The sequence below is a fragment of the Pongo pygmaeus genome, chromosome 5 (genome assembly GCF_028885625.2).
Source record: "Pongo pygmaeus isolate AG05252 chromosome 5, NHGRI_mPonPyg2-v2.0_pri, whole genome shotgun sequence".
Classification (NCBI taxonomy): domain Eukaryota; kingdom Metazoa; phylum Chordata; class Mammalia; order Primates; family Hominidae; genus Pongo; species Pongo pygmaeus.
In genome coordinates, this window is record NC_072378.2 from 134,256,595 (window position 1) to 134,400,773 (window position 144,179).

The 144,179-nt window shown below is 40.4% G+C and overlaps 2 protein-coding genes across 3 annotated transcripts; one reads left to right on the forward strand and one right to left on the reverse strand.

Moving 5' to 3' along the window:
• The first annotated feature begins 16,476 nt into the window (after positions 1-16,476).
• On the forward strand, positions 16,477-53,573 carry TBPL1 (TATA-box binding protein like 1). 2 transcript variants are annotated; one of them, XM_054490406.2, is made up of 7 exons: positions 16,477-17,055; positions 44,487-44,665; positions 46,956-47,038; positions 47,205-47,268; positions 48,750-48,853; positions 48,951-49,045; positions 51,332-53,573. In XM_054490406.2, the coding sequence occupies exons 2-7, from the start codon at positions 44,531-44,533 to the stop codon at positions 51,421-51,423; spliced, it is 573 nt and encodes a 190-aa protein (XP_054346381.1). In that variant the 5' UTR covers positions 16,477-17,055; positions 44,487-44,530; the 3' UTR covers positions 51,424-53,573. The 2 variants fall into 2 exon arrangements, with proteins under 2 accessions (XP_054346381.1, XP_054346382.1); XM_054490407.2 differs by lacking the exon at positions 16,477-17,055 and adding an exon at positions 17,440-17,753.
• SLC2A12 (solute carrier family 2 member 12) lies at positions 51,464-117,081 on the reverse strand. The gene is made up of 5 exons (XM_054490405.2): positions 116,765-117,081; positions 92,851-94,191; positions 71,348-71,470; positions 66,559-66,691; positions 51,464-55,649 (listed from the first exon to the last, which is right to left on the reverse strand). Exons 1-5 carry the CDS (start codon positions 116,865-116,867, stop codon positions 55,508-55,510), a joined length of 1,842 nt encoding a protein of 613 aa, XP_054346380.2. The 5' UTR covers positions 116,868-117,081; the 3' UTR covers positions 51,464-55,507.
• Positions 117,082-144,179: the final 27,098 nt, after the last annotated feature.

Consider the following 144,179-nt stretch of genomic DNA (forward strand, 5'->3'; position numbering starts at 1 on the left):
AACTGAAAGTGGACCCCTTCCTTACACCTTATATAAAAATTAACTCAAGATGGATTAAAGACTTAAACGTAAAACTTAAGCCATAAAAACCCTAGAGGAAAACCTAAGCAATACCATTCAGGATGTAGGCATGGGCAAAGACTTCATGACTAAAATGCCAAAAGCAATGGCAACAAAAGCCAAAATTGACCTAATTGAACTAAATGGACCTAAAATGGAACTAAAATGGGACCTCATTGAACAAAACAGCCTCTGCACAGCAAAAGAAACCATCATCTGCATGAACAGGCAACCTACAGAATGGGAGAAAATCTATCCATCTGACAAGGGGCTAATATCTAGAATCTACAAAGAACTTAAACAAATCTACAAGAAAAAAAACAACCCCATCAAAAAGTGGGCAAAGGATATAAACAGACACGTCTCAAAAGAAGACATTTATGTGGCTAACACACACATGAAAAAAAACTCATCATCACTGGTCATTAGAGAAATGCAAATCAAAACCACAATGAGATACCATCTCACGCCAGTTAGAATGGCCATCATTAAAAAGTCAGGAAACAACCGATGTTGGAGAGGATGTGGAGAAATACGAACGCTTTTGCACTGTTGGTGAGAGTGTAAATTAGTTCAACCATTGTAGAAGACAGTGTGGCAACTCCTTAAGGATCTAGAACCAGAAATACCATTTGACCCAGCAATCCCATTACTGGGTATATACCCAAAGGGTTATAAATCATTCTACTATAAAGACACATGCACACATATGTTTATTGCAGCACTGTTCACAATAGCAAAGACTTGGAACCCACCCAAATGCCCATCAATGTTAGACTGGATAAAGAAAATGTGGCACATATACACCATGGAATACTATGCAGCCACAAAAAAGGGTGAGTTCATGTCCTTTGCATTGACATGGATGAAGCTGGAAACCATCATTCTCAGCAAACTAGCACAGGAATAGAAAACCAAGCACTGCATGTTCTCACTCATAAGTGGGAGTTGAACAATGAGAACACATGGACACAGGGAGGGGATCATCACACACCAGGGCCTGTCAGGGAGTGTGGGGCTAGGGGAAGGATAGCATTAGGAGAAATAGATGATGGGTTGATGGGTGCAGCAAACCACCATGGCACGTGTATATATGTAACAAACCTGCATGTTCTGCACATGTATCTCAAAATTAAAAGTATAATAATAATTTTTTTTAAAAAAAAAGGAAACAAAGGGCTTTAGTTCTTTCCCCACCTGTGAAGTCTACAAGCCGGATTTTTGCTCTCTCGAGTTCTGGCCAGGTGGCTTCTCACCTAGTTCAAATGGTTACAAAGTTCAGCTAGAGAATTCCTTTTCCCTCTGGAGTTTTACCGCCTGCTCCTCTGGCCACCCTCCTGATGGATCCCTGTGGTGCCAGGCAGGAATGGGCTGCCTGGGGACCCAGCGAGCTCCCAGGGCCTTTCTGCTGCTACCTCTACCCCTGTATTTCGCTCCACTCAGCTCTGTAACTTGCATCAGCTCCAGGTAAAGTTGGAAACTTCTCCCGCAAACAGACTGTCAGCTTCTCCAGTAGGGGTGTGTGTCTAGGAGAGGAGGGTCTCCCTTTCCCACTTCTGCAGTTGAGGCACTCACAGTATTTGGGGTATCTCCTGGGTCCTGCAGGAGCAGTCTGCTTCTTTCAGACGGTCTGTGGGTCCTCTCAGGATTGCTGGTTTGTTCTTGCAGTCAGTCTGGAGCTAAAATTCATAATGCAAGCCTCCGCATGCTGCCCTGACCAGAGCTGCAATCTAGTCCTGCCTTGTGTCCGCCATGATCCCAAAATGCCCTAGATGGGTCTCTCTTGTAAGCTGCATATAGTTAGATTTTGTTTTTTGTTTGTTTGTTTGTTTTTCTTTTTCTGAAATGGAATCTCACTCTGTCACCCAAGCTGGAGTGCTGTGGCTCCGCTGCAACCTGGGTTCACTGCAACCTCCACCTCCCAGGTTCAAGTGATTCTGCTGCCTCAGCCTCCCAAGTAGCTGGGATTACAGATATGCGCCATCACGCCTGGCTAATTTTTGTATTTCTAGTAGAGATGGGGTTTCACCATGTTGGCCAAGCTGGTCTTGAACTCCTGACCTCAAGTGATCCACCCACCTCAGCCTCCCAAAGTGCTGGGATTACAGGCCTGAGCCACTGTGCCTGTCCCGTTTTGTTTTTCTTAATCAGTTTTGATAAGCTTGACTTTTAACTGGAGTATTTAGTTCATATACATTTAATGTAATTGTCTACATATTTGGGTTTTAATTTACCATCTTATGGTTTGCTATTTGTTCTACCTATTCAGTATATATACTTTTCTCTTTTTTCTTGCTTCTTTCAACAAATTGTTTCTTATCATCAATTTTTTTCCCTTTACTGCTGGGAGATTGTGTAATTTGTTTCTATTCTTTTAGTAATTATTCTAGAATTACAACATGCATACTTAACCTTTACCCTTCATACAAGCTGCTTAGGATATTTGAGTCCATTTGACCCTCTTCAACATATGTGATACTTGTAATTGCATTTTTTTTCTATTTTTTAGATGCTATATTGTTGTTCTTTTACTCTTTCAGTGTATATTAACTTATTTATTCACCACTTTCTTTGCTCTTTATTCCTTTTTATAGCTTACATTTTTATATCTGTCTAACGCACTTTTTTTATAACTTTCTTTAGTATGATTCTGCTTAGGAAAAACTACTCAGTCTTCATTAGCCTGAAAATGTCTTTATTTCAGCCTCATTATTAAAATATTTTTCACTAGACATTAAGACTAGATAATAATTTTCTCTCAGTAAGTGGAAGATCCCCTTCCATTGTCTTCTGATGTCTCTTGCCGCTGCTGAGCATTCATGTCAATTTCACATTTACTCCTTTGAAAGCAATTCATCACTTTTCTCTGATTGTTTTCACTATTTTCTTTTCTTTTTCTATTTTTTTTAGCTTTGCTCTTCAGCTATTTCATTATGACAATTTTAGATATAGGTTTCTTCTTATTTATTTTGCTTGAGACTCACTGGGTTGTCTTAATCTGTACATTAGTGTCTTTCATCACTTCCGTAAAATTCTCAGCCATTATCTCTTCAGATATTACCTTTGCCCCATTTCTCTCTCCTCTCCTTCCTAGATTCTGATGAGATGTATATTAATCCATTCTCCTCTGTTGTTTATTTCTCTTAATTCTTATTCTGTGTTTTCTTTTTGTCTCTCTGTTTCACTTTTAAATTATTGTTTTTCTGACCTAGCTCCTAGTTCACCAATTCTCTTTTCAACTGTATTTAGTCTGCTATTAAAGTCATCAACCAGCTTTCAAGGTGACCTAAAACGCATATTTACCTCCTTGCCCTTTCAAAATGCAATTAAATTGAAGAAATGTAAAAATAAAAATTATGTAAAAACGTAAACATAAAAATTAATTCAGGCCAGGCGTGGTGGCTTACACCTAGAGTCCCAGCACTTTGGGAGGCTGAGGTGGGTGGATTACCTGAGGTCAGGAGTTTGAGACCAGCCTAGCCAACATGGTGAAACCCCATCTCTACTAAAAATACAAAAAATAATAATAATAATAATTAGCCGGGTGTGGTGGCGCATGCCTGTAATCCCAGCTACTTGGGAGGCTGAGGCAGGAGAATCGCTTGAACCCAGGAGGTGGAGGTTGCAGAGAGCCAAGATTTTGCCATTGCATTCCAGCCTGGTGACACAGTGAGACTCCGTCTCAAAGAAAAATTAATTCATAGCAGCACTAAAAACCAGTATGGAGTGCCACCAGAAGACTAAAACAGTGGAGAGTTTCTGAACCATATAAATTTATTTTATTCTTTGGTCCTTTTTTAAATATCTGCAATGTAATTTTTCCCAAAGTTATTTCAAATTTATCTTTTATTTCATTAAATAATAACTATAGTTTTATTACCTATTTTATAACCTGCTAAATCCAAATATTAAGTATTTGTGATTCTATGGCCTTTGTTATTTCTGTTTGTTCTTGCTTATGTTGTCTTCTTTCCTCATGTGTCTGTTTAAACTTGACTACACATGTTCTGGTAATAGTACTTTAAAATGTATTTGTGGGAACTATCCTAGCCTAACAGGAATCTACCTTCCTGTAGAGAGATCTCTTTGTTTCTGCTAGGCACCTAAGGACACCATCAGTCTGAGACTACCTTAATCTAAGTTCAAAGCTTGAAATTCCCCGGACCGTCACCATGATGGAAACAACCACAAAAGGATTTGTTTATTTCAGGTATATTCTTGCCCTCAGGACACAGCCCTTTCATTTCCTACCTCACTGTCAGGAGGATCTCCTTCCTGTTCAGCTTCCTGCTTTGTGCAATCCCTGGGCAATTGCCATACCTTTCACTCAGTGGGGACATCAAAACGAAAGTTCAAGTTGTCATTACCCCTACAAAGCATAAACACCTTCTACTGCTTATGTATCTCTCTTGGTTCTTTTTTGTTCCTAATTTTCATCTTATAGTATCTTATTCTCTGTTCAGTATTTACTTTTAAAAAGGCTTTTAGATTTTTTTCCCCAGCATTTTTAATAGTTTTCTTCAGGATGGTTGGTCAATTACCAAAATCCAGAGGTTCATTTCTTTCTTCCTGAGTTATATTTGCTAACCTTTTTTTTTATTTTTAAGAAGTTATCCATTTCTTCAAAATGTTCAATTTATTGGTACAAAGTTGTTCATAGTGTTCTCCCTTTTATTGTTTTAGGCTTCACTATATCTCAAGTTAGGACTCCCTTTTTCATTCTTAATTGTTTTTATTTGGGCTTTATCTCATTCTTCTTGGCCAGACTCACCCAATGTTTATTTTACATTTTTTTTTAATCAATAGAATCATCTCCGTTTTCTCTTTTTCTATTTCATGAGTTTCTGTCTTTATCTTCATCGTTAATTTTTTCTTTCTTGCAGTTTCTTCTGCCTTTCTTTCTAGACTCTTAAGTTGATAACTTTCAGGCTTTCTTCCTTAAAGCAAATAACAAGCTTATTCATTGTGTTAGTTAAATCTTCTATATCTCTACTTTTATCTGCCTTATTCAGAAAGGCTTATTATTGGCATATTCATTGCAATATAAATTTGTCAATTTCTTATTGTGAAATCAACCCAATAGTCACATAGATAGATTTTTTGTTTTTGTGTTTATATGTTTATATAAACATAGAAATTGATCCTCCTGATCTTCTTAAAGCTTGAAACTTAAATTTGTTTTATCTGAGTTCCTTCCTCTAGAAAGGACCCTCAGGCCTCTCAAAAAGTATCAAAGAACTGAAACTCAGCAATTGTTTGCATCCAGACAATGACACACCAGGCCCCTCAATCATCATGTTTGATTCCTTAGGCTTCCTGAGTTCCTGTTTTTCCATGCATTGTTACATTTCTTCCCTGCTATATTAATCCCTAATTTTAGTCTGTCAGGGAGATGGATTTGAGATGGGGCTCCCATCTTCTTGGCTGCATCACCCAATTAAAGCCTTCTTCCTTGGCAATACTTGCCCTCTCAGTGATTGGCTTTCCATGCAGTAAGCAGCAGGACCGAAATGAACCCCTTGGCGTTTTGGTAACAATTGTGTATTATTAATTTTTGCTTATCTCCTGGGTAGATGTGATTTTTGTGTAAGCAAAATATCAGCAAAACATTTGTCTGATATTAACATGGCTACTAGATTTTCTGGTTAGTATTTTTCTGGAATCCTTTTTAGTTTTTAGCTTTCCATTCTTTAAAGAATCTTGTGGAGACAATAGAGGGGTTTTTTTGTTTACTTTTTTAGTCCACCAGAACAATCTCTGTCTTTATTTTAGCTCAATATATTTGTACAAAAAAATTCTTGAATTATTTTCATCCATTACTATATTGTTCCATTGTTATTATATTTCTGTATTGTTAAGGGTGAATTTAATCTATTTACACATATTATGGTTACTACGCTTAGAACTTGCTTGCTTCTACTCTCTTTCTTTGTGCTTTCTATTTGTTCTACTTTTTCTGTTTCTTTTTTCTCCTCTCTTGATTTTCTTTACACATTATTTGTTTAATCACTTGTTTTCTTATTTCATTTTTGCCTTTTACTAGATGAAAACTTATATACTCTATTTTTATGCTCTATTTTGATTCTCTTGTGATAGTAATAGTCTTAGTACTCTTACTTAACACCAAGATCTGAAATTTAATCATATCTTAACTCCCCTTTCAAACAATACAAGTTTTAAGGACATTCCTCTTACATTGACCTCCACTTTCTTCCCCCAACTTAATAGAGTTAAGTATGCATGATGAAGTTTCTAGAGTGGAAATAAGGTGAGTAACTTTCTCACCACTACATAGTGGAATGCATTTTATTTTGTTTTATTTTATTTTTTGAGACAGCGTCTCACTCTGTCCCCCAGGTTGGACAGTGCAGTGGCACAATCGCAGCTCACTGCAGCCTGAACCTCCTGGGTGCTCAAGTGATTCTCCCACCTCACCCTCCTGGATAGATGTGATTTACAGGCAAGTGCCACCACACCCAGCTAATATTTTTTTGTAATTTTTTTGTAGAGACGGGGTTTCACTATGTTGCCCAGGCTGGTCTTGAACTTCTGGGCTTAAGCGATCTTCCCACCTCAGTCTGCCAAAGTGCTGTGGTTACAGGTATGAGCCACTGGACCCAGCTGAAATGCACTTCCTTTTCTTTCCTTTTTTTTTTTTGAGATGGAGTTTCGCCTTTGTTGCCCACGCTGGAGTGCAGTGGCACAATCTCAGCTCACTGCAACTTCTGCCTCCAGGGTTCAAGTGATTCTCCTGCCTCAGCCTCCAGAATAGCTAGGATTACAGGCATATGCCACCACACCTGTCTAACTTTTTGTATTTTTAGTAGAGATAGGGTTTTGCCATGTTGTCCCGGCTGGTCTCGAACTCCTGACCTCAGGTGATCCACCCGCCTCAGCCTCCTAAAGTGCTGGGATTACAGGCGTGAGCCACCGTGCCTGGCCTGAAATGCATTTTCAAAATAACTTTTGATTTTATGTATTTCAAAATAGTGTTAATATTTATTAGTTTTATATTAGTTGTAAAATGAATTAGTTTTGAAATAACCAACTGAACTTTTGTTTCAAGAAGGTTACTTAAATGATAAAGGATGATAGATTTGCTAAGTGCCCTGATTTAATTACTATACAATGTAATTTGATACATATGATGTATCAAAACATGACTATGTACTCCGTGATATGTACAATTATTGTCAATTTAAAAAGTACATATTTATCTCCATACTCTTTCAAAACTCCATATTTTACTTTCAAAACTAGAAATACATATTTATCTCCATACTCTTTCAAAATTTAATTAAATTAACAAGAAATAGAAACATAAAAATTAATTCATAGCAGCACTAAAAACCAGAAGACTGGCACAATGGATAACTTCTGAATTATTTAAAGTAGATATCATATCAAGTGTTAATTCTGAGGAGGAAAGTAGAATGGCAGGAGTAAGAAGACTAAAGGAATCTGTGTGTGTGTGTGTGTGTGTGTGTGTGTACTGAATTTCTACAAAGAAAATGTATTTATGTATAATCACTTATAAATAAACTGTATGGATACTGGATCCGGATTTGACAATAAAACCTAACAGAGCTGAGGATCTTTAAAACCTATACATTTGGCACATCTCATTAAAAACACCTCCAAAAGTGGCCTAAGATCAGAGATAGTGGGAACCCATGTGGAATTTATTTTTGTTATGAAATAAAGGTCTTATCATATATATTTTTTAAAATAACCAATTGACATAGTAACATTTATTAGTAGTTTATCCTTTTCCAACAGAGTTGAAATGCCACCTTTATTATTTACTAGATTCCTTAAATACATGGATCTGTATTTTCTATTATTTTCCACTCATATTTTTGTCCATCCCTGTCCCAATACTACACTATATTAATTATTATTGCCTTTCAGTGTGTTTTTGTATCTAGCAGGCTTTTTTTTTTTTTAAGACAGGGTCTCATGCAGGCTGGAGTGCAGTGGCACCATCACGGCTCACTGCAGCCTCAACCTCTTGGGTTCAATCGATCTTCCCACCTCAGCCTCCCCAGTAGCTAGGATTACAGGTGCATACCACCATGCCTGGCTAATTTTTGTATTTTTTGTAGAGACGGGATTTTGCCAAGTTTCCTAGGCTTGTCTCAAACTTCTAGGCTCAAGTGATCCACCCACCTTGGCCTCCCAAAGTGCTGCGATTACATGCATGAGCCACCACATCCGGCTGGCAGGTTTAAAAAAAAAAAATTTTTTTTTCTTTTTCTTTTTTTTTTTTTTTGCGACAAGGTCTTACTCTGTCACCCAGGCTGCAGTGCAGTGGCATGAACAGAGTTCACTGCAGCCTTGAATTCCTGGGGTCAAGGAATCTTCCTGCCTCAGTCTCCCAGTAGCTAGGACTACTCATATTTTATAGAGACGAGGTCTTGCTATGTTGCCCAGGCTGATCTCAAACTTCTGGCCTCAAGTGATTCTACCATGTTGACCTCCCAAAGTGCTGGGATTACAGGCATGAGCCACTGTGCCTGGTCCCTGGCAGTCTTAATGTATTTTTTTTTTTTTCCAAAACTTTCTGTTGTGCTCTTGCATTTTCTTTTCCAGGTGAAATTTAGAATCTGATTAATTTTATAAAAATTATCATTGGCTGTGGATTGGGATAACACTAAATTTGTAGCACATTTGAGGAGAATTGATATCTTCATACTACTGAGCTTTTCATTAAGTCAGGAGGTGTCCAATCTTTTGGCTTTCCTGGGCCACATTGGAAGAATTGTTTTGGGCCACACGTAAAATACACTACCACTAATGATAGCTGATGAGCAAAAAAAAATTCACAAAAAAGTCTCATAGTGTTTTAAGAAAGTTTACAAATTATTGTTGGGCCACATTCAAAGCTGTCCTGGGCCACATGTGAACTGCAGGCCTCAAGTTGGACAAGCTTGGTGCAAGTAGTATTACACTTGCTTTTCTTTTCTCTCCACCTTTTGTCTCTGCTGCTCTCTGCATGTCAGCTTTGTTATCTGCTAGAGCATATCATCTTCATATTCACAGAAGATATGTCAGCCTATTGCTTTCAGTTCACATCCTCCCAGTTTTACTACCAGAAAAGGAAATTGCTCTTTTTCCTAGCTGCACTTCAGTTAATCCTGGGTAGCATACTCTTTGGTCTGGATTGCTCATATACCTTCTTCCCACCAATCACAGTGGCCAGGAAGGTGGGGTAATAAGTCCAGTCAGGGCAGATAAACCATACAGTAATTTGAATAGAGACAATAATATAAAGAATTTTAAACTATAGCAGGGGATTGGAGTATTGAGCAAATATCTAGGAAGAAGGCAAGAAAACTCTAAATACATAAATAGTATGTATAAGGTGCAGGTACTACTCCTAGGGCTGAGATGGGGCACCCAAAGAGCTTCCCTTCATGTCCTCCCACCCTCTCAACCTTCCCCCCACCCTCTCAACCTTCCCCCCACCGCTGCTCCCCCTCATCATGGCTGAGTTCCAGCCCTTATTGGAGAGGGCATGGCCAGGGCTCACTGAATGCCTTGGAATCTATGATGCTTCACAGACTGGAAATCCACCCTCTAGGTGCTGGGGAAGCAGTTCACTGGAGGCACCTGACAGGGCAGAGGTGGGGGTGTTGTTGCAGGAATTGGGCACTGGAGGAGCTGCATGTGTTGCAAGAATCAGATGCCAGAGAAGCTGCTCACATTGCAGCAGCCACGCGCACTTCAGGAACCCGCCTGACTACTCAGCTTCCATATGCACCTTTCTGCAACAAACAATGCTATCTTTCTATGTAATAAGATACAGCTATCTTATAAGTGAAGTTTATGCTTTCCCCAAAATGAGGAAAGGCAGTCCTGGGAGTAATTGTATCCATCACTGGCTATATTATTAATCCTCATAATCAATTCCACCAAATATTGTTACCTAAAGACAAATTGTGAAGTTAACTTCTGTGGAAAGTTGCACTGTGGCCTCAAAAAGATCTAAGTCCTAAACCCCAATACCTGGGACTGGAACTTTATTTGGAAACAGTCTTGGAAGATGTTATTAAATCTTGAGATCAGCCAGGCACAGTGGCTCATGTCTGTAATCCCGGAACTTTGGAAGGCTGAGGCAATGCGTGGCTCACTTGAGCTCACTAGTTCGAGACCAGCCTGGGCAATATAGTGAGACTCCCATCTCTACAAAAAATACAAAAATCAGACAGGCATGGTGGTGTGCACCTGTGGTCTCAGCTACTCTGGAGGCTGAGGTGGGAAGATAGCTTGAGCTCTGGAGGCGGATGTTGCCGTGAGCCAAGATTGTGCCACTGCACTCCAGCCTGGGCGATAGAGCCAGACTTTGTCTTTAAAAAAAAAAAATCTTTAGATTATCCTGGATTTAGGGTGGGTTCTGAATTCAAATATTGGTGTCCTTATTAAAGAAAGAAGAGAGGAATATGAGACACAGAGACACTCAGAGGAGAAAATGATGTGAAAATAAGGCAGAGATGAGAGTGATGCATGTAAATCCCAAGGATGCCAAAGATTGCCAGGCAGCCACCAGGAACTACGAAAAAGGCCTGGAACGTATTCTCCCTTGGAGCTTCTGAAAGAAACCAACCCTGCTAACACCTTGATTTCAGATGTCTAGCCTCTAGAACTGTAAGAAAATAGATTTCTGTTTTAAGCTACCGAGTTTTTGGTAACTCTATTGTAGCAGCCCCAGGAAAATAACACAAGTGCCAAGAGTTTGAATAAAAAATTAAAATGGGGAAGGAGTGAAAAAAAAATGGTTAGTAAATACAAATCAACACATACATATAATAAGCCAATAGAAAATATGTAAAGTTACTGCATTTCTATAATTCCTCGTTTCTATAATTGTTCACAAGGCTATAAGTCCTCATTTCTATAATTGTTCACAAGGCTATAATTGATATCTACAGCTCTCCCCCCTCTACCCATTCTGTATTTCCTCTGCCCTCAGCCAGAAACTCAGCTGGTCAGGATTCTTGATGGATTAATCCAAACCTTCATTTCCAAAAGGTCTAAGTCCTCAAACACCCTACCTTTTATTTTCAGTTGCTGTGTTTTTCATTTATCTTAATATTGGACATGGAAGTACTGAGAGGATCCCCTGGGTTCTAGACCGTACTTCTTGCTCCCATTGTCTAGAAGCTAGCCAATTTCCTCTTAGTTATCAGGATCCATCGCTCCAGCCAGTGGATTACCTCCTGTTTTTGCCTTTTGCTTCAGTGGTGTAAGGAAATGGCCAGTGGTAGTCTCATAGTCTATTATGGCAAAACCACTGTTGCATCTCCTGATGGAAGCACTCTTCCCTTGGAGGCTGAGATCTCTAAACCAGCAGAAGACAGAGTTTCCAGGTAAGGAAGAAAAAATTCTGAGAGTAGGTGGTACTATAAGAAGAGCTACTCTTACTGCCATAACTAGATTCAAATGTATCTTGGCTATGAGAAAGACAGCAACATATAATGGTCTCTGACTCAAAACATATCATTTAAGACAGAAACTCATTTTCCAGGGTATCGTCTTCCAGCTAAGATCATAATTGAGTCTTCAGTAAGCCATTTCACCATTCAGTTATGCCAGCTACTTCCAAATGATGGTATATATGGTAAGCCTCGTTAATTCTATTGGCATGATCCATTGCTGCACTTCCTTTGCTGTGAAATGAGTTCCCTAATCAAATGCAATGTTGAGTAGAAAGCACTGATGGTAGATAGGGCATTTTGTGAGTTCACAGATAGTAGTGCTGGCAGAAGCATTATAAGCAGTAAAGGCAAATCCCATTTCCAAAATATGTGATTATTCCAATTAAGATGAATCTTTGCTCCCTCTCTGATGGAAGAAGTCCAATGTAATCAACCTGCCACCAGATGGCTGGTTCATTACCCCTGGGAATGGTGCCATATCAGGTACTGAATGTTGTTCTCTGCTCTTGAAAGATTAACCAGTTGGCAGTAGTGCTGGCAAGGTAAACTTTGGAAAGGGGAATTCCAGGTTGTTGAGCACATGCATAGTTTCCATCCCTACCACTATGGCCACTTTGTTCATAAGCCCACTGAGCAAGCACTGGCTGGTTGGGCAAAGATGCTGACTGATATCCACAGAGTGTCCACCTGATTACCAGGAGTCTCCTCAGCAATGGATACATTTAATGTAGCAGATACACTTCATAGTTTGTAAACATTCAGGTAAGTCCTTCCAGATATCTCTTTCCCACACTTCCTTGTTGCCTATTTTTCAATGTCATTTTTTCCAAGTCACAGACTATCTATACAAATCATTAGCCACTGCCCATTCTGGTCATCTCTCGCTCCAGACATGCTGGGTAAACAAATGTACTGTTTGAATTATGCCCACCTGGAGGAGCTGCCTTCACTACTGCCCTTCCGGCGCCTGACTAGGGCTGGGATAGCCACCTGTGCTGCAGAAGATGGATTCTAGAGAGGCCTTCCATGCTGCAGGAGCCTGTCAGGGAAGCACGCTGGAACCAGAAAGTAAACCCTTTCCTATTTCAATGCCTCTCTAGCATTCTCTATGGACAGAACTTACCATTGTGGTAGGTAGACCTACCTACCACATAGAGAATGCTGAGAGAAGTAGTAGAAGCCTATTTTAAGGGGTCAGATTCATCTATACAGAGCAAGCATGAAAAGTGAATTTGGAACTGAGAGGCAATAAATAAATTACAGCACAAGTACTATAGAGCTGGCTAGCTTAGGTCAAAAAACTACCTCTCTGTCAATCACCGTGGCTATTGCAGCTCCCATTTGGTCTCTCATTAGACTGGGGATAGGCAGAGAAGAAAAGTAGTTCTCCCAAATTAAGAGGGAGAAGCACTTTTCCCAAAAGAAGAGAGGAGTTCTGGGCTAACAAAACAAAAATGTTCCCTACACTTCAACTTTTGACTGCTCAGTGCATGCATGAACACACACACACACACACACACACCCTGGTTTCTCCACATCCAGTCCCTCCCTAGTGAGAGGAGAAAACTCAGTTACATCCCGATATTGAATCCAGCCTCAAATTCAGGATCTTTGAGTATGTCAATCTTGATGAGGTCCAGATGTGGCTAAATAATGAATAATGAATTTATCCCTAGAGTACAAATGTATGTTAAAGGTGTAGGGGGTGGGGGGCACTAGATAACAAAAGCTAATGAGAAAACAGAAAAACGAAAAGCAACATACAATGGTTGTGAGCACATACCATATCCTGCTGGACAAGAGTAAGAAGAGTAAGAAAGACTTCGCTTCTACAGCAAAGAATCAAGATCTCTGTCAGCCAAGCAAAGTGTCAAGACTTTCCTTGTCTCAAAGATCCTGCCTTAGAGATGTAGTGAAAGGAATCCTGGCAGCCATTAGGTAGCCATCTTTCTATCAGGAATGGAGACTGGGACGTTGCCTTTAAGACAGCACAACAGTAGGTACCTTTTGCCAGGCTGAGGAGGAATTTCTGGCGATACCTTAAAACTTGACTTGGCTGCCAGTCAGTGTCATTTGGTGAAATCCATTAGCTTGTTATCAGAAATCTCACTAAGACTTCAGGTTCAAATATGGACCCTACTCTTCCTGTTTTGATCTCTTGAAAACTAGCCTGGCAGCTCCATGAAATCTCCCTGGATATCTTAGTTCAATGGCTTTTGTCATAGGCTCTCCAAGGGTGAGGAAGAGAACAGGCTGGGATTATGAAGCTAGGTTATCGTATTGGATGCCAGCCCTTAAGTTGTATATCATTCAACTGGTATAATGGGAGGAATTACCTTTTTCAGTTGATAAGGAAGCATAGCAGAAGATATCTGGGAAGAGTCCTGAGGAATGAAGCATCCATGACTCCACTGCTAATTCCTACTTAATGTATTGACTTATGGACGGCAAAAATTTTCGTTATTTCACTTGGCAGAGTAGATATTATCTGATCCTTAGGAATATAGGATAACTAAACCACTAGCAAAAGAGTTCCTCAACAATGCTTTGTAATTTACATCTCACTATTGCTGGTTTCTTTCAGAAAGGCCATGCTGAGCTAGTTTGTCTCTCTTATGGCACTGAAGCAAGAAGTAGCCAACATATTCCAGTAGCCTGTTTGTTTGTTTGTTTTGTTTTGTTTTTGCCAATTTCCCTAAAGTTAGAGCCTTACTGGGCATAACAAATAATCTACCAGTGTCTTTCAAAGTCTCTATGGTGAAGAATCAATTTTTGGATTATTTTTAATTACCAGCCCATTGCAGACAAATATTTTCATAAATACAAAACTGCATGCTTAGATAGCCCTGTGGTATCAAATTATTAAACGTTTCCAAATCCTCCTCTCACTTTCTATATCTCTTTCATTGTTGACTAGTAGAGCTTGCAGACTGGCTTTGGTCTGTACATCACATTTTTAGTAGCACTGATAAAACCAATAAAACTTGCTACTTTCCAAGCCTGGGATGGATGACTCCTCACTGTCCCCACCTCCTTTACTAGGCCAGTTCTACATTTTAGGATTGTGATGGTTAATACTGAGTGTCAACTTGATTGGATTGAAGGATGCAAAGTATTGATTCCGGGTGTGTCTGTGAGGGTGTTGCCAAAGGAGATTAACATTTGAGTCAGTGGGATGGGAAAGGTAGACCCACCTTTAATTTGAGTGGGCACCATCTAATCAGCTGCCAGTATGGCCAGGATATAAAAAGCGGGCAGAAAAACCTGAAAAGGCTATACTATCTTACAGTCTACATCTCCCAGCCTACATCTTTCTCCCATGCTGGATGCTTCCTTGAACTTCGAACTCCCAAGTTCTTCATCTTTGGGTCTCAGACTGGCTTCCTTGCTCCTCAGCTTGCAGACAGCCTATTGTGGGACCTTGTGATCATGTGAGTTAACTACTACTTAATAAACTCCCATATATATATTTTATTAAGTAGTAGTTATATACATACATAACAGGATATATATCTATCCTAATAGGATAGATATATATATCCTATTAGTTCTGTCCTTCTAGAAAACCCTAATACAAGGGTCAGCAATCACAATTCCTATTTCTAAGGTTATCAATTTCTGTACTGATCAATAGTCTTGGATAAGAACATATACTGCATATTCTAACTTTACAATGCATTGTCTCCTAGCTGGCACCTGAATAATGGGTCACATTATAAGAGCAGTGAAGCCCATGGCCTTTGGTTAGAGGAATGGTGTATGGGATAATCTGATAGGTCTATTATTATTATTATTATTATTTTGTATAAATTTGGAAGTACAAGTGCAGTTTTGATGCATGGATATGTTGCATAGTGGTTGAAATCTGGGCTTTTAGTGTTAACCATCACCCGAATAGTATAATAGGTCTATAATTAATAGGGAATAGTGCTTGCAGCAAAACCAAATCCGATTCCAGAATGTGGAACTAATGTAGGAAAGCAAACTATTGGCTGATCCATGACAAAAGGGAGTCTAAAGTAATTGACATTCCTGCTTCTAGGTATTTGGCTGGTCCCCTTGAAGGAGAATGCCTCGTAAGGACCTTAGAACTTGGCGCCATTGCTGTAACGTTGACTTTTCAGCAGTGGCAGTAGCCACTGGAATAGAGAGTCTCCCCTGCCGTTTCCTTGGCAAATCATGTTACTTTCCAGCCTAAAACTCCACTTTCCCTAGCACTTGGAAGAAAGTCCAAACTCCTTCCGTGGTCTATAAGGCACTGAAAGTTCAAGACCTTAATTTCCCTCCAATTTCAATGGCTGTCATTCTTCCTTTGCACTGTTTCCTGATGCCCTAGCCACACTAATACCCCAGCACAGCAAGTACTCAGCATATCTTGTTCCCTCTGACTGGAACACTCTACATACATCCTTCCCACTCCCATCCCTTTTAGAAATTGGCTGAGATGTTACCTCCTAAAAGTCCTCTCCCCACCACCACACAGACATTACTTTCTAACCCAGCTTCTTGTTCATTTTCTTTATTAAACCTGACCCAACTATAATTACTATCCCTTGAAAAATAAATTAGTACAGAAATGAAAACAAACTCTGTCATTCTACAGAGCTTTCAAATGCTCGAATATGTTTCTGAACACTCAGAGGGGAAAGCAAAAAATCAAGAGGCATCCTTGGAGATCTCGTAAATAATAAAATACCTAAATGGTTGCCTACTGCCAAAACCCCAAGAATTCAGTCCACGTCCTCTCTTTTAAAAAGGCAGTGGCATTTTCATTTTTTCATCTGATTCCCACCAATCAGAGGCCAGGTACCCATGAACCCGGCTCGACGTGGTCTTTTAATAATTAAATCAGGGCTGCCATTGACCTCAACTAACAACAGAGGCTTCTGACTGCAGCCGAGCTCTGGTGGAGAGAGGCCGATGCCGGCCTGAGAGTGGGAAACGTGGGGCCGGGAGCCGGAGGCTTTCGCGCGGAGTGGTGTGGCGCTCTCAGGGCCGTTACGCGATTTTCGCTCCCGCGGGCAGCGCCTCTCAGGCCACCCCCGAGGGACCCCGAGGACGCACTCGGGCCCCAGCGCGACGGTTCAAACGGGCCAGTGTGCGCCGCCGGGGTCCCCCGGCCCCTGCAGGGCTACCTGGGGCAGAGCCGCGGAGGGTCTCCGTTCCTAGACGTCCTCCTACCCCGGGCGGCCTGAGTCCTCGCCAGCATCCGCCCTCTCCCACTCCCATCCTTCCTGGATCCACCTCTCGGTTCCCGAGGGACAGTCCCGACCGCAAACCCACGTAGAGTAAGGAATGTGGAAGGGACAGGCGACAGAAGTGGCATACGCTCCTGCGTTATCCCTCCGTCTGGCCACACCTTGTGTCTCCATCTCTCGCCCCTTCCTTCCCTCCGTCTGTCATCTGTCATCCCCTGTCGCTCTAAGACCAGGATTCCAATTCGCCTAGTGAGGAATCTCACTAGGGAAATTTATCGCGACATCATAAATTAACGGGTTCATTTTGACTGAAAAAGCGAAGGACTTTTTTCAGGCAGAAAACAAGTCTCGTCTGGTCGGTAAGGACTAGCTTTAGCAATTATATAATGGGGGGTGGGGAGGACCTTTTGTATAAATTTAATGAGCTGATGAGAAAGTTCTACGGTTTTGACAAAAAAAGTCCACCTAAATATTCGGCTGTATGCCAGAAATTACTACACATGTTTAGTTATCAACTAAAAATATACAAAGGATACACGGTGTTTTCAGAACCCTTTCAAGCGGTTCTTAAACAAAAAAGTCTAGTCCGATGCCCATTAGCGCCGCCCCCATCCCACCTCTTACCCCACACCGCGCCCAGCGGGTGGGCAGGAGGAGCCTGATTTGGGGACCAGGAAGGAGGAAGGAAGGGTGGGGGCGGGGGACGGGGAAAGTGACGGGAGCAGTGAGAGCCGGAAATGAGTGGCTAGCGAGGCACCCAGGAGAGCCCTGTCCGGCGGCGCTCTAGCCCACGCGCACTGTCTCTATGCTCCCCGGCGTCTAGTCTATTTATTGTCGCGGGGAAGCGGGGGCCGCCTCGCACCCGGAACAACAAAGCGAGGAAGACGGAGTCCGAGCCTCGGGGGCTCCTAGCAACGGGCCGGGGCGGGAGTTCCATGGAGACTGGGGAGCGCGCCCGTCTCATCCTCATCCTTGTCCTCCAGCTTCTCCTTCGCATCCGACGCAACCGGCAGCAGCGCTGCCGCCGCGTCCTCAGCCACCGCTCCCTCTTCCCACGGTAACCCCCAAGGCGACCCTGGGCGCGGGGAGCGCGGGCGGCTGAGCGGCCTGAGCACCGGGTGCGGGGCGTCTGGGCGCGGGGTGGGCATGTGCGGAGCCCGGGCCAGACTTAGGGTGGGATGTGTGGGGGCGGGCGACTGGAGGGCAGCCGCTGAGGTGGGGGAAACCGGTCCGGTGGCCGAGGGAGGGCTCAGTTCTGAAGAGGACCGGGCGATATTTGGGGATCTCGTTAGGGATAACGGGTTGGGGGTGGGGCGTCCGTACCTGGGAGCGTTATCGAGCCTGGTGTAGGATAAAAAAAGAAGGGTTATCTTTCGTTTAAGCCACCACTGGGAAAGACAGGGAAAAGAGATTCCTCATCTGTCTCGGAGCCATCACCCAGGGGAAGAGGGACCGTGCAAAGATGCTAGGGGTCCGTTGCTTCTGAGAAAACTTCCAGCGGCCTCTCTAATAGCTCCCAAAAAGCGGCTTCGTCGGTTTCTGGTTCTGGCAATGCCGGCAGCCTCGCTTTATTTTATTATTATTTTTGACCAAAATTAGGATTGATGGAGAAGGATCTAGAACTGAAGAAGAGAAAATGAATTGTGGGTAGGGCTAAGCAGGGATGAGAGTCGGGATAAGTGATAAAAATAGCCAATAAAAGCCCTAAAAGTAAATCTAATAGGGCATGAGGGCTTAAAAAGAAAATCTCTCCTGCCGAGATGTGCATCTGTAGGCTATGTCAATGTGCTCATTGCAAGAAGACTCAAACTGCAGTCAGTCCACATCTGTGAGCTCTCTGACTGCATCTGTCACCTGCAGTTCCAAAGCGACACTGGCAGTAAGTGCATGAGCTTCTGTATTTAGGGTTTAGAACAGTGCCTTAAAACTGACTCAAGAAAAGGGAGCAGGTTTGCGTGTGTGTGTGTGTAAGCAATGTGGATTCTCTGGGAAAATATAAAAAGAGACATATAAGAAGGTTCAGCCATCCTGGCATAATTTCGCAGTCTCTTTGAGAAAATGGCAGTTCCTTCCTATTGAGAAGTGACTGTTAGCACTATCTGGTTGAAAGGATTATTCACAGTTTGGTATGCCCAGTGAAATATCAGTTTATGTTACCTCTTTAGTCTTACATCACAAGCTGCTTAATGGTTTTATACTTTACAAAATCATTTTAGGTGAGTGAATGAGATTTTCCTGTAGCACAATGAAAAGGCCACATATACACATAAAGTTCTTTATGTAAAGTTGAAGATTAAAGATGAAAATAAAATTGATAAATCATAGGAGCAATTAGGTCAACCACAGCTTGTTTGTTCCCCACCCCTTTTGTTAAACCTGACTTCTCCTAAGCAAAAAGGTGTCATCCTTTCCCCAGCCTCCTCTTTACATACCCTCTGCCTTCAAAATCAGTATCAGAAACTGTAGTGACCTACTGCTATGTGCCCTTGATTGGGTTGGCTTATTCCTGAATGAGGGCTAGCCAGAATATAGCTTTAACTCAGGCGTTTTCATCTTAAGCTTTTAATATGGAATTGAGGTCCAGTGTCTGTTAAAGGAATTTCTTTCATGTGCAAAGAAGTGGACAGGATGGAAAGTGTGAACATTGGGAAACTTAAGTTGCATTTTAAGACACTAAGAAGAAAAAGATAGATTAATGAATCAAAGACTGTTGCTTAATCTTTGTAGCAGTTCTGTGAAGGATATACTGGGATAGCCATACTTGAGGCTGTGGATGTTGAGTCCTGGGATTATCTTTGTGCATATGAGACTTGACAAAGTGTCCCTCAACCTCAGGGCTGCCATCAGACTCACTTGACCTAGACCTAGTTTGCCGTTGTCTGTCTCTTCATTGTTTGAGTGAGGGTCAAGCCCTAGCTTCCACCTTTATTAACAATCCAGTGTCTGCTTTCCCTGCTCTCCTCCACCCCAATACTCCCGACTTTGGTGGTGGTTTAGTTACTGTCTTTTCTTAATCATGTCCCAATCAAAAATGATTTTTTATGCTGTATCATTTCTGTTTCTTACACCATTTTCAACATGTGTCCCTCGCCTGCATATGCATTTCATTAAGGTGATTTTATCTGTTGCATTTTCCTTCTGTACCCCTCCTCTTTATTTGGAAAATTGGAGTGGTCATGTTAGATGTTCTGTATTCATTCTGAGTAACGGTTGGTTGTGAATACAACAGGTTAAGAGCCTGTGCTGAAACTCAAGAGCTTATATTAAAATAAGGTATATTAAAATTTTTGAACTTAGCAGAATGAAAGACGTTAGAAGTCCAAATGGTAATACTGTAATTGTAGACGGTCACTTTTTAAAAAAGTATTGTAGAGCCTGTTCTGTGTTTTAAATTGAACCTTAGATTTTCATGATTCTTATTCTAAAAAAATTGTTCTTAAAATCAATCTTGACTGAAATTATATTCTGCCAAATTTGAGGGAACTACTTATAGTAATTTCCCCAAGTTATTCTTAACATAGAAAATTGTCACATCAACATTTATGTGGATGAACACATTAGAATGCAGAATTTGCTATGAAGTAGAACAAATACTTATGAAACGTATAGCTGAATGTTTTTGGGGAGAGTTATTTCTTCTCATGGACATGGCACATTATTTAAAAATCAGAAAATATTGAATAATCTAGTTGAGTGAACATGAGGACTGTTTTTAGATGAGGGAGACCAGTAATAACCTAGGTGATTGATTTCCTTCTGTTTCATCATAGACCATGTGATGAAATTATTGCTATAAAATACGAACGTTGCAGTTGATTTTTAGAAGAATTTATAATAGAATGTTTCCACATTGTCTCTGAGTTAAAATCTCTGGGGTTTTCAAATTTTAGCTGTATTGTGACATTCGAACTAATAAAGATTCCCTGAAACTTACATCCATTTTGTTGCACCTTCTGTATGCCTGGTGCCGTGTCAGGTGTGCAAAGCTGGATGAAAGAGGTATTTCCCTTCAGGTGCTTTTTGTGCACTTGTAGGTAGCAGAGAAATGACATATGTGTGTAACAAAACATGACAGACACAAATATGAATTTTAAATTCTTTATTACATACTGCCTGGTACTGTCGCTATTGGTGAATGGACTTCATCATGCCTCCTAAACTAGAAGTTTCTTGAGGATCCGGAGTATGAGTTGCCATCATATTGTATGTCCCTGCCCTGTGTGTGTATTTTGAAGATTATGTTGTTAATAGAAGGAGATACATGTTTGTTTATTTCACTTCAAGAGCTTAGCTAGTGGATGAAGGAAACCTTTTTGAAATCTGATTCTTGATGGCTAAAATTTCAACTTTGTATTCTGGCTGTGGGCATGCAAATTACAAGCAGTGACACTTTCTCAAGCATGATTAGAGCTTCTAACCAATTCAAACAATAAAGATAATGGTGGACTACCTTCACTTGAGTAGACACGATATTTGCTTTTGTCACGTGACTACCACTTTGGGAAATTTCAAAAGGATGAGAGACTGTATACATATCTGAGGTTTTTCCAGGCTACATAGACAAATTTGATTTTTGTATTATTAACCAGTCAATCTTTTCTTTAGAAGACAGATGGAGTTTGTGTATTTGTATAGTTGTGAAAAAGCAAGATTCCGGAAGTATGTCTTTAGTGGAAAGGAATCAGGTCACATCAGAAATTCTACTCATCTGTGACTAAAGGGTGATAAAGTTGAGAATTTGGTTTAAATGACTGGTTTTGTGGGTTGAAGCATGCTGCTATGGATCCCATTAAATGTTAAAAAAAAAAAAAAAAAAAAACTCAATAGGGTGATTTCTGGGGCAGTAGAGATATGCCTTTATGTGGGAGTCAATAATGAAACTGTTTAAAATTTCACCAAAAAGTACAGCACAGAAGTTTGGCTGTTGGTTACTTTCACCATCCATTAATAAAAAATACTGAAAAACCAGATGGTGTGTTAAAGACAGAGTTTTCTTAGGACATATGTGGATGATTTCAGCATTGAATTGTGCTTAGCACAAGATAGGCATCTGTGTGTAGACATTGGCCCATGGTATGTTTTTGTTTTTTAACTCACTAGGTGAGAACTTAAGTCTTACTTAAAAGCAGTAAAAAAATTTGTTTCCATTAATAAAATGGTTCCAAAGAATCAGGTGTTAACGTTCCCGCTCCTGATAAATTACAAGTATTTTCACTGTGAGACAGAAGAGTTTTGATTAGAATCAGTTACGTTTTCTTGAGATTGGGGTTGGTACAACACTTAAAGAGTGCGGACTCTGGATGCAGGCAGCCTGTGTTCAGCATCATGGCTGTGCTTTTAATTAATGGCATGGCCTTAAATATTAAATAGCTTTCTCACTGCCCTGAGCCCCAATTTCCTCATCTGTACTAGGGAGTTAATACTACTACTACATTACAGGGTTGCTGTGAGAATTAAGCATAAAGCACTTAGAACTTTAGTTAAAAGCTTTAAAAAGTATTAGCAGGTGCTAGTAGCAGTGGCACTGGATATTATATTAAAGGTGAACTGTTGGACCACTTGGATGCTTTGTTTCTTTGGTTGGGAGGCTTTCTACTACAGCATTGAAATTCTTTCTTTCTTTCTTTCTGATCACTGACTATTGGACTCATCTCTGCTGTTAGGCTTCAGGAGGGGGAAATACTTTTTTTAAGTTTTGAATTGTCACACAGGCATCTGGTTATCACTGATGGCAGATGGACTAAGTAAAGAGAGACATCTCTGTTTCTTGGAAAAGGAAGGCCAACAAAGCCTGGGCTGGCACTGTGTTGCAGCTATTGAAATACTATTTTCCTGTGGACTGGACTTGTTTAGCTGTATGATACTTCTGAATAAAAGCAATAAACCCCAATGGTTTCATTTAACAGAATTAGGCTTTCGTTAGAAGGCACTATTTTTTACTTGTATAACCTTAGTTGATGGTAAACTTGAAGCTTGTTAGTATCAGTGTAAAGCCATATATTGTGAGCTTTCTGTGCCACTATAAATGTTCTAATAGTAGCTTTTTTTGTAATTTTAGAAGTAGCTAAAATTGCTGCTCTGCCCCAGTAATTCAAGTGGCTCAAGAATGACTTTGTAGGATAGCAAAATTATTTGTTTATGGTAAAGCTAAAAACAAATACTGAAGCTACCTAATCAGGAAAATAATTTGATAATTATAGTTTTGTTTAGGCTGCTGCTGAAATAGCTAACTTTAAAAAGTTAAGTCCAAATGTTTTAGTTTAGTTGTGTGGACGTTGGAAACTGCTGACTAAAAATAAATGTTTCTGCCTAAACAAAGTGAATTGCAGACTGTTCTTTCCTATTCTGGCTAATATCCAGGTCTAGGTTTTTAGTTGAAATCCATTTTTATAAAATATATACTATAGAGGTTTATATAAAATATATTATTAAAAGCATATTTTGCTTTAAATGTACAGGGTAAAGTGTTATAATTCCTTCTTCCATGTTGTGCCGGTTTTGTTTATTTCTTTCAGCTGGTTTTTATAAGCTTCCACACACTAAGGAGGTCGGCAAATATGCTTGTGTTTAGAGGTGTGACTTTGTTTTCCTGTTTAAGAAAGGAAATGATCATGACTGTTGCACCAAATAGATAGAGATATATATTTCCTTTAGTTTTAGATACCCTGAGGACTGTGCTGGGAAATTTTTTTTTGTTTGAGACAGAGTCTCACTCTGTCACCCAGACTGGAGTGCAGTGGTGGCATCTCAGCTCGTTGCAACTTCGGCTTCCCAGGTTCAAGTGATTCTTGTGCCTCAGACACCCAAGTAGCTGGGATTACAGGTATGCACCGCCATGCCTCGCTAATTTTTATATTTTTACTAGAGGCGGGGTTTCCACATGTTGGCCAGGCTAGCCTCGAACTTCTGGCCTCAAGTGATCTGCCTGTCTCAGCCTCCCGGAGTGCTGGGATTATGGGCAGTGGGCACGAGCCACCATGCCTGGCCTGTGTTAGGAAATTTTTAGGAAAACAGGTTGCCATGGTATCAGTACTATAGTCCACAATAAAACTTGCCTGTTTTGAGACAAAGTTCTGTCTAACACATTGTTAATGTTTCTCTAGTGTTCTTTCTTTTTTTTGTTGTTTTGTTTTGGAGATGGAATCTCACTCTGTCGCTCAGGCTGGAGTGCAGTGGCGCAATCTTGGCTCACTGCAACCTCCATCTTCTGGGTTCAAGCAATTTTCCTGCCTCAGCCTCCCGAGTAACTGGGATTACAGGCACCCACCACCACACCTGGCCATTTTTTTGTATTTTTAGTAGAGATGGGGTTTTACCACATTGACCAGGCTAGTCTTGAACTTCTGACCTCAGGTGGTCCCTCTGCCTCAGCCTCCCAAAGTGTTGGAATTACAGGCGTGAGCCACTGCACCTGGCCACCTAGTGTTCTTTCTATCACACTCTTTTTCAGGGACAGATGTTGCTGTCTTTCAGATATGAACATAATAAAGTCAATGTGTAATCCAAAAGTGCAAATATGAAGATGGAGATTTGATTTATGACTGTGAGCAACATTTATAGGGCCTGTTACTGTTTGAAACTCAGTTAATGAACTTGAAGCTTTTGTGGAACAAGAACCACCCCATCCTTTTTAATTTGTCTGATGCTTCTGGTGAGCCGCAAGCATTTTTCCTCTCACCTACTCATGGCTGCAGTGTGTTCCTTGGGCATTTCCAGTGACTTGTGTGCATGTACAACCTAGGAAAGTTGTAATGAGCATACCTTAATTGCTTGTGGGTTGACCACATTACAGGATCTTTGCTCGTTACAGATTAGGGTGGATGCAGGGATCACAGACAACCATGTTGAAGGCACAATGACTAATTCATTAGACCTTCCTCAACAGAAATTAGTATGCTAATCTTAAAGGTACTCTGTTCTTTACTCTTCTTTTGCAGGGAGGTGGCGGAGGGGGAGGCCCTCAGTAAGGGATGCTGAGTGGCTCAACAGATTAAAAAGCTATATTGCTAATGGAAATCTGTAGGTCTCAGTATAGCAGAGAAAGCCTTTGGCTGACCAGCCTTTTTTTTTTTTTTTTTTTTTTTTAATTTTAAGAAATTCAACACTACTCCTTGGCTGTGACCAGTAATCTTGAAACTTCCACTTCAGTGCGCAGTACAAAACAACTTATTTAATTTGTCTGTACATTTAGAATGCGTGCCTCTTGATTTACTCTTTCTAGGCTTTTGGTTTTGGTCTATTAAAATTAGAAGAGTTTCAAATGCCTGAAGCCATATTCTGAATTTGTTTGTCTTGGTTATATATTTTTGGTGTCTCTTTGGGTATAGAGGAAAAATGGCTTTATCATCACACCCTGTTTAACTTTAACTGAATGGTTGATATCTTGGAAGTGACTGACAGGGTGGCCAGTCTCTGATGACCAGCTATAGTGGAATTAGCTGTAGGCTATAGAACATGGGTGAGTTAGAACCCTTGGGGATGAAGAAAAGGAGACAGTAACTTTCAGAGGATGAGAAAAGGGAATATAAAAAATGCTGAAGGTCAGTAGGTGTGTTTTAATTAAAATAATTCTTTTCTTACGTCAGAAATATATTTTTGTATTTGTAAAAGCTCCTGGAACACAGTTGCTCTTCAGGATTTGGGGGTCTGACCTAAAACCATTAGTAACTTGTTAGGTGTAGGAGCACTAAGTATAATATACCAGAAAGTGAAATAAGGGAAGAGTTGGATACTGTTGGAGAACTTGAGTTGGTTGAGGATACTCAGATTCTTATTGCTATCATGAAAGATACCTACTCTTTACACTTACCTGCCCCCAACCCCACAAACCATTTTCTCAGTTGTTCTTAAGGTATTCATTTAATTCATCAACTTTTTATTGAGTTTAGGACCAAATGCCAGCAATTCAGCCAAGTTCTAAAGACACACATTTAAATTAAACAGTTATCTTCAAGGAGCTTGGTGTCTGCAGTTCAGTAGACACTTATAACACCAACAGTACCATTCATTTGCTGTGCCCTCTGCCAGGTTGCTCTTCTCCCAGTGTTTCATATGGCTGACTACTTCTTATCCTTTAAGATCTCTTTTTAAGATTCTTTCTTTCTTTCTTTCTTTTTTTGAGACGGAGTCGTGCTCTGTCACCCATGCTAGAGTGCAGTGGTGCAATCTCGGCTCACTGCAACCTCCGCCTCCCGAGTTCAAGCATTCTCCTGCCTCAGCCTCCTGGGTAGCTGGGATTACAGGTGCACATCACCATGCCTGACTAGTTTTTGTATTTAGTAGAGATGGGGTTTCACCATGTTGGTCGGGCTGGTCTTGCATTCCTGACCTCGTGATCCGTGCACCTTGGCTCCCAAAGTGCTGGGATTACAGGTGTGACCCACTGCACTTGGCCAAGAATTATTTCTTACCTCTTAAGAAAGTTGAAAGACCTTCCCTGGATCATTCCTCCTGAAGTTTCTCTTTCGTTATCTTGTTTCCTTTATAACATAGATCACATTCTCTTGATTATTTTGTCAGCCTATTTGTTGTCTTTTTCTTCCACTGAAATACAACTGCCATGAGAGTTCCTTGCCTGACCATTTTGTTCTGAGCTGTATTCCCAGTGTCTACCCGCAGAGCTTGGTTCACATGAGTCGCATACTAAATATGCAATTATGCGTAAAAGTTTCCTAGTTGAAGGAGTAGGGAAAGGACAATTTAGGCGGCTATAAAACCAGGAAACGGTCTGTTATTGGAAGAGGAATGGTGTAAAGCTGAGAATGTTAAGGTGTGTTGGAAGTGGAAGATTAGGTTATATGAGGAAGATGGGGGGTGGGAAGTCCACTGCATTCCAAGGCAAGCAGATGAGATTCTGTTTTTCATTCTAAGAGAGCCAAGAGATGCTTCTTCAGATAGGGAGACAATTAGGAAGATAATCCTGGTAGCTGTTTGGTAGATGGATTAGAGCATGGAGAATGCAAGCAGAGAGTTCCATTAGAAGCCTGTAGCCATAATGACATGTGAGCTGGCCTAAAATAAAACATTGTTGCTTTGGATGCAGAAAAGAAGCTAGATTAAAAGTTAACTGAGCAGAGGAGAAGAATGAGAGATGGATGATTCTGAAATTTCTGGTTCAAGTGAGGAGTGTTAATTGTGACTCACTCCATTCACAAAATTACAAGGAGATAGAGCAAGATTTCTTGAGGTGCTTAATGAGTTTTGTTTGTATGTGTTGATTTTAATAGATATGCCTAATAGATGATTGGGAATATGGATTCAGATATCTGATAGGTCGGGATTGATGTAGGAGCCAGCCATAAGCTCATAGATAGCAACTGAGGCCTGGAAAGTTTAAAGAGGAAAAGGATTTCAGGCAGTGGTTTATAACCTTTAGGGATCTTAAACCTATTGGTAATATGAAAAAAACAATGACCTTCTCAGGTACAGATTAGTGTGTATACAATTTCAGGGGGTTCCTAACCTCTGGAACCTATTGTTGAGCTTTTCAGGGTCTGGCATGGATTTCGGTTAAGAACTTCTGATTTAAGGAACAGACAGAGAAGTATTTGAGATGGGGAGAGAATTCAAGAAAGCTTCTTCAGAATCCAAGGATAGGACATGGCAAGGGAGCAGTTGGAGAATCAGAAGTTCCCAGTGCTTTATGCTCTAGAGTAGGAGGGAGTTTCAAGTGTGCCGTTGAATTCAGCAATGAGCCATTCATTTGTAACATTTTGTACTGTGTAGAGGCAGAAGACAGATTATGCCGGTTTAAAAGCATGAAATGGAGTTTGGGAAACAAGGGATGGTAAACAGAGGTAGAAGTCTTAATGTTCTCTGATAAACAGTACTGGTAGAAGAATAGAGCCCTTTTCAAGGATTTATGGAGAGGGAAATTGCATTAATTACGCTATGATGGTGTTTCAACCCAGTGGTTCTCAACCGACTACCCATTAGAAACATCTTGGAAATATTTTCAAAATTAGGGCCCTATCAAGGTCAATTAAATCTGTATCTGTGGGGTTTGAGCATCTTCATAGTTATTGTCTTGTTTCTGTTGTTTTGTCTTTTTGCCTTTTTATTTGTTTAAGACATAGTCTCACTCTATAGCCCAGACTGGAGTGCAGTGGTGTGATCATAACTCACTGCAGCCTTGACCTCCCAGGCTCAATCCTCTTGCCTCAGCCTCCTGAGTAGCTGGGCCTATAGGCACACACCACCACATCTGGCTAATTTTTGTATTTTTTTGTCAAGACAGAGTCTTGCCATGTTGCTCAGTCTGGTCTCTTAACTCCTGGGCTCAAGCAACCTGCCCACCTTGGCCTCCCGAAGTGCTGGGATTACAGGCATGAGTCCACCAAGCCTGTCCTTGTCTTTTTCTTAATAGTTAAGAACCGGCCAGGCGCAGTGGCTCACGCCTGTAATCCCAGCACTTTGGGAGGCTGAGGCGGGCGGATCACAAGGTCAGGAGATCGAGACCATCCTGGCCAACATGGTGAAACGCCGTCTCTACTAAAAATACAAAAAAAAAAAAAAAAATTAGCCAGGTGTGGTGGTGGGCGCCTATAGTCGCAGCTACTCAGGAGGCTGAGGCGGGAGAATGGTGTGAACCCGGGAGGCGGAGGTTGCAATGAGCCGAGATCGTGCCACTGCACTCCAGCCTGGGCGACAGAGCAAGACTCCGTCTCAAAAAAAAGAACCAATGTTCTGATCAGAAAACTTCCTTATCACTCTTGTGTGTTCTGTGTAAGAACCCATTCTTTTACTTGTATATTATCATTAAATTACTCACCCTACTGTTGTGGTAGTGTTCTTGACTTTCTCACAGACCGTAATTTCAGGTTTTAAAAATGTATAGCTTTCTTCTGATCTCTAGCCAAGGTCTCTGTGTTTATCTTTTTTGAGTGACGCACCCTTCAACCAGTTACTCAGATCTGACAAGCTCTGAATAAAATAAGAAATTCCTAATGGTGTTTACATGTGGAAAGAGTGTTCATTATGTAATCATGTTTGTTTTAAGTATATTTTGTACTGTTTTTTAAACCAGAAATGTTTGAACTCTGTTTGTTTTTTTTGTTTTGTTTTGTTTGGTTGGTTGTTTTTTTTTTTTTTTTTTTTTTGAGACGGAGTCTCACTCTGTCTCCCAGGCTGGAGTGCAGTGGCACCATCTTGGCTCACTGCAAGCTCCGTCTCCCGGGTTCACGCCATTCTCCTGCCTCAGCCTCTGAGTAGGTGGGACTACAGGCGCCCGCCACCACTCCTGGCTAATTTTTTGTATTTTTAGTAGAGATGGGGTTTTACCGTGTTAGCCAGGATGGTCTCAATCTCCTGACCTCGTGATCCACCCTCCTCAGCCTCCCAAAGTGCTGGGATTACAGGCGTGAGCCACCGCGCCCGGCTGAACTCTGTTTGATTTTCCCAAGTAGCTAATTTCATAATCTGACCTTCCTTTTCTTAAAATGGCATTTGTGCATGACATAGACCTTAAACAGGTTATCTATGCTAGAGCATTTTATATGAGGGGTAACTCTATAAAAACAGTTGAAACTATGAAAATAGGAAGTTTCACCCGTTGTATTTTCCCCATGCAGTACTTTCTCTTGATTAAATTCTTGATGAGTTATCAGTGCTTCAAGTTTGAGCCCTGCATTCACACCCTTGAAATAAATCAGAATATAGAGAGGCTTGATCTTGATGCATGCCAATTCTGACACCAACTTATGAGAAGATTTATTCAGTCTTTTAGCTACCCTAGTGAATTAACATTTATACTTGCAAATGAAAATAATAATCTTTTAAAAATTATGCTGTTTTGTTAGCATTAATTTAATGGCTAAATTAGTCTTACAAATCATAGTCACTTACAGTAGCTTAGGACAAATATCAGACTTCTCAGTAAAGAGATGAAACTTTTTAGCTTTTAAAATTATAGTCCGTAATATGGGAAGTAGGGACACATATAAGACCTGCTCAAGAAAACAAATACCTTACAATTTAAATGAAATGAACATCATAAACTTGTATCACAATTTAATATCCAAACCCATTATGCTTCTAATTTTCCTGTTTTTTTGCAGGTACCTAATGAAGTAAAATTTAGCATAATATCTATTTCGTAAGGTGTAGTAGATTTGGTCAGTCTTTTCCTGTTTCGTTTGCCACCTTCCCTGTCCCCACTCCCCTCAGCACCACCAAAAAAGAACCCCATGATCAACAACTATTTGCTTTGATTTGATGGTTTTGTTATTGTTGGAGTTTTGTGGGTTTTTTTTTTTAATTCACTGTTAAATTTAGTGCTTTTTTCAGTACTCATTTCACTTAACAGATACATCAAAGTTGTATTCTTTATTTTTACCACTTACGTTTAAACTTGAAGGAATATGATTTGTTTTTGTGTGCCAAAGCTTGAGGACTGCAGTGAGTAACTAGAAATCCTTTCCATTTTTGAACATTTCTCCGTCCATAGAAGATGAAGAAAGGAGATATTATAATAGTAACAATAAGAACAGCTACATTTGAATGCTTATCATGTGCAAGTACTGTGCCAAGCGCTTTATATGAAATTTAATTTTCACAACACCATCATGGGTTCTGTTTATCTGCCTTATTTTACAGAGGAGGATATTGATGCCCAAAGGTGTTAACTTACCCGCAGTCATTTGGCTAATAAGTGGTAGAGTCTAGATTTAACCCAAGCATTCTGCTGAGCTCTTCAACTTGAGAGAGAGAGACAGAAAGAGAAACAGAGAGAGAGCGTATGTGCCTGTGTGCGTTTGTGTGTGTGTCGTGTGGGTGTGTAAGTAAACATTGCTTTTTAATAACCTCAAGCTTACAGTTAAACTCCGCAGACATTTTATTGAATGTGTATGGCGCATTGTGAACTATGCCAAGGCTGGGGTACAGAAATAAAGAAGATTTGATCATGTTTCTGAGGAGCTTATTGTCTACCAAGGAGACTATAAATAGGAAAGATTTTACCATAGTTTGTAGAGTGGAAAACTGCTGTGATAGAAATATGTATAGTAACATTACCATTGACCAAATGGGACTCAGAATAGGGACACTCTGGCTTAGTATTGAGGATCAGATTTCTGAGTTCCTTTGATTTTTTAAATTTCACCCATGATGGTTTTAATTACCTTCTGTACTAGGATTTCCAAATTTTCATTTCCAGTCTTAACCTAGACCTGTCCTGAGCAATGGACTTTTAGCTGATTAACTGCTCCGTATCTCTTCTTGGATGTCTCACAAGTTCCTTCAGTTCAAAATGTCCAAAACCGGATTGTTAACCCCTCCTACTTTTCTCATCTGCCCTGCAAACCTGCCCTTTCTGCAGTGTTTCCTATCTTAGTAAATAGTATCTTAGGCCACAAACCTGCAGTCATTCTCCATCTCCCTTTTTTCCATCCCCATATCAATCAGAAAATTCTGTTCACTCTGTCTCCTAAAACTGTCTGTCTTGTGTCTGCTACTTTGCATTTTCAAACAGTACTACCACTGTGGTCCGTCCTGTCATCTTGCCTGGACTGCTGTGCTACCCATTCTTCTCTTTCAGTCCGTCCTCCCATTGCAGAGTGGTGGTGATACATTTTTATAATGCAAATATGTGATGTCAGTTCTTGCTTCTCTTTTAGCTAACCACTACTTTTGAGATAAACATGAAAATTCTGAACGTGGCATAGAAGGCATGATTTGACCCCTCCCTGCATTTCTAGCCTAGTCTTATGCCACTTTCCTTTTCACTTTTCTCACCGTAGCCATGCTGATTCTTTCTTCAGACCTAAGCAGTTCCTACTCTTAACTCAGCTGAGAACATCTGCTGTTTTCTGAACCGAGTCTGTTCACTACCAGGTCCCTATCCCCTAGTATGGGTCTTAATGCTTAGATTTCCAGTTCATTGTTATAGAATTGATTGAATGAAGGTGATGCTGAGCTGTAGAACAAGTGGGAGTGGATCATATGTAGAAGTGGGCATAAATCATTTTCAGCAGAATGAATTAGATTAAGCGGGCAAAAGGTTAATATTCTTTATATATTAGAGCTTCCATACATCAATAAGAAATCTTAGAAGGAAAATGAACAGAAGATAGGAGGCAGCTAACTTTAAAGAAATACAAATGGTTAGTAATAGAGTCATGCATCGCTTAATGACAAGGATGTGTCCTGAGAAGTGAGTTTGTCATTGTGCGAACATCATAGAGTATGCTTATATAAACCCAGATGGTAGAATCTACTACACACCTAGGCTATGTACTATAGCCTATTGCTTGTAGGCAGTGAATCTATACAGCATGTTTCTTTATTGAGTACTGTAGGCAGTTGTAACATAATCGTAAGTATTTGGGTATCTAAACATAGGAAAGGTGTAGTAGAAGTACGATATTATAATATTATGGACACCTGGACCAAAACATTGTTAGGCAGCACACGACTGTGTTTGAAAAGTTCACCCTCATTAGTATTCAAGGAAAATCAATTAATTCAGTATTGCCACTTTTCATATCTCAGGTTGTCCAAGATTTTTATAAAATCCTTTGGTGACTAGGTAAGACAGCATGTGCGATCCCAATCTTATTTCATATGCACAGACAAATATATGGATTTAGAGCCTAGAACCGTGTGCTTATATGAGCACAGGAAAAAAGCAGTTATCACTGTTAGGATTATGGGTGACTATTTTCTTTTTTTTTTTTTGAGACAGAGTCTCACTCTGTCACCAGGCTGGAATGCGGTGATGCAATCTCGGCTCACTGCAGCCTGCATCTCCTGGGTTCAAGTGATTCTCCTGCCTCAGCCTCCCCCGAGTAGCTGGGACAACAGGTGCGTGCCACCACGCCCAGCTAATTTTTGTATTTTTAGTAGAGACGGGGATTCACCATGTTAGCCAGGATGATCTCAATCTCTTGACCTCGTGATCTGCCTGGCCAGGTGACTGTTTGAGTATTTCTTATATAATCAGAAAATGACATGCTATCATCCTTAAATCTTGTGTACTTAGACAATTTATCTGAAATATTAAGAAATCTATCCAAAATAAAACTTGCTTTTATCTAGTAAGGAATCATATGCCAAATTTCTCATCTCTGCGTTTGAATTTCCAAATGTAAGGTTGTAGTCAGTAAAATACACTTTTTTCCTTTATCCACAATAGTATATTAGTTAATATTATTGTTAGCATTGACTAATACATTGCTTTAATAGAGCTTATCAAAATTTGTGAGATTTTTTATTCTTCAAAACAATCATGAGAGGTAAATGGTATTGTGTTTTACAAATGAGAACAGGAGCAGTTCAGAACTAGTCCACTGTCGTGTAGCTTCCATTACAATTCATGTCTACTGTCTTAGCATCCAAGTTTTTTGTTTTGTTTTATTTTGTTTTGTTTCTTTTGAGACGGAGTCCGCTCTGTCGCCCACACTGGAGTGCAGTGGCACAATCTCTGCTCACTGCAACCTCTGCCTCTTGGGTTCAAGCAGTTCTCTTGCCTCAGCCTCCGCAGTAGCTGGGACTATAGGCGCCCACTGCCGTGCCTGGCTAATTTTTGTATTTTTGGTAGGGGCAAGGTTTCACCAGGCTGGTCTCCAACTCCTGACCTCAAATGATCACCCATCTTGGCCTCCCAGAGTGCTGAGATTACAGGCGTGAGCCACCGCTCCTGGCCAGCATCCAAGTTTTCTTACTTTATAGATATATTTTAGTATTTGTTGAAACAGTGGAACTCTTAACTAGGTTACTGTTTAAACATTATTAAGATGAGACAGGTTTTCAATTATATCTTCTTATATTGCAAAATATTTCATTTTTTCAACCAGAATTTTTGCATGAGAATGTAAGCCATTGAACTTATCTTTTCTTAAGCAGCAATTCAGAAAATCAGTATCATTTAAATCTTTCCCCATCACCTTTTAGACACCATTACAAATAATGTCATTGACTGAAGCATAAAATACACTCTTTTTTTTTTTTTTTTTTTAGTAGATAGATGCTGGCGACCTCAGAGTTGTTGACTAATTTCCATTAAAAAATAGTACCTTGTAGCTCTCTTAATATAGATTTTTTTAACCATAATTCACTTTGATACAAAATTATTCACATGAATGCTACCTGCTTAAGAGTCTTCAGACTGAATATCTAGATTGAGTCTCATAGATAGTAGGTAGACATATGTAATGAAGATAGTTTAACTTTCTGTTTAACTGAATGTAATGATGCTTTTTATACATCAAATACTTTTGCTTTCACTTAAGCATTTGTTAAATGTTTTACGGGTGGTAAAATATACAGTCTTTTTCTTTGGAAGATACAAGGTTTTTTATGGCCAGGCAAACTGTTGGTAAAATTTTCTTCATGTGGCTAGACTATAAAAATGCCAACCCTGTGGACTGACTCCTAAAGTATAAGCTCTTGGGCCAGACATAAAAATGTCCTCATGATAGAATATCACCCTGCCAAACAAGTTCAAGGTTTTCAACTGTTAGACCTTAGTGCATCTAACTCTCTCCCATTACTGCCCCTTTGAACACAAATGCATGCCATGCTGAAGGGAAAGTGAGGAGTTCAGAATTGATGATAATTTATCTAAACTAACAGAATAATTCTAGAATTAAAATGGAAATTTACTGTATAATTCCTACATTTGTCTAGAATGTATCTTCATCTAATATATTAGGCTCCTGGGATTTTAGAATTAGATGGGAATCTTAAAAACCATCAGTCTAGTCTCATCTTTCACCTAATAGAAGACTTGTTTTGTGCCACTCCTAACTGTTGGTTAATTATCTAGCCCTACCTTCCCTTTTTGGACACGTATCTTCTGGGGAGCTCACCACTTTGCAGTGTTAAGTATGCGGTTTTTTGTGTGGCTTCATGAGATCTTTCGTGTGACCTCAATTGACTCAATTTTCTTTTTTATTCAGTTATTTGAGAACAACTACTGTTTTTCCATTCTTATGCTAAATGTCCTAAGATTTTCTTCACACAGCTCACTGTTTTTATATCTCACACCATCGTACTTTCCTTTGGATATTTGGAAATAATATCTTTAATATCTTTAAATAATAATTTGATAAATTCTGGATATTGTAGATATTTCAGTAGCAAAGGCTATTACTCTCTTTGGTCTGGACATTCTTATCTAACCTAAGTTTATGTGTATATATGTGTTTGTTTAAGTAATACAGTACATTTTTAACCCCATGTTGTCTTAATATAACCTATGATTAAATAAAGTCCTAATCTTAAACAGCTGTTAGAAATTATTATGGAAACTTTTAGGCAGAAATGTGGAGAGAGTAGTGTAATGAACACTCGTATATCTGTCACCAAGGTTTGTTTTTGTTTTTTTTTTTTTTTGCTTTATTTTTTTGAGACAGGGTCTCACTCTGTCACCCAGGCTGGAATGCCGTGGTGCCATCATAGCTCATTGCAGCCTCAACCTCCCAGGTTCAGTGCACCTCAGCCTCCCAAGTAGCTGGAACCACAGGCATGCACCACCATACCTGGCTAATTTTAAAATTTGTTGTAGAAATTGAGTCTATCTGTGTTGCCCAGGCTGGTTTTTTATTTTTTAATTGACACATGATTGTACATATCGTACATATTTATGAGGTACAGATTTGTTGTGTAGTGATCAAATCAGGGTAGGACGTCTGTCACCTCATGAATTTATCATTTCTTTGTGGCAAGAACAGTCAAAAGCCTCTCCTAGCTATTTTATGATATACAATACTTTACTGTTCACCATAGTCACTCTACTGTGCAATAGAACACCATAACTTATTCCTCCGATCCAATTGTAATTTTAAATCCATTGACCAACCTCCATTCATTCTCATCCTCTTCTCCTCAGTCTCTGTTAATCACTCTTCTACTTTCTGCTTCGATGATAACACCTTTTTTTTTTTTTTTTTTTAAGATTCCACATACGAGTGAGATCATGAGGAATTTGTCTTTCTGTGTCTGGCTTGGTTTATTTAACATGATGTCCTCCAGGTTCACTAATGTCACAAATAACAAGATTTCTTACAGCTGAATAATATTCACATTTTCTTTATCCATTCTTCCACTGTTGGATGCTTAGATTGATTCCATATCTTGGCTATTATAAATAGTGCTGCAGTAAATAGCGAAGTACAGAAATCTCTTCAACATCCTGATTTCATTTTCTTTGGATATATATTCAGCAGTGGGATTGCTGGATCATGTGGTAGTTCTATTTTTAATTTTTTGAGGAACTTCTATACTGTTTTCTATAATGGCTATATGAGTTTACTATCCTACCAACAGTGTGTAAAGTATTCCCTTTTCTTCACATCCTCACCAATACGTAGGTGTTTTTGTTGTTGTTGTTGTTTGTTTTTTTATAATAGCCATTCTACCTGGAGTGAGGTGGTATCTCATTGTGGTTTTGATTTGCATTTTCCTTATGATAAGTGATGTTGAACATTTTTTCATATACCTGTTGGCCATTGGTATGTCTTCTTTTGAGAAATGTCTGTTAAGGTGTTTTGCTAATTTTTTAATCAGATTATTTGTTTCTTTTGCTGAGTTGGTTGAATTTCTTATATATATTCTGGATATTAATCTCTTATCAGATATATAATTTGCACATATTTTCTCCTGTTCCGTGGGTTGGCTTTTCACCCTGTTAATAGTTTCCTGGGCTGTGCAAAAGCTTTTTAGTTGGATGTAATCTCTGTCATCTTGATCTAATAATCGTTAAGAGGTGAAGCAGTAATACAGCATTTTTTGGCCCTAAAATACTGTGATAACTACTATCCAAGTCTGTGCTGTATGTTAGAATAGATTATCCAAATTTGTTTGGTGGCAAGATTCCAGACATCAAGAGTCATCTGAAATTGTATCTCAATGTATTTGTTACTGAGTTCAAACAGTGAAAGATTTTAAAGTTAAATTGCAGACAAGACATTCCCCCAAGTATATGAGTCTACATCTCTAAAAAAAGCCTGTCTACATAACCACTCTATTTTCTCTTCTAACAAAATTAACAGTAATTTCATAATTTCATGTCACTCAAATCTATTCAGATCCACTCAAATCACTCAAATTTCTCTCAAATATCTTTTATACTGATTTGTTAAAACCAGGATACAATCAAGGACCATGTTATACAGACATTTTGTCATTTTAATTAAAAATAAGGGCCTTACATTTGTCAGTGATAAATTTTATTTTCTTGGTAGTGCCTCTTTGGGCTTGTCCAGTAATCAGCAAACTTTTTCTTAAAGGGCCAGAGAGTCAATATTTTAGGCTTGTGGTTCATTTGGTTCTTGTTACAACTATTCAGTTGTGCTGCGTAGTCATTATGGAAATACACGGGCATGGCTATGTTCCAATAAAACTTTTGCAAAACAGGGCAAAACAGGCACTGGCCCATTGGCTGTAGTGTGCTGACCCTTGCCTAACCTATTATGATCTTGGTGTGTGTTTGTTTGTTTTTTTCCCCTCATCTGTAACTGTTCTCAAGTTTTGCATCAATTCATTAAATAATACAATTAATATTCAACTATTGGTGAATCCATCTGTCAGTAATAGCCACCATTTAATGAACACATACTGTATGCTATATACTTGGCATGGATAATAATATTTAATCCTTAAAAGCACCCTGTGAGGTGCAGGTGATATTATCACCGATTTATAGATGAGAAAATGAGGATTTAGAGAGCGGTTAGGTAAGTGGCCCAGTGTCACATAGCTAAATGGAAACACTAGGTCAGAGCCCCCTTTTATAAGGCTTATTTTATACTATCAAACAGATATGAAAGAACATCGTTCTAGAAGGCAACTGTTAGCTTTTCTTCATCTTGATTCTAGGCATGTGTTGAGAAACTGTCAAGTAACGTGTTGGGATTGGGACACAAAATGTCTTTCCTAATCTACTATTTGGGGAGCTTTATAAAGGACGTGAGGTTACTTTGTATGGCGTGTCTTTCTTTTAGAAAAGAGCTATCTCTAGGAGACCATGTGGGTTCCTATTGTGTTTGCAAATTGGTCTATTGTCAGTCCTCCCCTGCTTCTGCCATTTCTCAGATGATAGATGGTAATTTTATGGTTAGAACCTTGAGGCCCATTCCTCTGTATCCTCAGCTTCAACTTGAGTATACTTTAAGTAGCTAGATTCTTCTTTTCTATATTCTCAGGTTTATTTATTCTCTTGGCTTTCAATTAGATTTTAGATTTATTTTTGCTTCGTTTTTATGACAGGGTTTATTGTGGCCTTTCAGTTTAAATATCTTTCCTGGTGTGGAAAATTTTAAATGCAGTAGTCTTTGATGCAATTTGTCGTAAAAGCCAGAAGGTGGCGATGTTTTCCAGTTAAGGTTTCAATTCATCGTAGTTGCTGGAGTAATGTTTTTGAATACCACTAGAAAGAGGACCAAAAATACAGATGATGTGTTCTTGTACACAAAATCTTTGAGTGGGGAAGAATGTGCTTTAACTTCTATGATGCATTTTAATAGAAAGCTAGAAATATGCCACTTCCTGAAGGGCTACAGTTTTGAAGTTTGCTTTTTTTATGAGAAGATATTTGACAAATCACACTAAGCCATTTCCTTGAGAAACAGGACAAAACACCTGATCAAACTATGTCTTAATATTAGGCCTTGGGCAGTGGGCAAATAATTGGTATTTGTATTTAAATCAGAATGGGAACAACTATTTTTCTTATATTAAACCTAACATATATATATTTGTTTTTTTATTTTAAAACATCCAGACTTTACTAAAAAAAAGAAAAAGTCACCCTGCTGTGCCAATTCTCTGAATAGAACAGTTGTTAACATTTTGGCAGATATAACTATGTAAGTGCATATGTAGATACATAAGCCAAAATGAACTCATAATTAGACATATAATTTTTTCTACTCTGGCAAACATTATGGACCTCTGTCTACATCTCTACATCTGTCTAGCTTTATAATTTATAAACTCCATTAGTAGTCTATTATATAAGACTGTACCATGCTTTATTTAACTAGTTCCTTTCCATTGGATGTGCAGGTTGTTTCTGTTATAAATAAAATTGCAATATATCATCTTATTATACTTTGGTCAGTTCAGTTATTTCTTTTCTGAGATGGAGTCTTGCTCTGTCACCCAGGTTGGAGTGCAGTGGCGCGATCTCAGCTCACTGCAACCTCCGCCTCCTGGGTTCAAGCAATTCTCCTTCCTCAGCCTCCTGAGTAGCTGGGATTACAGGCGTGCACCACCACGCCCGGCTGATTTTTGTATTTTTAGACGGGGTTTCACCATGTTGGTCAGGCTGGTCTCAAACTCCTGACCTCGTGATCCACTCACCTCGGTCTCCCAAAGTGCCGGGATTATAGGCGTGAGCCACCGTGCCCAGACGAGTTCAGTTATTTCTTATTGTTACTGGTTGACTATAGTTCCACATATATTTACATTTTAAATTATCTGAATACACACAGCCAGAGTATCTCCTATAGAAAGTTTTTGTACCAGACTGTAAGAGAACACTGATTTACTCACACTTTCAACATCATTTGATATTTGCCAATATAAGTAAGTGTCATCTTATTCTTTTAAGTTAGCATTTCCTCAATTACTAGTAAATGCAAAGAACTGCTAAATAAATGATTAGTCTAAGAAAAAATGTATTTTAATATCATTAGAATTAAGGGATAATGAAAACACATATCCAACTTCAGTCACACCTAAGACACTGGGTTATAATTGTCTTAAATGTTTATACAAGAAAAGACAGTTAAAAACTAAAGTATTAAGTATTCAACTTAAATACTTTCATTTAAGAAATTAGAAAAAGAATATATTAAATCTGTGGAAGGAAGGAAACAATGGACATGGGCAAAAAATTCACTAGAGAGGATCAGCTACTGATAGTTTGTTCTGGGAAGAAACCAAAGTGGAAAAGCAAGATTGACGAGAGCAATAAAAAGCAGGAATAAATGATACTACAATGAAAAAAGGGTAGGTAGGCTACAACAGAGACTTTAAAAGATTGTTAAGACAACCATGAAGAATTGTATGCCCAGTAAATTTTAAAATTTAAAAGAAATGGAGAATTTAATTTAGCAAAATAGACTTGAAGAAAACAGACATGAATTATTTTAAAACTCTTAAAGAAATTGAATTTAAAAGTTTAAATTCAATCTAACTTAAAAATTAGAGATTGTCTTTAAAAATTTATCAAACAAGAAACAGTTCCAGATAATCTTCAGGTAACGTCTTCTAACCTGTCTTCCAGAGAATTAAAAAAGAAAAAAGAAATAAGCCACCTTAAATTGTCTAATGAGTCTAGTATAATCTTGATGCTCAAACCAGATAAGGACAATACAAGAAAGGAAGAGTATAGGCTAATTCTACCCAATAACTAAATGAAGTATTAGCAAACCAGATTCATCAATAATCTTTTAAAAATCAAGAATTAATTGGATTTAGGAACATAACACTGTGTATGTATAACAAGTTTAAGAGAAATATATGAGAATAATAAGACCACAGTTAAAAGTAGAGGCTTTCTCTGGAGGGAAAGGTGAGGAGGGTGTGATTTGGAAGAACAGCATGGGGAGGCATCAGTTGTATTGTAGTGTTTATTTTTTAAGCTGAATGATAGGTACATAGATGGTCATTGTGTTCTTTTTGCCTTTTTGTATATCTTAAATATATGGTAGTGCCATGATTAGCAGGCTTAATAGCCTTGTGAGTTTAAATGTCACTTTCAAATGCTGTATTTTTGGTGGAGTTGCTTAAACACATTCCCCTTGGAATCTATACAACCAGTTAAAAAACATGTATAAACCACCATGAAATATAATGAGGTATACTGTATATGCATTTTCATGAATGTTGTGTCAAAGGGCTTGTAGGAAAAAAAGACTGTTAACTCTTTTGCATTCAGTGAAAATAGGTGGCTTTGGAAATAGTTTCAGCCTTGCTAACAGTTTTTTTTTCATGCTTAGAATTAAAAGAAATAATTTGGAATTCTAGGTAGATGAGAAATTTAATATAGTTAGAAGTTTGAAATGTTGGACTTCATAGCATTCATACACCAAATAATTGAACATTTACAATATTTCAGATACGATGTTGAGCCATGGGAATATATAGACCTAAAACAGTCTTTCACCTCAAGAAGCTTAGAATTTAGTAGGGGAAATAGGTGATTCTGATGTTTAAGTGTGGGTACCATCATAGTCATAAACAATTTGGAATATTTATTCCCTTCTGGGAATTAATTTCCATCTTTCCTTTAGCTGTTTTATTGTTTTTCTTGTTTTAATTTAAACAAAGTGGTAAGTCTGTGTTTTCAAGAACAACCTAAGCCTTTGAACTACTAATATTTAGTTAGACCTGTTTAACCCATTGATAAATTATGTCACTACACTTAAAAATACAAGGGACATGTTAGGCAATCAGATGCTTTGTAGAAACTGAGCCATTTGTCGGCCTGGTGCGGTGGCCCACGCCTGTAATCCCAGCACTTTGGGAGGCCGAGGCAGTGGCTCACAAAGTCAAGAGTTCAAGAGCAACCTGGCCAAGATGGTGAAACCCTGTCTCTACTAAAAATAGAAAAATTAGCTGGGCATGGTGGTGGGTGCCTGAGGCTGAGGCAGAAAATTGCTTGAACCCAGGAGGCAGAGGTTGCAGTGAGCCAAGATCGCGTCACAGCCCTCCAGCCTGGGCAAGAGAGAGAGACTTGGTCTCAAAAAAAAAAAAAAAAAAAAGACATTGAGATTTGTCTGTTTCATTGGACTGTCATTCTAATTATCGTATTGAAAAGGGATATAATATGTTTAGCTTTAGAAAGTAAATCTTTGTTAATATCCAGTTCTGTGCTCTCGTTCTACAAGACAGATGAACTGATTGCAAGTGGGCCTTTTATCATGCTTCGAAAAATGTGGTCTTTTATGTAGGTTGCCTCTTTTAAAAAAGTATTGACTTTTTATATTGCATCTTTAATTGAAAACTTCTTATTAAAGCGATCTTTTCTGAGCCTGCTTTTCAGGTTACTCATAATATAAAATATGAATACTTAGTAACTTATGATGAACTATTCCCATGACCTTATTTTTAAAATTTAAGTTGCTGAAATGCTGAAAAATCACCAGTTTTGAATTTCAAGGCTGCTTTTTTGCATTCACACAGATTTGCTTTACCCTTTTTTTTCTTGACTTAGTTTTACTTATATTGTCCTTAGTGTTGTCCCCTCAGGCAGAACTCAAAATAGTAAATTCAGAGTAGAGTAGAACTCAAAGTAGTAAATCTGAGTCAATTTGTTTTCTCCTGTTTGATATAAAAACAGGTAAAATAGTAAATTTGATAGTTCATTCGAATGAAGTTTCTTCTTCAGTAGTTGCCTCATGGTAGCTTATCCTCAAGGGATGTGCAACAGTTATGATTAGGTTTGGCTGTATATCACAGAAATCCAACATGAGGGAAACTGATTTTTCTCTGATACTCATGAGGTCTTAGAATTAAGAAGAACAGGGATAATAAGGAGATTCACAGCGTCAGGGGCCCAGGCTGCTTCTATCTTGTTGTTCTACCATCCTCAACCTCATTGTCTCGTGGTGCAAAATTGGCTACTTGAGCTCTAGCTCTCGTATCCAACCTCTAGACAGCAAGAATGAAAAAGGGCAGAAAGGCAAAGGAGCCCTTGCTGGCTTAGTTGGTTGCTCTAAGTAGACTTCCCAGAAGATACATAACCACTTTATTTTATGTCTCATTGACCAGAACATATTCAGGTGGCCAGTTGGCTATACCAGTTGTTGCCAGGGAGGCTGACATCTATAGTATTTTATTTCTGCCACATTGTACCCAGCTAAACATCTGAGCTCTGATCATTATGAAGGCAGGGTGGAATGGATGTTGGGGTAAGCAGCCAGGAGCCTAGCAGAAAACCTGCTGCTGTCCAGATAGCTCAGTAACTGGGCTCTAATGTAATCATGAGAAGTAGTGCTAAGAAATCCTCTGCCTGTTGATTTGAACTTATTTCATCAATAATTACTGTCATTTACTGTTACAATATCCTAGATATATATGCTAAGTACTTTTCATACATTATATAATTTTCACAACACTGCTCTGTGATAGGCATGATCTATTCTATGTTACATATGAGAACACTGAGACACAGGTTACATAACTTGCCCAAGTTCTGATAGCTATTAAGTGGTGAGTCAGACGTTGCACGTGCTTAAGACCAGTGGTAATAAACTGGCCCTGTGCCTCTGCTTTTTAATCCATCAGTTCCTATTGTCACCCCTGCCTCACTCCTCATACATAAAAATTATTTGAGGTAGCTCAAACATGCACAAATAACAGAAAAACAAAAAGATACACAGATTGAAGGGAATATGGGAATATAAGGGTGAAAAAATATAATGAAGTTGAGGTACAATTGATACACAGAATTGAATGCCATATGGTCTTACAGAGGTGTCAGAAGTCTTGGTCTGGTTTGCCACTGTGTTCTATCAGAAACTGAAAGGCAGAGAAACAAGACCTTCTTTATTTAGACTCTTGGCCCCTTCACTGTTTTAGTTATATAATAATTTGAATCCTTATTATAAAGCGTACTAGTTTTTTACATTGTGGCTGCAAGGAATTTTAAAGACAACTATAGTATGTTTTTACCATTTTCTGATCTTTTTGTGAGTTAAGTCAAATTGCCATTGTTTGTTTTTTGAAGTGTGAAAACGCAAAGAGAGAATTTTTTAGCTGGGTCATGGGTCACGTACTTAGTAAAAACTGGGGCTTGTTTGTTTGTATAAATCATAGGTGTGTCGGCAAATACATGTTGGAAGATTCTGATCTTGATAAAAATGGTATTATGCAAATTATTTGATAGAGCTCCTCCTATACACCCAAGTTTGCAAACTCCTTGAGGACAAAAGACTTTGCCTTAATCATTTTTTTGCCTCCATTATCTTCAGTATATAGGTGTTCAGAAAGAAAATAATGAATGAATGGTTAGTAATGAGAAAAGTCTGTTAGTAAATGTTATTCATATTTTTGCTGCTTTAAACTTAAGTCAGTTACTCTGCTTGAAATAGAAGTATGTCATATGTTTTATAGTACCAGCAAGTTGCATGAGAAGGGTTATATGCCACTAATGGTTAGACATTGGGACCAGAGTCCAACCCTTGAACGTGGTGCATTTGGGGATTTGTCATTACTGTAGTACACCTGGAACGTAGTGTTTGTAGAGGTGAATAGCAGGAGATAAGTCTGGCAAGCTCCTGGCAAGTAAAAGTTACTTTTTAGTTTAAGGAATGAAAGTTAGGCCTAGATTTTGAAATATATTAGATGTCATGTTAGCTTTTTTAAAAATGACATTTTTAGTGGGGAAAAGAAAGGACATGATTTGGTTTGTTTGTTTGTTTTGACAGAGTCTCACTCTGTCTCACAGACTGGAATGCAGTGGTACGATCTTGGCTCACTGCAACCTCCGCCTCCCGGGTTCAAGTGATTCTCCCACCTCAGCCTCCCTAGTAGCTGGGATTACAGACATGCACCATCATGCCCGGCTAATTTTTGTATTTTTAGTAGAGACCAGGTTTCACTATGTTGGCCAGTCTGGTTTCGAACTCCTGACCTCAGATGATCCAACCACCTTGGCCTCCCAAAGTGCTGGGATTACAGACGTGAGCCACTGTGCCTGGCCAGGGACATGATTTGATTCTAGTAACATTTGAAAAATAAATAATATAGATTCATTTTTTGCATTTCAATTTCAAAATTGTTTGTGAAAAGTGAATTAACAGAACATTTAAGTTTAGTGACTTTATTTTGTTTTATTTCTCAGGATGTGATCTTCATGGTGGAAAGCTAAATTTTAAAACCACCCCAATGGATGCAGACAGTGATGTTGCATTGGACATTCTAATTACAAATGTAGTCTGTGTTTTTAGAACAAGATGTCATTTAAACTTAAGGAAGATTGCTTTGGAAGGAGCAAATGTAATTTATAAACGTGATGTTGGAGTAAGTATCTGAGTTTTCGTATTTGTACTACATAGCCTAATTTTATAGTTCGATGACTGATACTAAAATGTATTCATTCTACAGATAGTTTATGAGCACCTTACCATGTGCTGGTTGTCCTGGATACAGAAGTGAGCCCTGTAAAAGCAATCCCTCCTCTCATGGAGGTGCAAGCTTTTGTACATAGAGTGCCGGTACCTGAATCAGCAAAGAACTCATTGGTTACAGAGACATTTTATTGTTCTGTCAATTTATTTTAACTGAAGAAAGGGACCTTTATATTCACACATGTACCTATTCAAATATAATTATATTTGAATGATGCCTTAATATATAATTTTTATAATATTTTAATTGTCATATTCTTTAACAAAGGTAGATGGTTTTCTTTCATAACAAACTGCTGAAAATAATATGATTTATATCTTAACCTGGACATCTTAAATTTTAGTTTTCGTTAAACCTGTAATATTTTAAAGCCTGAATATTAATAAGTAATAATAAAACCTTAGTGTTTTGAGATTAACATTATAAAAGACATTGGATGTCATTATAAACCAAAGATTGATGAGATGAATATGTATTTTATACATTTGTTATGAAAATTAACAATAAGAATGTATCTCAAGGCTCTATTTAGCTTTAAAAATTAGATGCCAGGATACCTATGTAAATTGCCATTAAATCTTTTTTTTTTTTTTTTTGTGAGACGGAGTCTCACTCTTTCGCCAGGCTGGAGTGCAATGCAGTGGCACGATCACAGCTCACTGCAACCTCTGCCTCCCAGGTTCAAGCAAATCTCCTGTCTCAGCCTCCTGAGTAGCTGGGATTACAGGTGCACACCACCACACTCAGCTAATTTTTGTATTTTTAGTAGAAACGGGGTTTCACCGTGTTGGCCAGGATGGTCTCAATCTCTTGACCTCGTGATCTACCCACCTCAGCCTTCCAAAGTGCTGGGATTATAGGCATGAGCCACCGTGCCTGGCCGCCATTAATTCTTAGTACTAGAAACTAAGTAAAGATGAATTAAATTCAACTAAAAATTTCATTGACTCACAAAGATTTTCAAGTTTGTCAGCAATCCCATCTTTCCTTTAGAAAAGTAATAAATATGTTTGCTCAAAAGTTTAGAGAGGAATATGCCTAACACTGCTTTGGTACTTCAGCATGACATATGGAAAGGAAGTAGTTTTTTTAAGGCAGGTTAATTGAAAAATCTGAGTTGATAGACAAGCTGGTGGTGGTGAGAGACAATTAAATGTAGGATAAACTCAGCCAAGTGTTTCTCAGTCACTTGTATATGAAATTTTATAATGTATTTTAGTTCAAATTTTATCTTGATCTTTGGTAAATTTTGAGTCTGCCCAGATTTAATAGCTTTCTAGTTTGATAATATGGCATATGACAGAGAATGAAGAACACAAAATGTAACAAAAATTTTAAGCAGAAACATCTGATTCATTTATATGTTAGTCAATGAGCATTTATGTCTTTCTTACATAGAATGAGCATCTAACAAATATTTCCATTAATGAAAAGTTGGAATGAAAATTTGAATTTGCATATTTTCTTGGAGCTTAGTCCTTGACCTATTTATACAAACTCTGTAGTTATTTCATTGTAACCCATAGCTTTAAATGAATTTCTAATTACATCTCCAGCTCCAACATTTCTCCTTTATTCAAGATGCCGATGTTGAACTTGAGAATGTAATAAGCATCTCAACTCTAGGATGCAATATAAAGTAGTGATGGGTACCATGAAGCAGCAGAAAGCAGAATTAGGAATTAGAAAGCGATGAAGGGATGGGTGTTTCAGGGAAATGATTAGGGAAGGCCTCTCTTCAGGAGCTGACATCTGGTAAGAGACCTGAATGAAGTGAGAATATTGAGGGGATAATATTCCAAATGAAAGCAACAGCTACTGCAAAGCTTATGAGGCATGAACAGATTTGGTGTGTGTGAGGAACCATGCAAGTTCCAGTTATGTGACTGGGGCGGAATGAGAGTTGAATTGTTTATATACTTGGAGTACATTGATTTCAAGTATATAGAGTGAGAGATTTCTACACACCTTGTATTTTTAATTAATCAAATGTCTTTTTGGATTAATATGTTCTTTGTGTTCAGTATTGTACTTGATTTCAGAATGGTTGATTTGGAGAGCAGTTATTACAGTCTTGGATAAGCTTGGAGAGTAGTATTTGGACATTAATATGACTATATAGAACAGAACCTTATGTGAAAAATAATGCTTATGAGGTAATCAGATTTTTTTCCCCCCTTAGAAAGTATTAATGAAGCTTAGAAAACCCAGAATTACAGCTACAATTTGGTCCTCAGGAAAAATTATTTGCACTGGAGCAACAAGGTAAATGCTACTTGGGTTTTTTATTTTTATTTTTTACTTTTTCCCTCGTGGAAAGGACATTTTCCTAGACTTAACAGCAAAATCATATGTAAAGTTTGTTATGTTCCTCAGTATAAAATTTATTTCCTATGTAACTGATAATCTTTTTCTTTCCTTAAAACCGTAGTGAAGAAGAAGCTAAATTTGGTGCCAGACGCTTAGCCCGCAGTCTGCAGAAACTAGGTTTTCAGGTAACGTTTTCAAACAGTATCTAAACTACAAATATTCAAGGATTTATTTTTATAGAATTGTAATAGACTCAAGAAATCACTATGCGTACTATTCTTATGATTAAACTTTTTCTAGGTTTTTTAATACTGCCCTTCAGTGTGAAAATTAGCAGCAAAATTTGGCTATGTGGATATTTGTAAAGGATCCTAGCTTTTTCCCTAACTCCTTTCCCATAAAGAGACTTGTTTCCTCACAAGTTAATTGCCTTTTCAACTCTTTTAAGTGTTTTCACCTCTGACGTACACAAACAAAATGGTTTTTGTTCATCTCAAGAATGCCAGGTCAGAATGGTGAATAGAGAATGGCAGAGGCCGTTGACATGGACACACCAGCTGGCAGGCTCTCACACTTGTAACGTGACTGTCACTGGCATGTCAGCCTCATCACTATAACTTGATAGAGGTATACCTTTGAATAAAACGATTACATATTATGGACTTGCTAGGTCACTTGCAAATGATGAATAAATGAAAGATAAAGATGAGAATGGTCCCTGAAGATGAGGGCAAGGCTGTTTGGGATTGAGACAAGTTTGTAGAAGTGGGGATAGGAAGTTACCTTTCCCTCTGATGACTCAGTCTCTCTGAAGTAGAGGGTGATAGGAAGAGACTGAACGGCTGATGGGGAGTGGGGGTTGGTGCTTGAGGAGGGTGGCGGTAGAGAGAGTCTTGAGTTGTACTGTGATTTGAGAGTGCTGCCACTGCAGTTTCCTGGCTTTGCGCAACTGCTGTGTGCAAGGCTGAGTTGAAGGATAGTTCGCTCACCCAAAATTGTGGTTTTAGGAGGAATATTTGAAAAGATAATGAGATGAAACGTTGAAGATGTTGGTAGGAGTGGCCAAAGTTATTAATGTTAACAGCATTATTTTCAGCCTTGGAACTTCTTTTCTTAGTGTAACATTAGAAGTGTTGAGAGAAATCCCAATTAGTTAGAAACAACTTTATCACTCTATCCCCAGAAAGAAAATGAACATCTAGCTAATCTCACAGAAATGTCATTTTGCCTTATTGCATATGAGAAAAACATCTGACTTTTGGAGCCCAGTGTATACTCTGTATTTACTGACTTTAAAGTGACATCTTTTCCATTTTTACTCTAGCAGGATGACCTGGACTTAAACTTTTTCCCTCACTATTCTGTCTCCTTTCTCAGTAGTTTTAAATATTTCACTTAAAGTACTAAAAAATTAAACGTATGATTAGAAAGACCCATACTGTTTTGATCATGCAGATACCTCAGGTTTTAATTTTTTTAATGGAGTTTTTGAGCTTTTTAAAAAACTGAATTAAAGCTTTCCATGCTACACAACTTACAGTACTAAACATACACTTAAAATGTTTCTGTTTTATCTTGTTTCCTCTTGTTTTTAAGGATTGCCATGATGAGCAGATTTTTTGTTTGTTTCAAAATAAATTCATTGAGTTTTACTTCTCTCCTAAAGGTAATATTTACAGATTTTAAGGTTGTTAACGTTCTGGCAGTGTGTAACATGCCATTTGAAATCCGTTTGCCAGAATTCACAAAGAACAATAGACCTCATGCCAGGTAAGTCTTTGAAGCAATTTATCTTGAGAAATTACCAAATTTGAAATTACTAGTCAGGGTATAAATATTTATATTAATTGTGGCTTATTTTGTGTAGTTACGAACCTGAACTTCATCCTGCTGTGTGCTATCGGATAAAATCTCTAAGAGCTACATTACAGATTTTTTCGACAGGAAGTATCACAGTAACAGGTATTCTATGATATCAAAACCAAACTTGTCAATTATGGATTGAATGATACAAGATGCTCATACCAAGATAGAAATAATGTGTGATTTGTTCCTTTCAGTCACTTCTGCCCTTTAAGAGGAACGGGTCTCCCGACTTTTAACACTAGATGCATTTTACCTACTTTTGTACTATTTATAAATGTTACACATACTATTTTGTGTCTTTTTTCACTCAGCATTATCTTAGTGAGTTTCATCTATATTATACTCTATGTAGTTGTATGTAGATCATTCATTCATATTGGGCATTTGAGTAGTTTCCAGTGTGGAGCTTTAAAAATATTCTGGTGGGCCAGGTGCATTGGTTCATGCCTGTAAGCCCAGCACTTTGGAAGGCTGAGGCGGGCTTCTCACAAGGTCAAGAGATCAAGACCATCCTGGCCAACATGGTGAAACCCCGTCTCTACTAAAAATACAAAACATTAGCTGGGCGTGGTGGTGAACGCCTGTAGTCCCAGCTACTCGGGAGGCTAAGGCAAGAGAATCATTTGAACTCGGGAGGCGGAGGTTGCAGTGAGCCGAGATCACACCACTGCACTCCAGACTGGCAACAGAGTGAGACTGTCTCAAAAAAATATATATATATATCTATATATATATATTCTGGTATATGTATCCATAGTATGATTTTTTTTTGTAAATTCATGATATCTTACATTTAAAATTCTCATGAGAAACTCATTTTATAAATTTCACAGAGGTTTTACATAAGCAAAATATTAAATATCATTGGTACCTGTTTGTTATGTTTGTCTTGCTATATCTTTTGAATCTTTATTTGGAGAAAGGGTGGTTTCAGAAAACTAAGCATTCATGTCAAAGGGTAGCATTAGCATGCTGTGTGACATTTTAATGGTACTATGATTATAAATTGTACAGAGTCATTGCTTGGGAGTCAGGCCCAACCTTAGGCAAAAAAGAATTAAAGAAAATGTCTTTAATGTCCTTGAGCTTTGTTTTTTCTTTCTTCAATCCGTAGAGGAAAATAATTTAGTCTCTCAACAAATAAACTTTAGTTTTGACTCATCCCATGGGTTTTTCCATCTTCCTTGGGGACTTTCAAAACGTATTCCCAAGATCCCACCTGCATCTTAAATATGGGATGATAGGAGACGAGTCTGTTTGTTCCCTTCTTTCAGCTCTCTGTTTCTACACTTTGGAGCCTGGATGTCTGAGAAGCCCCAAAGCCTATTGATCAATCTCTACTAAGTATATAATAAAACAATGCATATGTAAAACTCTGTATTTACTGAGTTACTAGATATTAAACAAAACAATAACAAACTGAAGATAACTGACGTGGTTAAGCAGTATGCATTATTTACTTAGATCAGGAATATCCTATGAAATGCTACTGAATTGGTTCCCATGAGCAAAGCATAGCAGAGTGGGGGTAAAGTGAGTCAGGAAGGACCTGACCAAGATAGGATGTGGTTAAGACTTTCAGAGAGTTTACAGTGGGTGGATTTGTTAGTTTCCTGGGTCTTTCAAAAGAGGTAAGTGTGTATTGGTGAAGCCATTTTTATTCAACATTTTATGAGAATAGTTTTCATTGTCTTTTTTATGTTTCTTTTTAGCAATTTAAATGAAAGATTACATTTTTATAAAGTTGTTCAAGAATTAGCATAATGCATGGTCACCTCGTAGCCTTGTGCTTTTTTTGTTTTCTATTGACTTGTATAAGCTCTGAGGGTGAAATGACCAGATTGGTAATAAATATGTGGATACCCAGTGGTGGTAAATCTGTGGGGATTTTTAAACCATATATTTTGAAACAGCATTCTGGTTTCCCAACATTTTGGTAGCAGCTTTGTTTCACTCTGCTGTGTTCCTCCATATTCCTGAGCCTCTGTTGTAGCCTAACCAGAAGCCAGCTGATAGTGATTTAAAGGATAGCTGTTATCTAGTCCCATTTGTTACTCCTTCCTTTCATGTATGTATTATATTACAGTGCTTTTTATATTAGTCCATGATAGTTTGTATGCAGTTTTTTTTTCAGTCTGGTGCCCTAAAACAAAGTGAATAACCTCATTTTGTGTTTCATATGTCCTTTAATTGCCCAGAACAAAATCTGTATTATTTTTACTTATTATGGCTATGTGTATAATTGTATGTGTAGTTTTTTTTTTTTAACAGTTAACTTGATATTCTATACCACTTGAATATTTTTAATTCTGGAAAATCAGTTTTTCCTAGTGCTCCCTTTTCCAACTCTTCTCACTCCTTCCTCCATTGTGTTTATTACAGGGCCCAATGTAAAGGCTGTTGCTACTGCTGTGGAACAGATTTACCCATTTGTGTTTGAAAGCAGGAAAGAAATTTTATCATTCACCACTTAATTGGTTAGAATCTCTAACTGAGCACCTTTTAAACCTGCTGCACATTGGACTCAAAAGGAAAACTGGACCAACAGTAATTGAGGAAATAGACTCTTTTATTCATTCACGGCTACAGTGTAAGCTCCAGTCCCTTTGGATTTTATTCCAAACCTTGCTGTAATATAAAAGGAAGTTTACAAGACATGACATTGCTGCTTTTACAAAAGGACATTCTATTTATTTTCGCAGTAATTCTCATGTCCCCATAAGCAGAGCTGTCACAGTGTGCACTACCTTAGATTGTTTTATTGTTGTCATTGTAATTTTTTTCCATTTTGAGCTAATGTGTTTTATTTGTGAATAGTCTTTTACATTTTTGTATGCTGAATATGGGCACCAAAGAACCTGTAAAAGTTATCTTTTTCAATTGAATGTGCACAAATAAAAGTTTGGAAAAGATCTCTCTTCATATCCATTCTATAACTTTTATTCCCCATTTTCTATTTTAACAAAAATTGTATTCATACTTCTTTTTTTTAAAATCTATGCAAGCTTAAGACTTCAGCTAAAGTGTGTTGGCTTCTTTTTGAAGTGTATTTTGTGTGTGTGGGTGTATATATATATATGCGCCACATGTGTATAGTATCTTTTAATGCTCTGTTACCAAATAACAAATAGGAATTTTTTTTCTTGCAGATTAGAAATAAAAACGTGTATATAAACTCTAGGGAACCAGACTAGAAGTTTATAGATAAAGGATAATGTTTTATGTTGCTAATTTAATATGATAGAAAATGTTAAATAACTTGTAAAGGTTAAGAAATTGTAGTTTTAAGAAGAGAAACCTCTTACCCACTAGATGGAAATGAGAAAGAAGCTGTGATGAATGGTGCCTCATTTGGACCTTTGTTTTTCTGGAAAGACTCAACACCTGTAGTTGTAGAGAAGTGATTGAGGTTCTTGACTTTAATCTTGGGTTGGTGCCCAAGCCTACACTAAGAGTCTTGTCAGAAGTTGGTAACATGGAGATGTTTTAACAAGAAGTGCCCATAAGCTGCCTCTGTGCCACAATGTAATTGTCAAATAGCCCCACTTGAATTTGAAAGCCATTTTGTGCGATACTGTCCTTCCCCTTGCTGTATCTTATTTAATGGAGTTAAAGAGTGACTATTCAGTATATGAGATTGCTACTCTTAAAGTTATAATAAATACGCATTTATGAAACAGTGTCTCTGGCTCACCCAGGAGCCCTGATGTGGTAATACAGGATCAAGCTGTAGTTGTGCCCTGTCATTTAGGTTTAGGAGTTTAGTGTAACCAACAGTGATTATACCTAGAAATAAAGCTGAGTGGAGAGTCCAATTAGCTTCTCAGGAGAAACTTAATGGAGACAATATTCCAACACAATGTTCCACAAAAACTCGTATTTCCAAAATGTTTTTAAACCTTTGTGGAAAAATTGCAACATCCTAACCTCCATATATAGTACATTTTCCTTACTGTATTATAAAATCTTGAAAACTTAGCTTAGGCACTGCACTGAACAACACATAGTTTTTATCTTTTTTCTTCTCAATGCCTTCCCTAACCTGCTTCTTATTCCAAAGTGGAAAGCAAAGGCTAACTTACATTTTTCCTTCTTGTGAAATATTTCATTGTGATTTTTAGACTTTTATTTTTCCTTTTTTTTTAAAGTGTTTATTTCCTTTAAGATTCAGTAGGATAGCCAAACTCATAGAGAATAAAATTACATGAAAGAGTTACAAGCTCACTGTTTTAAAGACTTGACATTTTTCATTTAGTTTTAATTAACAGTAATAAGTCACCTCCTGTTTTGCAATGTTCACCAAAAAAAGAAACATAGAATAGGGGGAAAACATGCTTATATAGCCAAGGTACATATCCAGATGATGTAACCTTTTTAGTATTTGCATGACTTGAAAACTGGGCAGATCGATAGCTAATCGAAGTGCTTTATCTGAAGGGAGAGGGTAAAGACAGTGTGACCAGGTTTGTTTTCAGGGCTGCCGAGTGAGCCTCACCTAACAGTCTCCATGGGTAATTCGCTAACCTTAACAAAGATGGGAAGAAGTGAGTGCTCTGATGTCTTCTGCGGGCTCTCCATAAGTACTGTAAATTTTTTTAATAAATAAAAACTGAATATATATGTACAAGTTGTAAGTATTTCCCCCTTTTTATTTTTGAAAATCAAAAAGCTTAATTTGGTGTGGTGCAATGGATATTGGATAAAAATTTGAAGACAAAATTGTTTAGTTACAGACTCAGGATAATAAAAGAAAAATATAAAAGAATGCTCAAGATACTGAAGTCAAGGTCACTAGTAATAAACTGGCTAGGTTGATAAACAATTTCCTGCCCATTTATAATGAAGGGCTAAACAAAAAATACCTGAAGTATATATAGTGTTTGAACTATAAACACGGAAGGAAACATGGGGCAGAACACGCTTCCCTTCTCTTTCCAAAAACAAAAGACAATGCATGTTCTGATTTGCGTATGAAATACACCATGATAGAATTGAGATCTCAAATCTCCTTTCCTTTTAGCTTCCCCCTGCCAATTTTTATACAGATAATACACTGCAGATCCAGGCCTTTTAGTCAGTCTCCTGAGTCTCTGATATAGTTTTACTACTTACATAGGTTTATAGTCTCTCCACATTGTTATAAAGGAATGTAGTAGATCATGTTTCCTTATATGACATTGGGACAGTTTGTTAGGAACCAATAGGAAAATTCCAAGCTAAATAAAAAGGAGCTTTGGCTCTTAGGATTCTCTTTTCTTCAGGTTAATCATATTTTAAAATTCTTTTTCAAGTTAGGTTGTTCGTGCTTTTAAGTTTTTTGTGTGTCTTCCATCACTTACAATATTAGTAATTTAATATGTTATTTGGTTCAAGAATTGATTGTGGATTTTCTGTCATACCCAAATTTTATTAGTAAGACCTCTTACCAAGTCTTTAAAATAAACTGGAGAAGTAGAGAACAGTTCATCATTGTGTGGGTGAAACCCACGTTGCTGGTACAGGTGGCCATCATAGAAAAGAACATGAGGGAATTGTCCTGATGTCTGAATGTCATTTATTGTGTCTTCAGTTATCTGAAGGTCATCATCAATTATAGCCTGTGTACCGTAACCTGAGGTAGTGATATTCCTGAGGAGTGTGAAGAATTGCAGGACACTGTGGATTACTATACATTGTCATGAAAGCCTTACAAGGAGGCAGCTTTTCTAGGCTTGACTTAATAACGTCAACCTAATTGCTTATAGATTTGGATAAATAACCTAATGACCTGACTCCTTTTCTAATGTTTTACTAACAGCTACTTCTAAATAAATATGGTCCCAGGATTTTAAAATTGTCTTTTCTATGCATTTTTTAAAAATGGAAAAAAATGCTCATTTTTCTCAACTATTGCGGAATTATTTTAATATTTCATAATATTAACATGAAATTCATAAGATGATATTTTGCATTAAATTGTAGTTTATAGTTCATAAAATAAGCTCTATAATCTTTATACTTGTTGAATGTAACTAGGAATTACCACTAAAATCCTAGCCAGGACCCTCTCCTAATCTAGATAGAATATATGGGCAGTTGTCTACACTGTTTGTTCTGGTTCTTTTTTGTGTAAGATCCAGTGCAAGTAGTGTCTTGGCAGGCAAAAACTGTACCCTCATGTCCAGACCACTTCTGTGTCTGAATAATAAAGCTGCGACTGGCCTCCGTACATACATAGCTTAAGGCAGAGGTTGATGTCTTCACTAGGACATAGTCTATTCAAAGGCTGCTCTGTGAAGAAGGTAGAAAGTATTAAACCAGCCAGTAACTTTTTTTTTTAACCTGATACCCTGCTTAGAATAAGAAAGAGATCACTTAGGACCTTGTACCTCATCTACCTTTTGAGGTTCCTTTTGGGGAAGAGGGGGATTAAAGGCTGTCTTTATCATTTCAGAGTGTCTCTTTAAAACTAGTTCCATGACACTGAAAAGAAAGCACAGGAGTCGCAACTATGCATTGGTCCAAAGACACCCTCCTAAATGTTCTGGCGCTATCCACGTTCAGAAGGTGTTGAGGCCATTAGGTCTCTGGAGAAAGCTGCCTGGATTGGCCCCTACCACGCAGCTTGTTACACTCCTGGGGTTTTCTTTTTTGAGGCTGTTTTGGCACTAATTCTTCTTGGTGATGACTCATAAAACAAATGTTGTTTTTCACATAGTTCCTGAAAGAGAAAGAGGCACTAATGAAAATGTCATTCTTAGTTTACATGAAAAAAAATGTGTAGGCTATTATTTTTTAAACCACCCTGGGGCTTTAATGTTTTAGCTATGCAAAATAAATACACATTTTTATTAGGAATCCTGCTGCATCATGAAATTCAGTATGCCACAGACTTTGGTCAATCTCATGCAAGGGGTAATGGTGTCTTCTCAGAATACAATCCCAGCAGTCAGCTCTGTGGGGAAGGATTCCAAGGATAGTATTACATACAGAGAACCAGTGGAGGTTTCATCCCAGACCTTATTTTTTTCCATTTCTCAAACTCCAGCAATGTGCCTATGTTTATATCTCTTGTATCTTCCACATTATCCCTCACTCCTGCATTAACAAATTTTTCTACAGTATTCTTCCCATCAGCATAAAAAGATGCTACTGTATTTTACCTTTACTAAAAATGAAGAGCTGCCTTTGAACCTCCTTTTTCAAATACCTTTTTCTGTAATTTAACCAGTGATTTGAGTGGCCACAATATGTAGGTAGTATGGGTTGAGTAGATAAAGACTCCTGTTTTTAAGGAGCTTACTTAGATTTTAGAGGGGAGACAAGCTTATAAGTTGAAGTAGTAAAAGTGCAAATGAGGAATAAACAGGGAAGGAGAAAAAAGGATTTAGTTGGGTGGGAGAGGACAGGCTGTATTATACAGGTGGCATCTCTCTAAAGCAGTGATGATCAGAAAATGGAGTGAAGTTAGGGAGGGAACTCCTGCAGAGAATCCCAGAGACCTGAGAAGTTGGGGCAGGGAAACGGTTGGTATCTGGAGGGAAATCTGAGGAAGGTATTTTTTCAGGATGGGAAATACTGCAGCTTTGTGCGTGTGTGCGTGATGATAATCCCATAGGAGGGGGAAGTTGATGCAGTCAGTGTACAAATGGAAGCATTGGCCTTTGCAACAAGGCAGTGTGTGTGGGCATAGATGTAGGTGGAAGATCTTGTGGCAGGAGGACAAGGTGGTCTCAATTTATTTTCTCAGTGAACTAAAAAGCAAAATTAATTAGAGTGAAGAAGTGGGAGGGGGTCCTGGAGGCTTCGGAAAAGTATTGGTGTGAAGTAATCATCTTCGAAAGTAGGAACGTCAACTCACCAGGGAAATGTGTATATTGCAGGGCATTCCTCAAAAGCTACTTGAGATTTATATTCATAAGGTTAAAACAAGGCTGATGAGCATAGTCGTGTGTTTGATTCAGCCAGGTTTAGCTCCTTGAATGCAGGGATAAAATAAAGTAAGAGTTGACTTGGTCAGAGTTAAGGTTTGCCTGAGTGATGGAGGGAGAGAGAGGAGGGTAAAGGTAGAAGGGGAGATGCAAAGAAGTGGCCTTGGTGGTGGGCCATGGAAAGTAGGAAGCAGGGTAAGGAAGGAAGGGAGAGCATGGGCCCCCAGGTTGTGGTGGGGCTGAAGACTTGTTGAAGTACCAGTACTTGAGGAAGTGGGCTGGAGAGATGAGTGGTTAGAGGGTGAGTGGAATGCTTGTGAATGAAGCAGTGATTGGAAATGAGTCTAGGGCATGACCATCCTGCTTTTCTGTTCCCCTTCACAGCAAAATTGATGCAAGGAGTGAACTGTTGCTTCTTGCACTTCACTTCCATTTTGTCCTCCAACCAAATCAGTCGACTTCTGTCCTCTCATTCCACTGAGCCTGTGGTTACATCTGTCTTTGTGCTTGGCCTCTCCAGTCCCACCTTCCTACAACACTTCTGGCTTTCCTCCAGCCTCACTGTTGGCTTCTTTTCAGTCCCTTTTAACACTCTCTTCTTTGCTTGGTCTCTAAGGTTGGCACAAAACTGGGCCTAGTCCCTTCTCTCTCTGTTCTCTGACCAGATAAGCTTATCTGGCTTCAGGACTTAAATACCACTTATAAGCTGATGGCCACCCACATTTGACTCTAACCCCTAGAGTCTCCAAATTTCAGACTTAACATATCCAACTGCCTACTACTAATGTGTCTATTTGATGTCTAATGGACATCTCACAATATCTCCAAATCCGAGCTCTATTCTCTCCTGAGCCCTGAAACCTAGTCCTCTCTCAGGCTTCCCCATCTCACCATCTGTCCAGTTTCTCAAGCTAAAACTTGCAGTGTCATCCTGACTACTTCATTACCTTATTCTTGTATCCGTTTCATTCGTTTTTTCATTTATTCAATGCTGAGCTTCGATTATATGCCAAGGAATTGTTCCAAGTGTTGGGAAACAACAATGAACAAAATATACAAAATTCCCTGGCTTCATGGAATTTAAATATAGCAGGAAGAGATAGACAGTAGACCAAGTAAAATATAGTGTTTCTGCTTTGGTTAAAACTGAAGGATTGGAAAGTGGGTGCAGAGTTGGCTACACAATTGGGATTTGAAATAGAGGGACAGGAAAAGTCTGATGGAGGTGAAGCAGCAAGACAGGTGGATATCTAGGGGAAGAGAATTCGAGGCAGAGAAAACAAGTGCCAAGATCTGGAGCCTTGAGCATGCCTGATGTGTCTGGGAGGCAGCCTCTGGCCTGTGTGGCTGTGAGAGAAGAAGGGGAGATTAGCAGGCTGTGCAGGGCTGGAAGGGCATTGGAAGGCTTCTGCTCTTGCTAGAGAGCCACTGGAGGATTGGAGCAAAAGAATACCTTGATTGCATTTTAAGGGGTCATTCTGGCCACTGTGTAGAGAACTGATGGGAGGGGACAGAGGCAGAAATGGGGACCAGTAAGTGGGTATTGCAGTAATTCAGGATGGAGATCATGGTGACTCAGACCAGGGCAGCCATGAAGGTGTTCAGGCTCTGGATATATTTTGACGTAAGAGCCAACACAACTTCCTGATAGACTGAATGTGGAGTATGAGAGAAAGAGTCAGGAAAGACTCCAAAGTTTGTGGCCAGAGCAAGTAGTAGGATAACAGTGACATCCACTGAGGTGGGTAAGGCAGTGAGTGGAATAGGTTTGAGAACATCACATGTTCAATTTAGGGCGTGCGAGGTATTAGGTATCTGTTAGACATTTGGAAAGACATGTAGAGTAAGCAGTTGAATAAACAAGCCTTGAATTCTAGAGAGATAGCTAGAGACATAAATTTCAGACCCTGGCATATCAATGAGATAAAAACTGTAAAATTGGCTGGACACGGTGGCTCATGCCTGTAATCCCAGCACTTTGGGAGGCCTAGGTGGGCGGATCACGAGGTCAGGAGATCGAGACCATCCTGGCTAACATGGCGAAACCCCATCTCTACTAAAACTACAAAAAAATTAGCCAGGTGTGGTGGCGGGCACCTGTAGTCCCAGCTACTCGGGAGGCTGAGGCAGGAGAATGGTGTGAACCTGGGAGGCGGAGCTTGCATTGAGCCGAGATGGCACCATTGCACTCCAACCTGGGCAACAGAGCAAGACTCCGTCTCAAAACAAAAAAACAAACAAAAAAACCCTGTAACATTGACTGAGATCAACTGGCCGGTGAGGGTGATAGAGAAGCGGTCAGGAGACTAAGCCCCAGGGCACACCAACTTTAACAGAGGAAGCAGAGGAAGAGATACCCATAGGTAAGAGACAACCAGGGGACGGGTCGCAGAAGGATGTGAGGCAAGCGTTTCAGGAAGGACTATCCCCAGCCAAACACACTATCTCCAGTCAAATGCTGGGGATAGTCTAAGATGAGGAGTGAGAATTGACCACAGAGTTAACCAACATGGAGGTAATTGGGATGTTAAAAAGTAATTTCAGGAGCGGGGTGGCCATAACAGTCTCATTGGAGCAGGTTCGTGAGAATGGGAAGAGCAGAAAGCACAAGTGATGACAGCGAATATAGACAACGCTTTAGAAAAACTTGGCTATAAATAGTACCCAAGAAATAGGGCAAAAGCTGGAGAGAAAAGTGGCACCAAAGACCTTTGGTTTTTTTTTTTTTTAAAAAAAAAAAAAGATGGAGAAAGAATCACAGCAGGTTTCTGTGCTGATGAGGAGTAGGTAAAGATGCAGATGATGCAGCAGTGAGCTGGCAGAATTGCTGGAGAATGTGCCGGAGAAGGGAGAGAGGAGAGAGGGGGTGAAGGGGGCTCTGATAGGAAGGACTGCATTCCTACATAGGCCCTGGAGGAGTGGTCATGTATGTGGAAGGTGGTGGAAGTTTCCCCCTGATTATGTCCATTTTCTCGGTGAAGTCAGAAGCAAGGCCATCAGTGAGGAATGAAGATGTGAGGAGGTTTCCGGAGAGAAAGTGATCTGGAACATATGTCTAGGAGAGAAGCAGAGTTCATAGACTAGGGATATGTGTGATTGCCACATGTGATTGAAGGCCACTTAAGGTCCGTGGTCATGATGGAAAAAGAGACCCAGCACTAGAATTGCATGCTTTCCCAGCCTCCTTCAGCTGGATGGCTGCAGACACTCACTATGGCACACTTTAAAGTGTAAGTCGATCATGTCACTGCCCTCCTTAAAATCCTTCAGTAGCTTCCACTGCAATTAGAATGAAACCAAACTCTTCACTCAGCCTGCAAAGCCCTGCACACTAGTCTCTACCTACTTCCTAACTCATTGTCAAAGATTACAGCCTTCTTCCCATTTCTGGAACAGGTCAAGTGCGTTTCTGACTTAGCCTTTTCACTACCTGTTTTTTCTGCCTGGATTTTCTCCCCTATCTTCCAAGGTTGGCTCTTTATTACCCAGGTTTTATCTTAAATGTTACCTCTCAGAATAGCCTTCTCAGATCTGCCCAATTGAAAGTAGTCCTTTAGTCACTTACTGTCTAATCAGTATACTGGAAATCTCATGGTGATTGTACTTGCTGATAATGTTATTGTAGAACCTAGATCAGTGCCTGGCACATAGTAGATGCTCGATAAATATTTGTTGAACAAATGAATTGGATGGATGAATGAATGAAGAAATGGCCACATCAAATTAACTGCTAAAAGTGAAAAATAAGTTTGCTTCGGAACTGAAATATTTACAAAACATTAACTTGTTTGCTTTCTCCATTTGTGCCCACTTAAGCTGGGGGAAAAGTAAATCACAGCTGAAACAGCAAATATGGCAAACATCACATCCCATTTTGAGTTTGTAGCTTGCAAGGCAGAAGTTCAAAATAAAATCTTTTCAAATTACATTATTGCAGAAATCTTTTCTGACCTCTCAGCTGAGTCACTGTTTATTTTATAAGAAACTTAACATCCTTGGAAGAATATTTGTTTTTTCAGCTTTTTAGAAATAGGGGTAGAAGAACCCAGCTCCAAATACAGAGGAAAATGCTAAGTAATGTGTAGTATGTTTGATGTTAACTTGATATTGTAGTTTCCTTTCTTAGAAATAGACATTGGGATTTCTACATCAGGACTGTTACCTTGGTGACAAAAGTTGATTCATTGTTTTATTAACTTGTAAATTCATGAAGGCTCTCTTAACTCAGCAGTGTCCTTCCTCATTCTTCAAGTTCACCTCAGCTTCTGTGCACAAGCAGGTTCCATGGGCTTTCTGCCACCTCGTATTTCCTTAACTAATTTGATAACTTACTGTATTTTTTTGTCTCTGACATTTCTCTCTTGGAAACCTTGTTTAACATATATCCTTTAGATACTTTGGTCAATTTACATAAGCCAGGCTGCTCACATTGTCATTTTAAAAGCTTTTGCCAACCTGTTGGTTCAGCTCAGAAAAGCCTCTGGCTCACTAGTATTGCGTGAATAGAAATTAACCAGGAGGCCAAGGTGGGCAGATCACGAGTTCAGGAGATCGAGACCATCCTGGCTAACACGGTGAAACCCCGTCTCTACTAAAAATACAAAAAAAAAAAGAAGCCGGGCGTGGCGGTGGGTGCCTGTAGCCCCAGCTACTTGAGAGGCTGAGGCAGGAGAATGGTGTTAACCTGGGAGGCGGAGCTTATGGTGAGCTGAGCTCATGTCACTGCACTCCAGCCTGGGGGCAACAGAGCGAGACTCCATCTCAAAAAAAAAGTTAACCTACCATGTGATGCAGCAATCTCATTACTGAGTACATACCCAAAGGAAAATGAATCATTTTACCAAAAGGACACGTGAACCCATACGTTCATTGCATCACTATTCATAATAGCAAACGTGGAATCAACCCAGGTGTCCATGAGCAGTGGATTGGATAAAGAAAATGTGGTATATATACACCATGGAATACTACACAGCCATCAAAAAGAACGAAATCATTTGTAGCAACATGGATGGAGCTGGAGGCCATTTTCTTAAGTGAACTAATGCAGAAACAGAAAAGCAAGTACTGTTTGTTCTCACTTATAAGTGGGAGCTAAACATTGGGTACTCATGGACATAAAGAGGCAAAAATAGACACTGAGACGACTGGAGAGGAGAGAGATGGAGGTGGGCAAGGGCTAGAAAACTACCTATTGGGTCCTATGTTCACTACCTGAGTGACAGAGTCATTCATACTCCAAACCTCAGCATCATGCAGTAAACCTTTGTAACAAACCTGCACATGTAGCCCCTGATTCTAAAATAAATGTTGAAAAAAAAATTCTAAAATCACCTTTTCCTTTTTGTCCTCAGTACTGGGCTTCCTCATGGTTTATAGCTAGAAGGTATTACTACTGCTATAATGACTTTAAAATGTAAAATTGTTTTGCCATCTCATCTTTCATAATTGCCTTTATTTTTGTTCTTCATTACAAACCTTGCAGTTCTCCTATAGTCTGTTTAGAGGTCAACAGTACCTTTGGCTTTTGGTCCTCTCCTAATTTGCAATTTATAACTTTCTTGGAGAGGGTCTGGATTTAAGTTTGAGTAATTGCATGACTCAAAAGTAACAGAAATGTGATTCTTTCAAAAACATTTCCTAAGTCAGAATTTTAATAATTTAGACAGATTCTTTCCCCACCCCAAATTCTGAATTAATAAGTTCTGTTGGGTTTTAGATACCCACATCATATGTTCTTAAGGAATATCTTATTCTGGAAGCCTACTAGAAAGAAAGATTAGATTTTCTTAAGTTCTGTCATTGAATTTTCATTTGGTTTGCAATTTGATACAATCTGACAACCCTATATGAAAACAAGGATTTGAAAGTTCTTAATCTTATACAGAACATTCTGCTTTCAAGTTTGACTTTTTTAAGAGAGTACAATGGGTTGTGATAGTAAGGGAGGCCTATATAGTTTCATTCAATTAATTAATTGCTATTTCTCCCTGCCTCAATTTTTTAGTTATTTTTGTTCACAATAATTCACAAAATTTTACTTTTTTTGTGTGTGTTCTTTTGAGACAGGGTCTCACTCTGTTACCCAGGCTGAAGTGTAGTGGTGCAATCACAGCTCACTGCAGCCTCGACTTCCCAGGCTCAGATGATCCTCCTACCTCAGCTTCCTGAGTAGCTGGGACTACAGGCACAAGCCACCATGCCCAGCTAATATTTTGTGTTTTTGGTAGAGATGGGGTTTCGCCATGTTTTCAGGCTGGTCTCGAACTCCTGGGTTCAAGCATTCTGCCTGCCTTGTTCTCCCAGAGTGCTGGGATTACAGAGGTGAGCCGCTACACCCAGCCACAAAATGTTTAAAGGAATTTTGCTCCCTGAGTTAGTAGATGAGTAGTTCAAAGGTGCGTATACACAAAGTGGATTTACCATGAAGCCAACAAAACAAGTTATAAAATTGAATAGTGGATACTTTTTAATCATCTACCAGAAATCAATATTAAGCTAGGTAGGCATTGTAGGAGTTACATAAGAAAGATAATGGACAGAGCATTCCTGGAAACTAAAACTTTATTAATTAACAAGGTGAAACCACAAGAGTTCTAGCCAACGCAGTATAGAAGTAAAGAGGGCTAGAAGATATTGAAAATCTAGGACAAAGGATTACTCTCCAGGGCTAGAGCTACTCAGGGCTTCGAGGATGAGTACCTGAGTTGAGTCTAAAAGCATAAGGATGTAGAGCTGAATCTTCAAAGTTAGCTAAAACGTAGGAAAAGAAGGAGAAATCAGGAGATTAGAGCCGTGAGCTAGGAGGCCATCCAGGAAAGAAGATTGTTTCACATGAGCTAAAAGAACTTCAAGAAAGAGTAGGTGTGATAGATTAAATGTGGTCAGAAATTCTTTGCCCTTCATCTCAACAAGAGGTTAGGTCTCTTTCTTCACCCGTTGTATCTAGGCTGGCCTCAGGACTTGTGCTGACAATAGAAAGTGGTCAAAGTGATGTGTGTCTTCCTGATGTAAACCTCAGAGAGACTTGCAGCCTTTTTCTGCCTTCACTACCTTGGAAAGCTGCCCTGAGTTTGACAAGTGAGAAAGCCACTTTGCCTCCTCAAGGATGAGAAGCCACTAGGGAGGACTGAAGCTCCCCATTGACAGCCGGCACCTACTGCCACCTATGTGATCAAGTCCCGTGTGATTGTGGGCCCTCCTGCCCAGGGAGACACGCGAGTGAGCACAGGCAAAACAAGCAGAGGCACCACCCAGCCAAACCAAAGAATCATGGGAAATAGTTGTTTTCAGCTGCAACATTTGGGATGCTTTGTTATGCAGCAATGGATAATTGATGTGAAACAGGCATAAGGAAGGATGAGAAATGGAGGAATACCAATAGATTTGGAAGTCATTGGTGTCCGGGCATCTCAGTTATGGAAAAACCTGAATCCATGAGGAATGTTGCCAGTTTACAGGTGGATACATTGAATTATCAAAGTCTGAGGCCATTGATGATTTAAATCGTATTTGTAATTGATAGCCTTATTCAGAGTCTAATGCTCACCAAGAAATCCAATCATTTTGACCTCCACTTGGATAGAGCCAGGCAATGCATTAGTTAGTCCAAGGATATAGCCAGCCTTCCTCACAATTTTATTTCCCATTGTAAATGAATCATTTTCATTTTATTTTTTTGAAAACAGGGCCTGGGATAGGACCTTGGGTCTCAGCCTTTCCATCTCTATCAGACTTACAGCTCCTTCTCTGTGCCCTAAACACCTGCTAAGGCTAAGATTAGCAGAAAAACTGTCAGGCTTAACCGTCTACCGTTGTTCTAAATATTGCACATTTAAGGTAATTTTAAGAAAGATAAGTTTCTTATATGAATAGGCATTTAGAAAACTGGTTTAAAAAATCTCTGTATCAAAAAAAATTAGCCTTATAATTTGATATTTACCTTAAGCTTAAACTGGGAGAATTTTTTTCTGCTTTTTCTAAAGTAAAATATTTTAAAATTTAGACCATCTAAAAGTGTATAAAGCACAAAGTGAAAATTTTCCACAATCCTACTTACTATACCCCCAATAAGCCAGGATTAATGGTGGGTTCAATATAAATACACATGCACACATATACCTACTAACAATTCACCTATCAGGTTTATTCTTCCTTCAAGTAAAAGCTGAAGAATCGCTATGCCCACAATATCTGTAATCATACATTTCTCTCTACTGTTTTCAAAGTATTTTTAAAAGAAAATCACAAATTGTGAAAATGTAGTTTCCTCCCATTATATTAAAACCCAAGAATAAGTATCCCTGCATTTCTAAATGGAATGATGTAATCCTAGGAAGAGTAACAAGTTCTGCTTCATTCTTAGCCCCTGTGTCTCACCTCTTCCCCCAGGACATGATTTTGGCAATTAGAGCTACTAAAAAAGGAAAGGGAATTTTCTGCCACCCACTTCTAAATTAAATGTTTCACTTCTAAGTTAAATTGTTTAAACAATCTCTCCTTGTGAAATTTTTTAAACCAGTTTTCTAAATGCCTATTCATATAAGAAACTTATCTTTCTTAAAATTACCTTAAATGTGCAATATTTGGAACAACGGTAGATGGTTAAGCCTGACAGTTTTTCTGCTAATCTTAGCCTTAGCAGGTGTTTAGGGCACAGAGAAGGAGCTATAAGTCTGATAGAGATGGAAAGGCTGAGACCCAAGGTCCTATCCCAGGGTGAACATGGTATATCTACATTTCCAGGACCCACCCCAAACCCCAAACAAAGAAAACCTGTTGGGGGGAGCTAGAGAGACGGAAGAAGTTCTGAGATGGTTACTGAGTAGAGCTTTAAAACGTTCACCCGTTGGTTGGGGACTGGGTGGGGGAAGCGTTGGGGGGCGGTGAGGGATAAAAGACTACAAATTGAGTTCAGTGTATACTGCTCCGGTGATGGGTGCACCAAAATCTCACAATCGCCACTAAAGAACTTACTCTGTAACCAAATATCACCTGTTCCCCAAAAACCTATGAAAATAAACTTTTTTTTTAAATGAGATAGTTTTAATCAGCACAGCAGATTCGCATCCTCTATACAACAAAATTAATTTCAGAAAAAAATCTAGTAAAACAACAATAATAACAGTTTCTTTTTCAGAAAAGAAATACAGACAGTGAAAATATTAAACTTTGTTCTAGTAAAAATTATTACATTACAAAAAAGGAAAATATGGTTTAATGCTTTTTAATTACAATGATTTTTTTTTGTTTCGTATAAAAGGAAAAAACTTGTAACGTTGTACCTACGTATTGGTTGGTCACAGTAATGAGTAATAGCATTACAGTTTGATGATAATTATAAGAGGCTAACATGTTAAAAAACATTCCAGTTGTAAAGATTTTATTCAAATTCAGTACAATATTTCATCGATAAGTGAAAATTCGCACTTGCCAATCAAATACATTCACTTTGTAGTTTTAAAAAAAAAAAAAGTTTCACTCATTGGGAAGAAATGGTTATTCTTCCTTAGCTGAATCACCCAAATTAAAGACAAAGCAGGGAAACTGGAATTATGCACTGAGACACAGTCTTACATTAAAGGGAATGTCCTAATCTAATAATATCTAATAATTTCAGATACTATTCCTTTGCTGTATATAAAAGCTGCGCTTTTGACCAAAGAGTATTGTTCAGAAACCAATGCATGTAATACTTACACTTTTGCTAGCTCCATTGATATTTGTTCCAAAGAGCATCCCTTTGTCTCAGGTATAAACATAACAACAAAAAGCAGGGATGCTAGACTCATGACTGTATATATAAAGCACACCCATGGCAGGCCAATAAGATCTATAAAGGACAAAAGAAACTGATTAGAAATGTGTTTTGTGTAGCTTTGATCCCATTTGTGAACAGCCACTTAGGGCATATATAACACCCTATGTATTTTCAAACATGCCAGCAGTATCCAGGAAAATAGGAATCACAAATTTAAAATGTAGCCAGCTCTGAAAGTGTTACTTTTACAGACTACCTTAGTTTTCTCTGTTGAAGTAAATAGCAGTCTTGTAACTGTCACAATTTACACCCAATGTCATCTTCTTGGTGGGCATGTCTTTCTGTTTCAAAATGGCAATGTGTCTTTATTAATATAAAAAAGCACATGCAAAAAAGGAACCTCAAATAACATGGAAACATATGATGTAGAAGGTAAAATCTCTCTTCTCCCTCACCACAGTTCCCTTCTTGGGAATCGCCATGGTAGCAGTTTAGTTTCTGTTTGGTGGACAATTTTTTCCCCCTCTTGCTATCATTCCCAATGGTGGACATTTTTAATGACATTTGGACAGATGGATTTTTCTTGGAATGAGCTCACCCTTCTTTGCTCTGATTTGAATAAATCATTTCATGCTGGCAATATTTCATCATTTTTAATAGCTTGCAGTGTGTTTGTAATGTTTCTTCCTGGATTCAGAGAAAAAGGTGATCATGGATCCAGTAAAAGCCATCAACTTGCCAAGATGCATCACAAGAAGCAGGATCCTCAAGATTCTGATGACTCTCATCTGCAAACCTAGCATTTTTCCTCTGACCACTTCCAGCCAAAGATATAGTCCCTTTGTAGTCATGGACCAAGTCAAGGCACATTCAGTGGTGAGCAGTGGCCCCCACAATGCACTTGAGTCTGCCACTTGCATTGTGGCAGCCCCTGACTCAGCAGCAGAAGGTCTAGTGTGGCAAGGAGTAGTCAACTACGAACAACAAGATTTTACAAATAGCCTTTAACAGCTGCAGCCACAAACCACAGTTGGTCAGGCAGGAAAATTGACTGAGCAGTTGGGTACTGAGGCAGTGTTTGTAAATGCAGCATGAAAGAATCGAAGCATAGTAACTACTTGTCAGTGAGTGCTGAGGTTGGGAGAAGCAGGAAGGAGGAACCGCACTGCAGTTCTTTTGGCAACTTTAATTAAACTCCTGTCTCTGCTTTTCTAGCTGGCACAGGGTGTTGCCCAACTGATTGCTTAATAAAGTCCTTGTAGAATTGGGTCTCCTTCCTTCTCTGGAGCTTAAAACCAGAATATAGAAATTGTCAAAACCCTAAAGGCTGTCTCATCAAATTGTCCCCAGTTTTGTTTGAGCACTTTGAGTAACAGGGAGCTCACCATTTCATGAAGCCTCTTACTGCCCTGTGAAATAGTTGCATCTGCTAGAAAGTTATTCCTTGCTTAGATCCTAAATCTGCCTTTCAGAGGCTGTGCTTTGTCCTCTGGAAGGACACACATTGAACCAGCTCTCCCCACCCCTTCTCCATGACAGCCATTCAAATATTTGAATGCACCTCAGCCCTTCTCTGAGAATCCCCTTGTCCAAGTCAAATATCCTGAACTCTTCAACCATTCTTCCCACAGCATAGGTTACTGCCCTCGCCATTCAGGTTGCCCTCCTTCAGTGAACACACTGCAATTTTTAAATGGCCCTCTCGAGATATTTTACTCAGAGCTGAATGCAATACTACAATTGTGTCACGATCACTGCAGAGTACATTTGTCTATCTGGAACAGTCTGCTTTTATTGATACAGCTGAAATTGCATAAAAATGTTGGTATTTAAGGGCTTGCTGCCAAGTAGAACCTCACATCTTTTAGATCCCTCTATCCCATACTTTGAAAATTTATTTTTGAAAATAAGTAGGAAATGTCAAGCATTCCAATTAAATGTCATCTAAAGGTTTTAGATCATTCTAGGCTTTTTGTTTTTAAGTGGATCTGTTTTCCTAACATTTGTTCTAAAAGCCCGTACAGAACTTCTAAAGCTTCGCTAGCTCCTCCGGTGTATTAGCTATAGCCCTCCCAGAGATGTGTGTCATCTTTTCCATCCCTCATCAATTCCATTTTTTCTTTTATATTTCTCTTTCTCCACATCAAATAGCAGATGGAGGGTGTGTGTGTGTTGAGTACGTGTGTGCGCATGTGAAGGTGGAGGGCGTGTGTTTATGTGTGTGATCTGAGTAGGACCAGTTTCTTTGTTTCCTTTAATCTTGAGCTATTTCTCAAAAGGTAGGATAGGAACATTTGAAAACTTTATATAAAAACCCAAACCATGCTTAAATAGTAACCCCAAAGGTTAATTTCCAAAAGTGGATATACTAAATATATATGTATGTATGTGTGTGTATATGTGTATATACGTGTTTATATATATGCACATATTTTCAGCAAACATCCACTTTTGAAAATTATATCTATAAAGACAATATATATGAAATGAAGAAATTGGGTTATTTGTTTCATAGAATTTCCCACAGTCTGGATTTTCTTGATAGTAGTCATGCTGCATGTTCCTCATCTATATATGAAATAAAGAAAAACCGACTCATTGGTCAGTTTTCGTGGATACTGGGGAACTGCCACATTATTTTGAAAACTAGAAAATAAAGAGAAAGTTTCAAGCACGTATTTTACCTTCCTTACATGATCCACACTTCAAGATAGCCAAATAGCTAATGAGAAGAAATTTCTCTTTAGAGAGATATTTCAGATAAAAATGGAGAAGGAATGATATATTGAGTAGGTCTGGGAAATGATCATCAAAGGAGGACAACATGACAAACAGCGAGACAACCAGACCTCATGTGCCTCCTGTTGGCAGTTCACATGGCAGCAGCTGCCACAGAGTTCACCAACAAATGACATGTAAATCTCCTCAAGCCTCTATCTTTTTTTTTTTAAATAAATTTAGGCTTTATTTATTTATTTTAGCTCTATCATTCTTTGTAATCCCCAAAGGGTTTCCCTTCTTACTTTGTTCATGTTTACAAGTTGGAGCTAGGAAAACAAGGCGAATGCTTCTGTTTCTGATTTGATCCCTAATATTGGGTTATTTTATTATAATATATAAATCTAATTTGTGGTTCCTCTAGATAGGGCTGCTGAATGGAACACACAAATAGCCATTTTTTGTTTTGCTTGTAACATTTTTTTTATGCCTTGTCTTATTTCCGACATAGGGATCCTCAAGTTTTCTATACAATGCAGTTGAATTTCAGGCTTCAGTGGAAGTAACAATGACCCTGACCTTATTATAGAATCTCCCTGCCAGGCACAGTGGCTTACGCCTGTAATCCCAGCACTTCGGGAGGCTGAGGCAGGTGGATCACGAGGTCAGGAGTTGGAGACCAGCCTGAGTCAACAAAGTGAAACCCCATCTCTACTAAGAATACAAAAAAATTAGCCGGTCTTGGTGGTGCGCACCTGTAGTCCCAGCTACTTGGGAGGCTGAGGCAGGAGAATCGCTTGAACCTGGGAGGTGGAGGTTGTGGTGAGCCGAGATCACACCACTGCACTCCAGCCTGGGCAAGAGAGTGAGACTCTGTCTAAAAAAAAAAAAAAAAAGAATCTCCCTTCTGCTGCTCTCTGTCCTTAAATTTGATGAGATCCCCTTTGAAAATAAAAGTTTGTTATTATTACAAGCAATTCTGCCTGACACCTAAACATGACTTTTGTTATTGTGGATTGGTTTCTCTTTCTCCTCAAGCTTCTATCTAAATCTAATAGCAATTTACAAGAAACATAAAAGACAGAGAGGAGGGCTAGGCGTGGTGGCTCATGCCTGTAATCCCAGCACTTTGGGAAGCTGAGGCGGGTGGATCACTTGGGGTCAGGAGTTTAAGACCAGTCTGGCCAACATGGTGAAATCCCTGTCTCTACTAAAAATACAAAAATTAGCTGGGTGTGATGCTGTGTGCTTGTAATCCCAGGTGCTCCAGAGGCTGAGGCAAGAGAATCATTTGAACCCAGGGGCCGGAGGTTGCAGTGAGCTGAGATCATGCCACTGCACTCCAGCCTGGGCAACAGAGAGAGACTGTCTAAAAAAAAAAAAAACAAAAAACAGAGAAACAGAGAGGGGCACATGACATGTCTATAATCAACAAAATTCAGACTGGAAAATTCTATGAAATAAATCATTTGTTTTTTAATAGATTTTTAATTTCTTTAAAAATATAAGGTATAGCGGGGGTGAGGAGATGGAGGAGATGGAGACAAAACCTACAAATTATGACATATTTCAGTGACTTGTAAGTTATGTATTTGGGTCATGATTCAAATCATGTATAAAAAACAATTATAAGACAATTAGAACGTGAACACAGACTAGGTATTTGATACTAAGGGATGATTATTTATATTTTTAAGTGTGATAATGACATTGTAGTTATATATTTTTGAATGTCTTTTAAAGGTCTATGCTGAAATTTTACAGAAAAAACAACATTGCATATGGGATGTGACTCAAAATAATTGGGTAGAGGGAAGAGCAGGTGGGGTTATAAATAGATTTAGATTCAAAATTGTGTAAATTGGGTCATGGGTACTTCAGGGTCATGGCCGTTCTCCTTCTAAGTGTGTTTGAAAATTTCCACGAAAAAATGGTCTTTAGGTGGGTGTGATTCCCAAACATTTGTCCTATGAGGACCAAAAACATTAGAGGAAAACAAAGACTTCTTACCGGTTACAGTCAAAAATGTCAGCGAGATGAGGAGATTGATGCCCCAGTTCATGCTAGAAGTTAAAGCCATGGCTCGTCCTCTGATCCCACCAGGAAAGATCTCGCTGAGCACCAGCCAGGGCACTAGAAGAAAGGGAAGAGTGGGTGGCGGACAGCACATTTAGCGAAAACCCATTGAATCTGAGTGCCAGCACCCTGATTTCTCCCTGCCCTCGTCCTGCCGGGATTTGTGGTTGGGAAGCAGGGCCATTTCCTACCTCAGCAGAACAGGACAGTAAAGGGACGTGCTGCCTCCTCACCTCCAGCCAAGGAAGAAAGGATTCACAGAAACATTAGGAGAGCTGGACCATGGTCCCCACGCATAGGGTGAGGGGCATGAGGTGCTGGTATCTGACACAGGCCCAAGAAACGCAAACCACAGGGGCAGAGGTGGGGGCCACCTGCCTGGCAGCAACAAGACAGCCAGCTCTGGACATCTGCCATGCACAGAAGCCTCGGTGCCAGAGCCCAGGTATACCTGCTGTAGGACTGGGCTGTTTCCTCAACTCTCTCCCCCTGACCTTGGAGGAGTCAGAAATCACAGCTAATGAGCGGGTAGGAAATGGAGCCAGGTGGGCATGAGGAAGCTGGCTACTCTCCCTTCTCCAACTTGGGCGTCCTGGCCTGAAGCAAGCTGGATGGAGAGAAGTTCTAAATTAAATAGAGCTCCAAGATTTGATTATTGTACCAGACTAAACATTCGAATTTCTAGAAGGAGAGTCTTATTGGCACCAAAACTCATCAGAGGACTTTTTATTATCTGAGAGTGACAGGGAACATTATGGGGCTTGCCTGATGGGATCAGATGGGGCAATAAAGGAGCAAATTAACTTGTCTTCTGCCCACAGCCTATCAAACCCAGTTTGCCTAATAAAAAACAGCCAGGAGTTCTTACTGTGGGCTTTTACAGACATTTTTACACCCTCATCTCATTTGATCCTCACAAACCCCTACAAGGTGGGAACTATTACAATACCTCTTTTATCAAAGAGGAAACTGAGGCTTAGAAGAGTTAGCTTGCCAAGGTCACAGAGCACATAAGTGACAAACGTGGCATTATCCTTAGTAGTCTCTGGAATTCATGCTTTTTTATCATTGTGCTTTCTTGATAGTGACTCAATAAATATTTATTAATTAATAAATAAATGTCGAGTGTAAGCATCTTTGATTCAGTGAGAAGAAGGCCTTTGGCTCTGCCCCAGCTCAGGCTCACTGTTGGCTGATTCACTGTGTTTCAGAAGACCAGCTCTGATTTATCAACCAACTACATAATTTTATCCCAGAAGAGGGGATGGGAAGAAGAAACTAGAAGCCAGGGAGAGGCCACTCTGGCCAGCAACCACCTGGGCTGCCTATGCCAGAATCCAGCAGTCAGCCATGCCTCTAACTTAAAATTTGCCTATCCTGACAAGATTATGCCCTGTAGAAAAAACATCTGCTGGGTGTAAATTTGCTGCTTTAAAGGAAGAAAAAACTAAATTGGATTGCAGAAGACTGGAAAAATCTATTTTTTTCTTATATTCTCCAAGTGAATCTATACAGGGTTACCTTTCATGCATGGAAGATAATTATAATAAAAAGTAGTATAATTATTATTGTTGTTCTTATTAATGGGGAATTCAAAACTAGGAAACCTCATGTCGGCCACACTCTCACCTCACCTCTCTTCCCCTGCCCCTCTCCATACTAAAAGACCTTCACTAGATTCTTGCAGATTGTATCGTTGGTGGAATCGCTTTACTTTTAATGAGACCAGTTTAGTGCTCAGGTAACCCTGTCTTGAGCTTTGCAAGACTGAAGATCCAGCTCTGAGTAGACTGATATCTGCGTAATTCTGGTGAAGCCTTTGTAATGAAGACCTGTCCTTGGACAAATGCAAGATAAAATTACATAAATTCGATTTTTAAGCTAAATAATATATGCCACGGACCAACCTCCCTATACCCTTTCCTGGCATGGGTATTCGATGCTGGTCAGGTGAAGCTGAGGGTCCCTACAACCATTTGCTTTAACAGCCATGAGGAGGAGGTGGGGTAAAGGGCACTCTCATTTTCTTTTAGTAGAGGAGATAGCTCAGAGTTTCTTGTTCCAACTTCCATCCTCACCTCATCACCTTTCAAACCTCCTTCTTCCCCTCCCCATCTTTCATCATGGTGGCCTTGATTATTTAGTGAGGTTTGGGGAGAATCATTGCTGGGCTCATCAGAACCACCTTGGCCTCAAATGAAAATGAGTAGATCCTGCTGTGATAGAAAGTGGACCTCGTCAACAAGAAGATGGGACAGTTAGACAAAATACCAGCTGTATGTGCTGTATGTGCTCAGTCTGAACTGCCGGGGGCTTGTCTAGAAAAACTCGAGATCCACATTGCAAGCCTGTCCTAGATATTCATTCAATATAGCAGCTAAGCCAAGTCCTCCAGTAGTTTCACCAGTCAGCGAGCAGTGAGTTGAATATTGAAAAAGAGGCTTCCCTCAGTCTCTGTTTGAAAGGAAACTTGTCAAGCAAGCCCTACACCTGATGCTTCCAAAAATAACTCTATTGTTGCTGAAAGAGTCTACTTCTTTTTTGATTGAATGAAGGAATTAAAGAATTGATGGCTTGGTTTATCTAATATTGACAAACTGGATGTCACAAAAATTGACAAATGTTTTGACAATTTGACAAGGATGGCTCAACCTCCCAATGTGGAGCCTGTCAAGTTAAAAATAAGAATATTGAGCCTGTAATCCCAGCACTTTGGGAGGCTGAGGTGAGAGGATTGCTTGAGCTCAGTAGTTACAGACCAGCCTGCGCAACATAGCGAAACCTTGTCTCTACTTAAAATAATAAATAAAATAAAATAAACTAAGCCAGGTGTGGTGGCACATGCCCGTAGTCCCAATTACTTGGGAGGCTGAGGCAGGAGGATCACATGAGCCCAGGAGATGAAGGCTGCCCTGAGCTATGATCATACCACTGCACTTTAGCCTGAGCAACAGAGTGAGACCTTGTCCCTCACCCCAAAAAAGAGAGAATATTATTTAAACAATGATTCCAGATTGTAAAATCACAGGTTTTCAGCTCCAGAGAGAGGGAAATACAAATCTGAAAGTATCGTGTGCAGCAAGATAGACTCACTGAAAGGGTCAGAGTCTTTCCATGGTTGACCTAGAAGCAAGACAGTGCCAGAATCTCACCAACCTTGATGTTCTCTGGAAAGATGCTTTCAATACCTAAAGCAGAAGCAGTGGAGAAACTCAGTTTCAGTTCATAAGTAAGGACTGAAACTCATTCATTCATAAGAGGTATGAATCATTACATGGGAATTTAATGTGTTTATGTTTATAATAACAGGTGGGAGTTTTCTTAAAATTACTAATTCCTTTTCCCAATGAGATGGCCCAATTTCTCCCCAAGGAAAATTAAATTATTGCCACAGGGGAAGGCTCCCTTTCACTACCACAGCAAAAAAGTAGTGGCTCTCTCTGGGCATCTTCTTTATTCCCTACCCCAATGACAGGCCAAAAGGGGATGCACATTGTCCTATTTGCGCATCGGGAATCCACAGAGCACTCGTAACAGAGACACAGTGAACCCTTCTACAGTGAGCGCAGCCACTGGAGTTCAGCAGGCACTAAATTTATTCTCCTTGACTCCTATTACTCCACTTTCAATCCCATCGTTTCAGGACTGCCTCAGCAATTTGTACTCTTATAAATGTCAGGGTCTGCATGAATCTTGAAGGTCTTGTCTATGTTGCAATAATGGAGGAAGTTTTGGACTTGTGGGGGGTGGAGGTGTGGTGATTGTTTATAGATATGAAACTCATATTTCACATGGTATTAAATCATCAGGGCTGCCTATCAGAACTTGCCTGATCCAGATGAAATCCACAGACAGCGTGCTTATGGCTACACAGAATGTCATAAAAAGATCAGGAAGGGCAAGTTTGTTGAAATCTCTCTGTCTCCGGTTGACGACATGGACTTGGATTCATAGGGGTATTCAACGGAAATGGCAGCCCTGACACTTGTGTGTTTCCCCCTCCTACCTATTTCAGGTTCCTGCCCCAGTTTTTCCCACAGAAACTGTCATTTAACCTTCTATGCCTTCAGATTTAAATTCTACAGCTCTCCAGGCACACTTTCTGTTTGGCTTGAGTCCTTCCTAAACCACCTGGCATGCTAGCCCAGGGTTTGAAAGGCTCACAGAGCCTTTCAAGTCTTGAAAGTCTTGCCAGAGAACTCCTAACAATTTGGAGGAAGGTCTACACTCAGACTGCAGAGTTTTCAACAACTTGATTTGCAAAGGAGCCATGCCCTATACTTTGTAGGAGTGAAAAATCCTTGGTTTTTATTGCCTTTGTAAGCGGCACACCTACCTCTCTGACTGCCAAGGAGTAGTTCAAATGTGAATTTGAGAGGGACTGTGCCCATCCCTTCCAACCAGATGTTCAAATTCTGGCCTCATAAGTTGCCTAAGTGGAAAAATTGGGTTCTTTAAAAATAAGTATACGACCGGGTGTGATGGTTCACTCCTGTAATCCTAGCACTTTGGGAGGTCGAGGCAGGTGGATCGCTTGAGCTCAGGAGTTCGAGACCAGCCTAGGTAATGTGGTGAAACCCCATCTCTATAAAAAAATACAAAAATTAGCCAGGTGTGGTGTTGTGTGCCTGTAGTCTCAGCTACCCGGGAGGCTGAGGCAGGAAGATTGAGGCTGCAGTGAGTGATCTTTGAATTTTAAAATCAAATTAAATATATGATCTTAAATTGAAATTTCTTTTTCTTTACTCTAAGAGCCTCCAAGAGTTTTTCTGAATTAAGTTATTAACAGGAGATCGAGGCTGCAGTGAGCCATGATCACGCCACTGCACTCCAGCCCAAGCGTCAGAGTGAGACCCTGTCTCAAAAAAATAAATAAATAAAATAAAAATAGGCCGGGGCGGTGGCTCATTCCTGTAATTCCAGCACTTTGGGAGCCCGAGGCGGGCAGATCACCTAAGCTCAGGAGTTTGAGACCAGCCTGGCCAGCATTGTGAAACCTCATCTCTACTAAAAATACAAAAAATTAGACAAGCGTGGTTGACAAGCCTGTAGTTCCAGCTACTTGGGAAGCTAAGGCAGGAGAATCGCTTGAGCCCAAGAGGTGGAAGTTGCAGTGAGCCGAGATCACACCACTGCACTCCAGCCTGGGAGACAGAGCTAGGCTGTCTCCCCCAAAATAAATAAATAATAAATAAACCCCACTATAGGATAGCATCCCCAACATTGGCAGTGATGTGGTTGCTTTAATTTCTTGTTCTTTTTTGTATTCTCAGTGTCCCTGAGTCATATCCACTCATGGCCTTTTGTAAAAGAAATACTTTTTCAAGAATATTATCTTGGATTACTTAAATTACAAATTAAAAAAGGCAATTAAATAAAGGCTCAATGTTCTCTAACCTTTCTGTCCTAAAGATTTCTAATCAAAACCAATTGAAATGATTTTTCAAAAAAATATACCAAGGGAAATTGGACTAAATGGAATAACCCTCAATAATGAATGCTAGAGTTAAAAATGGAATTCTTTTGTGAGCAGGCACCAATTGGGGATAAGAGAGAACTATGGCAGTGTTCTTCAAACTCTCTTGCTTGTGTGACCTGGAATTTTAATAACTATTTTCTTTAATTTATAAGCCAACAGCTAACATTTTTTCACCATAAATTTAAATAATAGCAAAGGATGCAATTTATATTGTATTTAAATTCTAACGTTTAAAGTAGAGTAGTTATATTACTCTTTTAAATGTTTCCTGTGGAATTCAAATACCATACCTTTTGATAGCCATTGTCATCCATTTAAAAAATTTAGGAACAGCGCAGTGGCCCACTCCTACAATTCCACTGCTTTGGGAGGCTGAGGCAGGAGGATCCCTTGAGGCCAAGAGTTTGGGACAACCTGGGCAACATAACTAGACTCTGTCTCTACAAAAAATTTAAAAAATATAGCCAGGAATGGTGGTGCATGCCTGTAGTCCTAGCTACTCAGGAGACATAGGCAGAAGGACGGCTTGAACCCAGAGGTTTGAGGATGCAGTGAGCTATGATCAATCACACCATTACACTCCAGCCTAGGCAACAGAGCAAGACCCTGTCTCTTAGAAAGTAAATAAATAAATAGTATAGGAAAAAGGTATTTAATAGAAAGTTTACATTGTTTCTTTTTCACTTAAACTTAGTATTTTACTCTACTGTACTGCATTTTTAAGCTGGAAAGTCTTTTATTGATAATCTCATCATACATCTCTCAAAAAAACTATGACCCTAGGCCGGGCATGGTGGCTCATGCCTGTAATCCTAGCTACTTGGGAGGCTGAGGCACAAGAATTGCTTGAACCCAGGAGGTGGAGGTGGAGGTTGCATCATTGCACTACAGCCTGGGTGACAAGAGTGAAACTCTGTCTCAAACAGTAATATTAATAATAATAATGTTTTAAAATATGACTTTAAATTGAAATTTTTTTATTTACTCTAAGAGCCTCTAAGAATCTGTCTGAATTAAGCTATTAGCATAATAATTACTATAAATGGATCAAAATTATAGAAATATCTTGCATATTTTAGAAATGATTATTAAACAGGAAAAATGAAAATATATTGGGAATACCTCTCAATGAGATGGATGGGGAGTTTTTTTCTTTATTTTGTATCTGTGGTTGAATGCCACTTATTTCTAGAATAACATGATACATTTCTACTTTTTAAATGGAAGAAAATTATTGTTCTCAAGATTAATTAAAATATGGGGAGTTGAAAAAATTTTGTAATAGCAATGTCACTTAATTCTTTAAGTAACAGAAGATATATGTAATAATATAGTGCTGATAACTTGATTAGATGATCTTTTATTTTTTATTGAAAGCAAATTATTGGAAATAGCTTGACTTATAAAATGATGATTATCTGGGCTTTAGACTCATTTTTGAACAGCTACACCAATATTTCCAGTTGTCTTTTTGACTAGCATTCTTAGGTTTTTACAATTTTGAACATGTATCAAAATAATATTTCTGGTAGTAACAAGTGTGCTTTCTTTTAAGTGGGAGAACAGTTATAACTGGGGAGATGGGGAAGGAGAAATATCAAGAAACAGATTTTTTTGAACCTGAATCTCTGGAAATTGATTTGCTTTGAATTATCATGGAAGGAGTACACTTCAGAAAGTAAACTCCCTAGAGCAGTGGTCCCCAACCTTTTTGGCACCAGGGACTGATTTCGTGGAAGACAATTTTTCCACAGACGGGGGGCGGGGGGATGGTTTCGGGATGATTCAAGTACATGACGTTTATCATTAGATTCTCATAAGGAGTGTGCAACCTACATCCCTCGCATGGGCAGTTCACACTAGAGTTTGCCCTCCTATGAGACCCTAATGCTGCAGCTAATTAGACAGGAGGTAGAGCTCAGCTTCACTTGCTCACGCACAGCTCACCTCCTGCTGTGCAGCCGGGTTCCTAACAGGCCACAGACCTGTGCTGGTCCAGTCCATGGTCCAGCAGTTGGGAACCCCTACCCTGGAGCATGCATACCCCAATTTGCAGACCACTGAACTAAAAGTTCAAAATGCCAAGCCAAAAAGGAAGGAGCTGCAAGAAATTAGTCTTTTCTAGTTTGCACTATAACTTAAATGTCATGGCTTCGGAGATCATATTTGATGTTTTACATTTTTCATTATTGATACTTTAATTAGGGAAGTATTATAGTTTTAAATGTTGCAAATTATTCTTGAAAAATCCTTAACATTGAGTCATGGAAAACAGTAAAGTAACACATGAATAGTTGTGTTTATTAAGATAGTATTAAAACCTTAGCCTGACACTTCAACGTCTTTTACAGTCCAATATTTATCATTTTCAAGGTCATAGAACTGTAATTGGAGTATCAGACTGAGAGATAAGTTAAACACTGACGTATTATGTGAGCAGTTGCCCATGGTGATAGGACTGATGGTGTCATTTTGCTGTACTTCTAGCTGTGCTTATGCTACAAAAATGTAGTTTTAAACTCTTTGGTTCTATTAGATACTGCTGCTGCATCATCTAACTCCAAGGGGAAAACAGGATTTAATTAGCTAAGTGCACCTATTTCTTTAAGTTTTTCCTGGTTGTTTGGATGCAAAGTTAGTACAGAACCACATGGATGCTATTTTCCATGTAATAATTCACCATCCCAATCACTCTAAATGACCTTTGACTTAATTAATTGAGAAAAAAGAACGGTGTTTGTGTAAATATTGGTGATAACTGAAATTTAAGATTTAAAGGGAAAAATAAGATTTGAAAGATCTTAAAGGTAGATGCACAACATAAACTCACGTGACTATTGTTGTATAATGGCTACATTTAATAATAAAACTCTCCTGTTAACACTTTTACACTGTTGGAAACATGTGGGGGGAGGGGACCAACACACAATGGGGCCTGTCGAAGGAGTGTGTGCGGGGAGGGAGAGCATCAGGAAGAATAGCAAATGGATGCTGGGCTTAATACCTAGGTGATGGATATTAATACCTAGGTGATGGCACACGTTTACCTATGTAACAAACCTCCACATCCTGCGCATGTACCCCTGAACTTAAAATAAAAGTTGGAAATAAATATAGATTTAAAAAATAAATAACCCTCTCTTGTTCAAAAAATAACAATGTCTGAAATTGCCTTTTCTCTAAAGATGTAATTATCCCATAAGAATGGTGGAAGAGGAAGATGAGCAGAGAAAAAGCCTTTGACTGTGGTGGTTCTGCATGTTAGGGACCTGGAGCCTTGGAGGAAATCTGAAGAATACCAGAATCTTTTTTGAAACACCTGTGCTTCTGCAATGTCAGCCTCTTTGCCTTAAACCCAGTAGGTCTTGAAATGAAGCCACTAAGTAAACTTCCAAATTAGAACCTGCTGCTCCACATCCTTGGAGCTGTCATAATCTTTAGCTGTGCAAATATCCAATGAACAAAATTTTAAGAGCCAGAGTTATTTGTTTAAATCTAAGTTTAAACTTTATGGCAGATGACTCATGCTTCCAACATTGATACCACCCTCCAATAGGCTGGTTCGGCTCCATAAAACCAAACAGAGCAAAAAGCTAGGCTCTATGGTCTTTGAGTTTTTCGAAATTCTAGTTTGTTGTTTCGAATAGAAAGAAAGACATTTGAGTTTTAGGATATTTGGGTTGGGAGCCAGTTCTCCGTGGGTCTCTCACATTTCCTCACGTCTTATGGGAAAAGGCACTGACCGTCTTTGCTCTAGGCTGTCTTTCCGAGGCTGTTTGTATAATAGCCTTGTTGTAGGCTGCATAATAAATAGTCTTGGAGGTAGAGATAGTGACACCCTCTGGAGCAAAGGGCAAGTTTGTTGACTGTCTGCTAAAGATAACATCTCCTAGAAAAAATAACAAAAGAAAAAATAAATAAATAAATAAATAAATAAATAAGATAATGTCTCCATCCAGGGAAGACATCTGGGTAGCTTACTCTCTATTATGAAAAATGTGGGTTTGCTAAGCTGGGGTGTTCCCTCAAAAAAAAAAATTCTGTGCAGGTGTCGTCTGGCCCCCTTCATGTTGACCTGTACTGGGGCTTGGAGTACCTGGGCAAGTGTTCATATTCTGGCTATTGCTTTGCTATAGATAATAAACTGCCCTTTGTCTCTGACCAAGGAGTCTTGTGTTTTTTGTCAACATCATTAAACTGTGACAGGCTAACTTGTTGATATTCTAGCTATTGCTTTGCTATGGATAACAAACTGCCCTTTGTCTCTGACCAAGGAGTCTTGTGTTTTTTGTCAACATCATTAAACTGTGACAGGCTAACTTGTTAGCTTGCAAGTGGGGTAAAATCTCAGCCCCTTATAGTTATCGACAGTTTGATTACTTGTGGCTATGGTATGATTTTTCTACAAAGATCTTTTAGTACTATTATCAACTTTAGAATGCTCATTCACATCTGAGAGATTTAATGTGATTCTTAAGGCTGAGATAATCCATTGAAATATTTCTATAACCTCTAATGTTTAATTAGGTAAGCAAAAACACTTCCCTCCCAAATTCCAGGTTTAGATTGTCACATATTTCTCTTAGGAAAACCATGAAGGAATTTCCTCCAATCTTTTTGGTAAAGAGTCAAGTTTAAATATATTCAATTACATGAAACCAAGGTAGGAATAATTATCCTACCTTGGATGGGCTATTCTCAGTCTTTTTCTCAGAGGAAGCTGGGTCTCATATTTGGAGAAAAACATGGAAAAACTTAAAATAAATTTTGTCTAACACTGTACATTTTTTTAAATGGCCTTCATTTTAGTGACTCTAAAACATGAAACTTCTTCAGTCACCAAATATTGGAGATGGCCTTGCATCCTCAATTTAGTAGCTTTACTCAGAAATAATTTTTGGCCAAATGTGTGTGAGGTTCCACACAAGCCACATTCACCTCTCATTCCCTGGATATTGGGTCAGAGTCGTACCAGAGGAGATCAGGATATCCAACCCCAGACTAGGGAGCTCCCCCTTAATTATGGAAGCTGAAAGAGTTCTAGAAAGAATTTTTTGATTCATCCAACAAATACTTATTGAGCCCCAGTTGTGGGCCGGGTGCCATGTTAGGCCTAGAGAAGCCAGTGTGAACAAGGCAGAGTTGATGTTTGCACAGGACATATAGTCTAAATTCGTTGCACCAACTTAGAAGAGTGGACATTTAGGCCGGGCGCGGTGACTCACGCCTGTAATCCCAGCACTTTGGGAGGCCGAGGCGGGCGGATCACAAGGTCAGGAGATCGAGACCACGCTGGCGAACACGATGAAACCCCGTCTCTACTAAAAATACAACAAAATTAGCCGGGCGTGGTGGTGGGCGCCTGTAGTCCCAGCTACTCAGAACGCTGAGGCAGGAGAATGGCGTGAACCCGGAAGGCAGAGTTTGCAGTGAGCCGAGATCGCGCCACTGCACTCCAGCCTGGGCGACAGAGCGAGACTCTGTCTCAAAAGAAAAAAAAAAAAGAGTGGACATTTGTATGTTTCTCAACCTTTCATCTTTCACCAAAGCTTCATGATTTTCTGTAAAACCTGTCTGGTTTCCTAGGAAGCTCTCTGGACTGCAGGTGACCTAGGATTGAACTATACTTCTCAAAGCCACAGTCTGGTCTCTGTGGTCCTGACTCAGCTGGATTTATGTGTAGAGGGAGGGAAAGAAGACCACATCATCGTAAATCAATAAAGGGCTTGAAGCACTTCCTGTGTGTCCCAGAGTGACTTAAGCAAAACGCCTGTTGAAGTCAGTGCTGGCATTATCAGAACTGTTCACCTCATGTCTAGACCACAGCCAGACATTTAATAACACTAATGACTAAGTGTACTAAGTCCATGCCACACACCATGCACTGAACTAGGGGCACTTTATGCAGATTCCTTCATTTAACTCGACAGTTAGGCCATCACGTGGATACAATTGCCCTGTTTTCTAGATAAAACTGAAAGCTAGAGAGATCAACGGACTTGCCCTAAGTCCTACACGATGGTGCTGGATTCAAGGCCAGGCAGTCCAATACCAAAGCCTGGTCCAAATTCAAACACAATGGCTTTCTTGCAGCTCTCCTCACCCTTCAAGCTCATGTCTTCAAAGCCATCTGATCTGCCATTAGCCCTGCTTCAAGACCCCCTCCTCCAAGATTGTCACACTGCTTTCTTCATACAAACCAAATGTTACCACCTCAGAAATGTCTTCTGTCACTATCATATCGGAAATAACCCTCCTCCAAGCATGCCCTTTCACTTACTCTCTTTTATTTTTCTTTATCGCTCTTACCTCCACCTAAATTTTAACACTTCTGTCTCCTGAAACTGTATCATAGGTGTGTTCATTTTTTTTTCTTTTCGTCTGTCCCTATCACTGGTTCGTGAAAATAAGATGTGGATCTCCAGCACCTGGTACTGTGCCTGCCATGTTGTGGGTGAGCAAGACACGTGTGCTGGATGTGTGAGTGAATCAATGAATCCCTACCACTTCTTTCTCTATCTTCTCCTCTTCCTCACTCCAAGATGTTTTCTTGCTGGAATTCCTGCCCATTTGAGTCCTCAGAGTTGGTAGAAGAGATCAGGGGACGTTATTTGGTGTCACCTGTCACTTGAATATGTGAATACAAAGGTAGCTGAAGGACGACAGTCGCAGCTTTATCACCTAACTTCATATGTGACCTTGGGAAACATGCCTTCCATCTGCTCAAAGTGAAAAGTTATTCATCAGGAGATGAAAGAAGAGGTTAATTAATTAATTTATGGGCATGTGAATTTTTGGATAAAAAGCCCTAATAATTATTATTAAAAAAAAACAGTCACACATATTTTTCTGAGTTACAGTGGCTGTTTTAAGGAGGGCTGGGTTTCTACACAAGTGTCACCTCAGATGAACTCATGAAATAATAACATTATGCCTTGGGTTTTGGCTCATCTTGACTTTACTTGTGAAGCATGAATACAAAAATCTTCACATTGTTCTGTGTCTTCACAATGTCAAGAATCTGTGATTCCATGTTGTGAAAGCTTGAACCATGTTAGAAAAATTCTGTTATTAAAGGGAACTAAAGTGATGATCAAGAGCACCCCAGAAACAGTGGGGAGTCGAGGTAAGATTTTGAACATATTTGAAGTGAAAGATAAGATATGGACAACAGAGTGTTTAATAAGTATATATCCTGATTGTGTTTGACGTAAGAGTTTTAATATTAGCTACAGAAAAATGGAAGGGAGGGGCTCTTAGCCTCTCTGGGGCCATGAACCTCTTCGGTAGGCTGGTGAAGCCTATGGACCCCTTCTTAGAATAATATTTTAAATGCATTCTAGAAGTACATAAGATATTGGGTGCAATGGCTCATGCCTATAATTCCAGCACTTTGGGAGGCCAAGGCAGGTGGATCACTTGAGGTCAGGTGTTCAAGACCAGCCTGGCCAACATGGTAAAACCCCATCTCTACTAAAACTACAAAAATTAACCAAGCATGGTGGTAGTGCACAACTGTAATCCCAGCTACTCGGGAGGCTGAGGCAGGAGAATCACTTGGACTCAGGAGGCAGAGATTGCAGTGAGCCAAGATCGAGCCACTGCACTCCAGCCTGGGCAACAGAGTGAGATTCCATCTCAAAAAAAAAAAAAAAAAAATACATAAGATTACATGAGTACCCCCTCCTGAATTCTAAATTCTGGGGCAACCCAATTATTTTACAGTTGGGGGAACAGGGGGCCAGAAAGTAAAATGACGTTGGGCATCTACTTTAACCTAAGAATAGAAACACTTTCCTGGCAGAAGAAAATCATGCTGTGATCTAACACAATTAAGGAATGTTGTTCTAAGCCAATCCATATTTAAGAAGGTCTAATAAGGATGGTTTAATCTTGCTTTCAATGTTACTTTAGAACAGCAAGTACTTTTCCTTCATACCTCTATTTACACAAAGGATTTGTTTGTATTACAAGCAATAAACTCTCTAAATACCTGAGCACTAATCACATCAGCTTAATAAGTTTGGTAATACATTCAAGATCTGGTATGAAAAGTTTGTTCCTAATAAAAATCTTCTTTAAACTCCAACTAGTTTATATAGTTTATACCAATGCCCTAGAATACAATTGGGGATTGAAATGAAATTACTATGGTATATTTTCTTTAGAAAAGAAAAAGAAACTAAAATGTGAATATGGATGTAAAGGATTGACTCTTAGCAAGAAAAAAATGGATAATTATTTGGGTCTCTTTTAAAAACATGAGGAGAATCCATAGCCTCAAGATAAGAATGTGAAATGACTGTTCTCTTTAGAAGATGTGATTTGGATTCCTGCCTCTGACAGCATGACTCCAAGCCTCACGTGTGATTACCCAGGCCAGTCCTTGCACCTGCAGTTGTAAATTGGACAGTCCATGAGATGTAAGAAGTATTTCCTTTTCCTAGATCCAAACTTCCTTCAACCCTGAGATTCTTCATTTCATTGGCATTGCTTTTTGTCTAAGTAGTTCTCCGAAGCCCCTCTCCTCCATGTTGTAGCAAAAAGCAGAGGATCCAAAAAGCATCCAGAACAACTTTTAGATATTGTGTCCAAAATTCTCGAATAACTATGTATGCCTTAACAAAGAAATGCCTAAATATCTCCCGCTAATTGTTTCTTAACACTACTAAATCTCCTGCATCTTTTCTTACAGCCAAAATCAGAAAGAGATTTTTTAAAAATCACGCCCAAGTGATGGATTGTTCTGCAAAAAGCCTCGTGATGGTGTCTGGCAGGAACAGGAGTTTTTTTGGCAGCCTAGTATTTCCAGCTTACTTTGTTCCTAGCCTGCCCACTAGCCAGATCTTTACACAAGTAAAAAAGCCCAATTTGACATCTTTCCTGTGTCTGCATCGTATTTTTAAGTCCTTTTCCTCCTTCCCGCTTAAAATCACAAAGGTAAATAAACCAGCATGATTTTTAAACAGACTCATGCTGTGCTCACTTACAGGGACAGAAAGAAAAAATATGAGATGTTTCTTCCTTCAAAATGCTTACAGTCTATAACTACATTCTGGTTAATAAACCAAAATAAACATACAGAAGTAATACCCTATTGCTAAGGACTAAGATGTGTTCTCATGTTGTAACTTACATTATATCACACTCTCATACTTTATAGCATCTAAAGCACTCTCATATACATTAGATCATCTGATGTGCACCTGTACTCTAGGAGATAGGACAGATATTACTATGCCCATTACATAGATTAGAAATAGCTCAGAGAAGAAAAATCATGTAAAGGTCACACCACCAGTAAGTAGAAGAGCTGGGATTAGAACAGAGGTTTTCTGATTTTAAATTTACACCCTTGGTAGCCCAGAACTGAATTACTCTAGAAACACACTAGTAGTTCATACAAATAAAGACCTCTAAAAAAATGGAGTGGATTCAAAGAGGAGATAAAGCTTTCATTTAACTTCAAAAAGAGGAAGGATCTGGATAGAGTAGAGGGGGAAGGAAGAGGCCACAACAAGTGCTTTGTGTGTATTGACTTGGGTGTGGAGCAGTGGGGAATAAACCCACACTGATAAAGTATTGCCTCATTGCACAATCCCAGGGAGCATCATTCACTTTGTCTGTTATGTGGAGTCTATGGTGGCCCTGAAGCACAAGACTTAGACTACAAGTAAATCATGGCCCTATGGTCCTGCAGATGCCCTGATAGAGCTGGGTGAGATAATGGAGGGTCTTGAAAAACCAGAGGTTTTGCCTCAAACATAGGTGATATAGAAGCAGAAAGAACATGGATTAGCTTTCGGGTACCTAGGGTTCTATTCCCAAATCTGTGTGCCCTCAATCTCCCAGAATTTCTTTTACTTGTTTTCTATTGAATGGCTCATGCCTGTAATCCCAGCACATTGGGAGGCCGAGGTGGGTAGATCACTTGAGCTCAGGAGTTCGAGATCAGCCTGGCCAACATGGCGAAACCCTGTCTCTACTAAAAATACAAAAATTAGCCAGGCATGGTGGTGGGAGCCTGTAACCCCAGCTACTTGGGAGGCTGAGGCAGGAGAATCTCTTGAACCCGGGAGGAGGCAGAAGTTGCAGTGAGCCGAGATCACACCATTGCACTCCAGCCTAGGCGACAAGAGCGAAACTCCATCTCAAAAAAAAAAAAAAAAAAAGAAAAGAAAAATGTTGCACCAGATCATTTCTAATCTCCTTTTCATCTGGAAAGCCATTTGACCTGTATGTCGTGGAAGAAAAGAGGAAATCTTTGAAGATTTGTAAACACTGATGACATGAGGAAAATGGTATTTAAGAAATACTGGTGTGAAAGTTGCCAATACCAAAATGGAGTCGCTTATGTCAAAACACAAACAAAATGGAGTCAGGAGGGCAAGAAAGAAGGAGCTCTTATCACAAGAGATTTCTGCACGTACCTCATGGTTTTCCTGTAACAGGACTTATTGCAAGGAAATCCCTCAAGACTGCAGTATTCCAAATAATCTGTTTACACAAGGACACTTGCCTAGTAAGTCTGTCTCAACCAACCAATAAGCTAATGCCAACTCCTGTAACAAACCCCTGTTATCTTTGGTCTTTGTAACCTTTGGTTACAGTCTATGTGGAATTCTTTTTGTCTTTAAAAGCTCCCCCTTTGCCCCAACCCCCAGATATGTCTACGAACCATCACAGCATGCATATCACAGGTTTGCAACACCTGTGCTATTCCCTATTAAACTCTTTGCTTCGGAGAGTTGGTCACTCATTTTAGGTTGACAGTGGTCTGGAGGATGGATGGGTGTGAGAAGGGCCTGGAATAGACAAAGACTTCTGGAAGGGTATCCCAGTAATCTGACAACGAGATGATAAGAGGTAGCATAGGATGGCAGATATAGGAAGGAAACCATAAAAGCAAGAGCCATTGTGATGATTGACTGAACTGAGAAAAAGCCCCAGAGCATCGCTCCGAGTGGCAGGAAGAGTGACTGCCCTCTGGAAAGGGAATGGAAGTGGTAAAGAACCCTGGTACAAAAGGAAAAGGAATTCAGCTTTGGGGTTGTTGTGTTTGGCTGACAGTAAAGCATCGAGGGGGAAAAGTTTAGTACTCATTGGGAAAAAAGGAACTAGAAATCATGTGAGACGATGGAACTGGAGATAAGAGAGAGTCATCAGCTCAAGGGAGATAATTAACGTTCCTGAGAAACAAGCATGATAGCCTTTATAATGCATTAGCAAATGTGTTTTTCAGTTTTATAGCTAAAGAAACAGAAGGCCAGGAGACCTTAATGAAATGACCTCACCTCTTGTTTTAGATGGAATGGAAGCTAGTCATATATTTGAATAATTAACATTTTGATTTTTTAAGTCTATCACAGCAATGGACTGAATTTAGGGCCCTTGACCTTTTGAAATTTTTCCCCCATAGTCACGTGTATTCTCTCTTAGGCCAGAGTCTGTTACTGTGATGATTTTGTGCTGTGTTGCTTAGCTAAGCTAGAAGGACATTTCCCAGAATTCCCTTCCCCTGGGTAGCTCTGGATTAGGGTTGGAAAGAAGAGAAATCTGCATGATTTGGAAGGCCAAAGTGACCCCACAGTGCTGCGCTTCAGGCATTGGTGCCAGGCCCTAGCCACCACCGCAGCTCATGCACCCTGCTGCCGATCACTGGTTCCCCTTGTTGGAGTGAGGGCCCAGCGAGTTTGGCCAGATCTCCTGCTACAACTTCTCCAAGCACTAGACTGGGCTCTGGGAGAAGGCAGCAGTTTTTCTGCAGGTTGCCTGCCTCACTGGAGTGATGTGGCAAAAGACATACGTGCTGCAGTTTCCTCCCATGGATTCCAGTTTGTCTACTGGATTCAGTGAGTCGTCTCTGCTTCCCTCTGCTTTGAGTCCAGCTTTTCCTCCGGCCTGCCCTGCTGCCAAGCAGAAGCTTCAGAAGGCCACCACCAGATGCCAAGACCGCAGCCTTCCACACGCTTCTTCACCAGCTTCCCTCTGTGCCTTGATTAATAAATATTTCCTTTTTCCCCAATTGTCCCCTTCTAGACCTTTGTGTTCTCAGCTTCTCCTACAATTGTGTGATACCAAATCCCTATAGGAAATGATTTACCGTATCACTCACAGCCGTTCTAATTCCCTGCTGCAATTGCTCAGACTGCCTACTGATTACCCAGGCCCTACTATACCCAATCTCCCTTTAGTTTACTGCACTCGTGCATTTTTACTTATTTCCAAGGGACCATTAGTTCTTAGTAAATGATGATGAGATTTTTAAATGCATCTTAATATGCGTGAGATTTTTAAATGTATCTTATATAAATGGTCATCATGATAGACTAGAAACCAGAATTAAATAATGTAGAGAAAAACTATAGACTTCAGGTGTCTGACCCTGGGCACCTCCACAACACCCAGAACTACCCAACTCCAGCTATTAAGTAAGAGAGAAAGAAACTTCTAACTTGTTTAAGCCATTGTTATTTTGGTCCTTGTTACATCTGCTGAGCTTGAATTCTACATTCAACATTTTCTTAATACGTTCAGTTATGCAAGTAAATGCACAGCAAAAACGCTCTTCTTGTTATTACCCTTCTTCTCTTTCATCCTATAACTCAGCCTTATAAAAAGTACATGTTCACTTACTTAGCAGAGCTTCAGAAAAGCAGAGACTATTTCTCTATTTTGCAAAAATGCACAATGGTCCTTTAGTATCCTGATGGATGGACAATGGTACACTATTTTTATTCATTCTTCCTTCTAGTGGACTTTCAAGGAGAAGAATGAACTAAAAATAATTAACATTTACCCTTAAGACCAACACAAGATTGCCTATTCCTGTCTTAGACTTGAGATTAATGTTGAATTTCAGAAGATAAAACATGTTTTCATTTATTTCAGCAAGTCACTTAATTTCTCTGAGACTCAGTATCTTCATTTGTAAAATGCAGTGAATATTCTTTCTTCTCAGGCTTGTTTTGAAGGTAAAATGAAGTACTCCAAAGTATGTAAAAACTGCCTAGCACAGTATTTGACATACTAGGTGTCAATAAATATTAGTGGAATCTAAAGCTTAAACCACATTTTAAAAGAACTAGCATAGAATGTTATTGAAAGACAAACAGCCACCAGAATGTTTTCTTTTTTGTTGTTTTGTTTTCTTTTTTTGGAGACAGGGTCTCACTTAGTCGCCTAGGCTGGAGTGCAATGCTCACTGCAACCTCTGCCTCCCAGGTTCAAGAGATTCTCCTGCCTCAGCCTCCTGGGTAGCTGCGATTACAACTATGCGCCACAATGCCTAGCTGTTTTTTTGTATTTTTAGTAGAGACGGCGTTTTCACCATGTTGGCCAGGCTGGTCTTGAACTCCTGACTTCAAGTAATCCACCAGCCTCGGCCTCCCAAAGTGTTGGGATTACAGGCATGAGCCACTACTCCCAGCCTCCAGTAATTTTTTTCTAAAATCAAATCTGGTTTTCTGAAAAGGAGAACTCTTGCTCTAATACAATAAGGTATCAAATGATGTGTTAGAGACTGGAAGATTTGCTGCATTTTTCAAAATTACCCCAAAACTAAAGGGAGATGGGTAGCATGAGATTGAAAGGACTCTAGCCATGAGTAGGTTGGTTCAGGAGGCCTAAGATCAATGTCTCTCATATTATGATATGTGCCATGACATATACCCTTTCAACCTGAGAGGTTTTCTGAATTAGAAAGAAGAGGGTATCCCTTTCTTTTTTTGTGGCTTTTTCTTAGACTCGTAGCTAATCTTGACATTTCAAAAAATTGGACCAAGAAAATTGATGTATAAAGGAAATACTTTTAGTTTTATGTTGAATATACAAGAAGAACAAGAGATGCTAGCAGAAGAAACCAATGGAACAATAACTACCACCTGAAGTTTATCAAATGAGCAAAGCTTATTGTACTTGTTAACATAGAGAAGTTTCATACCCAAATCTAAGGTGTTCCTTGGTACAAGACTGCACCTATATCTTGTCCTTCTGCTTTGAAGAGTTTCTTGAAATAAAAATGTAATAAAAATAAAATAAAGAAAATAATAAAAATGAAAATAAGATGTTAGCTCAAATTTCATTAGCTTAAAGTATCATAGTAGCCATATAAGTATCTCATAGGTACACACTCAAGATAATTGAATCCCAAAATAATGGTAGAAATCTGTTTCCAGGAAACTGTTCATTAATGGTAATTATCATTTTTAAGTCTTAAAAAGCAGGTTTAAGGTTCAGGAGCAAGTCTGAGTCATCAGAGGCTGGTGGTATTGTAATGTTTACTCTATCTGCCCAAGCAGTCTTATAGCGGGAAATATGTCTACTCACAGTGCAGAAGAAGGGCCATGTCTTGGTCTTCCATGTCTTGGACCATGACCCAATCTTGCCACAGCTGTTTAGACCTGAACTTCCACCTCTGACTTGGCACAGCAAAGAGCAGCATCAATCAGATTTCACCCAACCCTTCTCTCTCTCTTTGGAACTTGCATAAATCAATATCTAGAAACTGAGTGCCCTTAGAAGTGGAATTAGAAGCTGAAAAATGAGGAGGTGGAGTTAGAACAGGAGAGGACATATCAGCCATGTGCAAGTCTAGTTATTAATTGAGATTAAGCAGGCCAAACCTGATGATTGCTGACCAGAAGGAGGCAGATACAGAGAGTATAGCTCAGTCCCTTCACCTACAATTTCCCTGAAGATAGGGACAGTGTCTGTCTTGTTCATTATCCTTTCCCCAATATTTAGCATAGTTCTTGGTTATGAAAAAAATTCATCACTCAATACATAATGCTTGAATGAATAGTTAATGAGTTAGCAGTGGATGACTAAAGCAAGCCCCTACCTGGCCTTCTTTCCAGAAACGCTGTCCAGTACCTGGAACCAGAGCCCTACATCTCCCCATGAAATTCTTTCTTCAGCATAGCCTATACCTTCTTATTGGCCTGAACCTCCAATGCTTCCTGTTATTTGGGCCAATTTGCTTGCCTCCTTGATCCTTGTCAACAAGTTTCAAAACCAACTTTGTGATAGAGAGGGAGAGACTTAGAAAGAAAGAGAAAGGAAGGAGAGGAATAAAAGAGAAAGAGAGAGAGAGGAATGGGGTAGGAGGTGGGGTAATAGACGCTACCTTTAAGCTTTTAAGTCCTCCTTTTTTTTCTAGTGAGGTGTACAAAAGACCCTTCACAGCCTCCCTACAGAGACATTCAGGCTTTAGATGTAAGGCTAATAGACAAGAAAACTACAACAAACAGCCTATTCTAGTAAATCCATCTCTAAAAGAGTTTGCCCAAGACAGGTGTTTATACTTTGTCATTAGAGCAGACTAGTTATATAAAATAAAACCTCATAGCTATGTCCTTGTAAATTGTTTGTATTATGTTGAATGATAGCAACTAGACTTTCAAGCTTCTGTTTAATGGACAAGAGTAAAGTGCCATGCGAGGCTATTTTAGTGAATAAGATGTACTCAAAAAAAATAATAATAATACATCCTCCTTCTCAGATCGTAATGTCCTCCTTCTTTACTATCACTGGAATGCATCCACTATTGTGTCTTTAAGAAAATCTAAACCCTTGATTTTTTTCCTTCTACATAGGAAGAAACTCAGAGATAATATAGAGGAAAATGTTACCCCATTTTATGAAAGCAAATTTTGCTTTCATAAAGCAATGTAATTCCCTTGGGCAATAAATATCTTTCCAGGACTGGTTCATCCTCAATTAATGGGAATTAAAGTATCCTCATGTGACAGATAATGGGAAACTTATCTTTCAGTTGAATACTAGCCCTGTACTTTTCAGAAGAAGATATAAGCCAAGCATACTTTCTGCATTAGAAGGAACATCAGATGACCAATGTTATCCTTGTCTTCCTTCTAGCACTTATATGCTTGAGCTACTATAGCAGTAGGATGCTCTGACTGGTCAAAAGCAATACATTAAAGAATAAAGTACTTACTTGGTCCTAGACCAATTGAAAAAGCAGCAACATAAACAAGCAAGCTGGCTAAGGACAGCCATTTCAAAAAAGCTGGGACGTCCCCAGGGTCTGTGACTATCTGGTATTCAGTGTGGCTTAATCCAGCATTTAGCAAGGATGCTGAGGTTGTCTCCCCTCTCTTATCCACATCATTTCTCAGGGGCATGAGTGAGCTTCTGCTATGGGAAGAAATCCCTTTAAAGTGGTCTCTGAGAGTATTGTTGTTGGCTGACAGGTTTCCTGGTCCATAAATCACAGACTCATCCAAGGACTGGTTGATAGAATTGTGGCTTCTGCAGATATTGGTGAAGTTCATGTGGATGTTGAGATTTACGATGCCCATGGTCACCAACGAAGCTGCCATCACAGAGGAGCCAATGCAGAGGAATGTTTTGCTGCCGACATGGTCTACAAGAAGAGTGGCAGGGATGGTGCTAATGACCTTGACGACTCCAACCCCAGTGGAGGCAAGGCTAGCTGCCTCATTGCTTTGAAATCCAACTGACTTCAAAACAGTTGATGCATAGAACAGTATGTTTGGCTGGCCAGTGATTTGTACAAAAAATACCAGTGTTAGTCCTATCATTATTCGGGTCCGCATGTTGTCTTTTGAACGAAACAGATCCCAAAAACTATACTGATATTCATCTTTCAGGGAGGATTTGATCACAGTGAGTTCCTCAGTTGTATCTGAGAGTGCTCTTAACCTTCCAAGAACCTTGCTAGCAGCTCCCTCTTGTCCTTTCATCACCAGAAACCGAGGGCTTGGAGGAAGAAAATACATTGCAATTGCTTGCAAAACTCCAAAGGGAATCACAAGACCAAACATGTACTTCCAGCCATGGAAAACATTGGCAAATGCGTAATTTGAAATATAGGCAGAAAGAATGCCAATGACAATCATCAGCTCATTCAGTGACACAAGAAGGCCTCTTCTGTGTTGAGGAGCAATCTCTGCGATGTAAACACAAGTGGCAATGGAAGAGAGGGAGATGGAGACCCCTATGGCAATGCGTCCCACTATAAGAACCGTGTAGGATAAACTGAGGATCAAGACTAAGCTTCCGAGTCCAAGCAGGCAGGATGACAAGACGATTGCTGTCCTTCTTCCATACCTGTCTATCAGGACCCCTCCGGTGAGTGAGGCAAGGAGGGCTCCAATGACGAGGGAGCTCACAACCATTTCCTGCTCATGGCAGCTCAGGGCTAATAAGGTTTTGATCTGAAGAAGAGCCCCAGAGATGATCCCAAGTTCATAACCCACCAGGAGGCCACTGACAGCGGCAGTGACAGATGACAGGAAGGTAAACATGCCGCAGCCTGCAAGCAGAGAGAAGAGACAGGGAGGTCAGTTCTCAGTTGAGATTTTAAACATTTTGTATTTGAGCGGAGATTTAACCTTGTAGAAGTCTTTCATAGCACTGGGTTTAAACACACACACAATTATGATAAAATAATACACTAACCAAAAAATGATTTGATATAGAAGAAGAAATCATTTTTCTTTCTTTTTTGGGAGGAGAGGCATGGAGACATGTAGGAAGTCCAGTTTCCTTCTATTTATGATGTTCATGTTTTTGGTTTAGATCAGACAGTGATGTTGAGATAAGCAGATGACACATGATGAAGACTGAACAAACAAGAATATCATTTGGTTCATTCCTTGGCAGTGCATCAGAAATTCAAAGAGCCTGACTCTTTGGTTCCATTCCAGTTCTCTAAAGGCAAATCTTTGAGGGCAGGAGAGAGAGGATATGAGCCTCTAGAAGTGCTACAGGCTCCTTGCTGGATAGCCTGGGTCAAAATGAAAGACAGCCTCCAGGAAACTTGCCCTCTTATCTCCTGGGCCACAATCGTGCTGCAAATGGCCTCTGCTGAACACATGATGGTGTTGGGGCAGAGGGTGGAGGTGGGAGTGGGCAGTGTGTGAATGCCTTAACAAAGTCAAGGTTTTGCTAAACAGAAGGAAGGGAGAAATGTATGTAGTGTAAGGAACCAGCAATACCCCTTACTCATTCTGAGTAAGGAGAAAGGGGGATGGAACACAGGCAGAACAAGGAGACTTTACCTTTATATTGTTCTTTTGTTAATGTTCAAATCCAAGGAAAAATGTCAAAAAGTTAATAACTCTTAATTTTTGGTGGTAGGAGCACAGATGTTTGTTATGTGTTTGCAACTTGTCAAAATAGAAACAAAACAAAACAAAAAAGCAACAGAGGGAAGAGTATTTCAGGCCCAGGAGAAAGTAATTTCCAAGGCCTTAGGACAGGAAAGTTCTCATTATGTTTTAGGAACTGTCAAATGGCCAGCATATAACTTGTGGGGCACATCGTGAGCCTGGAGTGGTAGGATGGAAAGGGCTTAAAATGAATTTGGGTAAGTACAGAGGGGGCACTTCAAGTAGGGCCTTGTCGGTCACAATGATGACTTTTCTTTGTGTTCCAAGTATAATGGAGCCAACACCCATTGAGAGGTGTAGAGGGCATTGACACTATCGTTTTCTTATTTATAAAGTCCACCTTCGCTGCTATGTAGAGATTAGTTCTTCAAAAGGCAAGACTGGCAAGACTGGTAGCAGGGAGGAGTTTGTTGCCTTGGTTTGGACAAGAGATAATGATAGCTTAGACTCGGGTGTTAAGAGTGGAACTGGAGATAAGTAGGCAGATTCAAGACTTATTTTGGAGCTAAAAACCACTACACTTGTTCAGGGCTGGGTGTGGTGGTTCATGCCTGCAATCTCAGCACTTTGGGAGGCTGAGGTGGGTGGATCTCCTGAGGTCAGGTGTTCAAGACCAGCCTGGCCAACATGGCAAAACCCCATCTCTATTAAAAGTACAAAAATAGCTGGGCGTGATGGTGCATGCCTGTAGTCCCAGCTACTCAGGAGGCTGAGGCAGGAGAATCACTTGAACCCAGGGGGCAGAGGTTGCAGTGAGCTGAGATCATGCCACTGCACTCCACCCTGGGCAACAGAGCAAGACTCCATCTCACAAAAAAACAAAAAACAAAAAACAAACAAAAAAAAATTACACTTGTTCAAGAATTGGAGATGGAGGGTAAGAAATGGGTCAGAACCCAGGATGGCTCTGTGGCTTGAGCAGGTGGGTGGGTGATTTTACAATATTCCATATACTCAATACAGTACTATATGGGGCCAACACCCACTGAGAGATGTAGAGGGCATTGTACTATATACTGTGTAGTGCAACATACCAACATAGGGAAGATTAGGAATAGAACTGGTTGTGAGTGGTGATAAGAGGAGGGGCAAAAATCAAAAGTTTCATTTTGGACTTAGTAAAATGGTTTACTTATTTTACCTGTGAGACATTCAGGTAAAAATGTTAAGTAGGGGATTCGGTATACAGATTTGGAGCTTAAAGATGGGTCAAGCCTGGACATATGTATTTGGAAGCCAGCAGCACACATTTGGTATTTAAAGCCACGGGAATGGGTGAGATCACTTAGGAAGATAAAATAGGGGAAAAGGAAAAGCAGGATCAAGACTGGGACCTAGGCAATGCCAATATTTAGAAGAGTAGTGCCGGCAAAGGAGATGGAGAAGAATCAGAACTGAGGTGTAAGTCAAATGTTAGAAATGTGATTGCACACACAGTTTTCATAGGCTGAGCTAAGGCTGCCTTTTTGGGGTTGGGGGAGGGTATAGTTAAAAATGCTATTCAGCTCTAGTGAAATAAGCAGCTCAAATAAAGGTGATCCAAAGCTCTATCACAAATACTCGAGGTATTTTCCATCTCCAGGATCCTGGTAGGATATGGGAATTGGCATCCCCAAAAATAAGGGGAAAAAACACTGAATATTTAGATGGAGGAGCAAATAAAGGTGCAATAATCCACAAGAAATAAAGCAAATTTATGAGCATTTTGAACAAAACCCAGTAAATTGAAATTAAATCAGCAATTTATCTAGCTAATCAGAAAACAGAATATTTGGCACTGTTACATGGCAGGCACTTACCTGGGCACAGGGAGAAATACACATATATATATATATATGTATATATATTTGTTCTGCTTCACTGCTATATATATATATATAGCATATATACCAACATGGAGTTATATGCTACAGAATTTAGCTATGGTCTCAGTTGTCTGAATTTTAATATTTTCCCTATTATATGCTTTAAGGGACACTGCCCCAAACTAGCTTTCCCACTTCCTTTACTACAGATACTTAGGACTACTGTTTGATCCTTAGCCTGTCCATTCGGGGTTTTGAATTCTAATTCACTGTATAAGGCTAGTCCTTAGTGCTTCTGAGGTTGTGGCTCTGATACCACATTCGTTCTGTTTCACTGCTATATATATATATTTTTTTATATAATTTATATTTATATATAAATATATATTTATATAATATGTTACATATATTATATATATTAATAACTTAATTTTTGGTGGTAGGAACACAGATGTTTGTTATATGTTTGCAACTTGTCAAAATAGAAACAAAACAAAACAAAAAAGTAGCAGAGGGAAGAGTATTTCAGGCCCAGGAGAAAGTAATTTCCAAGGCCTTAGGACAGGAAAGTTCTCATTATGTTTTAGGAACTGTCAGATGGCCAGCATATAACATGTGGGGCACATCGTGAGCCTGGAGAGGTAGGAAAGAAAGGGCTTAAAGTGAATTTGGATAAGTACAGAGGGGGCACTTCAAGTAGGGCCTTGTCGGTCACAGTGATGACTTTTCATTGTGTTCCAAGTATAATGGGGCCAAAAAACTTAACATTCTGATGATATCTTTATTACCTATTATTTATTAATTTTATGTGCTGTTTGACTTTTCTGGCATGCAAAATGACTTTAAAGTACTCTCTTGTAGGTTCATTCATGTCCACAGTTTCCATATTCTTTTTCCTATGTGATCTTAAAATCCTCAACAATGAATTCCTCTACCACAAGGAGAATTAGGTCAAATCTTCACATTTGGATAAGAATATTGTATTATTCTTATCTCTACTTGTCATTGTTCATTTTATCTATGTTTGCTGTGTTGATTAGTGTATGTGTTTTGGCAGTTGAGGACTGGTCTCTGATATTCTGATTGGAGAAATAAGTGAATTTGGAGAATGGACCACCTGGGAGGCCAGACTGAGTGAAGGACCTGGGAAGGGCATGTGGTGTGACAGAGGGGACCTGGGGCTGCGGAGTTAAGGACACAGGGAAATCAATGCCGTAACTGCTTTAATAGCAGAAGATTGTCCTTGCCACCCTGTACTTCTCCTCTTCCTTTCTTGTTTTCCTCTTTCATGAGATGGAAAATACTGTGTCCCTACAATAAGAAAGATGCCTTGAGATGCAAGAGTCCCTTCCTTTTGTGCTCCATTATCTTACCTTAGAGAGCCTGAAGTGGTTTGCTAAGTGCTAGCTTCTCTGTCTGGAGGAAAGAGCTCCTGACAGAAGAGGGACCCAACCTCTTCTGCTGCTTTCTGGACTTAGATCATTTGCCTGGTTTCTCGGGCCAGGACTCATAGCAGACTGACAAACGGGAATATGTGCAAAGGGTCTGGAAGCCATCCCAGTTTGTCAACGTTCCCCTTGAAACCCCTGGAGTATAATTCTTCAGAGACATTAAGGAATTATTTTTATATGAATCATAAATACCTTTTACAATTTTCTATATGATAACATATATCTCTTTCTTGCTATCCATCTTTCTATCTTCCTGTCTCTGGGCAATTTGCCTTTAAGAGATTAAAACCTTGTACAAGATCATTCTAGAACCCTAGTCCCACATGGAGGGCTTACCAACATGGAGTTATATGTTACAGAATTTAGCTGTGGTCTCAGTTGTCTGAATTTTAATATCTTCCCTATTATATGCTTTAAGGAATACTGCCCCAAACTGGCTTTTCCCCTTCCCTTACTACTGATACTTAGGACTGCCATTTGATCCTCAGCCTCTCCATTTGGGGTTTTGAATTCTAATTCACTGTATAAGGCTAGTCCTTAGTGCTTCTGAGATTGTGGCTCTGATACTTCAAGACTTCCATCACAGGAAGTTTTCCTGGTGCTACTTTAAAAAGAGAGGCATAAGGAGTGGGTTTTTCCTGTGTGTTGGTTAGCCATGACAAGAGCAAGATGCTATCCTTGGATGCTGGAAAGTAGAGATACATTTTTCTAAGAAATCTGGCAGTGAACAGGAAGCAAGAGATCAGAATGTGGGTTGAAGCACTGGCAGGAAGCTGGGGTTTGTGTTGGTCTACACACAGAGGTGAGAGTTTGGGCAGCCACGTGGACTGAGAAGTTGCCAGTGCTGAAGGACAGAGTAAGATGAAGATTCACAATTAGCGCTTTTCCAAAAAATACCCAGCCTTCAAGTCAGTCTGCCTTTAATAATGATGAAGCAGAGCATTCCCAGCCATTTTACTCATGGCTTTGCTTCACAGGGGCCCTTCCTTTACACCCCAGTTCTCCCAAAAATTGCCATAGGGAATTCTTTGCTTTCTGTGGACATCACAGAAGTGGAAACTACCTGGAGACTTGTAAGTGGTACCCACAGGCGGTTTGGTTATGCCTATCCTGTCTTCTTCCTGCTGTTGGGGCTCGGAACAAGATACCCCAAAGTATGACACATTGGTGTGCTGAGTACTTTGAACTAGACAAAGGAACATAGGAAAGGCTGCTGGCTGCCTGACAAAAAAACAAAAAAACACACAAAAAAACCCACAAAAAACCTGTGTGTGCATGCTTTTCAGCTGGCTGTAGGATTTCGGCCAGAAACAAGGTCTTTCTGACCCTCTCCCATTTTCCCCTGAAGCAAGTCATGGAAAACAGAATTCCTTTCCCCAAGGTGGGTCACACAAACCAGAACCACTCTGCCCCAAAGCAAATCATAAAACCTGGAAAGGTCACTCTCTCCCTTTTCCCTTGAAAACCTTATTTCATGGGAGTCCTGCCCTCTGCCCAGGAGGAAGAAATGCCACACAGTGAGGCCCAAAAGAATCTGGACAGGCCTTGCTGGGTTTCTGTTTCAGTTTATTACTATTAACTCATACCCTTCTGTTCAATCACATTTCTACACGCCCATCCTTTCTTCATCAAACTGAAGCATAAAATCAGACATTTTTCCCTGAGTCTTTAGATCTTCATTTTGAAAGCCTCCAGTGTCACATCAAACTTTGATTAACTAAATTGTTACGCTTTTCTCTTGTCACTCTGTCTCCTGTGATAGGAGTGTTAGCTGTGACCCTTGATGAGGGAGGAAAGGCATCGCACCTTTCTCTGTCCACATGGCTTTGCTAGAAGTGCAGCAGCAGCAGTAGGAGGAAGATCTCCAGTTTGCCTTTTGATGCAATGACAATTCTTTATTAAGGTGATAAAGTAAAACTGTTCCTATCAAAGCTGTGATTCAATCAAGCAGCTTTATGCAAACAGGTGCTGAGACCCGCAGCGCAAGAGCACCAAGGGCTTCACGAGACTGCAGCGCCAGCCACCACCACAATAGCTGCATTGTCTGCTGGTCACAGTGAGTCAGATGAAACCACAACTGTAGCTGGCACTCAACATGAAACAATCCATTTTTCACAATATTTGAGTTTCTGCCTGCTTTCTTCTTCTCTTTCTTCCCCATACGCCTTTTATTGCACATGGACATAATGGGCACGCAATAAACACTTGCCAGCTGACTAAATCCTACAGCCAGCTGAAAAGCATGCACACACAGGTGTTTTCTTTTTTCTTTTTTTGGCAGGCTGCCAGGTAATTATATAGCTTGACCAACTGTGAATACCTCACAAATTTAAAAGACCCCTCCCCCACCTCCACTTCATATTTTGTTCAAGAAAAACTTGCAATTGTCCAAAAATGGCCTTGTGGCTATGGCCTGCCCTTCCTCTGCTCTTTCTCCCTGAACGCCGTTGATCCCAACTCATCTTTCAATAGTCATCTCTAGTACCACCTCACTTCTGAAGCCCACTCCTCAGTCCTCAGTGTTATCTTGCCCCCAGCCCATGTGGGCCCTCTATGCACAGAATGTGTGTTCAGAGTCCATCTCATTTTAAGGCACTCTTTGATTGACCTGTTTGTCTTCACTACTAGACTGGAAGTTCCTTGAAGGCAAGAACCCTGCCTTTCTGAGACCTGTCCTTTCACCCCTAGCCTTCTGGCACAAAGTAAATACTCAATGTTTGTCGAGTGAATGAATGAATGAATGAAAACAACCCTCCAGAATACTGATCCTTACACCTCTACTCCTTACAATTGTATCAACAGACTATGGTTAATCTGTAGTGTTATATAATGGTTAGCATCTAGAACTTTATCTTCATATAAATATTTAGCAACTGAATAGCAATCCATTAGCATGTCTATGAAGGTTTTAGCACTATGTTTAGCTAGCTGATATAGCACCATTTCAGGGACCATAAAGTGTTTTATTGTCACAACTATATTTATATTTTATTAAACTTCAGCCCTATGCATGGAATTGTTCTCTAGTTGTTCAGACAGAGTATTTAGCAGCCCCGTTTCAGTGGACCAGGTCTTCAGGGTCCATAACATTCTCCAGGCACCAACTCTCCAGCCCATCTACACCACTAGCTGTTTCCAGAATCTTCTGTGTTCTTTCCCAGGTTTGTGCTGAGACTCAGGCTATTCCCCTCATCGCAGGGTCCTTCGCCTTCCTTCACAGCCCAGGGAAACTCGATTCAATTTTTTTTCTTTTTTTTTTTCTTTTTTTTTGAGAAGAAGTGTCTGTCACTCTGTCACCCATGCTGGAGTGTAGTGGCGCGATTTTGGCTCACTGCAACCTCTGCCTCCCAGGTTCAAGCGATTCTCCTGCCTTGGCCTCCCCCTATTCATTTTTAAAGGGCCAGCTCCAATATCCCCTCCTCCATAGGCTTACCCTCTTGGGTTAGCTTTTTTTGCTTTTGTTTTTTTTTTTTTTTTAGACGGAGTCTGGCTCTGTCACCAGGCTGGAGTGCAGTGGCGTGATCTCGGCTCACTCTCCACTTCCCAGGTTCAAGCAATTCTCCTGCCTCAGCCTCCGGAGTAGCTGGGACTATAGGCGTGCACCACCACACCCGGGTAATTTTTGTATTTTTAGTAGAGATGGGATTTCGCCATGTTGGCCTGGATGGTGTTGATCTCCTGACCCCGTGATCTGCCTGTCTCGGCATCCCAAAGTGCTGGGATTACAGGCGTGAGCCACTGCACCTGCCCAGGTTAGCTTTAATCTCCCTTCTGTCTCTTGCCTTTACGTCCAAGGTTTTACAGCACCCTGGATTATATTTCACTAGGTTTGTATCCTGCCTTAGACTGGGAGCATGTTGGGAGCAGGAGGGTCTGTATCACGGGGGCCAGTGCTCAGTAGAGGTTACAGGATGCCCCAGGAAGGAGATGCAGGAGCTTAGCAGAAGGCTCACCTCCTATAACCTCCCAGAGGGCATTTCCCAGGGAGAGTTCTGGTGTGGTGTTTCCAGCCCACCAAATGTCCAACATGCTGTTCCTTGGCATTGGACCCTGCATGGCCACCCCTGTAGTGACAAATACTGGGTAAAAGGCTTATCTAGTCACTATCTCCCACCCCCCCGCACCCTGATCCTCTCCTCAGCACACAGTGAAACTCTGACAAAAAGGAACTTTGGCCTCTCTCAACATCTATTATTATTTGAATTTTCTACAGAAAAAATATAGAAATGTTGTGATCTTTCTTTGTTAGTTTTCCAACCCCAGGTTTGATTTAGTAGCAATTTCACAGACATCCTTTCCCGAAACTAATATTCTTCCACTCCTATTGGCTGAGGAGGTATTAAGAGGAGACACTGTTTAAATCTGCATGTTAGTACTCCCCTGTGCTTTGATTTGTGGTTCACTTTTTCTGCCTGATTATGTGCATTACTTTCATTCTTTTTCTTTCTGCTTTTTTTTTTTTTTTGTGAGATGGAGTCTCTCTCTGGTGCCCAGGCTGGAGTGTAGTGGTGTGATCTCGGCTCACTGCAACCTCTGCTTCCCAGGTTCAAGTGATTCTCCTTTCTCAGCCACCCGAATATCTGGGATTACAGGTGTGGGCCACCACGCCCCCTATTTTTGTATTTTTAGTGGAGACAGGGCTTCACCATGTTGGCAAGGCTGATCTTGCACACCTGGCCTCAAGTGATCCACCCACTTCAGTCTCCCAAAGTGCTGGGACGTGAGCCACCGCACCTGGGTTCTTTCTGCTCTTCCTTTTATCCTTTCTTCCTTTCTTTCTTTCTTTTTTTTTTTTTTTTTTTTGGACAGATTCTCGCTCTTTCTCCCGGGCTGGAGTGCAGTGGCACAATCTCAGCTCACTGCAACCTCTGTCCCTGGGTTCAAGCAATTCTCCTGCCTCAGCCTTCTGAGTAGCTGGGATTACAGGCACCTATCACCACGCCTGGCTAATTTTTATACTTTTAATAGAGACAGGGTTTCACCATGTTGGCCAGGCTGGTATTGGACTCCTGACCTCAGGTGATCCACCCACCTTGGCCTCCCAAAGTGCTGGGATTACAGGCTTGGGCTATCGCACCCAGCCTCCTTTCTTCCTTTCTTCCATTCAAAACTTTCACCAGGATAAGTCTGGTGCATTTTCTTCTAAATTTTTCTGCTACTTGTTGAGTTCTTTTTCCATTCAGAAAAGATTTCCTCTAGTATTTTTGTCCTATTTGTTTAGACACAGTTATTTATATGTTAGTTTAATATATTCATTTCCTCTTTCATCTCTATCTTCTCATCCTTTTTATCTGCATCCTAGAAGAACTTCTCATATTCATCCTCCACATCACAGATTTCAGATGATGATTCTGCTGTTGCAGTTTCATTCCCTTCCACTCTACACGTCATTGATCTATTTGCATCTCAGTTCTCAGCAAGCTCTATCTTCACCTCAGTTTATTCTTATCATCAGATGTGGTTTACATCTTTTGCCACAGAGTCTATCTTAAAAAATTATATTGAGAACAGAAATCAGATGCTTTCCATAATTTATTTATGTTTCCTGTAAATAGAAATCTTAGAATGCATCCTTTTCCTCTGTATTTGAAACATACTTGCCAATAACCAGATTTGCAGCATCGTTTCACCTAGCCCCTAAATCAGTTATGATATATAGTTTTTTTTTCATCACAATTGATGTCCCATTCCAAGACCGTGATATTGTTTTAATGTATATTCCCACCAACTCTCATATTGAATTCTAATCCCGAATGTTGGAGGTGGGGCCTGGTGGGAAGTGTTTGGGTCATGGGGGCCCTTATGAATGGCTTGGGCCATCTGCTTGGTGATAAGTGAGTTCTGACTCTGAGTTCAGATAAGATCTGGTGGTTTAAAAGTGTGTGGCCCCTCTCCCTCCACCCCACGCTCTCTCTCTCACTCCTGTTTTCACAATGTGATGTACCTGCTCCCCCTTTGACTTCTGCCATGATTGGAGGCTTCTTGAGGCCTCCCCAGAAGCAGATGTCACTATGCTTCCTGAATAACCTGCAGAAAGGTAAGCCAGTAAAGCCTCTTTTTTAAAAATAAATTACCCAATCTCAGGTTGTTTTTTTTGTTTTTTGTTTTGTTTTGTTTTGTTTTTTGAGACAGGGTCTCACTCTGTCACCCAGGCTGGAGTGCAGTGGTGCAATTTCAGCTCACTGCAACCTCCACACCTCCCAGGCTCAAGTGATCCTCCCACCTCAGCCTCTCGAGTAGCTGGGACTACAGGTGCATGCCACCACACCCGGCCAATTTTTGTATTTTTGATAGAGATGGGGTTTCATCATGTTGCCCAGGCTGGTCTCGAACTTCGGAGCTCAAGTGATCCTCCCATCTCAGCCTCCCAAAGTGCTGGGATTACAGGTATGAGCCACCATGCCAGGCCTCAGGTATTTTTTTATAGCAATGCAAGAACAGCCTAACACAGACTGCAAGAACCCCAAGCCCTGAAAAACAGAAGCTTACATCATAGTGGCATTTATTGCTTAATTAACTAAAAGACCAAGTTGGGTTTGGTGTCTCCAAGGACTCAGACTGTACCCATCCTCCTGTTCCCGTTTCCTCAAAGGATTGTCTGTTGTCCCCTGGCTTGTCACCATATGTGCAAGGTGGCTGCCGCAGCTCCAGGAATTATGTTCCCTCACAACCACATCCATAGGCTGGAGACAATAGAAGGAGTCTTGGGACAAGGGTTTATCCTCCTGTGGCTCTCTCCTTTTATTAGGAGGAAAACTTTCAAGAAGCACCCTGGAAGACTTACTTAATATCTCATTGACCAGAACCAGTGGATGACTGGTCAAACTTGGCTGTGAGAGAGATTGACAAGTGTGTATCTGAATCTTTTAATTACCCATGCAGGAAAAGTAGAAAATCAGAGGGGAGTTGGAATGACTGTGGTATATTCAGTGTCTGACACACCTTATTCTAGCCACCTGGTTGCGGTTAGAAACTCCTCTCAGGTCTTTTGCACTGGAGGTGCAATTGATGTGCACAGCTGCTAGCCAACTTTCTGATGTCTGTATATTATTTTTCTGGTGTGGTTCCATTGAACTGAGAAAATAACTTTTTAATTTTTTTTCTTCCACTTTTTGGTCCCCTGATTACAAATGAGGGAGATCATTCCTGGATTATTTAAAGCAGTCTGTAGTTCTTTACTTGTCAAAAACAGTGGGTGCAAAACAAACTTCTAGAGTGCATTGCTCCAGTGGCTGTGATAGGCTTTGTCCCTTCTTAACACGAGTTTCATATTTCAAAAGGCAGTGAGTCACTGTCTTGCCTATTCAGCCCAGAGTTGTTGAAATCATGGAAATTGGAGTCCCTGAAGAGATATAGAAAGAGAAATGACCAGGCACAGTGGCTCACACCTGTAATCCCAGTGCTTTGGGAGGCAAGGCAGGAGGATTACTTGTGGCCAGAAGTTAAAGGCTGCGGTAAGCTATGATTGTACCTCTGCCCTTCAGCCGGGGCAACAAAGCAAGTTGTGTCAAACAAACAAACAAACAAACAAAACCAAAATAAACAAAAAAAAAAAAAAGAGAGAGAGACAGAAAGAAAGGCAAGTGATAATGACAGGATGGGGGATGGGATTGGAAGAATCAAGTGTTAGGGCAAGAAATTCTGACCCTCAGAGAAAGCAGCTCTGAGGATCTGAGGAGCTCTTTCCCTTTCTTGCTTGGTGAAGGTTCCATCTCTGTCAAATGAGGATGCACAGCAGCAGTCTATGGGAATCCAACATTTTACGGCCCAGTCTTACACATTAGGCTCCCCATTTTATTTACTGTTAAATCCTAACTCATTGACAAATATTCGGGCTTTCAATGCTGTGGTGATTTTGCACTTCTGTCTGCATTTTTATGGAGATTTTCGATGCTAGATGGTAAAGAGGGAGGGAACCTGGAGAATAAACCCGCAGCTGTCTTTCCTAGAGTCCCCTGGCGTCTCCAGGAAGGGGATGCTCAATGTGTGTGAGCCTTGGTGAGCCATGGACATTTGAAAACCGACATCTCCAAAAGGATCCCCAGGCCACTGAAGATTATTTAATGTTGAAAAAACAGTAAAAGATGTATCTGTACTTCTCAATTTCAAATGTATATAAATGGGATGGAAAGTTGTTTTTTAAAAAATTCAATGTGCTAGTGAGTACATAGCAACTTTCTCTCACTCTATATTTTCTAATCAATAAATATAAAACTGTGAAGACAATTTTGTGAGGATTTGAGGTTGTTTTTATATTTTAAAAGGAGTTCCTGTACTCAATAATGGTTGAGAATCACCAGTAGTGCTTTTTAAATTATTTAATTAGGGAAATGAAATGGGAAGAACATAAATTATATTGTGAAGGCTGTGGATGAAGGTCCTTTTAGGAAGAGCAATTTACTAAAATTAATACCTGAATGGCCACCTGAACATTAAGGGTTAAGTTCACCATTATCATGTTGATAATGGACAGATGGCCTATGGGAGAGAGGGAGAGGGAGAGAGAAAAGGCTAAAGTGCTCTATCGAATACAAAGGAGGGATTTTGATGAGAAAGAGAGTGAGACAGAGAAAGAGAAAGAGAGAATGAAAGGCTAAGAGAGCCCAGAAATAGAAAAAAAAAAGTAGAAGAAAAGGTCAGGACAAGTTGTCAAGTTGTGGGGAATGGGGAAAGGGAGAGACACCAAAGGCTCAGTATGACAAGAAGCCTGTGGGATTTTTTTAAAGTTGATTTACAAGAAACTCCTGGCTGGGTTAGGTGGCTCATACCTGTAATCCCAGCACTTTGGGAGGCTGAGGTGGGAAGACTGCTTGAGCCCAGGAGTCTGAGACCAGCCTGAGCAACATAGTAAGACTCTGTCTCTATTAAAAATACAAAAAATTAGCTAAGTGTGGTGGCATGCATCTGTAATCCCAGCTACTCGGGTGGCTGAGGCAGAAGAATTGCTTGAACCTAAAACATCAAGGCTGCAGTGAGCTGTGATTGTGCCACTAGACCCCAGCCTGGGCGACAGAGTAACACTCTGTCTCAAAATAAAACAAAACAAAACAAAAACCAAACACACGCACACACCCCAAAAAAGAAACTCCTTATGGTGGATTTGACAAGAGAATTTTCAGGATGGGCCTACCTAATATTCAATTGCACTACAGCCCTCTTCAAATTCTTAGTAAAAATCTACAAAGAGCTTATATGAATGGGTTTCGAGAATATGAAGGAAAGGGGGCTGCTGTCATCTAAGAATGGATTGGAGCAGGGATAAGAGAAAAGACCAGTTGCTGGAAGTGGAGGGCAAGGACCCAGAAAAAGCAGGAAGTTGGTGCAGGAGGTGATCAGAACCACGAAACTCCTGAAGTGCTCTGTGTGTGTTTGGGTGGGAGGCTGGTGGGGAGGAAGGAGGCATGTGGATTTAACCATATGGGGCCTGCAACTATTTTTATTTTAATACTAAAAGAATGGTGACCCCATAAAGCTGTAGAATTTGGAGACATGTAAATGAGGATTTCTAAAACTTCCTACTTCTGTCACCACTACCATCACTTTTAGAAATTTTCTTGATTTCTCAGGCCAGGTGCGGTGGCTCACGCCTGCAATCCCAGCACTTTGGGAGGCCGAGATGGGCAGATCATCAGGGCAAGAGATCGAGACCATCTGGCTAACATGGTGAAACCCCGTCTCTAGTAAAAATACAAAAATTAGCTGGGCATGGTGGCGTGCGCCTGTAGTCCCAGCTGCTTGGGAGGCTGAGGCAGAAGAATCGCTTGAAGCCGGGAGGCAGAGGTTGCAGTGAGCCGAGATCACACCACTGCACTCTAGCCTGGTGACAGAGCGAGACTCTGTCTCAAAAAAAAAAAAAGAAAAAGAAAAAAGAAAAGAAATTTTCTCGATGTCTCTAAATTAATATGATCTCCTTCCCAAGAATTCCTGCTTTCATGGTACTTAGTTCACAAAAGTTTTGGGACATCCTTTGTAAGCTAAGGAATCTGTGCCTGCTGCCAGCTTCAGATTCCTTTGTCATCCTCTTTCCCTGCTTTGAACTCTGTGCTCCCAGAATTTCGAAGTATTTGAAGCTCCCTGAATGTGCCATTCTCTCTTCTCCAAACATGTTCAAGCTATTTTCCCTCCTTAGAATGCTCTGTAAAACTACTGGCCTCAGTTACACATGCTCGACTCAACTTAGCCATCCTGTCTTCCAGGAGTCTTCAGGGACTGGCTGAACTTCCCCCTTTGCTATCATAGACATTACACATAATACATGTATAATATCAAGCCATCTCCTCCATCAAAGGATTCCTGATCCCTCATCGCTCTCCACTAATTGGCAATAAGCACCTGCACTGTGAGGATACCTTTCATTTCTCACCAGACTCCAGGGCCTGGCATCATATCTGCTTCCTACTATCCACTCAGTATTTGCTGAATGGTTATCTTGCAGTTATTTCGATTTTTTTTTTTTTGATAAGTTGGTAAAACCTACAGACAAGAATAATCGGCTGGGCACAGTGACTTCACGCCTGTAATCCCAACACTTTGGGAGGCCGAGGTGGGTGGATCACTTGAGGTCAGGAGTTTGAGACCAGCCTGGCCAACATGATGAAACCCCATCTCTACTAAAAATACAAAAATTAGCAGGATGTGGTGGCAGGCATCTGTAATCCCAGCTACTTGGGAGGCTGAGGCAGGAGAATCGCTTGAATCCAGGAGGAGGAGGTTGCAGTGAGCAGAGATAGCGCCACTGCACTCCAGCCTGGACAACAAGAGTGAAACTCTGCCTTAAAAAAAAAATAAATAAATAATAATGTCTTAGATACATTTTTTTTTAACCCTGAAGCATCCAGCACTGTGCCTCTCACGTAGTAGGTGCCCAATATGTATTTGCAGAAGTAAAATGCTCTTTAGTTCAGCAATCGCTTCTTTACTCATTGACTCCTTCAACAATTAAGCATGTACTATGTGTCAGCACTGTCTGGCAGGCAAGTTTCATCTGATGGTTATTGCGATCAGCCTTCGTGGTTGCTGGCAGCATCGTGTTGAGATGTTTCCTAGGTTACATCTGGATTTAATGGCACTAGAAGGTGGTACTTGTGCCACATGGATGTGATCCCTCATGTGTAGGCTGGAAATACAGAGAAAAAGGCATGATTCCTACCTATTATGAATTGCACAGAACTTTCCAAGCACTGTAAGTCAGCTCAGAGCTCTGATAGGTGCATGAAATATAATTTTATCCAGAAACTTATAATCTTATAGAAAAATACAAGTTACATAAAAAGTTAGGGAATTAACTAAAATAGAATGCAAACAAGTACTGAAATGAGTGTAACTGGAATCCAAATTCACCGATTGGAAAGTAGAAACATCATTGCTGGCTGGTAATGTGGGTCAAGAGAGCAAACCTGGACTGGATTTAGGAAAGTAAGGTTCAGATCACTGTGCTGTCCTCTTTAAATATCTGTGCTACCCAGGACAAGCCCCTTTGCTTCTTTCCAGGAGGAACCTGGGCTTAAAGGTGAAGGACTGTATGGAATCAGAGTCCTAATTAGTTACCGGCTAGACTTTGACAAGTCCCTTAAGGTTTGTGTCTCTCTGTGTCCTCATTCACAAGATAAAGATAATAATATTACCTCCTTCGTAGAGTTGTAAGAATGAATGAGACAGAAGAGACCCTGGTACCTGGTAGTAAGTGATTGGTAAATGTTAGCTGTTGTTCTTAGCCTCAGTTTCCTTATCTGTGAACTGGGGTGCCTCATGGGGTTGCTGTAAAGATCTGAAGGGATTACAGTAGTAGAACCACTTGGCCCACAAGAATCATTCAACAAAAGCTCCTTTAATCTGAATCTAGAAGGTAAAATCTTCATAATATGGAGGTAAAGCTTTGAAACAGTCTTTTACTGATAGCAACAGAAATAAAATAATACCTTATTTCCAGCATAACAATTGTGTCTTTCATAAATTCTTGAATTCCTTTGCTTTCAAAATTGGCAGTACCTACATAATTGGGCTTGCAGCATGAAAAATTCCTCTTGTGATTTTGTCTGAAGGTTTCTGCAGCTTAGTTTCCCAATACAAATAAAACATTTCATTAGTGTGAGGATGCTCTCTCACCACACAAATTGACCCTAATTACAACTTCCATTTCCCCTATTCTTGAAAAACTTTGCACATCTGAAGCTGAGCTGTCATGGTTTTTTAATTAGCATTACTCATAACTCCCAACTCTAACTTCCATAAAGTGTGGAGATGTGTGTGGGAGCAAGACATTTTGTATAAAATAATAATGGGCACTTCTAACAGCTCCAGAGCCCAGTGATGCCAGGCAGACCTGAGTCATGAGTTGTCTGAGAAACAGCTACTTCCAAGGCAATCACAATTTAACAGTTTAAAAATAAATTACACTTGCTTTACTTAAAAAATATATTCCTAAAAGTCAAACAAAGAATTGCATTTTTCTCCGTGGAATTTTGGCAAAACAGTATAAAATAAATCATTGTTCAAAAATAATGAAATCTCCTAAAACTAGGATGATGTAATAAATTATTTTAGTCTTATTATTATTTCTACTAAGTTGTTTAGAATAATTAGGTGGGCAGCGGTGCCTCACGCCTATAATCCCAGCACTTTGGGAGGCTGAGGCGGGTGAATTGCTTGAGGCCAGGAGTTCGAGACCAGCCTGGGCAACATGGTGAAACCGTCTCTACTAAAAAAAAAAAAAAAAAAAAAAAATACAAAAATTAGCCAGGTATGGTGGTGAGTGCCTGTAATCCCAGCCTCTTGGGTGGCTGAGGCACAAAAACTGCTTGAACCCGGGAGGTGGAGGTTGCGGTGAGCTGAGGCTACACTCCAGCCTGGGTGACAGAGCAAAACTCTGTCTTAAATTTTTAAAAAGAATGATCATTATATTACTGGGGCATAGTCATTTAGCAAATGCATAAATAAGTGTGCTACAACATGGGAAGAAAAATGATACCAGTGTGCAAAGACAAAACAAAATAATACAGAAAAAAACATTTGAATTTATGATTTACTCTAAAGGTAATATATTTGACTCAGTTTCAGCTGGGAAGTATTTTGGGGGATGTCACATTCAGTGACGTTAACTGAGATTGAGTACTTTTGAAGGGAAGAAGGGATGAAAAATCATCCACATTTGATATTTGGTCAAATAGCCTCTTGGGAAGGAGCCAATTCCAACTTTTCCTTTCTCATCACCATAACTTGGTATCTTTTAAGTGGCTTCCATTGCATTATTTTTTTCAATAACTCATCCTTCTGGGGGAGACTGTTCATGAGAAAAAATACTGAATGAAGGAGCTCTGACTCTATTCAATTTTAAAATCTTATATAACCCGTTCTTGCTCATACACTGAGTAAATAGCTGTTTCAACTGTTGCATAGTAATGGAGGGCCCTTTAGAGCTCTCAGAACTTTTTTAACCCAAAGGCTAGATAGTACCAAGAAAATGCTCCCTATGAAACCATGATTCTAAAATGAACTATTCTTGAATGAATAATAAAATCCTACATACCTACAGCAATTAAAAATTGCAATTTCAAATTGGTAGATTCATCTTTTATATACACATGCAAATCTCAGCTTCCTTCGGCTGCTCCAAGGTAGATTCAGTGTATTTTGAGTTCTGTCTCTACCAACTAGTGTAAGCTCTAGACCACTAAAGACCACCCTCTTGAGAATTCACAAAAGAGATACCCTCTGGGCTCATATTCAGGTCCTATCAGCTACCACCAGGCCTATTCCTGGGCTTTCAGCTGCCTCAGCAACTGTTGGTAATCTGACAGAGAGAACGGTGATGTTGAGAATATTTAACAACTAGGACAGAGGCACCGACCTATCAGAATGGCTGTAAAAACTGGTTCAGGCATGCTGGTGTGCACCAGCTAATCTCAGCCTGCTCAGATGGGCCCAACCGCTTGGCCGGCTGCTTTCAGGCTGGCTTGGTCTGGGTCTGCCAGGCCCTGGCAGGGCATTCCTACAGCATGCGTCTGCTGCTGCTTCAGAACCTGGGAGGGGGTCTGTGGCAACCTCTCTGCTCTCTCTAGGTGACACATCCTTAGAGAGGAGCAAGACCACTGCTGCGTATGATGCATAGCACCCAGAGTTTGCAGAGAAACATCTCTCACCATGTTCACAGCCTTTTCCCTTCCCAAGAGATCCCAGAGGAGCCATTTGCCCAGTGCTCACAGTGGTGACAAGCCTCAAATCTAGACTTTTGATGTGATTTCCAAGTGAGGTTAAATGTACAGTCACAGAGATACACTGACTGGACTGAAAGGGGAGATGTTTATGTTTAAATCTGGTCTCATGACCACACAGAAGAGCAAGTGGTCCTCCATAAATGAACACGTCTAAAAATCCTGTCATTTCCAGCCAGGCACTGTGGATCACACCTGTAATCCCAGCACTTTGGGAGGCCAAGGTAGGTGGATCACCTGAGGTTAGGAGCTGGAGACCAGCCTGGCCAGCATGGTAAAACCCCATCTCTACTAAAAATACAAAAATTAGCCAGCTACTCGGGATGCTGAGGCACGAGCATCACTTGAAACTGGGAGGCAGAGGTTGCAGTGAGCCAAGTTCGTGCCATCTTACTCCAGCCTGGGTGACAGAGCGAGACTCCATCTCAGAAAAAACAAAACAACAACAAAAAAAACCTGTTATTTCCTTGGAAATACATATCACAGTAGACACAGTCATTGTTATCAGATGTTGACTTGTTAAATACATATGTTTTTAAAGCACTATAATTTTTGTCTCGGGTTTTGATGCTTAATTGTTTTTAATATATAGAAAGTGTGGAAAAATGGGAATGGCCCAGTATCAAAAACTCTGAGATGCCTGGGTCTGCCCAAGGTAACTGGCCTCTTACTAGAATCTGTCTTCTCACAACCAAAGCTCTGACATCTGCTCAAGCTGGTTGGCCTGACTTTCTCTTCCCTGAGGATGAGTTTGTTTCCAAGTCTCCGTCTCTTTTACAAGTTGACTTCCCCTAGAGCTGACTGACGAAGCCTGAGAAAGCCAGGCCTGACGAAATTCCAGGGGGCCCAGTTTAAGCTAAACCCAGGAAAACAGCACTCAGTAGGAACTTAGTTACAGTTACATCTTACATACTCACCACCTGCCCAGCTTCCATTTAGGAAAAAGGAGTTCACAGCTTTAAAAGTGTTTGAGAACAACTGCCTTAGAATGTTCATCTGCTGAGCAGAAGTGTGTATTTCTTAAATTCCAGACTGTGGCATCTTCAGAGGGGATAAAGGACAGTCCTTTCAGCTGAGTTCATGAGTCCCGTTCTTCATGTTCTGGGTCCCAGTGCCAGAGAGTTCTGCCGTGCTGACAACCTGCACTCATACAGTAAATATTGTTCTTGGTTTCTGAACCTTTGGACAGATGGGGGTGAAGGGAAACTTAAGAGGACTCTGTTCCCAGCCAAGTGTTTGGATCATGAAATAAAGTAAGCCTGGGAGCTGAAGAAGTCAGTATTGAATCTCCTGGGCCAGAGGCCACCAGGGTCAGTTCTGCACCATCCTCTGTGTGACCTTGGGCCAATCACACATCTTCTGACCTCAGGTTTCCCTTGTGTGAGTTGCTCCATCCGTCTAGTATCTCACTTCACTTATATCTGTTGTCAACTCTAGGCACCAGAATTTCAAACTGAGCTTAATCCTGTCCTATATTAAGATGGATTGGAACATGTCCATGAAAGCTGAAAAAATTTACTAAAAATGTAACCACTTTGAGTCATAGCTTATTGAAAATGAATTAAGTTCATTAGCTTCTAGTCATTGGAACAAAGCATTCTTTTCAGTTAAAGAGGGTTAGTCAAGAAAGACCTGCCAAAATTTTTCGCTGTGTACAGCAGCATCAAGGGAGTTCAACTGTAGACCTTAGGGGGTTGGTTTTGTTTTGTTTTTCAGTATCTCACATGATTTAATTACCTTGTCCTGAGTTATATAACTCATTCCTCTTTGTGCTTTGATTTTTCCATCTAGGAATGTAGAAAAGCTTGCTACCTTCAAATGCAGACATATTATGATAATTGTTGAGCATAATTTAAGTACTCTGAATGTCTTAAATGAAAACAACTATAGAAGTTGAAAATATGAAGAAGCCAAAAGGAGTATTTGACAAATATTACGTCTTTAAATCTCAACACCTTCATAAAATAGATGAAGATACAATCCCAGAATTAATGAATGGAGACTTTAAGTAACTTAAGAAAAGCATACAGCAAGTCTGCAATATGCATTCATTTATACATATGTATGTATAATTGCTTTTGGGTGCCAAAAGATGTTTAAGATAAGTTAAGAAAATTTACAAAAGTAGAAAATAAAAGGTTTGCATTCATCTAAATGCATATTATATATAGCACAAATCAAAGTTGTATTCATTTGACATTTTAAGGAAACATTTAGGCTTTCTCTTCTACATAATGAAAGTTAATTTAAAATTAAATTTGAAAGATAATTTATGGTACTTATCCATTTATTATTTCTTTACAACAACATAAACAGTTGCACTTTAAGTTGAATTTTGTGCACGTAACCAGCTATTGCAAATGTAAATAAATACACATTATCTTTCTTCTGGATAATTGTGAATTTGTGCAATATAAGCTATTAAGAGCACATTGTACCTTCAAAGCCATATCAAAATAAACAGTCCATTTTTAATGGTTACTACAAAGGCCCTTCCTAGGCAGAGTTTCTTTTCATCTTCTTTGTGACATTATCACTGACTGTATTTAGTGAGCCCTTTTGTTAACATCACCACCTCAGCTTGCTGTACAGTCTACACTGAAGCTCATGTTCCCAGGAATTTGGAGAAAAGAACTTTGCAACTCTTTCCCTTTATCTCCAAATATGTTTCCCTTGCCTGCTGTTAGGGAACTTGTGGGCCAATGAGTACCAAGCGCTTAGGGATAAGGGTACCTCTGCATAGGAGAGGGCAGGCCATACTGAAAGATGACCCCAGATATTCTTTCATTGTTATTATTATTATTATTATTATTATTATTTTAGACACAGTTTCACTCTGTCACCCAGGCTGGAATGCAGTGTCGTGATCTCAGCTCGCTGTAACCTCCAAGTGATTCTTGTACCTCAGCCTCCTGAGTAGCTGAGATTATAGGCATGTGCCACTATGCCCAGCTAATTTTTTTATTTTTCTGTATTTTTAGTAGAGAGAGGGTTTCCGCTCTGTTGGCCAGGCTTGTCTCGAACTTCTGGCCTCAAGTGGTCTGCCCACCTTGGCCTCCCAAAGTGTTGAGATTACAGGCATGAGCCACCACGTCCGGCCTCATTCTTGATGAGAAGTGTGAAAGCAAGAGAAGGCTGAGATCAGGACATGGAAGATGGAGGGCTTCTCCACTCCTGAAGAGGGCCGCTTCATGCCTCGATGTTAGGGGTCACAGGTTCAATTCCCCAAGATCAGACAAACCCACAAGGCAAACGTCAGTATTAGGACCATTCCCAAGAGAAAGGCAGATGTCTTTTGTATCATTTAGTGTATTGGATTTTGCATGAAATTTCTATATGCTGCTTGGGAATGTAATATCTGATTAAGAATACACAGCTGAGGAAAGTAGTAGGAAAGAGAAGATTTTTTGTGTTTGTTGTCATTTCATATTACAATTACTTTCTATTCCTTTCAGCACAAACTAAATGAGCAGGAAGAGGCAGCAAAAAGCGTACAATGTATTTGTGGGAATTGTAAATGTGGAAGTGAAGACCAGCCTCTGATTTATCAAAGATCATTAAATGAATTAAAACTTTTCCAAATTTCACCTTCAGAAGGTCAACATAGCAAACAAACCTCAGTTTGCAAGGCCAGTTTTAAAGAAGGCAGAACCCAGCAAAGCAAGCATTTCAGGCTCTGAATAACGCTCAAATTCATCACAAACGTGCTGGGAATTTAAAAAGGAAGTTTGTGTTCTCATTGATTACATAACTAATAATTTTATGAAGCCTGTTTAAAATACTGATTTTTAAAACAGTGGTTATAATGTCAACTGATTACAGTGTCCATTTGTGACAATAAATGAAAAAGTGTGGGCAAGCGTGTGCTTGTGTGTGTTTACAAATGAGACTATCTTTGCCGGTGGACCGTTCCAATATGAAAAACATCCATACATTGTATTATGTAAACACAATCAAGGGGACCCATCGTACCAGTGGTGGATGTGTAACCTGTATTTTCTTGGCACATAAGTTTCCACCAAGACTTCGATCTTCACAACATTACAGCTCCGAGCTATCCCACGTCCCACCAGACCCTGTCCCCTTCTCTCCACACATCCAGCGCGCCCACATGCGCGCGCGCGCATACACACACACACACACACACACACACACACACACACACACGGGACTCAAGAGACAGTACACTCGGGAGATGAGTACAGCTTGCTTCTCTGCGGTCACCCGAGCACTACAGGCTCACTTTACCTCTCGCCCAGGGAGGATGCCGGCTGCCGCTGCCCTCCGTCTCCACGGCTGTCCCCTTCTGGTTCAGCAGACTGGGGCCCTCCGTGTTTTCAACAGGTACCATGGTCACGTAGAAGTTACAGCCGCTTCCCCGCAACCAAACCGCCCCGACCACCCCCGCTCCCAGGAGTGGTCACTTTCCCCATAATAGCATGCTAAAGAAGAGTGTGGGGAAAAACTTCGGGCAAAGCTAATGTGATTTGTGACCAACTTTGTTTCTATTTCCGAAGGCTTTGCCCTTTTCGGTGACACAGGCTGTTGCTATTCCAAGCAGCCTATCACAGGCAGGGGGAGGGCCGTGAGTCAGAGGATTGTTTTTGCCTTTAGATGCAGAGTTGGAAGCAAGGGGTTAAAAGAAAGGGAGCTCAGACGGAGTGTTTGGCCATTAGCTAAGGGTAGCTCTTGTATTCCAGCACCTTTGAAAAGAGGCAGAGAAAGGAAACATGCAGATTTAAATGCAAGCTGAGAGTGGGGATAGAATACTCACAGATGGTATCAGTTAATCTTGCAGAAAGAGGAACAATTTATGCAAAGACATACCAGAAGGAAAAGTGTGTCAATTTTTCAGCAAGACTGTTATTCCAAAAGTCATGGTATTTACCAGCTTACACAAAGCATAAAATACCTTTATTGTTTCAACCTGATTTTGATCTAGGTAAAGGCCTATATCTTTCTCTCCAAGGCCTGTCAGATAAATCACAGCCCGAGACCAAAAAGACACAAACTCAGAATGCGCAGATTCTTTAGACTTTTTATATGCTGAGGTTGTAGCAAAGTAATCCATTTCTTAATGCAGAATTGTCTTTAAGAGACAAATTAACACTGAATCCTCTGTTAGGTTTCATGTTTGCCTAGGTAGGAGGAGAACACTCCTCACTCAGAGAGGCCAGACTAAGTGGCCCCTTGTGTGGGTGTGGTGGTCATGTAATCTCAAACAAAATCAGGGCATGAGAGAGGATCTTTTTCTGATTTGTGAACATATTTATAAAAAAGTCTTGCAGGGTTATGACATTTTACCCTCAGTTATTCATTCAACAAATCATGTTTATTTAAAAAAAAAAAAAACCTTATAGAGGAAATTGAGTTCACCTTAAAAATCATTTGGAATAAAAACTAACATGTATGGAGCACTTATGTGCCAGAAATTGTGCTAAGCGCAGTAATTCAAATGATAACTTTGAGGCAGGTACCAACATTATAGAAGAGGAAATGGAGGTTGGATAACTTGACTACAGTCTCACAGCTAATCAGTGGTAGAGCTGAGATTATAAATCCAGGCGGTCTAAGGCTGTAACTCTCCTATATTCTAACTTCCCAGCCTTGTCCTTCTCTGATTTTCTTGGCTTCCTACGCTTTCACACCTACTCGACTTTAAGAAGATGCCATGAAATATGGCTTTTAGTCATAGGCATTTCTCTGGACAGGAAAACAAATCTGAACTTGTATAAGCAGAAGCTAAATTTTTGTTACTTCTTTTCAACATTTTAACTGAATCACCGCAAAGCTCTAAATTCACTTATTTGTACATTTCCTTTGCTTGTCACTAAATAATTCTATATTTTTCTTATCTTTCAGGGAAACAGGTAGCAAATGGAAACAAACCTATAATAATTCAACTAGTATTTATTATGTACCTGTTGTATGTCTGCTGATAGTGCTGGAAAATGGAAGTCCTCCAGGCATAATCCAGACCCCTTCTGATTAAGAGGGTGAGAAGTTCAGAATCCCACACATCAGTGTCCCCACTAAAGAATGTGTAATGCAACCATGGTTTGAAGCAACTCATTTTATTTGTTCCCAGGGTGCATTATAATTATATAGGAGTCCCAGTTTCTATCTGTGAGACACATATGTTTCCCATAAGTTCTCTATATTCTCTTGGCTTCTAACTTCTTTCTGCTCAGAACCAATGACCTCATTAGGGGGAAAATGTTCTTGCAATGGGTTAGTTGCATCATTGCTTTGTTTCGTGATCCCACAATCTGTGTTTCTAGCAGCTTCTTGGCCCCATGGGAGTGTTAGAGTGTTTGCTATAGTGCTTGACTAGGCAGAAGACAAACCTAATTCCAGAATACTTTACTATGGTTAAAAGCAGTTCAACAGTTCTCACTCTGTTTTGTGTAGCCAAACTGTATAGGAGATCCACAGGCATAGTAAGCCAAACAGGAGTCAAAAAGAATGCTCAGCAATGCAGCTGACAACATCACCTCCTCGTGCTCCTAATTCTGTTCTTTATTCTGCTGGTGACCTGACCTGGGCCACTGGCTATCTCAAGCTCTGTTTGTACTTATCTCAATCTCTTAACTCAGAGAAAAGTTTAGGGGAGAAAATTTTTTTCACCCAGACTAGACGGGGGAAACTCTGCCTCAATTCTGTTAAGAATCCTGTACTTCTCCTTCCCAGTCTCTTCCACACTATAGTGTATTTAATACAGTTAAATGCGGTGATTCGATTAAATCTGTCTTTTCTGCTAGATTGCAAACTCTATGAGAGTATGGACTATGTTTGTTTAGTTTATTATAGTATTCTGCATGTCTGGCACTCAGCAAATACTCAGTAAGTATTTGCTGGCTAACAGACTGATCCCTGTAAATCCAATAAACTTTAGCAATACTAGAATGTATGCTCCAAGAGGGCAGGCACCTTTTTCTATCTTGCACATTCGTCCAGCTCCTAGCACAATGCCAGGCATGCAGTAGACACTTAATAAATATTTGTTAGATAAATGAGTGCTCACAAATAGAGCTTTTAGTGACTAATTAACTATTTAGTTTTTAAATGTTAAAATCCGTATGATGATTGCCTATGACATTTTGTCCTTCCTCTCTGTTTCTACCAATTCCTTTAGACCAAGTATAACAACAGGGTATCCCTCTTCCCTGGAGTTTGAGCCACTTCCGTTATTAAAATCTGTTCCTCCGCTCAAGGAATTCATAATCAGCAGACAGCAGACAGTTCATTCTTCATAACCCCAATAATTTTGCTACATACCACTTCAGACCACTGCTCACAGGCAATGCTACCAAATCCAAAAACACCTATCCTGACTTATAAACTGGCACAGCAGGGAAGAGGGGATGAAAGAGAAGACAAGCAGCTTCATAGGGCACGTAAACATCTACCACAGAGCATGCCTATTTTCATGGCAATTTTTTAAAAGCTTCACAACAACCTTGTGAAGTAAATGCCGTTACTTCTATTTTGCAGAAATTGAAACTGAGAAGTTTATGAAACATTTCCAAGATCAAAACATTTTCCAATGTTGAATTATAAAATTTTGAATCCCACAGGAAAACCTACACTCAACATTTTACCATGCTTGCTCATTCACCTCTATATATAACAATTCTTCCATCCATCTGTCGATCCATATTAGTTTTTATACATATCAAAGTAAGTTGAAATACTTCAGAATGCATATTATTAAACAGAGTACAATACTAGGTTCTTTTTTTTTTGAGACAAAAAAGCTCCAGAAGCAACCAATTTTCTGATATTTTTCCACATAGATTACCTTTGCTTGTTCTAAACCTTAATTCATATGATGGAACCACAGAGAATGCCGCCTTGTGTAAGGCATCTTTCACTGAGCATAGTTTTGATATCCATCCATGTTTTTATGCATATTAGTAGTTCATTTTGTTTATTGCTGAATAGTGTTATATGGGTGAATATACCACAGTTTATCCATTTTCCTATTGATGGACATCTGGGCTGTTTCCTATTTTTTGCTATTACACATAAAACTGTTATGAGCACTCTTGCACAAGTCTTTTTGTGCAGAACATAACATTTCAGAGCACAGCAGTTCAAGTCCATTTGATTCCAAAACCAAATGCTTTTCACTTCACCCTATTGTTTCTCTGCAGTGCACCCTGCAGTGCACATTGATGTGGAATGCACCTTCTACAATGGTTCATTACAGTGTAAACACAAATGGGAAAATATGGTCTTTATGCAAACAAAAAAAATTCCAAATACAAATTCACTTCTTGTTTAGCCTAATTCCAGTAAAATATTCGTCTTGGTATGATTGTTTGGAAGGATGTTTATTATTTCACCTGTTTACACTATCTAAATAACTTCTCTATCTCAAAGTTTTCATTATGACTTCTTTCCTTAGGTGTACAATATTATCAATCATAACATGTTGATTAAAGTTCCTCAAATTACAAAGTAAGTGTGGTTAAATTCATTATGGTATGTTTGCTTGATATAACGTGATAAATCATTAAAAGAAAGACAATGTAGCAATGCAAGAAAATGTTTTTTCAATTATTTTAAGTGGGAGAATCAAAGTGGCATACAGAAAGTTGCATACTCATTACTATTACAATACTTTCTTAAAATATATGCGCCTATTGGTAGAGACTGGAAGGAAACTTGGAACAACTGAAAATAACTAATAGGTTGGGGTGGTAAATCATGTGTAAAAAGTACTGTCTTAAAAGTTGTTTGCTTAATGCTTCTATCAGACTGTATATATAATAAATATAAATTTGAAGAAAACTTCTTCATACTTAGGGCTGCCATATACCATTGTGCAATTTGGACACAGTACAACTCTAAGTGGGTCATTCTCATTTGCAGACAGCAGAAGTTTGCTTATTTATAAAGCAAATCTTCCAGAATATGACAATACTAACCTGAAGAAAGGGCAGCTTTTTCTAATTTGCTCAAAGGTACATTTGGGCAACTGATGGGGTTGTTCAAATTATCATCTCCCTTTAAATCACATCAACGTCGTATCTATTAGTTTGGCCTATGTGTGTCTTTGTACTGCCCAGCTACACGGAATGAGCACTGTTCTTCCTTTGATTAGCTATTTTTCCAAATAAAGTATTTTTAACTCAAAAATCTCTCTCAGTCCGATTGCCATGACCCTTGGATGGAGGGTATTAACAAAAAGCTGTTCAATGATTAACGCTTTCCTTGAGATTAACCTGCCTTTGATACCATGAAGTCAGAAAAAGTTGCTTGATCACACATGACAACAGGCAGTAGTTATTGGGTTAGGAGCTCTGGTCTGCTTTCATTACATGTCCCTTGTTTGCTAGACAATAAGGAGGGCACTGCACAGAAAATGACTACTTTCCAAGTTTAAATAATCTGAATAACTCCGGGAAAATCTGGAGCAGAAAGCTTACTGAAATGTGAAACCTTGTGCTCAGCTTCTTAAGATGAACTCATTACATTTCAGCTCAGGTGGACATGTTAGAGCTTGTCATGGGCTTTTATTTTCTTCTAGGCTGCCCAGGATCAGAAGATCCTTCCTGTGTTGGGAATCCCCCTCTGCAAGGACGAACCTGTCTCCTAAACAGAAGCTGGAAAGGCCTGATACTCCCTTTTCTCTTAGGACCAGGCTCTGCCAAGCAGTTCATACACCCTGGATTTTGCATCAGAAGCTGTGGCACAAAGTAGCAGGATCTACAGGCCCCACCTTCCAGTGAGGATGGTGGCAGTGGCTCTGGCCAAAATATTTAATGTCAGAGTTGCTAGATATACACTGTTAGGTATGTGCTCAGGGGTGGCTACATTAGCTCAAAGCAGGATTTGGGGAGTTATTCTTGACTACAGTTTCCAAGTTGTAGTTGGTTTCTGTTGCTTTAAACCAAGAACTAGAAATAACACCAGACTCAACTAGATAAGTCCTTTTTCATGTGTGCAGAGGCAGATTAATCAGGAAGCTAATGAAGTTTAAGCTGCAGGGCCCCTCACTCACAGCAGCCCTTCCAAGGCCCTGGGAGGCACCCAGCAATGCATTTATATAATGATATGTTTTGTAAAATTTGCTGAAATGAAATAACTGCAATCAGTTAAGACCACTAATGCTTTGCACCTGGCCAGCAACATCTCGTTTCCTTTGTGTCATGTGACATAAGGGTGGCCACAGAATATTTGGGATCTGACTTAAGATCAGTTAAGTTAGAAAAAAAATTTTTTTTTGTATTTTTTTTTTAGACAGAGTCTTACTCTGTCACGCAGGCTGGAATGCAGTGGCACAATCTCGGCTCACTGCAATCTCTGCCTCCCGGGTTCAAGTGGTTCTCCTGCCTCAGCCTCCTGAGTAGCTGAGATTACAGGTGCACACCACCATGCCCAGCTAATTTTTTTTTTTTTTTGTATTTTTAGTAGAGATGGGGTTTCACCATATTGGCCAGGCCATTCTCAAACTCCTGACCTCAAGTGATCCACCTGCCTCGGCCTCCCAAAGTGCTGGAATTACAAGCGTGAGCCACTGTACTGGGCCTGGTTTTGGTTTCTCACAGATGGCTCACAAGCACTTAACTAATATACAGTTAAGCCCTCACTAGCTCTCTTGGTATAGAAAAGACTTCCAGGAATTCTCTTGCTCCTCACTGTGCCATCTCATGCCATGCATATCCCACATTATCACTCACGTGGCACAAAGATGGAAAAGCACAGGGCTAGAGGCTATCTCTCAGTGTGAACTTGTCCTACAGCTCCCAGGGCCATGGCAGAGGGCCATGCTAGAGGACAGACTGGGTTCTTTTATTTTCTCTATATAGAAAGTAATGTCACAAAAAAATTGTGTTATGAAAAAAAAGATCAAAATGTGTGCAATCAAAAAATGAAGGGAAAAAAGTATTATGGAAGTTTATCAGGTAATTCCTGGATTATGCAATTTTTGTAATGCTTGGCAGCTTTTTATCATTTGTAATTTACTGCCAGGCATGGTAGCTCATGCCTGTAATCCCAGCACTTTGGGAGACCAAGACAGACAGATCGTTTGAGCCCGGGAGTTTGAAACCAGCCTGGACAATATGGTGAAACTCTTTCTCTACAAAAAATACAAAAATTAGCTGGGCATGGTGGCACATGTCTGTAGTCCCAGCTGCTTGGGAGGCTGAAGTAGGATTGCCTGAGCGTGGGAGGCAGAGGTTTCAGTGAGCTGAGATCATGCCACTGAGCTGAGATCACACCACTGTACCTCAGCCTGGGTGGCAGAGCTAGATAGACCCTGTCTAAATTTTTTTAAAATTGTAATATATCAAAATAAATATTCACTTTTTTTTTTTTTTTTTTTTTGAGACGGAGTCTCGCTCTGTCGCCCAGGCTGGAGTGCAGTGGTGCAATCTTGGCTTACTGCCAGCTCCCGGGTTCACGCCATTTTCCTGCCTCAGCCTCCCAAGTAGCTGGGACTGCAGGCACCCACCACCATGCCTGGCTAAATTTTTGTATTTTTAGTAGAGGCAGGGTTTCACCATGTTAGCCAGGATGGTCTCGATCTCCTGACCTTGTGATGCACCCGCCTCGGCCTCCCAAAGTGCTGGGATTACAGGTGTGAGCCAGTGCGCCTGGCCTGTATTCTTATTTTTTAAAACACAGCCCCCAAATTTTATAAACATCAGGCCCCACAAAACTTGGATCTGCCCCTATGAATATGTTGGAGAAGTATAGTTCTTTCCAGATGACCATGTTTACTAAAAACCTCGTACCTCCATTCAGTCCTCCTCATCCCCACTAACACTCTCTAAATCCGGGCCACCTTAAAATCTCCCGCGGGGAGAGCTGCAATAGCCTCTAACAGGTCTTCCTGTGGGCATTCTTGCTTTCCTAAGCCCGTTCTCCACAGTGGTGCCAAGATTTTTTTCTAAAATCTAAATACTTAAATGGCTTTCAGTTGTTTTAAACTTTTCTCCAACTTCTAGTTGTTCTCAGGGTTGATCTAAATTTCTTCATGAGGCTTAAAATGCCCCACAGGGTCTTGCATGGGCTGATCCCTCCAGGTCCATCTCTTGCCACTTGCTGACTCGACCTCTGCAATCTGGTCCCATCATGAAACTGTATGGTGGAGATGCCAATCATCGCCTCCTTGACCTGATATTCTTTTAGACAGTCTTGTCTCACACTTTATTGAGGTTCCCATCTCCCCACCTGCTCCTGCCCGCCACCGGCCTCCAGCAAAATTAAATTAACCAGGAGTAGATGTCTCATGCTCAGGGAGCCAACAGGACAGGCTAGGGTCCTCTCTTTCAGATCCTTTTTCTCTCTGATTAGGTTAGGGCTTGTTATATCAATCGTAGTTCAGTGCAGGAACTTCAAGTAGGAAGAAATTTAGCACAGAGAATTGGGTGCTTATATTTTCATTGGAAAGCCTGAAAGATTCCAAGCATTCAGGAATGACTCCCAGAATAATACAGAGCTGACTCATCAGCTGGGCTCTTACATCTAAGCTGCCCAATGGAGCCATGAGTTCAGGAATGCATTGTTTAAACCCAGAGAGCAGACTATTTCTGCTCCCATACCTGCATTCTCTAGGAAGCTATAGATACTGGAATGCCACCTCAGGAAAATCTCGTATCTGCCTGATTCCCTAGGATAGCAGAAACTCCCCAAAGAGGAAAACAGAAAACAAAAACACTTCCTTCATATTCATCTTTGTGCAGGTGCATCTAACTGATATCTACGCCCCTGTTGTAAGGAAACCTGGGAAATGCAGCTTTCTAATCAATCTCTCCAGTGGGAGGGAAGGCAGGATGGAAGTTGAGAGGGCCACGCTGCTGTATCCGGCATCATAGTGAATGTTTGTGTCAACAGATCATATGAGCTGGGGCTTCAGGTCCGGGCCCTAGCAGGCCAAAGCCGAAGTTGTAATAGCAGGAGCAAAAGGGACATGCATAATAAAAGAAGGGTGAGTGCTGGACAATGGAAACTCACAGAATGAAGCAGAAGCAGGACTCTATGGCCCCATGACAAGGGTCTTGGCTTTGGGTTTTCTGTGAGGCCTAGCTGTGGTGTTTTGTTTGTTTGTTTGTTTTTTGACGGAGTTTCACTCTTGTTGCCCAGGCTGGAGTGCGATGGCGGAATCTCAGCTCACTGCAACCCCTGCCTCCGGGATTCAAGCAATTCTTCTGCCTCAGCCTCCCAAGTAGCTGGGATTACAGGTGCCCACCACCACATCCACACCTGGCTAATTTTTTGTATTCTAATAGAGACGGGGTTTCACCATGTTGGCCAGGCTGGTCTCGAACTCCTGACCTCAGGTGATTCACCCATCTGGGCCTCCCAGAATGCTAAGACTACCGGCGTAAGCCACCACATCCGGCCCTGGCTGTGTTTTACACTTGCCCTTCTATGCTGAGGGACTGACTGATATCCTCTTTTCTATCCCCCCTCACTCCCTACGCATCCCCATTTGCAAGGCACTTCAGTCTTCTCTGACCTTCCCTCTCCCAGAGCTGGGCCAAGTGCTCTCCTCTCTGCTCCCAGGGCACATATTGCTCTCACAGACAGAGCATTAAACAGACAGTGCTGTGATAATTCACTCATCTGTTTTCCCTATTCGTGTGTCAACACCGTGAGCACAAGGTCATGACCACCTTGTTCATACTCCTTCATAGTTTGGCACTGTGTCTGAAACCTTGAGTTGCTCACTAAATATGTATTTAAAGAAATCCAGGAGAAAAGGAGGAAGAAGAAAAGGGTATACACAATCAAACTTCTGATCAACCTTATGTTGTTTCATTGCAGCATCCTTTTGAAAGCAGGTTCTAGTCCAGGACTAGTCTTGGTTCTAATTCTGGCTGTACCACTTACAAGCTCTAGAACCTCTTTAATGCCTCAGTTTCCTCTTTTCTAATAGATAAGGACAACAATAGCGGCCATCTCGTAAGCTTCTTGTGATGATTAAATGAATTAATACATAGAAAGTATTTAGAACAGTATCTGACCATAGTCATCTGCAATAAATGATAGCTGTTGCTGCATCCAAGGGACTCCACAGAAGTATATAGTAATAATAGAAAAAATGCTGGGACAGGGCACAGTGGCTCACACCTGTAATCCCAGCATTTTGGGAGGTTGAGGTAAGTGGATCACTTGAGCCCAGGGGTTCAAGATCAGCCTGGACAACATGGTGAAACCCCATCTCTAAAAAAAATACAAAAATTAGCCAGTTGTGGTGGTGCATGCCTGTAGTTACAGCTACTCCGGAGGCTGAGGTGGGAGGATCACTTGAGCCTGGGAGGCAGAGGTTGCAGTGAGCCGAGATCGCACCACTGCACTCCAGTCTGGTCAACAGAGTGAGACCCTGTGTCAAAAAAAAAAAAAAAAAAAGAGAGAGAAAGAGAAAAAATATTGGTTCAGGAGTAAGAGAATATCAATTCTAATGTTGGAACTTTATTATCCATGACTTTGGGCAAGTCTTATAATCCTTTTAGGTTCAGTTTCATCATCTCTAAGACAGGGAGACATATACTTGCCTCATACAAATCTGTCAACTGCTTGCCCAGAAGCAAACCTTTCTCCTCTTGGCAATATTCCTGTAATTTTTTATCAGGGTCGGAGCAGGGGGGGATTGCATATTGCATGCAGATTTGATGTACTTGCCAATTAATGTTTACCAGCCTCTACCTACAATGACAATTAGATACTCTATCCCTAAAATGTGAGTCTTGAGAGGTAGCATTAGACTACACCTGAACAGAACAGCCATTCCCAATGGCAGAACTCAAAAAAGACCATCTATTTATCAGTTTCTATGACGTGTTTCTCCTGAGCTATTCTGTTTTTCCCCCGAGACAGTTCCTCTTATTTCAGTTCTGTGAACCAAAGGCCAAGCAACAAATTCATTTTTAGCTAGTGTTACCCAGAGTGCAAAGATTCCCTAACATAAACTCTCTCAAAGGATTTTAGTTAAGAGAAAATCAGTTGAAGTATTTGAAAACATCTTAAAAACTATTAAGGTGCTATATAAATATGAACTGTTCACCAAGGCAACAGCAATAGCAACTGTAGAAGAGAATCAAGTTAATGCTTAGTCCATTTGTTTATCCATTCAAACCATGCTCTCCCTTTCTAAATAAGGATAGAAGCAGCATATGACAGGAGACTGGCAACTGAAACAGTGGTGAAAAACCAGAAAGGTCCAGGCATCTCTAGTTACAATAGCATGGCCTGACTCAGTATTTCATAGAGGCCATACACAACTGGAGCCCCCTGGTGAGATCTTTTAATTCCCAGGTGAAAATCTGGGGGCTGCCCTTACCTCCCAGGAGTGGTGAGATAGCTACCAGGAGAAGAAAGGGCAAGTGTAAAGGATTGAGGTATATTTCCATTCTTCAGGCTCCATCTTCAGAGAGTCTACTCCATGAAATGGCATTTGTCAAAGTCGCGATCCTTCTCTCCCTGTTGGGAAAGAGAGCCGATACCGGAAAGCTGAGAGAATCAACTTCAGCATGAAAATAGGACGGGACTTGCTAGGACAGAGCTTCCAAACTCATCTTCTGCAGAGCTTGTATGACCATTGAGATGTTAATAGATATTCTGTGGAATTAAAAAATGAGGAGGCTGTTTCATCATTCAAAAAGTTTGAGAAATTCTTCACGTTATATGCTGTTCTCAGGACATAAAAAAAGTTTCATGTCTAAGAAATTTTGCTGTATACATGTGTAAACAGTTTTAGTGTAGATTTCCTCACACTTTTAAATTTTGGGTTCTCAATTTCCCTGCCCTCCCCCCCCCCCCAAAAAAAAAAGCTGCTAACGTTTAAAAGAACACAGTTTGGGAAATCTGCATTAAGTCGTTCATGGGAGTGGGGTAGCTCAGCTCACAGCAGGCCACGAACCTGAATTTTCTCTTGTCTGCTGCCCCCTTTTGATAGATAGAGGGAAGAGCAGGCTTCCTGTGCAATGGACAGAAGAGGGAGCCTGCAAGTCGGTAACAGAGTCTATTAGGGAAAGAGAGAGTCACCTGAATCCTCAGAATTGCTCCTGTCAACTGCTCTGTGCAGTTTTTGTGACCTATTAGCTGCTTGTTTGTACTCTATCTACACCTGCCCAGATGTGTTTGGGCCCTAGAGCAAAGGGAGCACAGGCGTTCATTTAGAAACTTATCCCTCCAGCCAAATATTGGATGCTTACCATGTGCCTGGTGCAATGCAGGGTGATACAAAGAGAAAGATAAGTGAGGCATTCTTATGGAAGGACCAGACCCTCTTCCAGGCTGACTATATTCATTACACTCGTGCCTGACCTTTCTTTGACTCTAAGATTCTTCCTTTCTAAATGTGAATCTTAAAGACTGAAGTCTTTGATCTAAGATTGCTTTCTTCTTATCACATCACATCCAACAACCAACTTTTCACAGCTTCCCAGATCCCAAATTCTGTTTAGCAAAGACACTTGTTTTTTGGTGTGTTTTTTGTTATAAATGACCTCTTCAGGTTCATATTTTCACTATGTCCAGAATTCTTATTTTATTCTGTTTTGTGCTGACATTGGAGGCAGAGACTGTGTCACAGAATACACCACTCTGGATTACCCTGGGCATGGAAGGGTATTCACTCGGGGAAGAAATTTTAATGGAATTCTTAATATCTAGAGCTGTCATTATCCTGTGATGGTTCACAAGAAATGGAACACTTAAAAATTTCTGCAGAAAAAAAGGAAAATGTCATGAGGCAGTTTTTAGCACTTCCATCCCTTTCCTGGCTGCTCTAACTTTACAGCAACTTGTAAGTGGCAATTAAGCACTTTTTCCTAATTCCAGAGTCTTGCCCCACTTCAGAACAACACAGAGTGGCCTAGAGAGGCTGAGGTACTTTGCCGCTTCAGTCGTCATTAATATATGGTATTTACTGATGAGAAGTAAAGTGGTAGAAGAAAAAAAAAATTCTGTTATCCTGAGCACTTGGAAATGAATGTATTCTCGCAATCTGTTCTCAAAACAACTTACTGATTCTGGGGTTCTGGAAGCTCTGATGTGCAGGTGAGCCTTTTAAATTCCTTACTGTTGGAGCTCCTATCTAGGACTCACTGGCTGGATGAAAACAGTTCTTTTTATTGTAAGCAACACCTTATATCTGCCTTCTGAAAAAGGTAGAAGAACTGGGACCCATCCACCATGCTGGACAGTTCGGCAGTGGCAGTGGCCTCCCCTAGACCCTGTCCTGAGTGCTCCACCAACAAACTCACCAGCAACCAGAGTCTAGCCTCTCCCCAAACTTCACCTTCATCACAATTCAGTTTAAGCCCTTCCACAACCCAATCAACTCTAGATCTACTTAATGGATAATAATTTGATCTCATGCAAACTGCACTTTCCTCTTCTCAAAATGATCCTTCTACCCCTTAATTAAACATTTGAGAGTGAAAGAAGAGAAAACCCGGGTTCAAAGGTTGGTAAGTCCAAGAAACCTAAGAAAAAGGAGTTAGTAAACATGTTAATCAAAGAGTGAGCACTTTTCAGAAGTGCAACATTCAGATACCTTTCTTGATTGGATTCCAGAAGACTATTTCTGGGAAGAGGAGATTTGCATTTTTCTAAAGTCTTCTACCCACAGCCTAACCACCCTAGGGCTTTGAAATATCTTTTTTTTCTGATGTGCAGTCATAATTGAATAAATAAAATGATTCCTGATCATTTCTTCTCTTCAGCTTTATAATGATGTCACTAAGAATCACAACATGTAAGGACTGAAAGTGACCTCACAGACCGTCTAGTGCAGTGTCCCTTTTTGACAGGTAGAGAAATTGAGCACCCTCCATGGTTAAGTGGTTGGCCACATAGTGACTTACTCAGTGGCTTCAGTTTACAAAGCGAACCGCTAACTATTAGGTAGTAGAATTACTACTTTCGTGTTATCTTTAATTTTTAAAATTATCAAAAAACATTAGTTAAGTCTGTATCACTGGTGCTGCAGAACCTGATCAGGTGCTGCTGTGGCCTGGGCCCTACAGATGCGATTCTCACATTGCCTCACCCTGAGAAAGGACTGACAAGGGAATCTGCTTGTCCAAGTTCGAGGGGTTGGTGAAGAATAGGACAAAGGCCGGGCATGGTGGCTCACGCCTGTAATCCCAGCACTTTCGGAGGCCTAAGTGGGCGGATAACCTGAGGTCAGGAGTTCCGTACCAACCTGGCCAACATGGTGAAACTCTGTCTCTACTAAAAATACAAAATTAGCCAGGAGTGGTGACACACACCTGTAGTTCCAGCTACTCGGAGGGCTGAGACAGGAGAATCGCTTATACCCGGGAGGCGGAGGCTGAAGTGAGCCGAGATCACGCCACTGCACTCCAGACTGGGTGAGACAGAGCGAAATTCCATCTCAAAAAAAAAAAAAAAAAAAAAAGGACAAAGATGAATATCAAACACCACTAAATATAAAATATAATCTTATCATTCCTTATCCTCAATGATACTTTCCATTTTCTTCTGTACATGGCAAAACATTTGTACACCATAGCAGGCAGTTAAAAATGTATAGTATATCCACATTTGTCACCATCAGCGAACTAGATAATGAGTAAATTTTTTGATGACCACTCTGAAATTTTATTTTAACTATCCTAATTAATATGCCTAGTTACAATATGGTAGGAACCAGAATGAATATCTTCTGGATTACTCTGGGTAGTGAGTATATTGTGTTGTCATACAATGATGTCCTGAAGAGTAACTGATGTGTCAAATACACAGTCACCTTTGCTCCTTCTCTCAGTTGCTTCTGGCTGATGGTCCTTGTGATGGTTAATACTGCGAGTCAACTTGATTGGATTGAAGGATACAAAGTATTGATCCTGGGTGTGTCTGTGAGGGTGTTGCCAAAGGAGATTAACATTTGAGTCAGTGGGCCGGGAAAGGCAGACCCACTCTTAATCTGGGTGAGCACAATCTAATCAGCTGCCAATGCAGCAAGAATATAAGCAGGCAGAAAAATGTGAAAAGAGAGACTGGCCTAGCCTCCCAGCCTACATCTTTCTCCCGTGCTGGATGCTTCCTGCCCTCAAACGTTGGACTCCAGTCTTTAGTTTTGGAACTTGGACTGGCTCTCCTTGCTCCTCAGCCTGCAGACAGCCTATTGTGGGACCTTGTGATCATGTGAGTTAATACTTAATAAACTCCCCTTTATATATATCTATTCCATTAGTTCTGTCCCTCTAAAGAACACTGACTAATACAGTCCTCAACATTGTGCTCATTTACACCATGAAAGAACTTGAAAAACTCTTTTTTTTCCTCTCTCTCTTTTTTTTTTTTTTTCTTTTAGAGATGGAGTCTCGCTCTGTTGCCCAGGCTGGAGAACAGTGGTGCAGTCTCGGCTCACAGCAACCTCCGCCTCCTTGGTTCAAGCAATTCTCCTGCCTCAGCCTCCTGAGTAGCTGGGATTACAGGCACACACCACCACCCCCAGCTAATTTTTGTATTTTTAGTAGACACAGGGTTTCATGATGTTGGCCAGGTTGTTCTCGAACTCCTGGCCTCAAGTGATCCACCCACCTCGGCCTCCCAAAATGCTGAGATTACAAGCGTGAGTCACTACACCTGGCCAAAAAACTCTTTTTTTTTTTTTTTTTTTTTGAGATGGAGTCTTGCTCTGTCGCCCAGGCTGGAGTGCAGTGGCGCGATCTCGGCTCACTGCAAGCTCAGCCTTCTGGGTTCACGCCATTCTCCTGCCTCAACCTCCCGAGTAGCTGGGACTACAGGCCCCCACCACCATGCCCGGCTAATTTTTTGGTATTTTTAGTAGAGACGGGGGTTTCACCATGTTAGCCAGGATGGTCTTGATCTCCTGACCTCATGATCCGCCAGACTCAGCTTCCCAAAGTGTTGGTATTACAGGCGTGAGCCACCGCGCCTGGCCCCAAAAAACTCTTTAAAAACTCCACACCTCTTCACACATTTTAAAGATGGCATCTAAATATTTTACCATAAGTTAAAATAGTTGCAGAGTCTGTATTTTCCAAGGTACTGTATAATGCATATTCCTTTATTATATGCATCAAAGCAAGGAACTACAGATCCAATCTGTAGACAACATCTGCTACATATGCTAATTGGCCTCAGTGTCAAACCAAATGTCAAATAATACTTATTTTCCACTAGCAAATTTTTAAGTTCAGATAAAAACATACATGTGCATCTTCTGTGAGAGTATTCTCATTTTTGAATTCTTACTCTAAAATAAATTGATTATAGCTGGAAGGAAGGAAGGAAGGGAGGAAGGGAGGGAGGGAGGGAGGGAGGGAGACTCTCTATGAGTTAGAATTTGAGACCTGAAGTTTGCGGGAGGAGCAAGCAGGCCCAATCCTCAACTTATACTGAAAAATGGTGAAAAAGCAACTAGAGCTATCAATATATGAAAAACATGGAAAGACCCTATGTGCATATTGCTAAGTGAAAGAAGCAAATCCGGAAAGGCTACATACTGTATGGTTCCAAAGATGACATTCTGGATCCAGTAAAACTATGGAGAGGTTAAAAGGATGAGTGGTTGCTGGGACAAGGGAGGAGGGTGGGATGGAAAGGCAGATCACAGGGGATTTTTAGGGCAGTGAAACTACTCCGGATAATACTATAATGGTGGATACATGTGTTTAAACATTTGTCAAAATCCACAAAATATACAACACCAAGGGTGAACCCTAATATGAACTCTGGACTCTGGATGATAATGATGCATCAATGTGGGCTCACTCATGTTAACAAATGGATGACTGGGCGTGGTGGCTCATGCCTATAATCCCAGCACTTTGGGAGGCTGAGGTGGGCGGATCACCTGAGGTCGGGAGTTCGAGACCAGCCTGACCAACATGGAGAAACCCCATTTCTACCAAAAAATACAAAATTAGCAGGGCATGGTGGTGCATGCCTGTAATTCCAGCTACTCGGGAGGCTGAGGCAGGAGAATCGCTTGAACCCGGGAGGCAGAGTTTGCGGTAAGCCGAGATCGCACTATTGCACTCCAGCCTGGGCGACAAGAGCGAAACTCCGTCTCAAAAAAAAAAAGGACTTCTCTGGTGGGGGAGATTAATAAAAGAGATTGTGCATGTGTAGTTGGGGTGGGTGGTATGTGGAAAATCTTTGTACTTTTAGCTAAATTTTGTTGTGAACCTAAAACTACTCCAAAAAAATAAAGTGTATTTAAAAAAACAAAAAAACTGGACTAGATTTGACCAGGCTCAATCTGAACTAGTCTATCAATGTCTTGCAGGTGGTGTGATACCAGACTAAATCACTCTGGCTTGGGGAACTACAATAATGTACTATAGTGCCAGTAAGACAATGGTGTCTATCACAGGAGACTACTCAGTATACTCTCCTCTCTATTCTGCTGTACACAGTAGACACCATCGTCTTGCTGACACCAAATAAGAAGGCCAACCCCTCTGGATTGGGGATGCAGCTCCATGCAGCAAGTGGCAATTCCCATGATCATCCTGAGAAGGGGCAGATCTGAACAGCACAAATGAAAATGTCAAGGTTGTGGGAAGAAACTGGGTGGGAAGGGAGAGAAATGTTTCATTCTTTGGGACTTTAAAGAAGAAGGGTTCAAGAATCAGGGTCGAGGTTTCGCCCAGGGAACTGCTGCTGGGAGCCCAGCGGTGAGAGGAGCTGGCTCCTGGACGTGGAGGCAGGCGAGTGGCTGCAGGGAAGGTAACATGAGGCCAGCCCTGGGTCTCTGAACTGAGAGCTGCTGTAAGTTGTTCTCTGTGTCTACACTGGATGTAGATTTGCCAAAGCAAATGGAGGTAAGGCAAGGGTCTGTGCAGGTCCTCAGGACAAAAGCTCGGAGAGTTGAGCAGCTGCCTTGCCTTGAAGGGCCTCCGGGCAGGCCCTCTCTCCTCCTCTGTAAGTGATTCCTGCTGGCCAGCCCACTGACTCACAGAAGGGCCCCACAGACTGCAGCTTTTCATCCCTCTTTTTCCTACACTCCATGTTGTCTACTCCCCAGTCCCCACTTGAAACCTAGGTAGGAACATAAGGCCTTTAAAGAAAGACAGATAAATCAAAATCACCTGTATAATTAGGTAGGCTCTGTGCCTGAGGAAAGGGTGTCAGCCCTTCCCCTGGTGAGTAAAACACACAGACCCATACTTGCACTTTTCAGTGGCCAAAGCAATATTTTTTGCTTAATTTCTGATTTCAGGTCTTTCATGAGTGGGTGACAGCACCAGACATGTGGGGTTCAAATATATCTGGAGATTGAAACATTTGAATATAAAGACTCATCCAAGAACATTTTTCCCTCATCAACTTCACGAATATTGTATGAATTCCACATGGATAGTTTATGTAGACATTGAGTGTGTTGCCCTCCCGGACTCACGGGGAAACCAGGGCTTAGTGTGACCTGCCTCGGGGCATTGAGAAGCAGATGGGAAGCAGCAGTGACCTGGTGCTGAGAAAACACGTCTCCTCCTGGCTTTTGTTTTGCCAAAGTCCAGACTGATGGAGGGGGATTGCTCTGGATTGCCCAACTGACAGGGGGAAGAGAGGCCAGTGCTTGGGTTTGTGTTAGTTTCCAAGGGCTGCATAACAAAGCGTCACACTCTGGGTGTCTTAAAACAACCGCAATGTATTCTCTCATGATTCTGGAGGCTGGAAGTATAAATTAAAGGTGTCAGAAGAGCCCTGCTCTCTCTGAAAATCCCAGGGAAGACCCCTTCCTTGCCTTTTACGGCTTCTGGTGTTTGCTGGCTGTCCTTGGCATTTCCTGGCTTGCAGACACATCCCTTCAATTGCTACCTTCGTTGTCACTTGGCTTTCTCTCCTTATGTCTGTTTCTTCTCCTCTTCTCATAAGGATGCCAGTCACACTGGAGTAGAACCCACCTGCCTCCAGTATGACATTTTACCTAATTACATCTGCAAAGACCCAATTTCTAAATATGGTTTTATTCTGAAATTTTAGGAAACACATGAATTCTAGGGGACATGATTGATATGGTTTTGCTGTGTCCCTACCCAAATCTCATCTTGAATTGTAGCTCTCATAATCCTCACATGCCATGGGAGGGACCCAGTGAGAGGTCATTGAATCATGAGGGTGGGTTTTTCCCGTGCTGTTCTTGTGAGAGTGAGTGAGTTCTCATGAGATCTGATGGTTTTATAAGAGGCTTTTCCCCTTTTTGCTCAGCACTTCTTCTTGCTGCTGCCATGTGAGAAGGACATGTTTGCTTCCCCTTCCATCATGATCGTAAGTTTCCTGAGGCCTCCCCAGCCATGCTGAACTGTGAGTCAATTCAACCTTTTTCCTTTATAAATTACACAGTCTCGGGTATGTCTTTATTAGCAGCATGAGAACAGACTAATACAATGATTCAATCCAGTGTTAGAGCTAAAGAGTCAGAAGCAACCCCTTGACAAATGGGGCTTTGAGGATTTAGGTAAGTAGACTAAGGGTTTTGTGGTACCACAATCTCTAAGGACTCCAACCGTGTCCCCCATGGGGCCGTGGAGGTGCCAGGGCCTGGGTTACCATGGCTATCTGGTGCACTAGAGGGGGTTGGACACAAAGCACATGACTACCACCTCAGCAAAAATCCCTGGGCCGAAGTATGGCACCAAAGAAGCAAAACCACCCCATAAAGGGACCATGAGGTATGTAATGTAGTGAGCTCCACAGTGACCGCTGTAGACCCATGACCAGAGGCTACTTCTCAACATTGTGAACCATGTGAAACCTCCACATCATTCCCCAAACCTGGGAGAAACAGAGCCCCAGATGGCTGAGATGGAATTTTCTGTCAACCAGAGTTTATATGGTTGATTTATAGGAATTCAAGAAATGTGACATTTCTTACACCACATGATGTGGAACAAAACTCATAACAACTACACAAGAGGAATAGTTCCAGGATTTATGTGCATTCTTGGGCAATTCGTGGCTGGTCAAAATCCATAAAATTGTATGCCATAGATTGTTTTGACAAGGCCTTAACTCTTTCGGAGAATAGACTGACAGGGCTGAGTTAGGATTTTCTTAAGTGTTGAGTTGGGACAAACCAGTGGATTTTGAAACAACACTTTTTAAAAACCTGTAAAATGCTTTAGGACTCCTGGGCAAACACTGAGTGAGATATTAACAAACATGTCAGAAAACCCAAAGACGACTTTACTTGAGTTTATTGGAGTGATTTTGCTATTTATCCCAGGAGAGCATCATGAAAAGGAAATGACACAGGGGCGATCTTTAAGGCCACTGTCTCAGATTCTGAATGTCTCTTAAAAAATGAACGCTTCTCCAGGAATGCAAGGGCAGCCCCAGTGTCTTCCAACATGGGCACGCTGTTCAAGTTACAGGCCAAGCAGCAGGAATTTGTGGTCAGGGAAGCCCAAGGTGGAAATCAATCAGAAAATAAGCCACTGCAGCTTCCAGGCTGGGAGAAGTGGGAATATTAAGTAGATGGTACCACAGTGACAGATAATTAAGGCCAGAAATGATGCCAACTGATGAAATATCTCAGATGGATTAGTTTCCTTAGGACTGTTGTAACAAAACACTACAAACTGAGCAGCTTATAAAATAGAAATTTATTGTCTCACAGTTCTAGGGCTACATTTCCAAGATCCAGGTGTCAGCAGAGCCACACTCCCTTGGAGGGTGCTAAGGAAGGCTTCCAGATCTCTCCCATCTTCAGGTAGTTCCTTGGCTTGTGGCAGCATAATTCCAGCCTTCCCATGGTATTCTCCCTGCGTGTGTCTATCTCCACATTTCTACTTAAGAACATCAGTCATATTGGATGAGAGACCCACCCTAATCCAGTGATTCCCTCTTCTTAACTAGTTGTATCTATATAGATTCTATGTCCAATAAGGTCACATTCTGAGGTACTGGGCATCAGACTTCAATGTATGGATTCTGCAGAGACACAGTTTGAGTGTCTTTGCTTAGGACGATCTTTCTCAGACACTGCACCTGAATCTCTGAGAACTTTAGAAATAGAAGAGGATTTAGGGTCAACTGAAAACCAGAAGACACTTAAGGTCACCTCCCTAAGCATCTACCTAAAAGGTTTTCAGAAAGGATGGGGTCTGTATTTACACTCGGATTCAAGTCTTTGGTACAGAAGGAACTGGCCCAGGAGCTGTAGACCAGGCTTGTGTAAAGCAGGCATGGGCTCATCAACACTGAGTGTCTCACTCTACTGCACACTCACCCTCCCTCAACTCTATGTATTCCCTCTCCACCCCCATGGCTCTCCTTTCCACCAAAGCAGGTGAAGGAGAGTGGGAAGAGTGGGGCAAGGAAGCTATTGCTCACTTCCATGAATACAGGAGCTAGACATGGATGGGTTAACTTCAGTAGTCCATGTCTTGCCTGCTGTGATAGATGGGAATTTACCACAGCAACAAAAAGCCCTTACTGCCCTTGTGCAGGTCTTGGGGAGCTTGATGTGTACACCCTTCCATAGGCCTGGAAGCTGAGCATTTAAGGCTGGGTACCCTCTGGTCTGGCCCAGATGTGAATCCCACTTGGTCCTTGAAAAAGTGGCCTGGAACCCAAGTGAAGCAACTGCACCGTAGAGGAGGCCTCCAGTGGTCCCAGTGGAGACCAGGAGCCCAGTTTAGTAGGAAGATTCAGAGCAAGCCACTGAAGGTTTACAGAAGCACAATGGCCTTGTTTTTGCTCTTCTGATGGTAGACTGCATCCACTGATGAACCGGCAGCTCGATCGGGGAGATGAGGTGTGTTTATGGTGATCCTGGAAAATCAGGGAGGGACAGGGAGTGGAAACACTCCAAATAACACTCCAAATGAGGCTTTGCTGGCTCCTTTAGTTTTCCCTTTTACTCCAAACTACAGAAGTCCTAAAATGGGGAGGAGAATGGTGAAAAGGAAGAGGGCACTGGCCTAGTTAGAGGACCAGATTTATTTTGGTCAAAAATTGACGTTTTTCCTCTCCTGATGCCTTTAAACCAAACACTGCTCCCCAAAAGCTGGGGCTTTTTAGGCACTTGACTAGACTAAGAAGATTCCAAGACTGAGATGCACAGTGAGTTTAGGGGTTGCCTCCCCAATCTGGGACTCGGCTCACTTGCTGCAGACCCTGTCTCCCATGCCTGGTCCTGAGGACATCTGGGGAAGATCCCTCACCAACCAACAGGAGGCTTCAGGTGGCGGGGGTGAGCATCCTGGGAAACCGGGGCCTGGCCCTCTTGGAGGGACATCAGAGTGGGGAATACATTTTCTTTTCAGAGACTCAAAGATCCTTTGGGAAGTGGGAGGGAAAGATGAGAGATCTCTGTTTGAAAATATCAGTTTGCGTTTAGGTCTTGCTGCTACAGTACGTTTTCCTCTCCTCCCTCCCAGAAGATAGCCTGGCCTTTGTGTTCCCGGCCAGCATGAGGGACGCTTTGTGTGGCTCTGCAGGAAGTATCCGTTGCCAGGCACCCAGAAGACACCCCTCCTCCTGGCTTTTGTTTTGCCTAGGCCTGGGCTGTTGGAGGGGAATTGTGCTGCCTGAGAGGGACAGAGAATGAGTGAGTGCTCAGGGTTGAAAAGACCCATGAAGCTGCAGGGAAGGGAGGTTTTCAAGAGCTCTCCTCTGGAACTAAGAAGGGAATGGGGCTTCTGTGATTTCCACACCTAGAGAAGCAACACTTTCCCCAACATATCTTGAGTGTTTGGGGATGGAGGATGGCAGAATCACAGAGGACTGTATTCCGGGTTCATGCAGAATGGCTGCCCCTCCAATCCTCACCCAGTCCTAGTAGCAATTAGAAAGGGACGCCTTAAGCTGGCCCCCTCACACGCAGGGTTGGGTGAGTGGAGTGAAGCCTAGATTTCTGTTCCCACTGAATCCTTCACTTACACAAACCTCATCAGCCAACTTCTCTCCACCCAACTCATTGGAGTTATTTTTTATTCTTCTGCGGGATTTTTCAACATGCCTCCAGTTCTCACTATACCACCTCCTGACTTCTATAACTAAATTTATTTTTATACTCTCAATGTTTATAGCCTTTATGTGTTTAGTCTCTCTAGCTCTAATTAATTTATTCATGTCATGTATATATATTTATTTTTAAAACCGGGATTCACCATGCAGCATTTACAATAGTATGATTATAAATCTAGGATTCACTGCAGAACTGAAGTAATGCTGTTGGATAAATAAAGAAATGTACTCACTTGTCACTAAAAGCTGTGACACTAGAAGAAAAAATATGTCCAAATTTTAAAATCAAAACAATATATTTTCTTATACTGTATCAATTGTACAGAATTATGCCACATTTTATAATAGATTGCTTTATATTTGAACGCTGACTTTCTTTTAGATAAGTTTGCTTTTCTTATAGTTTCTAATTGCCTTCGTTTTTTCCTAGGAGAAGCATAGGGCTTTACCTTTTCACTAATGTCATTTAGCTTCTTAGTGATATTTGTCAAGGTGAATCCACTGATCTTCTTTGACTTCTTGTTTAATTTCAGCAGGTTGCTTTTTAGATTTGCTGCATAATCTTTATCATGGGTTAGTCTCCCCTTTCTTGTTCTTATACCTTCTTCTTTGGATTCATTTTAAGTTTTGCTGAAGTAGATGCTCAATATTTTTTTAGAAGAGTGATTGGTAGAAGACCTTCTGAGTTATGCACTTCTGAGAATACCTTTATATTGTCTTCATGTTTGAGTAATGATGTGGGTTGGCATATAACTCTAAGTTGAAAATAACTTTTCCTCAGAACTTTGAAATCAAGCATCTAGCCATAAGGACAGGAAATTTGATGCCCATCTGATTTTCATTCCTTTTAGAAAAACTGTATACCTTCCCTGCTCCGACTCTCAAAATATCTTAAGCCATTTTATTTATCTATGGTATTCTGAAATTTCATATCTTGATATTAATCTTTCCCCATTTACTAATCTTTCTCAATACTTTTCAATATGAGTTGTTAGATTTTTCTTTACACTTTAGAAATGTTATTGTATAATTTAATTTATTATTTTATCTCCTTTATTTTCTTATTTTCTATTTCTGGAACTCCCCTTGACCAGATTTTGGGTTGATCCTCCATATGTTAGTTATCTGTTGCTGCATAATGAATTATGACAAACTTAGCAGCTTAAAAACATGCACACACACACACACACACACACACACACACACATTTATTGTCTCACAGTTTCTGTTAGCTGGGTCCTCTGCTGAGGGTCTCAAAAGGCTGCAATGAAGATATAACCTGGGCTGCAGTTTTATATGAAGGCCTGACTGGGGAAGAATCTGCTTCCAAGCTTGGCAGATTTTATTTCCCTGCAGCTACAGGACAGATGGCCCTAGTTCATTGTAGATTATTGACTAGCAGCTGCCCTCAGCTCCTGGAGGCCACCCCCAGATATCTGCCAATGGGCCTATCAACATGGCTGTCCACTTCTTCAAAGCCAGCTCAGGAGAGGGAATCCTTAGCTCTAGTCTTCTAGTGAGAAAGGGTCTTGTATAATGTAATATAATCACAAAAGTGACATTCTATCATCTTTGTCACAATCTATTAAATAGAAGAAAGTCATGTTCAAGAGATCTCTCATATGACACAGTGGCTATAGTTAATAGTTAATACTCCTATAGTTAATACTCCTAAAAATTACTGAGAGTGGGCCGGGCATGATGGCTCATGCCTGTAACCCCAGCACTTTGGGAGGACGAGGCACGTGGATCACCTGAGGTCAGGAGTTCGAGACAAGCCTGGCCAACATGGTGAAACCCTGTCTCTACTAAAAATACAAAAATTAGCCCAGCATGGTGGCAGGCACTTGTAATCCCAGACACTCAGGAGGCTGAGGCAGGAGAATCGCTTGAACCCGGGAGGTGGAGGTTGCAGTGAGCCAAGATCGTGCCTCTGTACTCCAGCCTGGGCAATAAGAGCAAAACTCAGTCTCAAAAAAAAAAAAAAAAAAAAAAAAAAAAAAGTACTGAGAGTACATTTTAAATGTCAGCACAAAACTTAAGTATGTGAGGTAATACATAGGTTGACTTGGACATTCCACAGTGTTTAAATATTTCAGAACATCATGTTGTACATGATAAATATATACAATTTTATTTGTCAATTATAAATAAGTACAGCAAAGAAGAAAGTCACAGGTTCTGCCCACACTCAGGAAGAAGGGATTATACAAGGGTATGAACACCAGGAGGTAGGAATCATGGAAGGGCCACCATGGAGTGTATATACTGTACCCCATGTCTCCCAGTCACCTCCCTCATCCCTAACCTATGCACCTGGTTTTCATTTTTAAACTTTTCTCCCCTTTAATCCATGCCCCATAAGATTTCCTCTTTTTTTGAAGTAAGGAGAAAATGACAATACAGTAGTGTGATATCCTGGAAGTCTAGTAATGGACATATTTCAAGGGAGAGGAAGTGGTAAACAATGTTAAAACTATAGTTTGCTGATGAGTCATGAAAGAGAGGGACTGATCATTCACCACTGAATTTAGTGACATGGAATAATTGTGACCTTGGCAAGAACAGTTTCAGTGGAATGCTAGCAGTAGAAGCCTGTTTAGAGGGGGTTCTGTAGAGAATGAGAGGAGAGCAACTAGAGTCAGAAGCTATGGAGAGCTCTCTGGAGGAGTTTTTCTACTATGAGAAACACAGACAATGGGGCAGTGTTGGACAAGGGTGCAGGATCAAAAGAGAGATTCTTTAAGATGGGAGAAGTCATTGCACATTTGTGTGCAGGCATTAATAATCCAGGAGAGAAGGAGCAAAAAATAATGTCATACAGGAGAGAAAGGGGACAATAGCTGGAGCAATGACCTTTAATAAATAAGAAGAAACAGGATCTGGCATCCAAGGGAAAAGGTTGGCCATAGATAGCAGCATAGATAGGTTATCCATGATAAGATGAAGAAGGATAACCGAGAAGGGAAAGGTTAACAGCAGGAATGAGGCCTATCTCCCCTGGGGGGACATTGGCCGGGGGGCATGATTGACCTTGACTAGACTTCCTTGTAAATATGTTAATGATATTTACTGTCATCAGTTAAGACAACCTAGAGTTATATAACAACCCACACCATTACCCCAGCATGAAGGCAAAATAAAGGCATTTTCAGGCATGCATTGCTGAATAGGAAATCTGTTTTTCCTCTACTACTGCTACTACTACTCTTTCTTCACTTCTGACATCAGATGTGTGGGTTTTTTTCCCCAAATCAAGCAATTCTCTAATATTTTAGAGACACTAATTGGGTGTCCTACAATTCAGTTCTGACCCTATCTTCCTGGAATTGGTGCAGACCTCATAGGTTAAGAGTCCAGTCCCTCAACACCGCCCCCACTTCATGCCTGTCTCAAGTCCAGGTCCATAAATTGGAGGTTCCTACAACCCCCTCCTCAGGTTCAATTATTTGCTAGAATGGCTCACAGAACTCAGGAAAGCAATTTACTTATTAGATTACTGGCTTATTAAAAAGATACAACTCCGGAACAGTATAGGACAGAGGAAAGAGAAGTATAGGACAAGCAAGGTATGTGGAAAGTGGCACACAGCCTCCACGTCTCTCCAGACATGCCATTCTCCCAGCACCTCCATGTATTCCACAACCTGGGAACATTCCAGACCCCATCCTTCTGGGTTTTTATGGAGGCTTCTTTACATAGGCAGGACTGGCTAAACCATTGGCCATTGGTGATTCAGTCACTCTCCAGTCCCTCGCCTCCCTAAAGGTCGGGGAGTGGGGCTGGAAGTTTCAACCCTCTAATCACATGGTTGGTTCCCTTGACAAACCAACCCCCACCCTCAGAAGCTTTCCAAAACTTACGCCATTAACATAAACTCAGATGTAATTGAAAGGGGCTTGTGATAAATAACAAAAGATTCTCCTGCATCACTTAGGAAATTACAAGGATTTTAGAAGCTCTATGCCAGGACCCAAAGACAACGAACAAAATATATGTTCTTATTATATCACAATATCACATTAGCTCAGAGGTTTTCTGTCATTCATCCTTCTGAAAATAAAATATTGAGGCTATTCCTCAGCAGAATCTAAAATAAATATAAAGGGCTGGGTGTGGTGGCTCACGTCTATAATCCCACCAAGGTGGGTTGATCACTTGAGGTCAGGAGTTCGAGATCAGTCTGGCCAACATGGTGAAACCTCATCTCTACTACAAAATTAGCCAGTCATGGTGGCACATGTCTGTAGTCCCACCTACTCAGAAGGCTGAGGCAGGAGACTCACTTGAACCTGGAAGGCAGAGGTTGCAGTGAGCCAAGATTGCACCATTAAACTCCAGCCTAGGCAACAGAGTGAGACTCTGCCAAAAAAAAAAAAAAAAAAAAAAAATATATATATATATATATATATATATATATATATATAAAAGTGATATAGGAGTTAAAAAAATTATTTAGGCAGATAGTGAGGGTAAGGAAGTCCTCAGTAAGGTTTTCTTTTTAATGAAAAACAGCCTCCAAATCATTTTCTTTTCTAACAAAGAGCAGCCTGTAAAATCGAGCTGCAGACATAGACAAGCAAGCTGGAAGCTTGCACAGGTGAATGCTGGCAGCTGTACAAGTAGGAAAAGGCTACCTGGGACTAGGCATGTTCAAAATGGCGGCTCCATCTTTCTTTCTCTTTGCCAGCCACGTGTACAGTAAGGAGAAGACAACTTGGCCCCA

Bases quoted from the DNA above. Each gene is read 5' to 3' on its own strand.
- TBPL1 (XM_054490406.2), top strand. From the start codon at position 44,531: ATGGATGCAGACAGTGATGTTGCATTGGACATTCTAATTACAAATGTA. The intron at 47,269-48,749 runs GTAACGTTTTCA...TCTCTCCTAAAG, and splicing joins TGCAGAAACTAGGTTTTCAG to GTAATATTTACAGATTTTAA. The intron at 48,854-48,950 runs GTAAGTCTTTGA...TATTTTGTGTAG, and splicing joins AACAATAGACCTCATGCCAG to TTACGAACCTGAACTTCATC.
- SLC2A12 (XM_054490405.2), bottom strand. From the start codon at position 116,867: ATGGTACCTGTTGAAAACACGGAGGGCCCCAGTCTGCTGAACCAGAAG. The intron at 71,471-92,850 runs GTAAGTACTTTA...CCTTTCTTCTAG, and splicing joins TTCAATTGGTCTAGGACCAA to TGCCCTGGCTGGTGCTCAGC. The intron at 55,650-66,558 runs GTAAGTATTACA...TTTCTCTTTCAG, and splicing joins TCAATGGAGCTAGCAAAAGT to GAACTATGTGAAAAACAACA.